General features: G+C 63.0%; 16 protein-coding genes across 24 annotated transcripts in view; 9 read left to right on the top strand and 7 right to left on the bottom strand.

The window, feature by feature from the left end:
- The window catches only part of NUDT8 (nudix hydrolase 8), a 1,683-nt gene extending 1,247 nt beyond the window's left edge, over positions 1 to 436 (top strand). Inside the window, exons 3-4 of one of the 2 annotated variants that reach the window (XM_004618565.2) lie at positions 1 to 43; positions 122 to 436. The exon at positions 1 to 43 is cut by the window's left edge and continues 35 nt beyond it. In XM_004618565.2, the coding sequence (XP_004618622.2) occupies positions 1 to 43; positions 122 to 367 (289 nt within the window). In that variant the 3' untranslated portion in view covers positions 368 to 436. The remainder of the gene's footprint in view (positions 44 to 121) is intronic. The other variant, XM_055142137.1, reaches the window with a different exon arrangement.
- A 1,091-nt stretch (positions 437 to 1,527) lies between these two features.
- On the top strand, positions 1,528 to 3,952 carry LOC129405618 (double C2-like domain-containing protein gamma). Of its 2 annotated transcripts, none has more exons than XM_055142135.1 (10): positions 1,528 to 1,840; positions 1,926 to 2,005; positions 2,084 to 2,155; positions 2,242 to 2,351; positions 2,426 to 2,558; positions 2,649 to 2,699; positions 2,985 to 3,136; positions 3,220 to 3,301; positions 3,370 to 3,466; positions 3,531 to 3,952. In XM_055142135.1, the coding sequence occupies exons 1-10, from the start codon at positions 1,627 to 1,629 to the stop codon at positions 3,659 to 3,661; spliced, it is 1,122 nt and encodes a 373-aa protein (XP_054998110.1). In that variant the 5' UTR covers positions 1,528 to 1,626; the 3' UTR covers positions 3,662 to 3,952. The 2 variants fall into 2 exon arrangements, with proteins under 2 accessions (XP_054998110.1, XP_054998109.1); XM_055142134.1 differs by having other exon boundaries at positions 2,982 to 3,136.
- A 199-nt stretch (positions 3,953 to 4,151) lies between these two features.
- Positions 4,152 to 8,681, bottom strand: NDUFV1 (NADH:ubiquinone oxidoreductase core subunit V1). The gene is made up of 10 exons (XM_004618480.2): positions 8,519 to 8,681; positions 7,736 to 7,818; positions 7,490 to 7,660; positions 6,549 to 6,732; positions 5,421 to 5,610; positions 5,091 to 5,303; positions 4,821 to 4,987; positions 4,611 to 4,692; positions 4,385 to 4,530; positions 4,152 to 4,295 (listed from the first exon to the last, which is right to left on the bottom strand). The coding sequence occupies exons 1-10, from the start codon at positions 8,588 to 8,590 to the stop codon at positions 4,215 to 4,217; spliced, it is 1,389 nt and encodes a 462-aa protein (XP_004618537.1). The 5' UTR covers positions 8,591 to 8,681; the 3' UTR covers positions 4,152 to 4,214.
- A 19,122-nt stretch (positions 8,682 to 27,803) lies between these two features.
- LOC101553725 (glutathione S-transferase P) lies at positions 27,804 to 30,315 on the bottom strand. Its single transcript, XM_004618564.2, has 7 exons — positions 30,193 to 30,315; positions 29,904 to 29,939; positions 29,507 to 29,613; positions 29,330 to 29,417; positions 29,116 to 29,219; positions 28,315 to 28,422; positions 27,804 to 28,082 (listed from the first exon to the last, which is right to left on the bottom strand). Coding segments are annotated over exons 1-7 (633 nt in total). The 5' UTR covers positions 30,194 to 30,315; the 3' UTR covers positions 27,804 to 27,893.
- A 10,426-nt stretch (positions 30,316 to 40,741) lies between these two features.
- Positions 40,742 to 42,197, bottom strand: GSTP1 (glutathione S-transferase pi 1). Its single transcript, XM_004618563.2, has 5 exons — positions 42,095 to 42,197; positions 41,926 to 42,013; positions 41,282 to 41,385; positions 41,095 to 41,202; positions 40,742 to 40,930 (listed from the first exon to the last, which is right to left on the bottom strand). Exons 1-5 carry the CDS (start codon positions 42,179 to 42,181, stop codon positions 40,742 to 40,744), a joined length of 576 nt encoding a protein of 191 aa, XP_004618620.2. The 5' UTR covers positions 42,182 to 42,197.
- Positions 42,198 to 49,536: 7,339 nt separating this feature from the next.
- CABP2 (calcium binding protein 2) lies at positions 49,537 to 55,115 on the top strand. Its single transcript, XM_055143829.1, has 7 exons — positions 49,537 to 49,596; positions 49,726 to 49,932; positions 51,179 to 51,209; positions 52,393 to 52,527; positions 53,566 to 53,675; positions 53,773 to 53,920; positions 55,003 to 55,115. The coding sequence occupies exons 1-7, from the start codon at positions 49,537 to 49,539 to the stop codon at positions 55,026 to 55,028; spliced, it is 717 nt and encodes a 238-aa protein (XP_054999804.1). The 3' UTR covers positions 55,029 to 55,115.
- A 3,989-nt stretch (positions 55,116 to 59,104) lies between these two features.
- On the top strand, positions 59,105 to 61,311 carry CDK2AP2 (cyclin dependent kinase 2 associated protein 2). The gene is made up of 4 exons (XM_004618479.2): positions 59,105 to 59,713; positions 60,026 to 60,126; positions 60,223 to 60,355; positions 60,810 to 61,311. The coding sequence occupies exons 1-4, from the start codon at positions 59,632 to 59,634 to the stop codon at positions 60,875 to 60,877; spliced, it is 384 nt and encodes a 127-aa protein (XP_004618536.1). The 5' UTR covers positions 59,105 to 59,631; the 3' UTR covers positions 60,878 to 61,311.
- Positions 61,312 to 61,839: 528 nt separating this feature from the next.
- PITPNM1 (phosphatidylinositol transfer protein membrane associated 1) lies at positions 61,840 to 73,728 on the top strand. 3 transcript variants are annotated; one of them, XM_055144020.1, is made up of 24 exons: positions 61,840 to 61,989; positions 63,146 to 63,267; positions 64,390 to 64,604; positions 64,688 to 64,809; positions 64,941 to 65,165; positions 66,584 to 66,910; positions 66,986 to 67,081; positions 67,157 to 67,264; positions 68,119 to 68,180; positions 68,257 to 68,507; positions 68,736 to 68,925; positions 69,014 to 69,121; positions 69,257 to 69,414; positions 69,482 to 69,663; positions 70,114 to 70,284; positions 70,640 to 70,801; positions 70,969 to 71,117; positions 71,208 to 71,318; positions 71,824 to 71,940; positions 72,116 to 72,264; positions 72,341 to 72,490; positions 72,581 to 72,764; positions 72,867 to 72,995; positions 73,237 to 73,728. In XM_055144020.1, the coding sequence occupies exons 2-24, from the start codon at positions 63,190 to 63,192 to the stop codon at positions 73,489 to 73,491; spliced, it is 3,699 nt and encodes a 1,232-aa protein (XP_054999995.1). In that variant the 5' UTR covers positions 61,840 to 61,989; positions 63,146 to 63,189; the 3' UTR covers positions 73,492 to 73,728. The 3 variants fall into 3 exon arrangements, with proteins under 3 accessions (XP_054999995.1, XP_054999994.1, XP_054999996.1); XM_055144019.1 differs by lacking the exon at positions 61,840 to 61,989 and adding an exon at positions 62,241 to 62,403; XM_055144021.1 differs by lacking the exon at positions 61,840 to 61,989 and adding an exon at positions 62,614 to 62,641.
- Positions 73,729 to 73,778: 50 nt separating this feature from the next.
- Positions 73,779 to 79,316, bottom strand: AIP (aryl hydrocarbon receptor interacting protein). 2 transcript variants are annotated; one of them, XM_055144038.1, is made up of 6 exons: positions 79,092 to 79,316; positions 76,060 to 76,239; positions 74,964 to 75,152; positions 74,701 to 74,877; positions 74,452 to 74,585; positions 73,779 to 74,353 (listed from the first exon to the last, which is right to left on the bottom strand). In XM_055144038.1, exons 1-6 carry the CDS (start codon positions 79,188 to 79,190, stop codon positions 73,918 to 73,920), a joined length of 1,215 nt encoding a protein of 404 aa, XP_055000013.1. In that variant the 5' UTR covers positions 79,191 to 79,316; the 3' UTR covers positions 73,779 to 73,917. The 2 variants fall into 2 exon arrangements, with proteins under 2 accessions (XP_055000013.1, XP_004618535.1); XM_004618478.2 differs by having other exon boundaries at positions 74,089 to 74,353; positions 74,444 to 74,585; positions 79,092 to 79,315.
- A 10,833-nt stretch (positions 79,317 to 90,149) lies between these two features.
- On the top strand, positions 90,150 to 94,052 carry TMEM134 (transmembrane protein 134). Of its 3 annotated transcripts, none has more exons than XM_055144039.1 (7): positions 90,150 to 90,391; positions 91,153 to 91,217; positions 91,561 to 91,650; positions 91,727 to 91,803; positions 93,077 to 93,278; positions 93,403 to 93,456; positions 93,541 to 93,966. In XM_055144039.1, exons 1-7 carry the CDS (start codon positions 90,218 to 90,220, stop codon positions 93,626 to 93,628), a joined length of 750 nt encoding a protein of 249 aa, XP_055000014.1. In that variant the 5' UTR covers positions 90,150 to 90,217; the 3' UTR covers positions 93,629 to 93,966. The 3 variants fall into 3 exon arrangements, with proteins under 3 accessions (XP_055000014.1, XP_004618532.1, XP_055000015.1); XM_004618475.2 differs by having other exon boundaries at positions 93,234 to 93,278; positions 93,541 to 93,953; XM_055144040.1 differs by having other exon boundaries at positions 90,252 to 90,391; positions 91,153 to 91,228; positions 91,737 to 91,803; positions 93,541 to 94,052.
- A 3,032-nt stretch (positions 94,053 to 97,084) lies between these two features.
- CABP4 (calcium binding protein 4) lies at positions 97,085 to 109,949 on the bottom strand. Its single transcript, XM_055144041.1, has 6 exons — positions 109,570 to 109,949; positions 100,052 to 100,082; positions 99,835 to 99,978; positions 97,963 to 98,072; positions 97,572 to 97,719; positions 97,085 to 97,293 (listed from the first exon to the last, which is right to left on the bottom strand). The coding sequence occupies exons 1-6, from the start codon at positions 109,840 to 109,842 to the stop codon at positions 97,265 to 97,267; spliced, it is 735 nt and encodes a 244-aa protein (XP_055000016.1). The 5' UTR covers positions 109,843 to 109,949; the 3' UTR covers positions 97,085 to 97,264.
- Positions 103,520 to 105,535, top strand: GPR152 (G protein-coupled receptor 152). The gene has a single exon (XM_004618560.2). The coding sequence runs from the start codon at positions 103,520 to 103,522 to the stop codon at positions 105,533 to 105,535; it is 2,016 nt and encodes a 671-aa protein (XP_004618617.2).
- On the top strand, positions 109,372 to 113,577 carry CORO1B (coronin 1B). The gene is made up of 11 exons (XM_004618474.2): positions 109,372 to 109,489; positions 110,147 to 110,349; positions 110,566 to 110,688; positions 110,954 to 111,083; positions 111,179 to 111,360; positions 111,442 to 111,561; positions 112,052 to 112,156; positions 112,241 to 112,386; positions 112,486 to 112,543; positions 112,920 to 113,156; positions 113,297 to 113,577. The coding sequence occupies exons 2-11, from the start codon at positions 110,149 to 110,151 to the stop codon at positions 113,420 to 113,422; spliced, it is 1,428 nt and encodes a 475-aa protein (XP_004618531.1). The 5' UTR covers positions 109,372 to 109,489; positions 110,147 to 110,148; the 3' UTR covers positions 113,423 to 113,577.
- Positions 113,578 to 113,659: 82 nt separating this feature from the next.
- On the top strand, positions 113,660 to 115,249 carry PTPRCAP (protein tyrosine phosphatase receptor type C associated protein). Its single transcript, XM_055144044.1, has 2 exons — positions 113,660 to 113,874; positions 114,553 to 115,249. The coding sequence occupies exons 1-2, from the start codon at positions 113,872 to 113,874 to the stop codon at positions 115,117 to 115,119; spliced, it is 570 nt and encodes a 189-aa protein (XP_055000019.1). The 5' UTR covers positions 113,660 to 113,871; the 3' UTR covers positions 115,120 to 115,249.
- A 65-nt stretch (positions 115,250 to 115,314) lies between these two features.
- On the bottom strand, positions 115,315 to 120,472 carry RPS6KB2 (ribosomal protein S6 kinase B2). 2 transcript variants are annotated; one of them, XM_004618473.3, is made up of 15 exons: positions 120,044 to 120,268; positions 119,763 to 119,803; positions 119,565 to 119,685; positions 119,146 to 119,214; positions 118,332 to 118,479; positions 117,481 to 117,538; positions 117,305 to 117,405; positions 117,117 to 117,207; positions 116,948 to 117,038; positions 116,760 to 116,867; positions 116,322 to 116,384; positions 116,143 to 116,220; positions 115,943 to 116,050; positions 115,746 to 115,858; positions 115,315 to 115,663 (listed from the first exon to the last, which is right to left on the bottom strand). In XM_004618473.3, exons 1-15 carry the CDS (start codon positions 120,119 to 120,121, stop codon positions 115,477 to 115,479), a joined length of 1,455 nt encoding a protein of 484 aa, XP_004618530.1. In that variant the 5' UTR covers positions 120,122 to 120,268; the 3' UTR covers positions 115,315 to 115,476. The 2 variants fall into 2 exon arrangements, with proteins under 2 accessions (XP_004618530.1, XP_055000004.1); XM_055144029.1 differs by lacking the exon at positions 119,763 to 119,803 and having other exon boundaries at positions 120,044 to 120,472.
- A 2,474-nt stretch (positions 120,473 to 122,946) lies between these two features.
- CARNS1 (carnosine synthase 1) lies at positions 122,947 to 129,121 on the bottom strand. Its single transcript, XM_004618471.2, has 7 exons — positions 129,092 to 129,121; positions 128,411 to 128,898; positions 128,099 to 128,273; positions 127,918 to 128,003; positions 127,383 to 127,614; positions 126,995 to 127,275; positions 122,947 to 125,426 (listed from the first exon to the last, which is right to left on the bottom strand). Exons 2-7 carry the CDS (start codon positions 128,891 to 128,893, stop codon positions 124,200 to 124,202), a joined length of 2,484 nt encoding a protein of 827 aa, XP_004618528.1. The 5' UTR covers positions 128,894 to 128,898; positions 129,092 to 129,121; the 3' UTR covers positions 122,947 to 124,199.
- Positions 129,122 to 129,331: the final 210 nt, after the last annotated feature.

The following is a 129,331-nucleotide window of genomic DNA, read 5'->3' as shown; positions in this document are numbered from 1 at the left end:
CGGGCCCCTGGACCTCCAGAGCCTCAAGCCCAACCCCGACGAGGTGAGCAGCGTAGGTGGGAGCTGGCTGTCCCCCCGGGGGGCAGCACCTGCCCACCCGCTCATGGCCGCCTGCCCCCAGGTAGACGAGGTGTTCGCGCTGCCGCTGACCCACCTGCTGCAGGCGGAGAACCAGGGCTACACCCACTTCTGCAAGGGGGGCCGCTTCAGCTACACGCTGCCCGTGTTCCTGCACGGCCCACACCGCGTCTGGGGGCTCACGGCCGTCATCACGGAGTTCACCCTGCAGCTGCTGGCCCCGGACGCCTACCGGCCGCGCCTGGCCAGCTCCCAGCAGCTCCGGGACGCAGGGCCCCGTGCGAAGTAGCTCACGCCCCAACCCCACCTGACTGATCACTCCGGGCCCGAATAAAGAGCCTGTACCCGTTTCGCGACAGTCGCATCTTCTGTGCTGTGGCTCCCTGCCCTGCCCCGGGACGTGGGGCCGACTCTGACCCTGGTTGGGGGACGCTGAGACCCAGGGGCACCCCAACTGGCATCTGAACCAGGTCCGATGGTTACTGCGCCGTGGACTTCCTGTTCCACCTCTGGGCCCTGCCCACATTGCCACAAAGTTGCTGCCACACGCACTCCGTGCCGGGTCACATCTGCACACCAGCCAAATGCGGCCCCAGCCCTCGTGAATGGGGGGGGCCTCCAGTGGTGGAGCAAGATAATTACCGTGGCACAGGTCATCCCGGAGAACAGTGGGGTTGTGCGTCAGTTATGTTGCCCAGGGTTCTCGTAGAGGGAGGGACTGGGTGTCTGACGTTGGACCTTGTGGCCTGGGAAAAGGGGCCAGCTTCAGGGGCTGGAGCGATACAGCACAGTGGGAAGGGCGTTTGCCTTGCATGCGGCCGAACCCGGTTTGATTCCCAGCATCCCATATGGTCCCCTGAGCACTGCCAGGAGTGGTTCCTGAGTTCAGAGCCTGGAGTAACCCCTGTGCATCACCGGGTGTGACCCAAAAAGCAAAAAAAAAAAAAAAAAACAAGGGGCCAGCTTCAGGCACAGCTGGACCCAGGGCTCGGGGTGTCTCTGCTGTCTGGGACTGGCCTCACTCGGTGGTGCAGGGGTGAGGGAGGGACAGCTGCCCCTCAGCGGATGTAACCCACGGGGACTCCTCTGCCCTGGCCACGCACCTTCGCCACCTGTGCCCGCGGGCTGGAATGGGGGTCAGTGATGGACACAGTCTGAGACACAAAGCAGGGGAGGCTGACGTCGGGGAGGAGGGGATTGAGGAGGAGGGATGGAGGGGGCCAGCAGGAGCTGACCAGGTCAGAGGCCGACAGGACCCCGCACACAGGGGACTGTCCTGGGCAGCCAAGGGCAGCGGGGCAGCACGCAGGGCGTCCCCCAGTCTCCCGGCCAGCAGAGGGGCCTCCGTGGCCACCGCCTCGCTCCCCCGCCCCCCCGCCCCTCCCCTCACACTCCCTCACACCCGCGTCCTCACCTGGGGGCAGGGCCACCTGCTGGCGACGAAAATAGCCGGGTGAGTGCGGGGGCGGGAGGCGCTGGCCAGCCCGGCGCAGTGTGCAGCCCGCGCGGCGCGGCCCGGACGCGCCCAGGCCGGGGGTCCGCGCGCCCATGGCGGGGTCGGGGCGGCGGAGGGTGAGCATGCAGGAGCACATGGCCATCAACGTGAGCCCGGGCCCCATCCGGCCCATCCACCTCATCTCCGCCTACTTCCCGCGCTCCTACCCCTTCGTGGGGCGCCCCCTGCACCCGGCCGCGGGGGCCCCCCGCCCCGCGTCCCTGCCGCAGCCCCTCCCGGAGCCAGACGGCGACTCGGACGACAGCAGTGAGTGGGGCAGGGGTGCGGGGGGCGGGGGGCGGGGGGCGGGTCCCGCCGGCTCCCCGGCGCGCTGAGCCGCCCCCTGCCCCAGCCGCCCTGGGCGCCCTGGAGTTCACCCTCCTGCTGGACGCCGACAACAGCGCCCTCCACTGCACGGCGCACCGGGCCAAGGTGAGGCGGGGTCTGGGCCGGGGTCCCCGCGCCGCCCGCGCCGCCCGCGCCGCGCCCCTCACGCCCCTTCCGCTCCAGGGCCTCAAGCCGCCGGCGTCGGGCTCCCTGGACACCTACGTCAAGGCTGACCTGCTCCCGGGGGCCAGCAAGGTGAGCGGCGCAGCGCCTGGGCCCCCCGCGCTGGGGGCGGGGCTGGGGGCACGCGGGGGGGCCCTGACGCCCCGCGCCGCCCCCAGGCCAGCCGGCTGCGGACGCGCACGGTGCGGGGCACGGGCAGCCCCGTCTGGGAGGAGACCCTCACCTACCACGGCTTCACGCGCCAGGACGCGGCCCGCAAGACGCTGCGGTGAGGCGGGGGCGGGGGCGGCGGGGGGCGGTGGGGTGGGTGGGGCGGCCGGGCCTGACCCGCGGGGCCCCCAGGCTGTGCGTGTGCGAGGACCCCAGGCTGCGGCGCCGGCGGGCGGCCCCCCTGGGGGAGCTGCGCGTGCCCCTGCGGAAGCTGGTCCCCAACCGTGCCCGGAGCTTCGACGTGTGCCTGGAGCAGCGCAGGCTGGTGAGGGGCGCGGAGGGGGGACTCCCCGGCGGCGGGGGTCGAGGGGGGGGGGGGACAGCCTCACGCTGAGCGGCCCCTCTGCCCTCTCAGATCAAGCGGCCCAAGAGCCTGGACACCGGCCGAGGCATGGCCCTGTATGAGGTGGGCGACACTGCCGGGCAGGCTGGGCTCAGGGGTCTCGGGCCGTGGGGACAGCTGGACGGGCGGGGTCCGTGCGGATACCAGAGGCTTGGGGGGGGGGGGGGGCACAGCTGCCCCCGCTGCCCCCTGGTGGGCCCACAGGCTGCTGCAGCTGCTGCGGCCAGGGCCCAGGCAGGGACAAGCCCTCGCCCAGCGGTGCCCCGGGCGCCCTGAGCAGTAGCCCTGGCTGTGTCCTGGCCGTGGGTCAGGAGGCCGAGGTCCGGAGCCCAGCCTGTCCCGCAGCAGGTGGACGCAGAGGCGGCCGGGGAGGAGCGTGGCCGCGTCCTGCTGTCGCTGTGCTACAGCTCCCGGCGGGGGGGCCTGCTCGTGGGGGTGCTGCGCTGCACCCACCTCGCCCCCATGGATGCCAATGGCTACTCGGACCCGTTTGTCCGGCTGTGAGTGCGATGGGGGTCGGGGGGCTGGCATCAGTGGGGGGGCCCGTCCAGGGACGCCCTCTGACCCGACTCCCTGCCCCCAGCTTCCTGCACCCGAACGTGGGGAAGAAATCCAAGTACAAGACCAGTGTCCGGAAGAAGACCCTGAACCCCGAGTTCAACGAGGTGGGTGGGGCGGGGGGCGCTGGGGGCCAGCAGCCGGGCGGGCAGGGGCCGAGACACCCCCGCCCCAGGAGTTCTTCTACGCGGGCCCCAGGGAGGAGCTGGCCCAGAAGGCGCTGCTGGTGTCCGTGTGGGACTATGACCTGGGCACGGCCGACGACTTCATTGGTGAGTGGGGACGGAGGGTGGGCAGAGGCCCCCTGGGCGCCCCTGACCCTGACTGCCCTCCCAGGTGGGGTGCAGCTGAGCGGCCAGGCCGGCGGGGAGCAGCAGTGGCACTGGCACGAGTGCCTGGGCCACAGTGACCGCCGGCTGGAGCTGTGGCACCCGCTGGACGGGGCACCCCTCCCGCTCAGCGACTAGGCCAGCCCCTCCCCCTAGCCGCCAGCACCCAGTCACCCCCGTAGCCAGCCCTGTCCCGCTCAGAACAGGCACCCAGCCCCCCACCAGGGCCCCCTGCAGCCAGCCCCCTCTGCCCCCAGAGCCCCCTGCAGCCAGCCCCTTCCTGCCCCCAGAGCCCCCTTCGGCCAGCCCCTTCCTGCCCCCAGAGCCCCCTGCGGTCAGCCCCCTCCCGCTCAGCAACAGGCACCCAGTTCCCGCGCCCAGCCCCCGAGGCTCCCTGCGTCCCCGAGCAATAAAGGCGTCCAGAGCAGAGCGCGGCGCCATCCTTGCCTTCCTTGCCCTCCGCGCGCCCACCCTTCCCTGCTGGTCCCCGATGGCCGGGGGTGCGGGGTGGTCGAGGAGCCCCACGGACCCCGGAGGGCAGGGTGCAGGGCACACGCGGGGCCGTGGCTGACGGGCGGGAAGCAAGGCCCGAGAGACGGGGGGTGTGGGCAGCAGAGAGGCACCGGGAGACAGTGGGCAGCAGCGCTTTATTCCCTGCCCTCTGGGCAGGCCAGGCCAGGCCGGCGGGGGCTCAGGACGCGGCTCGCTGCGTCTGCTGCTCGAACCGCTGCATCCGTTCCTCCAGCTCTGGGCGGAAGTGGCGGATCAAGCCCTGGGGGGGAGGGGTGTGCCGTGAAGGGGCCTGCCCGGGGCCCACCCTGCCCCTGCCTGCCTCAGTGCCCGGCCGTGGCGGTGGGGTACCTGCACGGGCCAGGCGGCCCCATCGCCCAGCGCGCAGATGGTGTGGCCCTCGATCTGCTTGCTGATCTCCCACAGGGAGTCGATCTCGGCGGGCCGCGCGTCGCCCCTCACGAAGCGGGCCATCACCTTGTTCATCCAGTCCACACCTGCAGCAGGCGCAGAGGGGCCTGAGTGTCTGGGGGGCCCCGGGAGGCGGGGTGGGGCCGGGGCCGGGCCGGGCACTCACCCTCCCGACACGGCGTGCACTGGCCGCAGCTCTCGTGCTTGTAGAACTCGATCAGGCGGGCGATGGCCTTCACGATGTCCGTCTGCGCGGCAGGGCACAGGAGAGGCGCTGCGGCCACCCGCCGGCCACCCGCGCGCGGAGACCACCTCCCGCTGGCCCCGGGGTCTTGTCCCTCCCTCCCAGGGGGCTGGTCAGGGCTGAGGGTCTCACCGAGCGGTCCATGACGATGACTGCGGCCGTGCCCAGGCCCGTCTGCGCCTGCACCAGCGAGTCGAAGTCCATCAGCACCGTCTCACACACGGACTTGGGGATCAGCGGGGTGGACGAGCCGCCGGGGATCACAGCCAGGAGATTGTCCCAGCCCCCCGTGACACCGCCTGGGGCCCCGGACAAGTCCCCAAAGGGTGGTGAGCGGGGGCCGGCTACTGCCAAGTCCCGAGACAGGACAGCGGCCGCCCGCCCGCGCCCTGCCCCGCGCACCCGCGTGCTTCTCGATGAGCTCCTTCAGGGGCACCGACATCTCCTCCTCCACCGTGCAGGGGTGGTTGACGTGGCCCGAGATGTTGAACAGCTTGGTGCCTGAGTTACGCTCCCGGCCGAAGCTGGCGAACCAGGCGCCCCCACGGCGGCAGATGGTGGGGGCCACGGACACGGTCTCCACGTTGGCCACCGTGGTGGGGCAGCCGAAGACGCCTGGAGGCCGGGGACAGAGAGGGGCGGCTGCGGGGGCCCGCGGGGTCCTGCTCCCGCGCTCCGGTCCCTCCTCTCACCCCGGGACACCCCCGGGACTGACGGAGGCGCGCAGCTCACCCACATCGGCGGGGAAGGGCGGCTTGAGGCGCGGCTTGCCCTGCTTGCCCTCGATGGACTCGATGAGCGCCGTCTCCTCCCCGCAGATGTAGGCGCCCGCCCCACGCACCACGAACACGTCGAAGTCATAGCCCGAGTCGCAGGCATTGCGGCCGATGAGGCCAGCGTCGTAGGCCTCCCGGATGGCCACCTGTGGGACGGGCAATGGGGACAACCTGGCCCTGAGCACGCGTGAGCCCGGGAAGCTGCAGGGCGCCAGGACCGAGGTCCCGTGGCACCGGGCACTGATGCTGGGGGGAGGGGCACAGCGAGTCCCCAACACCGTCCACGAGGTCACCAACCCCAGGGGTTAAATGAACTCTGGATTTTATATGATTCGGAGAGGGTGACATCTGTCAGTGCTCAGGGGCTACTCCTGGCTCTGCCCAGGAGTGACCCCTCACAATGCCTAGAGGTGCGGGGGGCGGAACCCAGGTCAGCAGAGGCTCTGGAGGACACAGAGATCGGGCCAGCCCCTGCACAGGCTGACATGAATCGTGCAGGGCCAGCGCCCAGCTGCTGTGCCACGCCTCCCACCCCAGCTGGAGACGACAGGGGCCACTCCTGGCTCTGCACTCAGGAATCACTCCTGGCGGTGTTTGGGGGACCATATGGGAAGCTGGGATCGAACCTGGGTCTGCCACATGCAATGCAAATGCTGTCCCCCTGGACTGTCGCCCCGGCCCCCCACAGGTTATATTTAAAGAGCACAGAGGCGGCCAGGGCAACACTGTCCAGCGTCTGCCTTGCCAGCTGCTCAGACCGGTCAGTCCCCGACTGTGCCCAGTCCCTCAGCACCCAGGAGCGACTCCCCTTCCCCCAGTTTTTCGGGGGCCTGGGGGCCACAGGGTCTTACTGACCCCGAGCCAAGCCCTGTAGGCCTGCACCAGCGACGCCCCCAGAGCACTGTGAGGGGGCGCTGGAGGGAAGCGTGTCTGATGCCCACCCTGAACCTCACCGCAAACATCGTGGCCTGAAGCGACCCCCTCGCCCTGATGGGGAAACCCGGGGGGGGGGGGTGTTCCCCGGAACATAAAAAGGCGCCCAGAAAGGAGGCTGGGGCCCAACCCCGCCATCCCGCCGGCCCACCTGCAGGTTTGAGGCCTCGTTGTAGAACTCCCCGCGGATGTAGATGTAGGCGGCACGGGCACCCATGGCCCGGCCCCCGACCAGGCAGCCCTCCACCAGCTTGTGGGGGTCGTGGCGCATGATCTCCCGGTCCTTGCAGGTGCCCGGCTCCCCCTCGTCTGCATTCACCACCAGGTACTTGGGCCTGCGGGGACAGCAGGGCGTCGCATGCCAGCCCCTCCCAGGGAGCCTAGAGAGTGTCCCCTGGACAGCCGGGCCCGTCCACCCAGAGCCCCGAGAGGCCGCACTTTCTGCTCTGTGCGCATGTGCTTCCCAGGGGCTCAGGCCCTGCTGCAAAGGGCACCAGAATCTTCCAGAACCTTCCAGAATCGCCAGCACATCTCCGGGCCCAAAGGAGGTCAAGCAGTCACCACAGTTTATCACTTCCTTTCTGCATGCCAGCCAAGGAGGCCCAGCTGCCCTGAAGGCGTCTCTCTACCCCCCACAGCAACGGTCTTTACAAACGTCGGCACAGCACAGGGCTGCAGGGCCGACAGGCCTGTGGGGTCGGCAGCTGAGGACCGGGGGCCGGAGCAATACTCCAGCAGGCGGGGCACTTGCCTGGCGGGGTCCCGGCAGCCCATATGGTTCCCAGAGCACTGCCAGGAGTCATTCCTGAGTGCAGAGGCAGGAGAAACCCCTGAGCAGGCGCCCCCCCCCTCCCAAAATAAAAAGATTCTGGCGACAGGAGAGAAAGCCCAGCAAGTAGGCACCGGCCTGGCACCCCATATGGCCCCCTGTACACTGCTAGGTGTGGCCAAAGCGCCCCCCAAAAAGGAAAGAACTTACCCTGCCCCTAGCCCCAGGGGAGGGCCGCCCCGTGGACGCTGCTGTTTTCTCTCTGCAGTCACGGCCACCCTCGAGCCCAAGAAACAGCCCAGACAGGCCGGGGAGCCGCGCACCTGCCGTCCGAGGGCTTGTTCATGAAGCTCCACTTGAGGCCCGTGGGGAAGCCGGCGCCGCCGCGGCCCCGCAGGCCCGACGTCTTGATCTCTCCCAGGATCCAGTCGGGTCCCTTGAGCAGGATCTCCTTGGTCTTGTACCAGTCGCCCCGACTCTGGGCCCCCTTGAGCCTGGATGGAGGCGGGACGGCAATCAGGGGGAGGCTGCACCCCGGGCGGGGCCTGGCAGCGGGGGCGCGGCGTTACCTCCACTCGTGCCGGCCGTAGAGGTTGGTGAAAATTCGGTCTTCATCCTTCAGCGAGCCAAACGAGGTTTTCTTGGGCGCTGCCTGCAGGCAGAGGCGGGCGGGACGTCAGGCCAGAGCTCCCGGCTCCGGGGGAGCTACGTCCCCGCTCTTCCTTGACGGGGCAGATGAGCTGGGGACACCGCCGGGGCTGGGCCCTACCAGCATCTCTTCCAAGCAACAGGTCACAACCCCTGTCCCAGCAGCCCCAGATCATCGTGGCCTCCCCTCTCCTTACAGACTGGGGCCAAGTGACTGATGGGCCCCCAGAGCGCCCAAGGCAGCGATGACTGAGCTCAGGTCTGTCCCCGGGCGAAGCTTCTGCTGCCCCCCGCCCCGCCCGCCCCCGCCAGGGCCCACACGTGAGCCCCGTGTGATGTCTCCCCATCTGCCCCGTGCGGCTGTTCTGCACCTACAGTCGCGGAGGGCGGTACCAAACAGCCTTGTGATGGGCAGGAGGCACCGCACCGGGGCGGGATGAAGGCCGCGGCGGGTGAAGGCACCTGAATCCCGCAGGCCGGGCGCAGGGGGGTGGACAGACCCCGGTCCAGACAAAGGGGGAGCGGCTCCCCGACTCTAAGTGCAAGGAGCGGCTGAGGAATGACACGGGGCGCGTCCCGCAGCTGTAAGAAGGGGCGACGACCCCCTGAGGGCGGCTGGGGCCGTGGCAAGGAAGGGGTCCGACAAGGCCGCTTCGGGCGGCGGGGGGCGCGGGGAGGCGGCCCCGGCCCGCGCTGGCCCTCACCGTGTCGCCGCTGAATCGCACAGTCACCCGCGCGGGGAGCGACCCGCCGAGCAGCCGCCGCGCCGCCAGCATTGCGGGAGCCGGGCCGGTCACCTCCCACTGTCACCTTCACGGCCCCGACGCGGAGAAGCCGGCGCGAGGGAGCCGCTAGGCGGCGCACCGGAAGGACGTCACGCGGCGCCCGCGCGCGCAGGCTGCCCTGCGCCAATCCCGCCCCCCGCCCGGCCCCGCCTCGAAAGGGGCGGGGCGAAGTCCCGGAAGGAGCGTTCTGCCGCGGGGGCTGCCGGGAGATGTAGTCCCGCCGGCCTCGCGCTCTCCTTTCTCCCACCGCGCGGGGGTGCTCCTCGGTCTTTCTTAGCGCGCACAGGCTGTTCGCCTCGGCACCCTTCACCCCGCACCCCAGCCATTCAAACCCCAAGTAATTAAATAACTCACGTGGCCTTCTCTTGGGTGCTGGCTTTTCCACGTGCTACTGATTCCGCATTTGTGTGCACCTGCTGTAATTCGCGTGCCTGGAGGAAGGAGCAGGAATCTGGCGCGCGTTCCCGGCTGCGCTGTGGTTCTCAGTCGCTCCAGACTGTCAGCTCGTCTGCTGCGGAGGGTTGGGGGAGCTCAGAGCTCTTCCTGGTGCTTCATCGCACCCAGGCCGCAGGTGGCCCCTGTTCCTGAGGCTCCGGGCTTCGCAGCTCTCCCAGTCCTTGTCAGTAGAGCCCGGGTGGTGTGGAGCGATAGCACAGCGGGTAGGGCATTTATTTGCCTTGCACGCGGTCGACCCGGGTTCGATTCCCAGCATTCCATGTGGTCCCCTGAGCACTGCCAGGAGTTATTCCTGAGTGCAGAGCCAGGAGTAACCCCTGAGCATCGCTGGGTGTGACCCAAGCAAGCCAAAAAAAAAAAAAAGAGAGAGAGAGAGAGAGAGAGCTCGGGTTTGGTGCCCCTGCTCAGCAGCATCCTGGCGGGGCTCCTGGCAGGCCTTGTGGGATGATGCAAGCCTGATTGATGCTTGTCCGCTTGCTTCCTTCCTCCCTCCCTCCCTTCCTCTCTCTTTCCCACACAGGACCTGGCTCTGCGTTCAGGGATCATTTCTTGCAGGCTTGGGCTTGGGGTACTATATGGGATGCCGGGGATCAACCTATCTCAGCCGCATGCAAGGCAAGTGCCCTACCTCTGGACTATCACTCTGGGCCTTCCTCCCCTCCCATTCCCCCACTTCCCCAAAGTCTGACCAAGAAACAGCTGATCCTTGCAAGGTTAGAGGGAAACGGAGTTTCTATATAGTATGTTTCAAAGGATGTGCAGTAATCACCATGGTTTGTGGTTGGTTCGTCCAGTTATCAGTCTTAACAGATCATTTAATTTCCTAAAGCTATTGCAGTCCTTTTGATCCTGCCCGCTGCCTCTGGGACCCACTGAGTTATCTGCTGCCTGGAGCATTTAATCCTAATCCACTGGACTTGGACTTGGAGCCAGGCTTGCCCCGACCACAGTGATGGTCAAAAGTTCCGAGAACCGGCCCTTCCTTGGCACTGCTGCAGGCCGGACCCGCCGGGATCTGCTCCTTCCCTCATGCAGAGCGACTTTTCATGTTGAGTTTTCTGTTTCCCCTTTTCCATCCCACTTTTTTTCTCTCTCTTTCCTATTTCTTCTCCTTTGTCCAGTTACCCGGAACCCCTGGGCTCTGAGGCCTCTTCCCTGCTGGGGCACTTAGGTGCCCTGCTGCCTGCCCTGTGTGCTGCCCGCTGGCCCCCTCTGCCCTGCTTTCCAGAAGCCTTCTCGAAGCCTCGCCGTGCCCAGTTCAGCCTTTGAGCATGAAGCCGAGCAGGGGACAGCCGACTCCAGCCCAGGCCTTCCTCCTCCGCCTCCAGCACATGTGCGCACACACACACACACACACACACACACACACACACACACAAACACACAGCCTTCCATTAGGCTCATGCCTCTGAAATTCAGGGGGGTTCTGAGGGGCAGGGGCCACAGCCTGAGGTCTCAGTGAGGGGCGGTGCCAGGCTGGCACCCAGCACACAGAGCTGGTTAGCTGTTTGGCCTGTCGGCCTGGGTCAGCTCTCCTGGGCAGAGAAAGACATTCCCCAGACACACGGATTACTCGGCTAATCTGGGGCTCAGGCCAGAGAGGGGTCCATCCTGCTGTGTCATGAAAGGAGGGGCAGAGTGGGGCCAGAGAGACGATTCTTCCCTTTATCCCTCTAACTGGGTCAAGGAAGCATTGTGCTGGGGGGAGAAGGTGGCAGGCTGGGGGTGCCACAGTGTGGGGGAGGGGAATGGGCGGGTGGGACATGGTCCCTCTTAGAGCAGCTCTGTACCACACATGTGGCCCACATCGGCTCCTCCGGAGCCTAGGAGTGATGCCAAAGGGTTAGTGAAGGCACTGGGATTTGAAGAAAAGGGGAGATGTCGCCTGTGTGTTTGCAAGAACTGGGGGGGCTGTGAGTGACCTCCATAGTGTGCAGGTTCTGGGGCCAGAAAGGTAGTACAGTGGTTAGGGTGCTTGCCTTGCATGCAGCACACCTGGCTGAATCCCCGACATCTCATATGGTGCCCTGAGCACCTCCAGGAGTGATTCTTGAGGGCAGAGCCAGGAGCAACCTGTGAGTACTGCCAGATGTGTGTGTGTGTGTGTGTGTGTGTGTGTGAGAGAGAGAGAGAGAGAGAGAGAGAGAGAGAGCAGCTGGGAGCATATTAGAGAGACCTTGATGTAACCACTTCACATTCAGGGAGCCAAATGCTGTCTGAACTGAAATTATGGACCAATCCTTAAAACTTAGAGGTGGGGGGGTGGCCGGAGCGATAGCACAGCAGGCAGGGCGTTTGCCTTGCACAAAGCCAACCTGGGTTTGATCCCCGGCATCCCATATGGTCCCCCAAGCACTGCCAGGGTAATTCCTGAGAGCAAAGCCAGGAGTAACTCCTGAGCATCACTGGATGTGACCCAAAAAGCAAAAAAAAAAGAAAAAAAACTTAGAGGTGGGGCTGGAGGGAGGGGAAAGAGATAAGACACATGCCTTGCAGGGGGCAGGTGTGATGCTGGCTTGAATGTCCAGCACCACTTATGGTCCCCTGAGCACTGCTAAGGGGCAGTCCTGAGCACAGAGCCAGAAACAGCCACTGAGTTCCTCCGGTGTGACCCAACTCCCCAAATATCAGGGGGTGGGCTGGAAAGAGACCCCATGGGCTGAAGCTTTGCGGGGTGAAGCCCCAGGTTTTATCTCTGGCCCCACATGGTCCCCCGACCACCCTGGGGAGGAGCCCCGGAACAACTAGGTGTGACTCAAAATAAATTTTTTTCTTATTGAGTCACCGTGAGATAAAGAGTTATAAAGTTGTTCACGATTGCGTTTCAGCTGTACAGTGTTCCAACACCCGTCACTGCACAGTGGGCATTTCCCACTACCACTGTCCCCAGTTTCCCTCCTGCCCGACCCCTGAAATTAAAAGAATAAGGAATCGAGGGGGTGACTCTGGATGCTACATCTGATCCCAAATTTCCGTGGCCTCCGACCATCTTCTCTTCACACTTAGAGTCTCTCTTTCTTCAGATTCTTCAAACTTTGTTTTTTCTTTTTGGGTCACACCCGGCAATGCACAGGGGTGACTCTTGGCTCTGCACTCAGGAATTACCCCTGTTACCCCTGGTGGTGCTCAGGGGACCATATGGGGTGCCGGGGATCAAACTTGGGCCGGCCACATGCAAGGCAAGGGCCCTCCCCGCTGCATACCCCAAGGCTCTGGCCCTGATTAGCTTTTCTTACCAAGTGGGAGTTAGGATGCCTCGTGCTTAGAGGCCCTCCTCCTCACGTGGAATGTGTAAATGCTGAGTCCCTCCCGAGCACAGCATCAGGAGTAGCCCCCGAGCACCAAACTGGGGGGAAAGTCACTTCCAAGACTCAACAGCTAATACTCCAGGAGCGTGGCCGCAAAAGCAGCTTCGCAACATCTCATGATATTCATAAAAAGCAAATTATCTAGCATCTGCCTGCAGCAGGCAGGCTTCAATGGGATGGGAAAATCTGAAACAATGGTGGTGGGAAGGTGTAATAATGGTGGGATTGGTGTTGAAAAGTAGAATGTAATCAATGTGAACAACCTTATGAAAATAAAATTTAAAAATTTTTTAAAAAACTAAGAAAATGGGGCTGGAGAGATAGCACAGCGGGAGGGCATTTGCCTTGCACGCAGCCGACCTGGGTTCGATTCCCAGCATCCCATATGGTCCCCTGAGCTCTACCAGGAGTAATTCCTGACTGTAGAGCCAGGAGTAACTCTTGAGCATTGCTGGGTGTGACCCCAAAAAAAAACCTGCATTGATGGGTGTGACCCCTCCAAAAAAAACCTAAGAATAAATAAAAGAGACCCAACAGCTATGTGCATTAATTTCCAACTAGTTCGTGAGTCCACTTCAGGGTCATGGTGGCCAGAGCCTGTCCCCAACAGTTCAGAAGAAAAGGGGAGCCCCAATTCTGGACATGCACATGCTTGCATACGTACACACACATGCACACACAATCACATACATTCACATGTGCACACAGATACGCACACATGCATGTAGTTGCACACATACATTAACGTATACATCCACATGCACAGGTATGCACAAAGAGATTCAATACTGATTCCGCATTCACGTATCCACACAGATATACAGTATATACGTGCAGGCACATGTGTGCACAATGCACAGGTATGTACACAGATGCATCGACATGCATTCATGAATTCACATGTACACACATGCATATACACATACAAGCACACACACATACAACATGCACAGACACACACACATACCCTACAGTTAGGACAATTCTTTTTTTTTTTTTTTGCTTTTTTGGGTCACACCCGGTGATGCACAGGGGTCACTCCTGACTCTGCACTCAGGAATTACCCCTGGCGGTGCTCAGGGGACCATATGGGATGCTGGGAATTGAACCCGGGTCGGCTGCGTGCAAGGCAAACGCCCTCCCCGCTGTGCTATCGCTCCAGCCCCCAGTTAGGACAATTCTGACATCTCACTGAGCCCAGTGGGTGTACCCCTGGGTTGTGGCAGAAATCCAGAGTCCCCAGGCAGATGGGGGAGGCCTGGCCTTTGGGGGTCCCTCAGCTTGGACTCCAGCCTCAACCCAGCCCTGCAGAACCTCCTTCTGCCCTGTCCCTCCCTGCACTGCCACCAGCCTTCATCTCCTGCCCCAGACACCCCCCACCCACCCCCAGCTTCCTCTCTTTGAGGTGATTTCCAGTTCACCCCCATTTTCCTTCTGCTTTCTGGGGGCTGGGACATCGTCATCACGACACCATCTTTGATGTCCTGTGTTTGGGAAGGATGGGCTGATTCCAGGTTCAGTGCTGTCGTCTCCAACGGGATCATGAGTTCGCCGGTTTGGGGGCCACACCTGGTGGTGCTCAGGGCTCCCTCCTGGCTCTGTGCTGGGGGGTCACGCCGGCGGTGCTGGAACAGGAGTGGGGTTGGCGCCGGGCACGCTCTGTCCGGGAATGAACGTTCTCATGCACCTGAGCTCGGGAGGCCGCTGGCTCAGCCGTGCGGGGCTCGCAGGGGCAGGGGTGCAGGCCTGGGAGGAGCTGTCCCAGGGTCAGCGCCTGTGCCCCCCCAGCCCGCCAGCACTGCAGCATCTGACGCTCAGACCCCCTCTGTCATCCCCCCTCCAGCGACCCAGCAGAGAGGACATTAGTGTCCCCCGCGGCCCTTGGCTCACCCCTGGTTCCCAGCGTCCTGCCTATAAGCCCTTTGTCCCTGCACACAAAAGCCCGACTCTTCTTTCCGCCCCACGTGGCCCTGGCGCCTGCTCGGGAGGGACAGTTGAAGGGACTCGTGGCCGCCGGAGGGACACGCAGCATGAGAGTCTGAAGGAGCCGTGGCCTCGGGGTTCTGTTTGCAGACTGACCAGGGCCTGTGTCGTAAATGGGCGCAAGGCAGAGGCTGGTGGGAACGAGCCAGGGGAGACAGGCAGGGCCGCTGCAGTGTTCCGGGCCTCCCCCCCCCCCAACCCTGGGCACCTCCCTTGCACCCATCCCAGGACAAAGGGCACCTGCGGAGATTCCTGACTCCCTGTGTCCCCTGCCCAGGTGCACGTGCCCTGCGCTCCAGCCAGCACCTCCAGTCCTGGGTGGGACGCTTCTCCTGACAGGAAGCCCCTCGCCCTGCTAACCTACTACTCCACTGCAAATTCCAACTAACTTCCAAAAAGCTGGTCACCAAACTGGGAGCCCTGACACTGAACTGTCCCTCAAAGGGGGACAGGGAGGACAGGGAGGACAGCTCAGGGATAGGAGGGTGATGCATGGCTGGCAGGGGGAGCCCCAGGGTCCAGCCCCGGCACCCCGCAGACCCTTAGCACCTCCAGGAGCAAATCCACGCACTGAGTCAGGTCTGGTAAAAAAAAAAATCAGCAAAAATGAAATAAGCACAGGGCCTGCGAGATAGTACAGGAGTAAGACGTGGCTGACTCAAGGTTAATTCCTGGCACCACACACAGTGTCCTGAGCACTGTCAGGAGCAATCCCTGAGCACAGAATCAGAAATAAGCCCTGAGCACTGCCAGGTGTGGCCTAAAAACATAAAACAAAATAAGGAAGAAGGAGGAAAAGAACAAAGAGGAGGAGGAAGAGGAAGAGGAAAAGGAGCAGAAGAGGAGGAGGAGAGAAAGAGGAGGAGAAGGAGGAAGAGGAGGAGAAGGAGGAAGAGGAGGAGGAGGAGGAAAGGAAGAAAGGAAAAAAGAGAAAAAGTACAGTGTATATACATGCGGGCCATAGAGATTGCTCAGTAGTCAGCAATGTGTGATTTGCGTGCTCCAGGACAAAGTTTGTTTTCGTTTTGTTTTGTTTTGTTTTGTTTGTTTGTTTTTGGGTCACACCTGGCGATGCACAGGGGTTACTCCTAGCTCTGCACTCAGGATTACTCCTGGCAGTGCTCAGGGGACCATATGGAATGCTGGGATTTGAACCCGGGTCAGCCACGTGCAAGGCAAACGCCCTCCCCGCTGTGCTATCACTCCAGCCCCAAGTTTTGTTTTGTTTTTCACTTTTTGGATCACACTGGCAATGCACAGGGGTTACTCCTGGCTCTGCACTCAGGAATTACTCCTGGCAGTGCTCAGGGGACCATGTGGGATGCTGGGTATTGAACCCGGGTTGGCCACGTGCAAGGCAAATGCCCTCCCCGCTGTGCTATCGCTCCAGCCCCTCCAGAACCCTGATGTTCCACCGTCCTCAGCAGCGCTAGGGTGACCCTGGTCATCTCCAAGCACCAAACTCCAGGCTTCAGTGTCTGAGCGTCTCTAACCTTCCCTTGGACTTTCCAATTCCCGGTTCCAAAGCTCCAATCTGGCCTCACCCAGGAACTTGGACGTGGATCTTGGCCTTTTCTTCTTGGGAGAGTCGACTGTGGGCTTGGCCCTAAGAGGGTCCCCTCGCTGAGCCCCCTTGGGGCCGCCCTCCAGAGAATCCACCAGCCCTAAATGTTTAGTCACAAGGTGGCGGCAGGGACCGCAGGGAGGCAGGTCGCCGGGCTGCCAGCCCGTGGGGTCTCGCAATGCCTGTCGGACCCATGGATGAAAGAGTCGCAGGTTTAGGGCCAGAAGGCGGGCCATGAGCTCAGTCCCAAGGTCCCAAAGTCAGGACCTGCTCGGGGATAAGGGTCTGCCAGGCCCGAGGCCCCAGCGTTTCCCCGTTTAGGCAGTTGGGTTGTATCCGTAACTGTGTCTGTCTGTGAAACTGTAACCGATAAAAGCTACGGCCAGAGGCCCCAGAGCCCGTGGCCCTGAGCCATGCAGACCCCAGCCCAGCGGCTTTCCTGCTTAAGAGCCAGGGCTGGGGAGACAGCCCAGCAGGCAAGAGCGCGTGCCTGCACGCTGCCAAGCCCATCCCGGCACCCCGTAGGGCCCCCTGAGCACCAGCAGGAGTGAGCCCTGGGCACAGAGCCAAGAGTCAGCACTGAGCACAGAGCCAGGAGTGAGCCCTGAGCACAGAGCCAAGAGTCAGCACTGAGCACAGAGCCAGGAGTGAGCCCTGAGCACAGAGCCAGGAGTGATCCCTGAGCACAGAGCCAGGAGTGAGCCCTGAGCACAGAGCCAGGAGTGATCCCTGAGCACAGAGCCAGGAGTGAGCCCTGAGCACAGAGCCAGGAGTGAGCCCTGAGCACAGAGCCAGGAGTCAGCCCTGAGCACAGAGCCAGGAGTCAGCCCTGAGCACCAGCAGGAGTCAGCCCTGAGTGCAGAGCCAGGAGTGAGCCCTGAGCACAAAGCCGGGAGTCAGCCCTGAGCACCGCCAGGTGTGGTGCAAACAACAGCAACAGAGTCACTTTTCATTGCCAGTTTCGGTGAGTTGAGGACAGAGTTCGGGGTCACCCCACGAGCCCCATCACCAAAGACCATGAAAGCCCCAGGGGGCTGCAGGGGATTCTGCCATGGAGAAAGTTTTCAGGCCCAAGTTCCCTCTGGAACGGGGACGTTTCCAAGACTGCTGGGGACCCGCAGAGTGTAAGTGGGGGCTGAGGGCGTGCCAGAGGGGGTGATGCTTTCTTTTAGCTTTCAGGTTTTGTTTTTTTTTGGGGGGGGTCACACCCGGCAATGCACAGGGGTTATTCCTGGCTCTGCACTCAGGAATTACTTCTGGCAGTGCTCAGGGGACCATATGGGATGCTGCCAGTCGAACCCGGGTCGGCCGCGTGCAAGGCAAATGCCCTACCCGCTGTGCTATTCGCTCCAGCCCCATCAGCTTTCAGTTTTGGTGGGGGACGCACACCTGGTGACACTCAGGACTCTGTCCTGTGGGGGCTCTGACGACCATAGGGGATGCCAGGGATTGAACCCAGGTCGGTTGCTCGCCAGGCAAATGCCCTCCCCACTATATTATTGTGTGGCCCCAAGCTTCCTCTGTCTGCCTACCTCCCCGGGCTCCTTCTTTCTTTTTCTTTTTTTTTCTTTTTGGGTCACACCTGGCGATGCTCAGGGGTCACTCCTGGCTCTGCACTCAGGAATTACTCCTGGCGGTGCTTGGGGGACCCTATGGGATGCCAGGGATCGAACCTGGGTCGGTGGCATGCAAGGCAAACGCTCTACCCACTGTACTATTGCTCCGCCCCCACCCCCTGAGTTCTTTCAGGGCATCCTGGTGTCCCATCCATGAAGAACTAATGAAGGCGCTTAGGGGGCTCCTCGGCCACCTCCCCCACCCCACCCTCAATGGCTCCCTGGGCCCCGGAGAAGTAAGAGACCCTGGGACGAGACATTTCCCCTGCACAGCCACACCTCAGACCTGCAGATACTCTCTCCTCCGTCAGGGGTCAGCAGCAGGCCCAGACCCCAGGGGCACCCACTAGCCAAGCACTCACAGGGCGGGCTGGCTTCCCTGACACAATGCAAACGTTCCCAGGCCTAGGTCCTTACCAGGGGACCGTCGCCGACCTCCTCCAAAGACCTCCAGGTCTCAATGCCCAGGTGGCAAGGTTAGGGGAGTGGACACGTGGGGGACTCTCAGCCTCCCCCATGACGTGGGAGCTGAGGGTGCCGGGAGCACTCCCTCCTCTGATCAGAATCTGAAGGGACAGGCTCATCTTTCCCATTGACGAGCACTGGCCGAGAGCGAGGACCGGGGGAGAGCATCGTTCTTCAGTGAGACCAGCGGATGGCCAGGAATGGCCAGGAAAGGGCCAGAGGGATAGGACAGCAGGGAGGGCATTTACTGTGTATGTGGCCAACCTGGGTTCAAACCCAGCATCCCAGGTGATCCCCCAAACACTGCCAGGAGTGATTCCTGAGTGCAGAGCCAGGAGTAACCCCTGAGCATCATAGAGTGTGACCCAAAAAGTGGAAAAAAGAGAAAAATGCCAGTAGATGAAATTAATAACCACTTTGGGGTTTTTTGGCCATACCTGGCTCCGCTCAGGGTTTATCCTGATTCTGAGCTCAGGGATCACTTCTGGTGGGGCTCTGGAGACCATATAGGGTGCGGGGAGCCAGGTCTGCGACGCGCAAGGTAATCATCGCTCCAGCCCCCCAGTAACTGCTGCAATTCAAAGTTTGACTTCCACCCCCCCGCCCCTCCCCCATCTGCAGCGCCAATAAGGGCTTTTCCTTATCCTGTTTCCATAAAACAGGCTGGGAGCGGAATCTGCTGGAAGGGTTGAGAAACTCGGGATTAGTCCCAGTGGGGGATGGGGATAACTTTGCCTTGGGGACAATCCCCTCTTTCTCAGCCTTGCCTCTGCTATCCTCCTGCGACTCCGGTCAGGTTAGAGAAACAGGGAATCGGTCTACGGGCTCTGTGTGTGTGTCTCTGCACACGTGTGGCTGCTTCTGTGTTTATAGTCAAGTCACCTGTGTGGCAGATTCTGAGATGTCCCCAACAGGGTAAAACCAAAAGCAAAGCCCCGAGTCTAACCAGACACACAGAGCCAGATACATTATTACTGGAGAACAAGACACTGTGGAAGTTAGCTGCTTCAAGATCGAGGGGCCCTGGGGCTGGAGCAATAGCACAGCAGGTAGGGAGTTTGCCTTGCACGTGGCCAACCTGGGTTCGATTCCCAGCATCCTATAGGGTCCCCCAAGCACTGCCAGGAGTGCAAAGCCAGGAGTAACCCCTGTGCATCGCTGGGTGTGACCCAAAAAGAAAAAAAATTGAGGGGCCAGAAAGTGCAGTGAGCAGGGTGCGTGCCTTGCACGTGGCCCAGCGGGTCGATCCCCAAGCCCCCATAGGGCCACACCAACAAGAAGTAATCCCTGAGCACAGAGCCAGGAGTCAGCCCTGAGCACCGCCAGCTGTGGCCCCAAAACAAGCCCCTCCCAGAAATGAGGTGCTTTCTTCATGGACTGTGATTTTGTTGGATAGCAATTCAGCTGGAAAGAGTCTAACTTGGGAAATAAGCCCAGAAAAGTGAAAAGTGTTGACCTCAGTTCCCTATCGGGGAAATTTAAAAAAATCAAAGAGACCTTCGTAGCCCTGGTCAGGCGGGACAGCGCTGTTTCCCCTTCTATGTGGAGTTCGGTTTTGTTCTGTCAGCGCTTATTTATTTATTTGTTTATTTATTTATTTATATTAATTTATTTTTGCTTTTTGGGTCACATCCGGTGATGCACAGGGGTCACTCCTGGCTCTGCACTCAGGAATTACTCCTGGCATTGCTCAGGGGACCATATGGGATGCTGGGAATCGAACCCGGGTCGATCTCGTGCAAGGCAAACGGCCTACCCGCTGTGCTATCAGCCCCTGGGAGCTTATTTATTGCTCGGTTGGTGTGCCCCTGTTTGAAATCTGGTTTTTGACCCAGCTGAAATCCGGCTTTGTTCCTTTTCTGGGTCACTGGGAAAATCAATTTTCCCCCCACCTAACAGCATCCTGGGCCATCCGCTAGAAGGCTGGAATAACCTTTCGCTAAGTTACGGTCCCCAAACAAGACAGAAATGATTTTCTGTAGCAGTATTGCCTGGCCTGTTCGTACTAGAACTGGAGGCAAGGTGTTCCCTGAATTGGGTCTCGAGATACCTCTGTACTCTGACAATCACAACTATTTGGTCAAAGAGTGCAGGTTCTTGAGTTGTTCATTTGGCTTTTGTTTTGGAGCCACACCCTGAGCTGCTTGGGGTTACTCCTGGCTCTGCACTCAGGGATCTGGATCAGGGTACCCTATGGGGTGCCGGGGATTGAACCAGCCCTCCCTGCTGTGCCATCACTCTGGCCCCTTAAAGAGCTGGCAAGGGGGATGCAATACCTTATACCCGGGTTTCCATGCTGTTGCCTCACTAAAACTGCTCTTGAGGGGCTGGAGTGATAACACAGAGGGTAGGGTGTTTGCCTTGCACACGGCCAACCCGGGTTCGATTCTCAGCATCTTATATGGTCCCCCGAGCACCGCCAGGAGTAATTCCTGAATTCAAAGCCAGGAGTAACCCCTGAGCATCGATGGGTGTGACCCCCCCCCCAAAAAAAAAAGAAGCTGCTAGTTGAAGGGCTGAAATGTTTTAGGAATAAAAATAAGGATCTGAGCACCAGGAAAGCAAAATACTGACGGTAAAAGAGGACATTAAAAACAGGAACACGGCAGGGCTTACTCCTGGTTCTGTGCTCAGGGATCACTCCAGCTCAGGGGACCAGCAGGATGCCTGGGGTGGAACCTGGTTCATCCCCATACATGGCAAGCACCTTAGCTGCTGTGCTGTCGCTCCAGCCCCAGAAAGATTTCACTTAAGGAGGACATTAGACTCAAACGCCAGGAAGAGCCCAGGAAACACTGGGTTGCTGTTTTTTTGTGGCTCTTCCCAAACTAGTGCATTAGATGTGATATGGTTAGGTCAGTTCAGCCTAGTTTGAGGACGGTGTGATCCTGAGAGTGGAAGGAGGGGCTACTCAGCCAGGAAGAGAAAATGGTCCTTCTCCTTGCCCTACATTTTGCTACTTTGCATCATTGTTTGAAATAATAGTTATAAACCATCAATACCACTTGGGAAAAAAAATAAAACAGTAGCACACGCTGGACCGACAATACAGCAGGGAAAACACTCGTCTTCCGCTCAGCCTACCCAGATGGTTTCCTGAGCACCGTCAGGAGTGACCTTTGGCGCAAGCCGGGACTCAGCCCTGGGCACTACCAGTGTGAACACCAACCAAAAAATAAAAGACGAAAACATTTTTTTAAATTTATATTAGTGAATCACCGTGAGGCACAGTTACAAACTCATGAACTTCCTTTCTTTTTTTTTTTTCTTTTTGGGTCACACCTGGCGATGCACAGGGGTTACTCCTGGCTCTGAACCCAGGAATTACCCCTGGCGGTGCTCAGGGGACCATATGGGATGCTGGGATTCGAACCCGGGTCGGCCTCGTACAAGGCAAACGCCCTACCAGCTGGAGTTTCGCTCCAGCCCCAAACTCATGAACTTTCATGTTTGCATTTCAGTCATACAGTGATCAGTGATCGTTTAAGACGAAAACATTTTGCGCAAAGACTTCTCTTTCAGGGTCAAATTGGTCTTTTCCTAACGGAGGAGAGGAAGAGATAAAACAGAAAGTTAGGGGGGAATAAACAAGGAAAGGAATGTGACCTTTAAACTCAACAAACTAAGAAATTTAAAACTCTGTTCCTTTTCTCCAAATTGTGTCTTCAGAGGTAAGAACTTAAAGTGTATGTAAGGCTTATGTTTGACTATCCGAGCTAGAGAGATGATAGCACAGCAGGCAGGGCGTTTGCCTTGCACGCAACCGACCCGGGTTCGATTCTTCCATCCCTCTCGGAGAGCCCGGCAAGCTACTAAGAGTGTCCCGCACGCAGGGTAGAGCCTGGCAAGCTCCCCGTGGTGTATTCGATATGCCAAATACAGTAACAAGTCTCACAATGGAGAAGTTATCGGTGCTTGCTTGAGCAAATCGAGATGAACAATGGGAGGACAGTGTGTAATCTGGGCTGCATATGTGACTGAATGTAGCAAAACTTTTAACATTTAGTTAGGCGAAAGTAATATTCTAACTTCTTTTTTTTTTTAGCTTTTTGGGTCACACCCTACGATGCTCAGGGGTTACTACTGGCTTTGCACTCAAGAATTACTCCTGGCGGTGCTCAGGGGACCATATGGGATGCTGGGAATCGAACCCGGGTCGGTCGCATGCAAGGCAAATGCCCTACCCGCTGTGCTATCTCTCCAGCCCCAATATTCTAACTTCTTTACCTTGAAACTGAACTAAATAAAGTCTCCTTAACCTTGAGTGAGCAATTTTATTTTATCCAGTGAGTGAACAATTATATTCATATAATAGGAGAGAAAGAAAGAGAGAAAGAGAGAGAGAGAAATGGAGGAAGGGAGGGAGAGAGGAAAGTCATTTTAAAATGCAAACTTCAGAGAATCTTCCTCCATGCTCACTGCGAACAGAATGCAGAAAAACAGAGGCATATGCAAACAAGCTTAATCTTATTTGCCTTCTTAAGTTCTGTATCGCTTTTGCTATCTGTGTCATTTTGGTTAAGTGGGTAAATTAAGTGTGTCATAAGAACATGTAGGGGAGGGTTTATTTGTTTTAGTTTCGGGGCCAGATCCGGAGGTGCTCGGGGCTACTCTGGGTCTGCACCGAGGAGTCGCTCCCTACTCAGAATGTCGAAGGGCCACACTTGCTCACCCTCTTTGCTTCTCTCCATCTATCACGCACATTGTTCTCACTCCCGCCTGGTTTCTGGGCCCCTCGGAGAGGATCATGAGACAGCCAACAAGTCAGTCATGAGTGCTAAAGCTTCTCAGCTTGAATTTTTTTCATCAAAACTGGTGTGGCTTAGCCAAGAGTTCAAAGTAACTCAGAATGAGCCGAACAAATGATTTGAGTTACAGGGAGGCCCCGACTGTGAAAATGACAGCCCCAAATAGATGAGCACAGCCTTCATTCCATTTTGCCAAAGATAGGGAATTCCTTGTAAACCATACACCAGTACCATACATATGGGCACAACTCACCGGTCAGGCTATTGTTGAACAGCAACATCCCCAAACTTCTCTCTCTCTCTTTCTTTTTTTTTTTTTTGCTTTTTGGGTCACACTTGGCAATGCACAGGGGTTACTCCTGGCTCTGCACTCAGGAATCACCCCTGGCGGTGCTCAGGGGACCATATGGAATGCTGGGAATTGAACCTGGGTCGTCTGCGTGCAAGGCCAATGCCCTCCCCGCTGTGCTATCACTCCAGCCCCTCAAACTTCTGTCTTAAAAAAAAAAAAACAGAAAAAGAGTGTAGGGGACCCTCTCCCTTTGGGCCCATGTCTTGTTTATTTAGTCTTTTTGGTCACACTCCACAATACTCAGGGGTTACTCCTGACTCTGCACTCAGTAATCACTCCTGGTGTTGCTTGGGGGATGATATGGGATGCCGGGGATTGAACCTGAGTCAGCTATATGCAAGGCAAGCGCCCTATCCGCTGTGCTGTCACTCCAGCCCCCTCGGTCCCCCTTGGTCCCCCTCGGTCTTTAGCCTTATGTACTGATCATTTTCTGTTTAAATTAGGCATTGGAGCTGAAGAGAGAGGGCAGTGGGCAGGGCACCTGTCTTGCCCATGGCTAACCCAGGTTTGATCCCCAGCACCCCATATGGTCCCTCAAACTCTGCCAGACACAATCCCTGAGCATCGCCAGGCGTGACTCCCCAAACGAACAAATAAGAATACGCAAGTCACTAATTTGGAGTTTGCATCTGCAGTGGGACATCGTTCTGCCCCCAGAGACTTCGAGAATGGGGCCTGGTATGGTCTGGGGAATGGAGGGGGCCAGGGGAACCGCTCCCTTGGGTGATTATATGCCCCTGTTAGGTGCCTATAGGACCCCCCTGGTTCCATCTAGAAGGGCCAAACCTTCCTACGACATGGCGTGCATCAGGAGTGACAGGTGACCGAGGCAGCTGGGGCTGTCTCCTGGGCTCTGCTTGCTTTCATGGTCTCCGCTCTGACTCGGACCCGCGCCTGGGCCACGCAGGGAACCCCAGAGCTGCAGGCTTCAACATCCTCAGGCCCATTCCCGCCCTCCAGAGTCGGGAGAGAGCGAGGGCTGAGGGGGCGCACGTAGACTGGGTTAGAGGGTTTGTAGGGGTGAGGCCAGAGGTCATCGAAGAACAGAATAACAGGGGCTCGAAGGCAAGACTTGTGCAAGAGATAAGGGTGTGCGCGGCCCGAGCTCGGGCGGACGTTCCCGTCCCTTCAGCTCCTAAATCCTTCGGCTAACAGCGCTGTCCAAACACCGGCCCGAGGTTTCGGCACGAAGGCTGGAGAGACAGTGCAGTGGGTCTGATGCTTGCCTCGCACACAGCCAACCTGGGGTTGATCCCCAGCCCCCCAGAGGGTCCCGGGACCCCAGCAGGAGTGATCCCCGAGCACAGAGTCAGGAGTCAGCTCTGAGCACGGCCGGGTGGGGCCCTCACAAACAACAACAGCGAAAGGCTCTCGCTTGCTCACCCTGGAAAACCTCATGAATGTTTCGGGTTTTTGTTTTGATGTGTTTGGGGTTCACATCTGTGGATCATGGTGCACCTTCCCGCCCCCCTTCAACTTGTTGTTTCGGGGCCACACTGGCAGAGCTTAGGAGTGACCCCTGGCTCAGTGCTTAGGGTTCACTCTCAGCAGTGTTCCAGGGACCGGGGGGTGCCAGGATGAAGTCTGGGCCCTCACAGGCAGAGCTTCTGCTCCTGCCCCGTCACCCTCCCCAGCCCTTTTACCTCTTTCTTCTCTCTCACTCTCTTTTTTTTTCCTGCTTTTTTTGGGGGTTGGTGTTACACCCAGCCATGCTCACTGATTACTTGTGGCTCTGCACTCAGGAGTTACTCCTGGTGGTACTTGGGGGACCATATGGGATGCTGGGGATTGAACCTGGGTCGGCTACATGATAAGGCAAACGCCCTCCCCACTGTGCCATCACTCTGGCCCCCTTTCTTCTCTTTCTTCCAATGCTGTTTCTTTGTTTTTTGCTGATTTTATTTTTTACATTAAAAGATTTTCCCCCTTTCTGGTGATCTTTCTTATTCTGTCTGGTTTTCTGAGGAGCCGCTCAGACTGGCCCTTGGCACCCTGCGATCAGCACCAGCATCCCCCAGAAGGGACCAGGAGCTGCCTCCCAGAGCTTGAGGTCCTGTTTGCTCCCTGCGGGGTGCGCTGGCAACGGCCACAGCTCCAGGGTGGGCGGAGATCGATAAGGCAGAGTTCTGGCCAGGAAACTGACCTCTCCTGTCAGCGGTGGGGTGAGAGGTCAGAGGTCAAATTGTTCAATCACCTGCTTCGTTTCATGGTCACCTTCGAAGCACGGTTGAGTCAGGAGGTGACAGATCAGCAGGTGGCACAGCTACGGGGGCAACATGCGCGGGCGCCAGCAGCGTCTGACCACTACCACGTGGGACACTGCCCCGTGTCACCCCTCAGGGACCGGCTGCGGCCCCACTGCACGGCGGCCGGGGAGCAAAGCCGGGCATCCTTGTCCCGTGTTCACCTCCTCCGCCCGCCTCCCGCCAACCAGAACGTTCTTCCTCATTTCACAGATGCCAGTGCAGAGTTGGCACACCCATTCTTAAAATAGCAACACAGGAGCTGGAGCGATAGCACAGTGGGTAGGGCGTTTGCCTTGCACACGACCGACCCGGGTTCGCTTCCCAGCATCCCATATGGTCCCCTGAGCACCACCAGAGGTAATTCCTTAGTGCAGAGCCAGGAGTAACCCCTGAGCCAGGTGTGACCCAAAAAGCAAAAATATATATATAAAAATAAAATAAAATAAAAATAAAAATAGCAACACAGGGGCTGAGCACAGAGTCAGGAGTAATCCCTGTGTCACCAGCTGTGTCCCCAAACCTAAAATAAACATAGAATTAAAAAAAATAGCAGTACAATGAAAAAAAAAAAACCACCCAGCATCAGGTCAGAGAACTAGCTGGGTGGACTAAGCAAGTTTTGCATGCTGGAGGCCCGGCTGCCACCCCGAACTGCACGGTCCCCAGCACCGCTGGGAGTGGCCCCTGGACACCTCTGGGCGTGGCTCCAAAATTAAAAAAAAAAAAACTTTCACAGATAGTAATGGTCACACCCTATTTTTTGGTTTTAGGCCACACCTGGTGATGCTTAGAGGTTACTCCTGGCTCTGCGCTCAGGAATTACTCCTGGCGGGACTTGGGGGACCACACGGGGTGCTGGGGATGAAGCCCCAGTTGGCTGCATGCCAGGCAAGCGCCCTTCCGGCTGTGCTACGGCTCTGGCCCGCCCCCATTTTCTCATGCACAGAACCTGCCTCGAGTGTGCAGTGACCGAACGGTGCATGCAGACAGCGCGGGGCCCGGGGAAGCTGCTCCCCGCTCCGGACCCTGGGGAGAAGCGTCGGAGGCTTGCGAAGAGGCCCAAGTATCGCTGCCACCCCCTGGTGCTAAGAAAACCCTGGTGCCCCCGTCCACACGGCCCCCAGCACGCCAGGTCTGACCCCCACGCCATGCAAACCCAAAGCCCGGTCCGGGGTGCGTCTTTCTACACCACCTACAGCGCGCGCGCGTGCGCAGGCGGGTCTCGGGCCGCGCGCACGCTCACGTGCAGTTCCCAGCCGGCTCCGGTCATCGGAACAGCCGAGCAGGATGGACATGCGCGGGCGAGAGCTGGTCTCTAACGAAACGGCTGCAGCGGGCATCTGCTGGGCAGCGGTCACTCAGCCCAGGCGCTGTCCAGTCTGGAAAGTCATCGTCGCTGGCCCCTGCTGGCACTTCCGCCTCTATCCTATCTCTGGGCTGTTTTCCCGGCCCTCCGGGGGCCCCCACAGGCACTTGCTCGGCACAGCCAGGGCCCCGGGGTCCCCAGTGGCTCCAGGCGTCAGCCCCGCCCCACCACAACTGCTCGGACACCAGGAAGGGGCCCTGAGAGGGTCTCTCCAAGGTGACGGGGCTGGCAAGACTTCCTGGCCAGGGGCCAGAGTGACCGTGCAGTGGGGAGGGTGCGCGCCTAGCACACAGCTGGCCCAGGTTCCATCCCCGACCCCCATATGGCCCCCAAGCTCTGCCAGGAGCCATCCTGGGTGCAGTCACATGTTACTCCTGAGCACCGCCGGATGTGGCCCCAAAGCACAAGATTTCCCAATGAGCCGCTGCCACATGCGAGCAGCCCTCCAGGATTCACGCCTCCTCCACGGGCCCCAGGACTCTTCCTGGGGTGCCCACTGGGGCTATGGCCAGACGCTGACAGCGGAGGCCTGTCTGCTCCTCCAGGCTGCACTCAGGGACCCTCCCGTACTCCCCCCCCCCGCCCCCGGGCTGGGGAGCCCCAACCTGCTTTGTGTTACCCCCTTAGTTCTTTGTCACACCAGCAGTGCTCAGAGGTTACTCCTGACTCTGTGCTCAGGATTTAACTCCTGGCATTGCTATGGGATGCTGGGGCTTGAACCCCAGGCTGGCCCTGTGCAAAGCGAGCGCCCTCCCCGCTGTGCCAGCTCTCCAGACCCCGAAACCTGCTTCTACCCAACGCCCCGGTTTAGCCAGGCTGAGTTGTTCTTCATCTGAAACCCGGAGGGTCGGAGACAGTGAGATCAGCCCCTCTGCCTGAGGAGCCCTGGAGGGCAGCCTGACAGCGGGAACTGACCGGGACCCGTCCCCCACCAGGGGCCGCCCTGCACCCGGGAAGGTGCCTTTTCCCTCTGCAGGTGCCTGGACCCCGGAAGCACAGACCAGGGGCGGCCCCAAGCACTGGGCTCCTGCTTTCGCGTCCCAGGGGGCTGTCCCGTCCTTCCCGCCGCCCGAGCCCAGAAACGCAACGCCCACAGCACGCTTTGTCTCAGAAAACTTTATTGGTGCACGGGAAAAGGGGGGGAGGGGCAGGCAGCCTCCCGCCCCCGCCTGGGGGGGGGGCCGAGCCCCTCACTGCTTCCCGTTGCCGTTGATGGGGAGGTTCAGGTGCTCGGGGGAGGCCAGGAAGGCCTTGAGCTTGGGCCGGGCGCTCAGGCGGTCCACGTAGGCCTTGAGCAGCGGCAGCGAGTCCAGGCAGCCGGGGGCCAGCACCTGGTGGATCAGCAGCAGGTCCAGCAGGTTGTAGTCGGCGAAGGAGATCTGTGGGGTGGGGGGCCGGAGTCAGGAGGAGGCAGCGGGCAGGGGTGCGGGGAAGGGATGGGGGGTGGGGGGCGGGGCCTCCCCAATCCGCCCGCTCTGCCGAACACGTGCTCAGGGGCCCTCAGCCACTAGGGGGCGGGGCGGGGGGAGCAGAAGCCTGTGGCAAAGGCCCCCCACCCCACCCCACCCCCGCGCCTGTGCCCCACCGACGGGGCAGCAGGGCGGCGCTCACCTGGTCGCCCACGAGGAAGGCCTGGCCACCCTGGTTCTGGGCCAGCAGCGTCTCAAACGGCTTCAGGCGCCCGGGCAGCTCCTTCACGTAGTCGGCCTTGCCGGCCTCCTGCCAAAGGGGCCGCGCTCATCTCATCCTCCCGTCCCGACCGGCGGCAGGCCCAGGCCCCGGCCTCCAGGCCCTCCGAGCCCCCCCCACCCCGGGAGGCGGCCACCCCAGGGCCTTCAGCCTCCCGCGCCCAACCCAGGAGCGAAGAAACGCAGCCCCGGGCCCCAGGCTGCTGGCCGCGCCCGGTTCAGAGTGGAAACCTTTCCCTCCTGCCACAACCCGCGCTGCAGGTGCGCCGCTCCTTGGGGGTCGTGACCCCCAATTAAGAAGCAGGGGGTGGGGGCTAGAGTGATATAGCACAGCGGGGAGGGCGTCTGCCTTGCACGCGCGGCCGAACCCGGGTTCAATTCCCAGCATCCATATGGTCCCCTGAGCACTGCCAGGGGTGATTCCTGAGTGCAGAGCCAGGAGTAACCCCTGTGCATCACCGGTATGACCCAAAAAAGCAAAAAAAAAAAAAAAAAAAGAGGCTGGGGTGCCAGAGCGATAGCACAGCGGGGAGGGCGTCTGACTTGCACACAGCCAAACCGGGTTCAATTCCCAGCATCCCATAGGGTCCCCCAAGCACCACCAGGAGGAATTCCTGAGTGCAGAAACCCCTGAGCATCGCTGGGTGTGACCCAAAATGAAAAAAAAAAAAAAGAAACTCGGAGGCAGGGGCCCCAGGAGGGCGGCCCCAGGCCGGTCACTCACGTAGTTGGTGTAGATGAGGGAGGCGTACTTGCAGCGGAGGTCCTCCACGCCGTCGTTGGCCACGTCCACCAGGGCGGCCTCACGTGCGTCCTTCCCGTAGAGCCCTGTGGGGGGGACAGGCGGCATGACTCGGGCCCACAGTCCGGCCGCAGCTGGGTGGACTCTGGGGGAGGGGCGCCCTCCACACTCCTGGGACCCCCAGCCCCCCACTCACCCAGAGAGCGGCCCAGGTGCCGCAGGATGGCGTTGGACTGGTACAGCGTCAGGTCTCCATCCTGGAACTTGGGGAGCTGCCCGTACAGCTGTGGGGGGATGGGCACAGCTGGGTGAACTTGGGGCACCGGCCCGCCTGCCCCTCCCCGCCGGGCCCCTCCCTCCTGCGCTCACTCACACACGAGGCCTTGAGTGTGCCCTGCATCCAGGTCTCCCTGGACACCACCTCCTCCTTCCAGCTCTGGCCCTGGTCAGCCAGCAGCATGCGCGTGGCCTCGCAGCGCCCTGCGCAGGGGGACAGGGCAGTGGGTGCGGGACCCGGGCTCCAGCATGCTTTGGGGCAGTGGGGGGGGGGCGGCAGGAAACTGGGTTCCAGCATGCTGAGGGCCAGTGGGGTGTGGAGCAAGCTGGGGCAGTGGGGTGCAAGGCTGGAGCGTACTGGGGGGCAGCGGGGTGCGGGACCCCTGCCTGCAGCCGCTGGGGCCGCAGGGGGGAGGCGGCTGGTTTAGGGCGCAGGGCCGCAGGGGGTGCGCGGCCGCCCCAGGCGGGTCGGGTCCCCGGGGTGCCGGGCCTACCTCGCACAGGGAAGTAGACGATGGTGTAGGGTGGCACTGCGGGACAAAGAAGCTGGTGAGTCCCCGCGCGCGCGCTCCTCCCCGCCGGGCGCGCGTGTCCCGAGCCCCGCAGCCGCGAGCGGGGTCGTGGGTCTCGCCCCCTCCCCACCCCGAGCGGGGAGACGGTGGGGTGGGACAGGGGCTCGCCGGGGCCGCAGGAGTTCGCGGTCCGGACGAGCCCCGAGTCCCGGGAGCCTCCCCCCGGGGCCCGCACCCCCCTGGTGCCCCCGAGCGCGCGGCGCGGACTCACTGGCGGCGGCGTGGACAGAGGCGCGGATGGCGGCGGCGTAGCAGAGCGCGCTGAGCGGAGCTGGGCTGCGGGCCTTTTAGGGACGGGCCCGCCCGGATGGCCCGCCCCGACCCGCCCCGGCCCGCCCCGGCCCGCCCCGGCCCGCCCGGCGTGCTGAGTCACGGCGCCCCGCGCTCCATCGCCCGACCCCTGGCCCTGCCCGCGGCGCCCTGTGCCCCTCTGGCTTACACTGCAGGCCCGGGGGTCGGGAGCACCGGGAGAGCTCCGGGAAGGCTTCCAGAAACTTCCAGAGTGCCTGGGGGCCTCCCAGCCCGGCCCTCTAACCCTGGCACAGCTTCTGCACCCAGATCTGGCGGTGGGCACGTGGCCCCATGGGCGGGGGACCCCAAAGATGCTCCGTGACCCAGACATGTGGACCCACAGAGGTGCCAGAGCTGCTGCGTGACCCCCCACCACCCCCACTGCTCCCCAGCACATGCAACCGCCCCCCCACACACACACACACACCCTCTCTGGGTTTCTGTGCCCCTGGGGCTGTGGTGACGCCTCTTGTTGTGCCACCTCTGAGTCACCTGCCACCTGACCTCTCCTGGGAGGGCACCTGTCTGCCCCTGGTGAAATGGGCATTTGGCAAAGAGCAACAGAGACCTGGGTCTCACGCAGGCCTGGACAAGGGGCTCCGGGCCAGTCTGGGTGGGCGTTTCTAAGCGCTGTGCCCGCCCGAGCCCTGGCGGGCTGGCCCGGGCCTCAGCGTGCAGGTCCTACCCTGGACCCAGTACCCCTGCGAAGGACACGTGACAGCTACGCAGGTCTCTGAAGGCCTGGGGGAGGCCTGGGCACTGGCTGAGCTGGACCCGAGCAGGTCCGCAGACCGACTCAGGGGGACGTGGTCCCCAGGGGGGCCGTGGGGACTCTGCCCCCGATGGCCCTGAGCCCAGACCTCTAGGCGATGGAGAGGCTTCCTGACAGAGCGCAGACCCGAGCTCAGCGAGAGGGGGGGTCGGGACCCTCAGAGTCCTGCACAGGGTCCTCGGGCTGCCTTCTGCTCCCCTGAGCCCCCTGCTGAAGCCCAGAGTCGAGGCTTCCCCGGGCCAGGGAGAGGCGGGCGGTGGTCTCAGGTTCCCGCTGTCCGTGTGGGCACGAAGCATCGTCTCTTCCTGCCCTTGGCCAGCGACCCCACCGGAGGGCCTTAATGAGGCTCAGGGGTCCCCCGGGGTCTGCTCCCCGCCCTTGCCAAGAGCCAGGGCTCAGGACCAGGGGGCTGGACGGGGGGTCGGCGGAGGGCACAGTGGGGAGCCGCAAGGTGGGGGCGCTCAGGGCCACCCCAGCACGCACTTGAGAGACTTCCGGGTGCTGCCGGCACCCCCTTCATCCCTGAGCGCCACTCTCGCCTGCCTTTCCTTCCAGAAGGGCTTGATGTGCCGTTTCACCCAGCTAAGAGCAGCCTGAAACGACCTTCAGAGCAACTTCAACAGTTTCCACTTATGCGCCCGGCGAGGAGATTGTCCTGCGGGGATTGGGAGATTGTCCTGTGGGAACGGGAGATTGTCCCGGTTTGGGAGATTGTGGGGCTGGGAGATTGTCCTGCGGGAGTTTGGTCCCAGGAGAGCAACCTAGAGAAAAGCGGGAAGAAAAGAAACAGTTGCGGTCTGTATCAGTCTTTTATCAGAAGCGGGATGAAACTCTCCCTTAAGTCACAACCTCTGAAGGGCGGCCCCAGTCATTCCCGCCCGGCCTGAGCCCGCTGGCTGGTGCACACACGCATGCACATACATATTCACACCACCCTCCTGCACATGTGCACACTTGTACACACAGACCCACTCGGCACACTGACCCACTTGGCACACTGACACACACATGCACACGGACACACACATGCATGCAGACACATACATGCACACAGACACACACAGATATACATGTGCACATTGACACACCCACGCACACACACATGCACACTGACACACACATGCACTTTGACACACATGCACACATATACATGTACACTGACACAACCATGCACAGAGACACACATGCACACATACACATGCACACTGACACACCTATGCACAGAGACACACATGTACACAGACATGCACACACAAGACACATACATGCACACAGACACACACATGGACACAGACATGCACACAGACACACACATGCACACAGACACATACACACACACACATCAGGTGTCGGTGTCCAGCAGCCTAAGCCCCGGCCCCACCAGCCGTCCCTCTCAACTGTGGGTAGTCTAGGGTCCGAGAACTGTTCCCCCCTAGACTACTTTCTCACTTGTCATCGGGGGGCACACCATGTGGGCCGGGGGACCACGCCCAGGCGTGTGGACCGTCCTAAGGCCAGCTCAGGTACTCACTACTGTGTCTGTCCGTCCATCTGTCCATGGCCCCTGCCAGGGCCCGGGCTGCCCCTCGGCCACAGCGTGGGGCTCCTGGAGAGACTTGACAGTGCTCGGCACGCAGGTGTACGAGGGGGCAGGCGTTAGGGGTCGGTGCATAGGGCCTCACGTTGGCTGAGGTCGGGAGTGCCCAGGCGGCCTGGAGGATGGGGAGGGGAGGGTTGAACCAGCCCTGCGTCCCGCCAGCCCCCTGCCTCCGAGAGAGCCCGGCCACCGTGTCTCAGCAGAGCCTCAGGAAGGGGCTTGCGACTGAGACTGACACTCTTGCGACTTGCCCCCAGTTTCAGAGAGGCTGCCGGCAGGGAGCTGGCACAGGGCAGAGAGGGGGATCGGGGGTCCGAGCCAGAGAGGGCAGGAAGGGCGCTTGCACGCGGCTGACCCAGCTTTGATCCCCGATACCCCACAGGGTCCCCGAGCACCGCCAGGACTGATTCCCGATCATGCTAGATGTGGCCCGAAAACTAAACCAAGAAAAGAAGAAGGAACGGGGAGGTTGAGGCCCAGACGGGCTGGTCAGCCAGCACCTTCCTGGCTGGACACAGAACAGGGCCTGGAGCCGTAGTACAGCGGGGAGGGCGCTTGCCTTGCGTGCAGCCAACCGGGGTTGGATCCCAGCATCCCATAGGGTCCCCTGAGCCTGCCAGCAGTGATTTCTGAGCCCAGAGCTAGGAGTAACCCCCGAGCATCACTGGGTGAGACAACCCCCCCCCCAAAAAAAAAAATACAGCAGGATAAAAACTACTGGAAAAGTGGAGATTTTGTCTACAGATGTGAGTTTCCTTAGGGGGGCGGTGCCAGCAGGGCCTCCAGGATGTTGATGGGGGCAAAGTGGGGACAATGCATGGGTGAGAGGAATGATTGACAGCATTGTGATCTTGGTACCTCGATTAAGTGTGGGTGGTGGGTGGGAGGTGAGGGGAGCGGGGAGGGGTGGTGGTGGGAGGGATGCTGGGACCATTGGTGGTGGAGAATGGGCACTGGTAGAGGGATGGGTACTCGATCATTGTATGACTGAATTGCAAATGCAAAAATTTGTAATTATGTAGCCGACTTGGATTTGATTCCTCCACCCCTCTCGGAGAGCCCAGCAAGCTACCGAGAGTCTCCCGCCCGCACAGCAGAGCCTGGCTAGCTACCCGTGGCATATTCGATATGCCAAAAACAGTAACAAGTCTCACATGGAGACATTACTGGTGCCCGCTCGAGCAAATTGATGAACAACAGGATGACAGTGACAGTGACAGTAACTGTACCCCACGGTGATTCACTAATAAAGTAAAATAAAATAAAAAAGTCACTGGGAGTCCCCAACAAGTCTAACAGAAAGAATCCAGTATAGAGACCCCAGGAGAGAGACCCCTCCTAGTACCCGGGGGACTTGTTTGTCTCACGGTGACTCAGCACTCAAAGGTCATTCCTGATGTTACATCCCAAAGACCAGGCTGGGCTGCAGCCTGGAATCTACAATGTCAAATCAAAGCCTGGCTAGCACCTTAGATCTGCGGGGTCAAAGATCAGCTAGGTTTCTGTGACAAAAGGTTTCTGTGACAAAACTCCAGAAGGCAGCTGGAAAAGGGGAAATATTCCAACATCTCCCCCCTTTTTGTTTAGAACAGATTTTAACCATAAAATAAAATGCTAGGCACAAAAAGTTCAATAACACTAGCAGAACACCTATTCTCTAGGACAGATACTCTTTCAGCAGGACCCATCCAAGGATGAAATCCCAATGGTTGTGTTTCTCCTCTCCTTGTCTGACAAACATATAAGCATTCACAATATTAATCATTTTGTATGGGCATAACAAGAGATGCATTAAACTTTTAGAATTGCTCTCCAGGGGTCACCTCGATCTCAGACTACAGCGCTCAGGCCAGATTAGTCTTTCCTAGCCCTAGCAGGGCCCTGTCTCGTCGTTGCTTTTGGATCATGAAATGACATCCCATGACCAAGCTCTTAACATATAGTTAAGCATTAGGCGCTTTGGCCAGGCCCATCTCGATGCCAGGGTAGCACACAACTTACCGCTTGCCCTGGGTCCTTCTTCGTCCCACGTTGGGACCCTGTCTTTTAGAGGGCTAGGAACTGAGGGCAACCAAGGCTACAGTCAAGAAAGCAGATGCCCGGGAATTAATAATATTCAAAGCCAATTAAGTCCCAATTGCAAAGGCATAATATTAAATGTCTTCCTTTGTCCATACAAAAAGACATGGCTATAAACTAAACTATTCAAAAGACAGGAAGAGAGGAGAAAGACAATATCTCACTCATACATATAAAATTATAGATTTAACTCATCAAAAATACTTTGCCATATAACTGAAAACCCAATACCAGAAGGATAGTTATTACAGGTACTATGAATTTACAAATCCATTATTCTAACTGCTCATATATATATTATACGCTAACAAATGATTCTTAACATTATTCCATAAAAATTCAGTCAAATTTTACAGCATAAGTGTTATACAAAATAAAGCATAATTCTAATCTACAGGAAATCAAAAGGGCACACAAGCTAAAACAGAAAGAGTTAAATTTCCGTTAAAATACATCAGGTTAAAAATCCAAATTAAAATGATGCAGTAAGAAAAAATCTATTGCATCCATACACTGATTATCTTTAAATTGCCATTCCAGGCTTATTTCTACTCTTTTGTCTGTATGAACATAACTTTGATGGGCGTGATCGATATACCTAAGCTCCTAGTGGCAAGGGGAGAAAGGACAAACCAAAGTCAGGCCTAACATATTTAGAGCTAGATTCCAACACTGGTGCTCCTCAGGGAAGGAACCACGTGGTGCCAGAGATTGGGGGGGAAGGGGGTGGCGAGAGGTAAAGCTCTTTGCAAACTGTGCCTCTTCCTTTTCCCCCCAAACTTAAAAGGATCGCCTGGAACCCAGAACGCTGAGGCAGGGGCCGGACAGTTAGGACACGTGTTAAAGCACTTCCTGCATGTGCCCAGCCCCCATTGTGTCCCTGTCACCGCACAGGGGCCCCTGAGCACCACCAGGAGTGACCCCTGCGCACAGAGCCGGAAGTAAGCCCTGCTGGCGTGCAGGGGCGATCGCCAGGAGTAAGTCCCTGAGCACCGCTCTGTGACCACCCCCCAAATGGACAAGCTACAGCACCCCGGCCAAGGCGTGCAGTCCGGGGGCCCAGGACCCCGCCACTCGGCTACGTTCCTTTGGCTTTGTGGGTCCGGGAGCCGCGGAGCCGGGTGGGTGAGGACTCCGGCCAGGGGGCCCTGTGTGTGCAGCCCCCGTGCCCCTGCCACCTCACGGCCCTCGAACACCCCGTGACACTCCTCCGCCCTTTCTGTCCACGGGAGGGAGGGCTGCCGTGTCCCTCCACTGCGCAGGCCCCCACCCCCGACAATCCGCCGGCCTGTTCTGAAAGGCTACAGATCACCCCAACACTGCCGGCCCCCGATTCCGCGCCTGTTCTGTGGGGGTCGCTCCTGGCAGTGGCCAGGACCAGCACTCAGTGCTGAGGGCGCTGTCAGGGCCATGAGGAGGACCCCCAGCAGGGAGGGGGCGCCCTCAGCTGCCCCGCCCCCAGGGTGCACCAAGGGGGTGACCCTCGGGAGGAAGGAGGCAGGGATGCGGGGCGGAGGGAGAACTCCTGGGGAGGGGCGGGGGGTGGGGTCTGTCCACTCCTCGTGCCCAGCAGTCCCACCTGCAGGCCCTGCGCCCCCTTCATCCAGCCCAGGGCAGGTAGCACAGCCTGAGCCCCTGTTCCCAGGGCCCCTGCCCCGCCCCGCCCCTGCTCAGCCGCAGGAACCCAGCCTGCAGCCTGGCACGAGCCCCACGGGCCTCTCAGGCCAGACCACCCGCCTCTGCAGACCCCCCAGGAATCGTCTCCTTCACCCGCGACCCCCTCAGGCCCCAGAGTCACCGCGAGCAGGAATCACTTTGAAGGACAAAGGCGGCACAGAGAGCGACAGGGTCAGCAGGGCGCATCTAGGAGCAACAGAACCCCCCTCTCTTGCGGGACCCAGGGTCACGCGCGGGGCAGGAGGCTGCCCACTTCCCTCCCCCGGGGCGGGCCGCGAGAGTGTGGGCAGCAGCGTGACTACGTGAAGCTGCCCCAGGCGGGCGGCCGGATGGTACTGGGGGCTGGGGGACAGGGCTGCGCTTTGTTTGCGGGGATCACATCTGCGCCGCGCGCCCCCTACCGCGCGAGAACGGAATTGCAAGGAGGCGGACACGTGAGAGCAGGGCCAGAGGGCGCGCAGAGGCTGGCCGGGACCCCCCTGAAAGCCCCCACCTCACCAGGAGCGATCCCTGAAGGCGGAGCCAAGAGTGAGCCCGATTGAGCCAAGCTCTGATGCTCACGTTTCACGGGCTGCTCTCCTGGCTCTGTGTGTGTGCGTGTGTGCATGCATGTGCATGTGTGTGCGTGCATGCATGTGCAGCACATGCATGTGTGCAATGTGTGCGTGTGCAACGTGTGTATGTGTGTAAGGATGTACACTCATGTGTGCGCACATGTGTGTGCGCGTGTGTGCTGGGGATGAGATCAGCCCCAGCGCCCTCTAGTGGCAGTGTCTGTGCTCTATCCCTGAGTCGCATCCCTGGGCGGATTCCCAGTTGTTCCTGAGAATACTGCACACAGGCTGTGGGGCTGGAGTAACACGGGGAGGGCGTTTACCTTCACGCGCAGCTGACCCGAGTTCAGTCCCTGGCATCCCATATACTGCCCCAAGTACAGAGCCAGGAATAACTAAGCCCTGAGTATCTCTGCCTCTCGGAGAGCCCGGCAAGCTACTGAGAGTATCCCGGCCCCAAGGAAGAGCCAGGCAAGCTCCCCGTGGCGTATTCGATATGCCAAATACAGTGACAACAGCAGGTCTCATTCCCTGGCCCTGAAAAGAGCCTCCCATCATTGGGAAAAACGAGTAAGGAGAGTGGGGCCGGAGCGATAGCACGGCGGGTAGGGCGTTTGCCTTGCACGCGGCCGACCCAGGTTCGATCCCCGGCATCCCATATGGTCCCCCAAGCACTGCCAGGAGCAATTCCTGAGTGCAAAGCCAGGAGTAACCCCTGAGCATCGCTGGGTGTGACCCAAAAAGAAAAAAAAAAAACGAGTAAGGAGAGGCTGCTAAAATCTCAGGGCTGGGACGAATGGAGACGTTACTGGTGCCCGCTCAAGTAAACCGATGAACAATGGGATGACAGTGATACAGTGAGTATCCCCAGGTGTGATGACGTACCCCCTCCATCAAATAAAGAACTATGCCACATTGGGGCTGGAGCGACAGCACAGCGGGCAGGGCGTTTGCCTTGCATGTGGCCGACCCGGGTTCGATTCCCAGCATCCCGTATGGTCCCCTGAGCACCCCCAGGGGTAATTCCTGAGTGCAGAGCCAGGAGTAACTCCTGTGCATTGCCGGGAGTGACCCAAAAAGAAAAAAAAGAAAACTTTGCCACATTGGTGGTGGAGCATTGAAATGGGACCACATGGAGGCCTAAGCTCTGCTCACAGGGCTCCTGCCTCTCTCTCTCTCTCTCTCTCTCTCTCTCTCTGCTTTTGGGCCACCCCTATGCAGTGCTCAGGACTTACTCCTGGCAGGCTCGGGGACCACATGGGGTGCCTGGGATAGAGCCTGGGTCGGCGCGTGCAAGGCAAGCCCCTACCTGCTGTTCTATGCTCCACCCATTGCTTTTTCTATTAAGTCTACTTTGATTTGTTTCTTTTTTTCTTTACTCATTTCCTCTCAAAAAACATACTAATTTTATTCATTTATTTATGTTTGGTTTGGATGCCACACCCAGGTGTTGCTCAGGGCTACTCCTGCCTCAGTGCTTGGGGGGTGGTTCCTCTCTCTCCCCTCTCTCTGCCCTTCCCCCCTCTCCCTTCCTCCCCGCCGTCCTCTCTCTTCTCCCTCTTCTCCCGGGATGAAGCCCCAAGCCGGGACCCCCCCAGGCAGTGCTGTCCCAGCCTCACGAGTCCCACATGCCTGCGCTCAGCCCAGCAATGGCCGCCCTTGGGCCCAGTAGTGCTAGGACACCCCCCTCCGCCCCCCCCCCCGCCACCAGGGGCTGGGGGTCAAAGCAGCAGCACCAGCACCAGGGACCAAACTCTGGGCCTCACACACGGGGTGCACGTCCCCGCCCTGGGTGCTGCGTCCCGGTCCTACCGCGGGATTTAGTAACTCCCCTTTCAACACAGAATCTCCCGCTGTGGCCCCCACAATCAAGGAAGTCGGGGGGCAGCAGGAATAGTTCTGGAGCTTCGGAGCCCTCCGTGCAAGCAAGACCAGGAAGCCGGTCCCGGGGCCCAGGCAGGCCCCGAGCACGCTCCCCCGGGTCCCGATGTCTGGGGCCCTGGACTCCAGCCCCAGCCCGGCCAGAGCCCAGCAAGGGCTGTGAACCCTGGCAAGTCCCCCTCAGCGGGAAGGGAGCCCCGGGGACCCCCAGCAGCAGCCCCCACGCGCAGCCCCCACACTCGGGTGGGCGAGCCCGCTGTCTGACACGTGGACCCCACAGAACCCGGACTCACCGTGCTCTGTCTGCGGGCATGCAGAGCCCACCTGGGCTGGCACTGCCACACCCACGGTCCCCAGGGCAGGAGGGGAAGGAAAGAGCCGCTGATGCCCCCAGGTCTGAGGCGGGCATTCACGAGAGGCTCGGTGGGCGGCTGGTTGCATGGGGAGCTCTTTGAGTGTTTTTTTATTTCACTTGTGGGGAAGTTGGGGGCTCTACCCCGCAGTGCTCAGGGGTCCTGGCGGTGTTTGGGAACCATGTGGTGTCATGGGTGGAACCAAGCCTGGGAGCCTGGACTGACTCGGATTCGAAAGGCAAGTGCTGCTGGAGCTTCGCCCCTGCACCCCGGGCCGGCCGGGCCCAGACGTCGAGGCGTCAGGGATCTGGGAAAGGGACACCCCAAAACAGACGCACTCTGGGCTCCTGGGACCAAGCTGGGGGAGGACGGAGGAGGTGAGTACGTCACACAGGCAGACACTGAAACAGACGCTTGCGAGCATAGAGGCAGACACACAGACACAGCACAGACGCAGGCACACATGGACAGACACACAGACACCTATGCATATACAGACACACAGATAAAGACACACACAGAGACACATGCACATATACAAGGCACACATGTACGTAGGCACATGTACACACAGATGCACACATATGGGTGCACACACACAGATGCGCGCACACACACATATATGCACACAGACACATCCATGCAGACACAAAAATGCACCCACAGGCAGCTCGGGCCCAAGTCATCACAGTCTCGTGCACCGCAAGGCCAGCCCGTCTCAACAGGAGCCCCGGGCAGCTGGCCAGCTGGGGCTGGGCCAGGGGGCAGCGTGGGGGTAGCTGATAAACCCACTGGTCATGTGCGCGCCCCAGTTGGCCGGGCTGGGGTCACACGCCTATGGTACGGGCCTGGTACAGGAAGGCGGCCAGGGGAGCCGGGTGACAGCGGGGGTCAAACACGCACTGGGCTGGGCTTTCCGGAGCCAAGAGGCGGCGGCCTTGGGCAGGGCAATTGGCCAAGCAGTGGGAAGGACTCCCCGTGGGGACGGCCACCCCAGGGACATCAAGGAGGGCTCGGTGTTAAGCGGGGTCTTCCGTGACACCTCCCGGCCAGGGCCAGCAGCAGATGCGGCCCTGGGTTTGATTCCTAGCAAAAACAGACACAGATAATCCAAGGGTCTGTCCTTCCAGCCTTACACCCTGTGACCCTCTGGACATCAGCTGATGGCCTGGGGTGTCTGTGGCCATGCGCGTCCACATCTGAGTGTGTGAGGTCACCTTAGCCCTGTGTCCGGGGGATGGAACTCCTCACTGCAGATCAACATGGTGTCCCCACCTGCTATAAGCCTGAGTGCCCTTGAGGCTGCCACCTCCTACAGGAAGTCTCCCCTGGTTGGATCCCAAAGGTTTGAAGTTGTGGTCTCTCTCCTGGGACTTGGGAACTGTGCTCTATCTCTGGGCAGGGTCATGCCCCTGATGCCAAAAGTCCAGTCTGGGGATGGGCAGCAGGGCCCTCTGTGTGCCCAGCTGGCCCCTTAGAGACCACACCACAGTCTCCCATCTAGCGTGTTTATTGGTTCCCCAGGACAGACCCTCTCGCTGGGGAGCCACAGGGGCTCAAATCTTGCGGTTTCTAAAGACGGGGCGGTTCACGTGCTCGGGGGAGGCCAGGAAGGCCTTGAGCTTGGGCCGGGCGCTCAGGCGGGCCACGTAGGCCGAGAGCAGCGGCAGCAAGTCCAGGCAGCCGGGGGCCAGGAGCTGGTGGGCCAGGAGGAAGTCCAGCAGGTTGTAGTCGGCGAAGGAGATCTGCAGGGCGGACACAGGAGGGACGTGGGCCAGGGCCGGAGAAAGGGAGGCCAGGGTGGGGCCGCAGGGCCCAGAACTCTGGGTGTAAAGAAGTGGCCGCCATGGGACTCGGTTGACCCTTCTGAGAAATGGGCCTATAGTGGGGGAAGTGGCGCAGCACTCACCTGGTCACCCACGATGAAGGCCTGGCCGCCCTGGTTCTGGGCCAGCAGCGTCTCAAACGGCTTCAGGCGCCCGGGCAGCTCCTGGACGTACTGGGCCTTGCCCTCTTCCTGCGGAGTAGATGGCTCCAGCGGGCACCGTGGTCTCTGCCCTGCCCCGCCCCCCCAGCACCGAGACGGTCCCACTCACGTAGTTGTGGTGGATGAGGTGGCTGCAGCGCTTGCGGAGGTCCTCCACGCCGTCATTCACCATGTCCACCTGAGCCGCCGTCCGCGCGTCCTTGCCATAAAGCCCTGCTCAGCCGCAGGGCCCGGCTCAGACTCTGAGCTGGTCCCGGGGTCCCCGCTGCCCCCCAGGCCACCTCCCGCAACGCCTTTGGCTGTGGCCTGTGTCACACCCCGTGTCCCCGTGTCACACACACACACGTCCTGCCTGAGTGTCCTCCACCCGGCCCCTCCCGCTGTCCACGCCAGCAGAGGGACAGGAAAAGGAAGGGGGGTCTGCAGCGGGCCACGGACCGCTCCCCCGGGTGCTGAGAAGCCGCCTGACAGCCCGTCTGCCGCCTTTCTGGGGCCCCAACACAATCCTGCCCCCCGAGAACTGGGGCGCAGGCCTGCTCTCTGCACGGACCCCCACAGGGCCAGAGTGGGGAGGGGTCAGGCCCACCTCCATGGCCTGGGGCCTTCCTGCACGCACCCGTGGGGCCCAGGGCCCGTCCAGAACTTGGAGTCTGCTGAGAGGGGCTCTGGCCTTCCTGTCCTCTGCGGACATGGGGCGGGGTGGGGGGTCCTTCAGTGACCCCAGGCCCCCGCCCTCCCCCAGCCCCCACTCACCCAGAGTGCGGCCCAGGTGCCGCAGGATGGCGTTGGACTGGTACAGCGTCAGGTCTCCGTCCTGGAACTTGGGGAGCTGCCCGTACAGCTGCGGGGGGCACAGCTGGGTGAACTTGGGGCGCCCGGCCCGCCTGCCCCCTCCCCGCAGGGCCCTCCCGTGCTCACTCACACACGAGGCCTTGAGCGGGCTCTGCATCCAGGTCTCCCTGGGCACCACCTCCTCCTTCCAGCTCTGGCCCTGGTCAGCCAGCAGCATGCGCGTGGCCTCGCAGCGCCCTGCGCAGGGGGACAGGGCAGTGGCTGCGGGACCCGGGCTCCAGCATGCCGGGTGCAGCGGGCTCAGGGAGCCCAGGTTCGCATCCCCTGGGGATGTTTGTGCATCCGCAGGCGGCAGGATGTGGGGAGCCAGCCCTGCAGCAAGCTGGGGACTGGACTGGGCTGCAGGGGCCCAGGGGACAGGCGGAGGGCACAGGGCCCAGCTTGACAGCAGGGGAAGAAGTGTCAGGGGAAGGAACAAGGGCAGGGTAGAAATCCCAGCTTTTCGTTTTGTTCTGTTTTGGGGTCGTACCCGTGAGTGCTCAGGGCTGACTCCTGGCTCTGCGCGCAGGAGTCACTGCTGGCAGTGCTCCAGAGATTATGTGGGATGCCAGGGATTGAACCCGGGGTCAGCTGTACACGAGCCAAGCACCCTCCCCGCTGCACTATCGCTTCGGCCCCAGAAATCCCAACCTTTGAGCCTTCACGGGAGAGGATGAACCATGGGGAAAGAATGGAAACCGGGACCCCGACGGCCTTGAAGAAAGGGGCAGACGCGGGGTCCCCCAGGGCAGTTGCCTTTGGACCCAAGAGGATGCAGCCCCAATGGGGCCAGAGCCATAGAACAGCGGGTAAGACACTTGCCTGCATGTTGGCGACCGGGGGTGGGTCCCCGCCACCCCATATGGTCCCCCAGCCCTGCCAGGAGTGATGCCTGAGCATGGAAAGTGGGTCAGGCCCCGCCTCTGACGCCCTCTTCCCCGCCCATCAATGAGGCCACGCCCACAAACCAGATTCCGGTCCCGCCTACAAAGAATCCCGCCCATCGCCCGGGCCCCGCCCACAAACTAAGCCCCGGTCCCGCCATCCCAGTCCCAAAGTCCACCTCCGGCCCGCGGACTAGGAGCCCGGCCCCGCCCACAAACCAGATTCCGGTCCCGCCTACAAATGATCCCACCTACCGTCCAGGCCCCGCCCATAAGTGAGGCTCCGCCCACACCCCCGCAGTCCCGGCCCCAAAGTCCGTCCTGGAATCTCAGCGCCCAGACCCCAGCCTCCCCGTCCAGGCCAGCGCGCAGAAAACTGCCTGGTGTCGGGGGTTGCACCTGGCCGTGCCCTTGGCCGTCCTGAGCGCGCGGGACCCACCTCGGACGGGGAAGTAGACGATGGTGTAAGGCGGCACTAGGAGAGACAGACAGACAGACAGGGCGATGAATGAGGACGCCCGAGCCAGGGAGCTGGGGGTCTGACGCTCCGGGTGGCCAGCCCGACCCCGCCCCCACCGGCCGACCCTACTCACTGGCTCCTGGCGAAGTGCGGGTGTCAGGAGACGCGGGAGCCCCAGGCCTTATAGTTTGGTTCGCTCCTCCCTTCACCCCGCCCCGTCCCGCCCCGGGAATGCCCGATCACCGGGTCCCGGCCACCTGTCCCCAACGCCCGGGCACTTTGGCTTTGCCGAGCGCCCCACGCCCTCCCTGGGCATCTGCCCCCCACGCCTCGCACCTTGGCTTTGCAGGAGCGCCCCGCGCCCTCCCCGGGCACCTGCCCCCCACGCGGGCGCACCTTGGCTTTGCAGGAGCGCCCCGCGCCCTCCCGCCCCCCAGCGCCGTGAGAGCGACTGCATCGCCGACCCAGTGCCCCTCCCTGATCAGCACCCCCGCAAAGGGTCAGCGACTGTGCGAAGTCCAGACACCCTCCAAGACGTGCTACTCCTGACCTTCGTTTTCTAAGGAGTCCTCTGGCAGCACGGAAAGGCTCAGTGACTTCCCCAGGCCACACAGCTAGTACACGGGACTCAAGCCCTGGGATTTCAGGGCCCCCCTTTTAACCTTCACTCTTCTACAAAGCACGCGCTTCTGCAAAACTTTTTGTGTTTAATTTTGATTTGATGGGGTCACACCTAGCGACGCTCAGAGGCTGCTCCGCTCCGAGCTCATTGTGCAGGCCAGCCCCTGGCAGAGCGCAGGGGACCATGTGGTGCTGGAGAACGAGCTTGGGTACCCAGGCACTCCCGCCCCTGGAACCATCTCCAAGCTTGGGGCGCGGCGCGCACCTTGGGCCTCGCTGGATGGTGCTCAGGCATTGTTCCTGGCTCTGCTCGAGGGCGCCGCCTGGTGGTGCTGTGGGGGAACACAAGTACCTTGCGCTGAGCCCCAATCTGTCCTGGCTGGGGGAAGCCAGCACCGTGTCCTCCAGGCCCTGTTACCCCGCGGCCCTGCCTGACACCCAGCCAGTCCCCGCGGTTGCCCCTTCCCAGGCTCTCCAGAGGCTTCCTCAGAAGCAGCAGAACGGCAGACTCCACATGGCAGGCCAGACTCCACATGGCTTGCAGCTTGGAAACTGAGGGCATAGCACACCTTGTGTTCCAGCCCCCAACACACACTCACATATACACACACACACACACACACACACACACGGAGCACGGGGCAAAGGAGTCTCACACACACACACAGAGCACGGGGGCCACGGAGTCACACACACACACACACACACACACACACACAGCATGGGGACCTAGGAACCTCTCTCTCTCTCTCTCTCTCTCTCTCTCACACACACACACACACACACGGAGCATGGGGCCAAGGAGTCTCATACACACACACATACACACACAGAGCACAGGGCCAAGGAGTCTCACACACACACACATACACGCACACACACACACAGCATGGGGGCCTAGGAGCCTCTCTCTCTCTCTCACACACACACACACACACACAGCACGGGGGCCACGGAGTCACACCCACATACACGCACACACACACATAGCACGGGGGCCTAGGAGCCTCTCTCTCTCTCTCTCTCTCTCTCTCACACACACACACACACACACACATACACACACGGAGCATGGGGCCAAGGAGTCTCATACACACACACATACACACACAGAGCACAGGGCCAAGGAGTCTCACACACACACACATACACGCACACACACACACAGCATGGGGGCCTAGGAGCCTCTCTCTCTCTCTCACACACACACACACACAGAGCACAGGGCCAAGGAGTCTCACACACACACACATACACGCACACACACACACAGCATGGGGGCCTAGGAGCCTCTCTCTCTCTCTCACACACACACACACACAGCACGGGGGCCACGGAGTCACACCCACATACACGCACACACACACATAGCACGGGGGCCTAGGAGCCTCTCTCTCTCTCTCTCTCTCTCTCTCTCTCTCTCTCTCTCTCTCTCTCTCTCTCTCTCACACACACACACACACACACACACACACAGAGCACAGGGCCACGGAGTCCACACCTGGCCCTCCCCGGCTGCCTGGCCAGGAGCGGGTTCTCAGCCCAGACTTGCACCCCGACTGTGTGCAGTGCTCGAAGGGCAGCAGGCAGAGGTTGCAGGAACCCTCCCCTCTGTCTCCAGTCGCCCCAGGGGTGCAGACCCAGCTCGGTTGCTGCCCAAAGCTCACCCAGCCGAGCCTGGAGCCTGGGCGTGGGCCCTACTGCGGCCTGTGCAGCCGTAGCTGCTCTCTGATTCTAGAGAGTTCTTGCACCCACAACATGCAAAGCAAGCCCGTGTGTTCCCCGTATGTTCCCCACTCCCCAGCGCGCCTCCCCGCACACACAGTTCTCGGCCTGAGGATCGGCCTCTTCCAGGCGTCTCTCGCCAGCAGAGCCCGGCGGCTTCTCTCGGGCAGGTCACCGGGCTCCTCCCTGAAGACGTGAGTCCCGGGTCACCCCTTATGCACCTGGGACCCGTGTGCACGTGCCTGGGGGTCACATGGGCAGTCCCACCTTGGAGCTACCTGGAAAAGTGCCCCAGTCAACATCCGTGTGCATGGGCCAGGTGTATGTGACCGACGCAGGTTCAACCCCGGGCACCCGTATGGTCCCCCAATCCCGCCAGGAGTGACCCCTGAGCACAGGGTCAGGAGCAAGCCCTGAGCACTGCTGGGTACGGTTCCCCCGTCTCTCAAATCTGGGTACTAACAGGAACTTATGTTTTCTTGTTAGTGGTTTTATTTTTTTGGGGGGGGGTTCAGGGAGAGGAGTTCGGGCAGTCGGCAGTGCTGGGGGGCTGTTCCTGGTTCTGTGCCCAGGAGTAGCCCTGACAGTGCTCGGGGACTATGTGCTGGGAGCTGAGTCTGTTCCGGCCAGTGCGAGGTAAGCGCCTGACGCCCCGTGGGTCTCTGGCCCCATGAACCTGTTGCGCAGAGACAGGAAAGGCCCCTCCCTGCGGAAAGGGCCCGGCAGACATTCCCAGGGAACCTTCCGATTCCTTCCTCTCCTCTGGTTAACCCTCAGTTAGCCCAGACCGGAGAAGGCTGCACCCACCCTCCGAGGGAAGACCCCGCAGGACTACAGGTCAGGAGAAGGCGTTTCAATCGAAACCACTCCCAGCTCGACCCACTTAGCAACAACCCTAGCAGCGAACTCTTATCTGGCTAGAAAGCCCCACGTGGGGGCAGCTTGGAAAAACCTTATAAAAGCCGCCTTGAACAAAGGGAGGGCGCACGTATGCTCCCGAGCCCATGTGGCCACGTGGCCGAGCACATGTGGCACCCGCATGTCCCCTCCTGAGACGGGCACCTTCCTGCCTGATGCTGGGGTGTGTGCCGGGCTCTCTCCGCCCGTGGAGAGGCCACGTTCTCCCTTGAGTGTGTTACTCTCCTGTTTCCCTCCCTCCACACCCTCAAAAGCCTCCAAATAGGGGCTGGAGCAACAGCACAACGGGTAGGGCGTTTGCCTTGCACGCGGCCGACCCGGGTTCAATTCCCAGCATCCCATATGGTCCCCCAGCACGGCCAGGGATAATTCCTGAGTGCAGAGCCAGGAGTAACCCCTGTGCACTGTTGGGTGTGACCCAAAAAGAAAAAAAAAAAAAAAAAAAAGAAGAATCCGGTCACCCTGGGTCAGGCCCAGGACTGACTTTCATCTCCTGCAAAGAGCAAATCCTCGACCCAACCTCAGTCTTCGGCTCCCCGAGAAATTGGGTGGCGGGGATCAACTCCCATGCCGGGGAGACCAAGTGGGTGTCAAGTGTGGCCTGATGGCCCCCTGGTGGGGCTGGCGGGGGGGGTGGTGGTGGCTCACTGCCGCTCTTACCAGTCTTAGCCTTCCCGGCTGGGTCTTGCCAGGGTGGCGGAGGCGGATCGGAGAAAGGGACCGTCTCTCTCCTCCCGCCTCACCTGAGCCACCGCGGGGCCCACCCGCATCAGACTGAAGCCAGGCCCCCTGCTGCAGTCCCCCAAGTGCTGTGTCGCACAGGACTCGCCCCCGCAGCCCGCCACATGGAGGCTGTGACGTCACGGAGGTGAGGTGGCGCGGCACTGTCCCTGCACTGGCGCTGGCAGGGCCGAGTAGCTGGCACGCGAGGGAGCGGGGGGCGCTCGCCCCAGAGAGGGGACGGGGACAGCCGGAGACGGAGCCCTGTCTTTGCTCACACGGGCGGGCTCTGCGCCCTCGAGATAAGACGGTCGGGAGGGCGGGACGGCGCCATGGGCGGGCTCGGGCTCTGCACCAGGAGGCTGGGTGCGGCCTGCTCCGGTGCCCCCACCCTGGCACTGCCAGCCCTGCCGCAGCACAGAGCTGGGCGCACTTGGAGCACTGCCAGAGGACTCCAAGGCAAGATGCTAATGGGCGCTTTCCGTGAGGACGTCAGCAGGGACCCAGCCAGCCCCCCGCCCACCCAGCCACCCAGCCACCCACCTAGCCCCTGCCCACCCAGCCACCCAGCCACCCAGCCACCCACCTAGCCCCCTGCCCACCCAGCCACCCAGCCACCCACCTAGCCCCCTGCCCACCCAGCCACCCAGCCCCCACCCAGTCAGCCACCCAGCCACCCACCTAGCCCCCACCCACCCAGCCACCCACCTAGCCCCCACCCACCCAGCCACCCACCTAGCCCCTGCCCACCCAGCCACCCAGCCACCCCCACCCACCCCCCTCCAGCCTCTCGCTGGCACCCAGGGCCTGGTCCTCCTCCCCCATCAGATACCCACTGACCATCTCTCCCCCGACCCTCCAGCCCCCATCTGCCCCGCCGACACTCCCCGCGCCCATGGCCATCGTCTTCCTGGCACTCCTACGCCCGCCCCCATCAGCACCCACCGTCCCGCCCACCACGGCGGGGAGGGCCCCGGAGGCTGCTGAGAGCCTCTCCCTCCGCCAACTCCCTTGCCGACTCCTTCCGTCTTTCCTTCCCTCCCTTTCTTTTTTTTTTCTTGTAGGGGCACACTCACCAGTGCTCAGGGGTTACTCCTAGCTGTGTGCTCAGGGATCATACCTTGCAGTGCTCAGGAAGCATAGGGGATGCTGGGGATGGAACCCAGGTCAGCGTGCGCAAGGCAAGTGCTCTACACACTGTGTTCGCTGTGGTCCCGTCTCCGTTTTTTCCCTCCCTCTCTCTCTCCCTCCCTCCTTCCCTTCCTTTCCTTCCTTCCTTCCTTCCTTCCTTCCTTCCTTCCTTCCTTCCTTCCTTCCTTCCTTCCTTCCTTCCTCCTTTCCTTCCTTCCATCCTCCCTTCCAACTTCCGGTCTGTCCCTTCCTTTCTTCCTTCCGTCCTTCCATCCCTTCCTTCCCTTCCCCTCCCCTTCCCTCCTTCTTCTTTCTTGCAGCATGGGGCACACCCAGCCTTGCTCAGGACTACTCTGACTTGGTGCTCCCCATGGTGCCCAGGTGAACCCAGGCCCTCCACACACACGCTGCCCACTGGGCCACAGCCCCATCTCCCCTCCGACGTTCTCTCTACGCCTCCCCTGCAGGGTTTCTCCTGGGGCCTCCACCCAACACGCCTGTGGATTCCAGCCCCAACACTCAGTCCATGACTTGTCCCTGCCAGGGACCCCAGTGCTCACCCTGGGCCAGGCACAGGTTCAACCTTGCTGGGCAATGGCTGGAATGCTGCCTCCTCCAGGAAGTCCTCCTGGTGCTGCCTGGTCCATCCCCCAGTCACTGGGGTCACTTCTGGCCGGGACTCTCGGCAGAGGGGCTGCCCTGTGGCCCTCCAGCTGGCCCAGGCCGGTCCCAGCCAGTTTCCAGCGTTTGCAGGAGGAATCCAGGAGCGGCCCCACGGGCCCCGAGGCTCGTGTGTCAGGCGGGGGCCTCCAAGTGGGGTCTGATTGCCCTGGACAGAGCCTGCGGGTGGGGGGACGGGGGCAGGTGAATAAATCATGAGCGGCTGGAGCAGGGCCGGGCGGCCGGCTGGCCTCATTCCGGGGGTGCAGAGCACGCTGGGAGGTGAGTGGCCCTGGGCCCGGCCGTCCGCTGGCCCTGAGACCCGGTGTGGGGGCAGCGCAGAGCTGGGGGGGATCAAACTCTCCGAAGCTGGGAGGGCGGCTGGGGGGAGGAGGGGCAGGACAGGAGGAGCCGATGGACGGGGGCAGCCACCGCGAGAAGGAGGGTCGGGCGGCACGGCTGGACAGGTGTGGGGTCAGAGGGCAGAGCCCTGGGGCAGAGAGGGGCTGGGCACACCTAGAGGGGGAGGTGATGGGGCCAGGCCTGGAACTGGGGTGGGGTCTTTCCCGGCCGGCCGACTCGCCCACAAACCCCCTCCCTCAGGAAGCAGAGGGCCAGGCACTGGTGTGGGGCCCTTTGCCACCGCGGGCGGCCAGCCTGGACTCCATGGCCCTCCCCCCGGGCCCTGCGGAGGGCACCCCGGCCGCGGGCACCCCAGGGCCCAGCCACGGCCCCGCCGCCAGCCCGGCCGCCACGAGGCGCGCCCGACTGCGAGCACTGGAGGCCGAGGTCCAGGCGGCCTACGGGCAGGTAAGGGGGGCGCGGGGGGGGGAGCCCCTGCTCGGAGCCAGGAGGGCACCCCGGTATGGATGGGGCAGGCTCAGTGGGGGTCCTCCCGCCTGCCCTCTGAGCCCCCCCCCCCGGGGCCTGCAGCCCCCGCACACGGCAGGGGTGCCAAGGCAGGGGGCAGGCCATGCAGAGAGCAGGGCCCCGGCACGGACGGGGGGCCCAGGGCTGGGCGGGCGGGAAAGCTCCCTGGATTGGGGTGCCGGGCTGCGGGCCGGGCAGCCGCCCTCACTGCAGAGATGCTTGGAGACCACCCGGATTAGGACCCGCCCCGTGCTCCCCACACACCCCGGGGCTCCCTCCAGCACGGCCGCTGCAGCAGGGGCTGAGGGAGGGGCCGCCTTGGCGACCCCCTCCCCGACTCCAGGCCTGCAGGATCAGAGCCCGGGGCAGTGGAGGGGGTAAAACAGATGGAGAGGGGGTCTGCGTGCCCAGGAAGCCCCCAGACTCGGCCCACCTCAGGCTCGGCGCTCACCGGCACAGCCCACCCCCCGCCCCCCGCTCGTCCTGCCCTGCCGCAGCCCCCACCCACCCCAGACTCAGAGCCTGCAGCCAGGGGTCCCCGGGCCCCCAGCCCCCACTTACTGAGCGGCCTTAGCCGAGTCCTGGGCCGTCCCGGGTGATTTGCCCTCTGAACTGTGAGGGGATGACGGACCCCCAGATGTGCCCCTTCCCACGGGGTTCCCGAGACACCAAGGGGGTGGAGGGAGGGGTGAGGCCCAGCCCAGAAGCCACTGCGCCCCTTCACGTCCAGCTCTGCTGCAGGACTGCGGGAGACAGCCTGGGCCCCCCACGGAGACACCCCCCGACACAACCCTAGCCCCACCCCCGGGACCTGGGGGGTCCGGCCAGGCATGAGGGGCTGTCTGGCTTGGGGGCACCCGCCTGCATCTTTCTCTGGCCGAGCGTCGTGGTCAACGTCTGCTGGCGCCCAGATGGGGACAGCCACGGGAAGGGGGGGCACGGGGAAGCAGGCGCAGAGGGACCCCAGAGACAGACTGACAGGGGCGCAAGGCCACGCTGAACCCCCCACCCCAGACCCCCGTCCGCCTGAGGCTCTGCCCAGCCACACCCCTTAGGACCGGGGAAGGGGTGGAGCCGGGACAAGCCCCGCCCACAGGCCGGAACACGGGGTGTGGGGGTTGGGGGGAGCTGAGAGGGGTGCACTGCCTGGGTGGTCCAGAACCCCTCATCTCTCTGCGCCCCTCAGGACCGGGAGCTGCGCCCAGAGGAGATTGAAGGTAAATGGTGTGAGACCGAGTTTGAGATTTCTAGACGTGGACATAGATGTCATGGGGTGGACATAGGACGGGCACAGGCAGGCACAGGCAGGCAAGCAGCAGGCCTGGGGCGGGCATGGGGCATGCGCGGAGGACACGGGGTGGGTAGAGCATAGCCTCAGAGTGGGCACGGGGCAGGCTCAGGGTGGGCACGGGGCAGCCTCAGGGTGGGCACAGGGCGGGTGCTTCCTCGCCAGGAGGAAGCGGAAGCAAGGAGACAGCAGGGGCTGGACGACCACCCGCAGGGGGGCCGGGAAGCTTGATCTGGAACGTGACCGGCCCCAGTTCCTTCCCAGCATCCCCCACGGTCCCTCAAGCACCCCCAGGAATGTTCCCTGGGTGTGACCCAAAACTCCAAACACAGAAATACCCATCAGGGAGGTGGTGAGGGGTTGGCACCCGCCCCGCTGCCAGGCCCCCACCCCAGGGCCGGGCTCACGGCCCCTCCCATGCCTCCTCTCAGCCAGCGCTTCCTGGGTGCTGCCCAGGGCCCCGCAGGTGACCAGCAGGCACGGCCGTGCCAAGCCGGCAGGCCCCTGAGTCAGACACAAGCTCAATGTGGACAGGGCGGGCCAGGGGCAAGCTGAGAGGGAAACTTTTCCTTTATTTGGGTTGTGGTTTGGGGGCCACACCCAGCGTTCCTCAGGGGTTACTGCTGGCTCTGCACTCAGAAATTACTCCTGACAGTGCTCGGAGCAGCAGTCGGGGTGCGGGGGATCGAACCCAGGTTGGCGGCATGCAAGGCAAGCACTCTCCCTGCTGCAGAATCGCTCGGGCCTTCGGGGCAACATTCCTAGGTGGAACCAAGTGGGAAGGACAGGACGTGTGCCAGAACAGGACTCCCAGGGGGCAGGGGACTCTCCTTCCAGGGCTCGTGTCTGCAAGACTGCTGACTTACTGGGCTTCCTGCCTTTCTGCCTCCCTCTCTCTCCCTCTCTCCCTCCCTCTCTCCCTCTTCTTGACCCATGGCTCTTCTGTAATTGCTAGAAGAATGCATTAAGGAAAGGGCATGTGCAAAGGTCCTGTGGCAGCCAAGAGAGAAGGGTGTTTAGAAGGGGCTGATGGACCAAGAGAAAGGAGAGCTGGTTCATTTTGGGGTTTGGAGGCCTTGGGGGAAAAGGATGGCTCCCACTCTGCCTGGCAGAGCTGCAGACGGCCTTCCAGGAGTTTGACCGAGACCAGGACGGCTACATCGGCTACCAGGAGCTGGGCGCCTGCATGCGGACGCTGGGCTACATGCCCACCGAGATGGAGCTCATCGAGATTTCCCAGCAAATCAGTACGTCACGGCCCTCCCCGTCCACACACCGCGTCCCTGGAGGCCAGGGCCAGGCCTGGGTGCAGGGCTGGGCCCTGGTCCTTCTCCAGACCAGCTGTGTCTCCAGAGAACCTCGCCCTCCCGAATGAGGGGGGCAGGGCAAGGACCGTCCCCCGCCTGGTCACCCCCAGCTGAGAGAACACAGGTGGGAGGGAGAGCGCCAGGGTTAAGCACAGGCCCACCAGGCTGGAATCCTGGACACCACATAGGGTCTCCCGCCAGGGGTCGCTCCTGAGCACAGAGCCAGAAACAGACCCTCGGCACCGCTGGGTACGGCCCCCCCCCCCACCAGACACTGATGGGGAAACTGTCAATGAAAGGGAAGTTCTCACAGTCAGCTCCCTGGGGCTCACGGATCCGGGAAAACTGGAAAAATGAGGGGATGCCTCGGGAAGGTTTGAAAAAATTATTTTTAAGGATTGAAGAGTCCAGGGGATAAGGTGTCTGGCTTGACACGGCTTTTTTTTTTTTTAATTTTATTGAATCACCGTGAGATAGTTACAAGCTTTCATGTTTGGGTTACAATCTCACAATGATCAAACACCCATCCCTCCACCAGTGCACATTCCCCACCACCAGTATCGAACATGGCCTTTCAATCCCAGCACTGCACTGAGTGCCCTGATTACCGCCAGGAGTCAGCTCTGAGCACTGAGCTGGGAGTAAGCCCTGAGCACTGAACTGGGAGTCAGTCCTGAACACAGAGCTTGCAGTTGGCCCTGAGCGTGGAGCCAGGAGTCAGCCTGAGCACAGAGCCGGGAGTCAGCCCTGAGCACTGAGCTGGGAGTCCACCCTGAGCATCGCTGGGGTTGGCTGCCATCCTTCTGGGCCAAGTCGGTGCCTGTCTGAGAGGGTGATGCCCACAACACACGCCCGTCCGCTCTGTGGTTCCCAGAGGGACAGTCCCTGGGGGGGGAGAAGTGGCGGCAGAAGAGAGGACGGACAGCAGCAGGGGTGGGGCGGGGAGGGTGCTGAGGTCTCGCGTGGGTGTGGCCCCAGGTGGCGGCAAGGTGGACTTTGAAGACTTCGTGGAGCTGATGGGCCCCAAGCTGCTGGCTGAGACGGCCGACATGATCGGGGTCCGAGAACTGCGCGACGCCTTCCGGGAGGTGCCGGCACTGGGGGAGGGGGCGGGCCAGGGGCGGGGCGGGGGGCATGGGGCGGGGGGCGGGGGGCATGTCCCACTAGCGCCCAACGTCACCGCAGTTCGACACCAACGGGGACGGCCGCATCAGCTTCGGGGAGCTGCGCGTGGCCCTCAAGGGCCTCCTGGGGGAGCGGCTGAGCCAGCGGGAGGCGGACGAGATTCTCCAGGACATGGACCTCAACGGCGACGGCCTGGTGGACTTCGAAGGTACTGGCTCCGCCCCGGGGCACCAAGCCCAACCCCTCTTCCCCCCCCCACCCCCCCCCCCCGTGTGGCTCAGAGCTCGGATTCCGGGGTACCAGGGACCCAGGCAGGCACGTGCTCGGCCCTGCCGGTGTGTCTCTGGGGGACGCTGCCCCTTGGTGCTGGAGGCCCCGGGCTTCACCGGTTCTCGGCTACTGGGACTCGGCCAGGCAGGCGCCAGCCAGGCCGGCGGCCTAAGCCGGGACTCCCTCTGCGCCCCCCAGGCTCCCCCTCGCCGCCAGGGGTGCTCAGGAGAGAATGAGATTGCCCGCAGGGGCAGGAAAAGAAGGTTGGTGGGGGGCTGGAGCGATAGCACAGCGGGTAGGGCGTTTGCCTTGCACGCGGCCAACCCAGGTTCAATTCCCAGCATCCCATATGGTCCCCTGAGCACCGCCAGGGGTGATTCCTGAGTGCATGAGCCAGAAGTGCCCCCTGTGCATTGCCGGGTGTGACCCAAAAAGCAAAAAAAAAAAAAAAATGAAGGTTGGTGGCCAGGAAAGCCAGAGGAAGTGGGTGGGGCTTGAGACGGCCCCCCTGACCCACTGTGCTGCCTCTTTGCCGAGGGGGTCTGGGCCCAGGAAATTCAAATTCCACAGCAACAGCCCCGAACTTCTTCCTGAGCTTCCTTGTGGCCCAAGCAAAGAGGGAAAGCAAGGCTTGAGGCCTGGGCTCCCTCCCCCACCCCCCACCCTCCACATCAGACAGCCCCTCCGGGGCCAGAGACGCAGCTCACTGGCCGGGCGTTTGCCTTGCACGCGGCCGACCCGGGTTCGATCCCCGGCACCCCACATGGTCCCCCGAGCAGCGCCAGGAGTGATTCCTGAGTGCAGAGCCAGGAGTGACCCCTGTGCATCGCCGGGTGGGACCCCAAACCCCAAAAATCACAGGCACCCTCCTTCCCCCCCTCCCTCTTCCTGGCCCTGACAGACCGGGGTGTCCTTTCGGGCCCTGACCGCTGTCCCCGCCCGTCCCCCTGGAGGTCGGGGCTCGGCCTCGCCCTGGAGGGACTCGGAGAGCAGACGGCAACCCTGGCTTTGTCTCGGCAGAGTTCGTGCGAATGATGTCTCGCTAGGCTGACGCCGAAGCAGGGCGCCGCATTCCTGGGGAGCCCGGCCGCCGGAAGTTTCTAGATGCCATCTGCCATCGCCTTGTCTGGGCCCCCCCTTCTCCCAGCCCCACCTAACCCCCACCCCCTCCTCCATCCCCCTGCCCCCCTGCTCTGTTTCTCGGATAATAAAGTGCCCTTAGGTCAGGAGATGGCTTCACCTCTCTGACGCCCACCCTGCACCCCCAGAAAGGAAGGCCCCCAACATCAGCCACCGTGTTGGGAGATGGCCCTGGTGCCTCTCTGGGACCCCGCACTGAGCCTCCGTCCTGGGAACCAGTCACATCTCCGCTCCTTCCATTGGCCCGAGGGACCGGAGCATAGAACCTTCTAGAAAGAACCCGGAAACGGCTGAGAGGAGCACAGCTGTCAGTGACAGGCTCCGACTGTCCCAAACATATAGGGGTCACCTTTGTGCTCCCCGTGGGCGGTCTCTGCTCTGAGCCCCCCTTTCCACGATCCCCAAGGCACCATTTCAATGCCAGCTTCCTGGGGTGCCCACGTGCCAGCCCCCCAGCCCGGGCTCGCAGCTGCAGGGAGGCTGGACATCGCGAGGGCCTCACGGTCCCCCTGTCCCTCAGCCTGTGGCAGGCTGCTAGGATTCTCTTCCTGAAACGCCGCCTCTCCGGGCTGGAGGGAGTGTGGCAGGAAGGTGTTTGTCCGCATGCAGCCAACCGGGGTCTTTTTTTTTTTTTTTAATTTTTATTATATCACCATGTGGAAAGATACACAGCTTTCAGGTTTATGTCTCAGTTATACCATATTCAAACACCATCCCTTCACCAGTGCCCATATTCCACCACCAGAATCCCCAGTATACCCCCCGCCCCCCACCCCCCACTGTATAACTGATGAATTTCACTTCATTTTCTCTTTACCTTGATTATGTTCCATACTGCAAAACAAAACTCACTATTGTTGGCCAACCGGGGGCTTGTCCGCAGCACCCCAGAAGGTCCCCTGCGCCCTGCCGGGAGTGCTCCCTGAGCACTGCTGAGTGTGGCCCAAGGCACCCCTGCAGCAAGTCAGTGGGTGTGCTGCGGGTGGCTTGGCAAGGGGGGTCGTGAGGGCGGGAGCCTGGCCTGGTCAGGACTGGCAGAGCCGGCCACGAGCCCCGACTCGGCACGACCATCACGTCCCCAGAGCCTGTGTGCGAGCAGTCGTCAGGCCACGCCGAGGTCCACTTGCCGTGGGAGAGCGTCAGAGCAGACTGCACACGCCGCCTGTCCCACGCAGAGAAGAGCCGGAGGAGGCCAAAGGGCCCGGCGAGATTGTCTTCACGGCATGAAGCGTACTTAGACGCGGGGTCGGGGTCGGGGGGAAGCAGCATTCGAGAGAGTTCGAGGGCTTTTCCAGGCACAATGAGCAGGAGATGAGCGAAGCCGTGTCCAAGGGAGGCCGGAAGAACAGCGCCAAACGGCTTCCGGGAGGAGCTGTTCTATAATTCTCCTAAATATTGCTTTCCTGGAGTTTTTCATAGACAGAAGTTAATCTGGGGGGCAGGAGTCATAGGAGGTCCAGTTCTGATCCCCGGCATCCCATAAGGCCCCCGGAGCACCACCAGGAGTGATTTCTGAGCTCAGAGCCAGGAGTAACCCCAGAGCATGGCCAGGTGTGGCCCTAACATAACAAAACAAACAAAAAAGTTAATCTGGGCGTTATCAGAGGAAAGTCTTGTACTTTTTTGTTTGTTTGTTTTGGGGAAGCAGGGGGATGGCACACAAGCTGTGCTCAGGGTTTACTTCTGGCTCTGAACTCAGAAATTATTCCTGGCCGGGATCATATGGGGTATACTGGGGATCGAACCCGGGTCTGCCGCGTGCAAGGCAAATGCCCGATATGCTGTACCACCTCCGACTGTCTTGCACTACTGAGTCTCACCACCCCATAGATCCTCAGGTAGCTGATTTACTGAGGGGTCCGCCCTTCTCTGCGTGCTTCCTTAATTGCTACCTTGAGGTGGTGCCTCGTTTCCCTTCTCCAAGGAGCACAGGATTTGCATGTCAAAGGGATGTTGTCCTAATACCTACGGGCTACTTCAGAGTTAGGGAATCTCTTTTCTTTGAGGGGGGCGGCACTCCCAGCGATGCTCAGGGGTTACGCCTGGCTCTGCACTCAGGACTTATTTCTGACGGAGTTCTGGGGATCATACACGATGCCAGGGATCAGACTCGGGTCAGTCACGTGCAAGGCCAAGGCATACTACACAGCCCCTATCACATTTTATGCCTTTCTTATCACATTTTAACGTGGGTGTGGACTGTCCACATGATATTACTGATAATGTGGACCTTGACCACCTGACCGCCTGCAGGTTTCTGCCAGGTTTCCATGCTACCCAGTGGGTTTCTCCTCTACTGCTCTACTCTGTCGCGGCAGAGCCTGGCAAGCTCCCGGTGGCGTATTCGCTATGCCAAAAACAGTAACAAGTCTCACAATGGAGACGTTACAGGTGCCCGCTCGAGCAAATCGATGAGCAATGGGATGACAGTGACAGTGACAGTGCTCTACTCTGGAAGTCGTCCTGCACAGTGTAAGGGATGGGGGATCACGATCCACGCAGGAAGGCAGTAGAGCAACATGAATCACTTTGGATTCTTCCCTAGACATCCTTCTCCCCTCCCCTATGTTCGTGTAGGTTCTTAGTGTGGGCTCAGAGGGGTGGAGGGATGGCAAAGCTCGGCGTGTGAGGGGTCTGGACATGAAAGGCTTTGAGGCGCTGGTGGTGTGGGGCAGGGAAGAGGAGCGTGAATTTGTAACCAGAACAACACTATGAGGTCATGATTTTTTTTTTCTTTTTGGGTCACACTCAGCGATGCTCAGGGGTTACTCCTGGCTCATGCACTCAGGAATCACTCCTGGCGGTGTCGGGGGACCATATGAGATGCTGAGAATTGAACTCGGGTCGGCCGAGTGCAAGGCAAAAGCCCTACTCGCTGTGCTATTGCTTCAGCTCCCCTAGGTCGTGATTCTTATTCCCCATTTTACATCTGGGAATTCTCTTGCCCTCACACCTGGCTGTCTTCCCCGGGGCCTCCTCAAAAGGGATGGGCTCCAGCTTCTCTCCCCACCCGGAGCAGAGCTCCTGGCGGCCGAAGACCCCATGCTCAAGGCCCCTCTCCACACGTTCAGAAGAGCCTCACGCATGAAGGAACCGGCAGAGGAATCCAGGTGTGTGGTACCCGGGACTGGGCCTCCTTCGCCCAGATTTCCCATCTCCCAGTAGCTAGGCGGTCACACCCAGGGACTGCACACACACACACACACACACACACACACACCGCCGCCCCCCCCCCCCCCCCCCCGCCATGTAATCCTGTCAACGGCCAGCATCCAGAGACTTAAAAGCCAGCTCCCGGAAGCCTACTTCCGATATCTTATAGCCTACTTCTCCCTCTGGGAGAACGTGGCAAACTACTGGGAGTTTTCTGCCCACATGAGAGAGCCTGGCAAGGTCCCCATGGTGTATTAATATGCCAAGACCAGTAACAAGCTGGGTCTCATTTCCCTGACCCTGAAAGAGCCTCCAGTACGGCATTGTTGGAAGGACGAGCAGAGAGAGGCTTCTAAAATCTCAGAGCTGGACGAATGGAGATGTTACTGAGACCGCTGGAGAAATTCGACGATCAACGGGATGATGATGATGATGACATCTGGGGAAACTGAGGCACGCAAAGGCGAGCAACGTGCACCTGGGGAAACCGCTGGCGGGGAAGGCGTCTGTGATTCAAAGCACCCTTCCAAGCCCGGCCCGGGACACGGATCCAGGGACAGCGCTTAGCCGAGGTTCGCTCTCCTACGGACCGTCTACGGGGGCCACCGGCGCGGGGCCTGGGGCCGGGCAGGACGAAGGGTCCTTGAAGTCACCCTCGGACCTCACCCCAGCCTAGACCCCCAGCCAATTCCAAGGGGCTGGCTCGGCGGCGGCGTCGTTGAGGGACCGGTTGCCATAGGGACAAAGGCCGGCTGGCGCGAGGCGCATGCGTGCAGCGGGGCCCGGGGCGGCACGGTGACAGGTGACGTCAAAGCGCACGGGGTGGGGCGCGGGGCTCGGAACGTCAAAGCGCTGCGTCCTCCGGCGCCCGGAGCTGCGGGCGGGCGCGCTGGGCAGTGCGGACCGAGACCCCGGGGGCGGCACGCAGCGCCGCGAGGGGACGGCACGCGCGGAAGCCTCCCGCGCACGCACCGCCGCGGCCCGCGGTCCCCCGCCTGCCGGGCCCCGGGACTCATCGCCGGGCGAGCGCGCCGGCCCGGGCCGCGAACTCGCCAATTGTGGAGGGCGTCGGCCCGCGCCCAATCGGGAACAGACAGGTGCGAGGTCCGGAAGGCGGCGGCCAATCAGCGGCGGTTGCGACCTGTGGGGGCAGGCCTCGGCCAATGAGGACGCGCGAGTGACATCTAGGCCCACCAATCGGGAGTAAGGAAGCCTTCCTGGCCGCCCGCCCTTCCGGCCCGAGCTCTATTTACCAGGGGCGTGCAACCCGCTTGCCAATCAGATCGCGGCTGAGCGGCCAGGCAGCCAACCCCGGAGGAGCGGCCGGCCGGCGTCCGCCGCACCCAGGAGTTGGGGATGTCCTACAAACCCATCGCCCCCGCCCCCAGCAGCACCCCCGGCTCCAGCACCCCGGGGCCCGGGACCCCGGTCCCTACAGGTGAGGCCCCCCCTGCATGCCTGCTTGCCTGCCCGGGCGGTCGAGGTGTGCAAGAGACGACGGCCTGACTTTTGCAGCCGGGGGCCTGCCGCCTGCCCTCGCCCGGCCTCAGTTTGCCGGCCCGGGAGTGGGCGTGGCCACGCCGGGGCCGGTGGGTGGAGCGCGGGGGAGGGGTTTGTCCCTGAAGTTGAGCGGCGGGGCTGGAAGCATCCTGCGGGAGGGACCCGAGCGTGTCCGATCCGGTCGCCGGTTCGGAGCGCCGGCCGCCGGCGTCCCTGCCCCGCGCTGACCTCTGCCTCGCGCCTGTTGCAGCCGGAAGCGTCCCCTCGCCGTCGGGCTCGGTGCCGGGAGCCGCGGCCCCTTTCAGGCCCCTGTTTAACGACTTTGGGCCGCCCTCCATGGGTTACGTGCAGGTGAGTTGGGGTCCAAGCCTTGCTTCTGGGGGGCACCCCTGACCCGCGCCCACCCCCACCCCGGGGGCCTGCGTTCACTGCCTGGTCTCTTGACAGGCCATGAAGCCACCGGGCGCCCAGGGCTCCCAGAGCACCTACACGGACCTGCTCTCCGTCATAGAGGAGATGGGCAAAGAGATCCGGCCCACCTACGCCGGCAGCAAGAGCGCCATGGAGCGCCTGAAGAGAGGTGAGTGGCCAGCCTAGCACCGCACCGGCCTTCGCTGGGGGACCAAGGACATCTGGAGGCCACGGGAGCCATGGGCGCTGGCCAGTGTCTCTCCCTGGAGAGGTGCTGAGCGAGCTCAAGGCGAGGCCAGTGGGTCAGGCCTTTGCCTTGCCCGCTGGTGACCCGGGTTTGATCCCTGGCATCCTTTACGGTCCCCTGAGCCCTGCCAGGCGTGATCCCTGAGTGCAGAGCCAGGAGTCAGCCCAGAGCATCACCGGGTGTGGCCCAAAAACTGAAAAGAGGGAACGTGGTGCATCTCCAGACGGCGCCTTGGGGCACCCTCTCAGCCCAGCCCCATGCTGGACTTGACTTCTGATGGGTGGGAACAGGGGTGGGGAGGGCGGGGGAGGGGCCGGACTGTGAGGTCCCGGGGACCTGAGTGTCACACCCGTTCTCCCACTCTGCCCCACCCCAGGCATCATCCATGCCCGGGCCCTAGTCAGAGAGTGCCTGGCCGAGACAGAGCGGAACGCCCGCACGTAACCCGCCGGGACCTGCCCGCGCAGCTGCCGCCACCGCCGCCGTCCGGACGTCTCCCGGCCACCGCAGGGCATCTGCTTCTCCCTGGCCTTCACCCAGCCTGGGCCTCCCGACCTGTGTCCGGCGGTGGGTGCCCTCCAGGACCCGGGGAGCAGTGCTGCACAGGGCCCCCCGCCCCGGTTAGCTGCCCGGTCGTTATGCGTCCGCCGTCCCCACCCCCAGACCTCGGACAGTGGTGGAGGCGGTGGATCTGACACTCGCTCCTGGCTCTGACCCCACCACTGGTCCTGCCCCTAACCCCCCCAGCCCCCACCCAGCCGGCCCTGCCACCACCTCCCTGCCTTGTCTCCTGGGCCACCGTCACTCTTTTCTCAGTGTGTCTTTTGCTAAATATGCCCTTTTTTCTATAAATAAAGGATAATTTGGAGTTGTGCTCAGCTGTGAAGTCTTTCTGAGTCTGGTCCTTGGTGTTGATAACCCTGTTGTGTGAAGCAGGAGGAAAGGAGCAAAGAGGAGACCCAGAAGTGAGGGTGTTGCTGTGTGCCCGGGCGGGGGGGTTCCCTCGGGGCCACCTTGTGCAGGGGAGAGCCCTGGGGGGCCTGGAGCGCTGCCCTCAGCCGCTGGTGCCACCAGGGGGCAGCACTGGGCACCAACTGCCTCCCATCTGGAGGGCACTGCCCCAGCGGCCGGCGCTTCCTCCGGCTGGGTGCTAATGCCCCACAAGGTGCCAGTGCGGGTCCGTCCCTCCCCACCCTTGCTTTAGTGCCTGCCACCCTGAGCTCTAAACCATTACCCGAGCCCTGGCTACGCCCCAGGCCTGACCGCTGGGGGGGCGGCCGGGAGCCGGGCTGCACGTGGCCGGCAGCCCGCGAGCCCGGCTCCCCTCCACCTTCCCGGGCCTGAGCCGCCTGGGCGTGGCCCCTCCAGCCCAGCCCTCTGGAGCGCAGCCTTTGCCCAGGGTCCGCGGGTGGCTTGCACCGGAAGGTATAGGTGGGGAAGTGCGGGGAGCCTCATGTCCGACTGCCCGAGAAAGCCGGGCGTCCGCCGGCCCGCGCCCGGGCGTGCTGCTGAATGACCCCAGCGGACGCCGCTGGGACCCCAACCCGTCAGCAGAGGCAAGTGAGACCCGCTGCACCCTCTCGCCGGGCTCCGGGCCTTCCAGAGGCCGGCGGTGGGCGGGTGGGACCCTCCAGCGCGCAGCGGGGCTCCGGGCCCGGGCGCGGGGGGAAACGGGGAGCGCGGCCCCGGGGAGGCGGCGGGCGGGGCGCGGGACCCCGCGGGCCGGGGAGGGCGGCCGGGCCCAGGAAGGGGGCGGGGCGGGCCGGTGACGCGGCGGCCGCGGGGGACGGGCCGTAGGGGCGCCGGCGGCGGGCCGGGAGCGAGGTCGGGGCCATGGGCCGGCGCTGCGCCTGCGGAGGGGCCGGCCAGCGCGGGGAGCCGCGGCCGGGGCTGGGGGCGCTCCGGGCTCCGTCCCGAGGCCCAGCCGCGCCCGCCCGCGCCGGGTGAGGGGCGCCCGCCCGAGCCCCGAGGTGAGCGGGCACCGGGGCGCGGGGCGCGGGGGACGTGCGGCCGGGGGGCGCGCAGCCGGCTCGCGGGCGCGGGGAGCGGGCGCGGGGAGAGGTGCGGGCCGCGGGGCCGGGGCGCAGGTGGGCGGAGCGGGGCGCCCGGGCGGGGGCTCGGCCCGGGAAGCGGGGGGCGGAGGACGGGGAGGCTGCGGATCCCGGGGGGCGGTCCAGGAAGGATGCCGGGGCCCGGGCGGCCGGCCAGGTCAGCGAGGCAGGTCTGGGGAAGCAGCGTGATCTGGTCCCGGAAGGTCGCGTGGGGTGCGGGGAGCGCCGCGGCTGCTGAGCAGGGGCGCGCCGGCTTCTGCACGGGAGACCCCCACCACCCGGGAGCCCGGCTCGAAGTGGACATCGGGGGTCCCCCCCCTACAACTCGGGGAGCGGGGTGCCGGGGGCGGGCCCGGGACCGAGCCGGGCTGGAGGGGCCGGGGGGGGGGCTCGCGGGCGCCGGGGGCCGCGGCCGCGGGGGGCTCGGGCCGGCCGCGGCGGGGAGCGGCCGCCCGGGGGGCCCGCGTCAGCGCGCGGTTGCCTTGGCGACGGCGGGCGGGGGCTCGCGGAAAGGAGGTCAGCGCTGGGCCCCGCGGCGCTGGGCCGGCCCGCGTCTCCCGCCGGCGCCCGGGGCTGCGGCCGCCCGAGCCCCCCGGTGGGCGCGCAGGGCTCGGGCCGCGCGCCGCCGCCCCGCACTGAGGCCGCGCCCGCCCTGCGCCAGGCCGAGGAGCCGAGGCCGCGCGGCGGCCCCCGAGCGCCCCCAGGATGCTCATCAAGGAGTACCACATCCTGCTGCCCATGAGTCTGGACGAGTACCAGGTGGCCCAGCTCTACATGATCCAGGTGAGCGCCTCCATCCCTCCCGGGGCTGGGCTAACGGCAGCAGCCGCAGGCCGCACCCCGGCCGGCGCCAGGCCCATCCCCACCCCCCCACCCCCAGCACTGCCCCGCTCCGGGGCTCCGGCTCCCAGGACCAGGTCCCCCTACTTCGGGGGCCTTGTGTCTCCCGCCCCCCCCCCCCCCGTCCCTCCCTTGCCCGGCCCCTCCTGCGCGCTCAGCCCTGCTGATCTCTAATCCTCTTTAGAATCTGACCCACCCCAGCGTGGGGAAGGGTTCTGCCTCCCAGGAAGCCGGGCAAAGACATAGACACAGCGGCCAGTTCCCAAACTGTGTCCGATAGGGGCCCCCGGAGCGGAGGACAGGAAGGCAGACAGGGGCTGGGGCGAGGGGGCCCCCCGGGAGGTGTCCCCCGGGAGAGGATGGATCACGGAGCCCCCGGCTCAGCATGAGAAGGATTTGAGATTAGCCAGCCACTCGGAAGGAGGTCGCAGACTGGTCATGGGGCCTCAGCGAAGGAGGGGTCCGGGGGCAGGCCCTCCGGGGGGGCCGGGGGATAGGACAGCGGGGAGGGCGTTTGCCCTGCATGCGGTTGACCCAGGTTCCATCCCTGGCATCCCATATGGTCTCCTGAGCACCGCCAGGAGTAACTCCAGAGTGCAGAGCCAGGAGTAACCCCTGAGCACTGCTGGGTGTGGCCCCAAAATAAAAACAACAGAGGCAGGTGGCCCAGAGGTGGGGTCCAGGCCCACCCACGCTGGCTTTCTTGCCCCAGACACAGCCCCCAGGCCCCCATTCACCTGAGAAGTAACCTGGGCTTCTCCTGGGTCCCTCCACGTCCGTCTCTAGATCCTTCGCATCCAGCCCCACCCCCCATCCTGTGTGCTCTACTTTCCTGCTCTCCGTGAGAACAGACATCCCTGGGGACCCCCCAGGACTCCCCCTAATAGCGCCTGCCACAGCCCAGACTCACCTTCCTGCCGACAGCCCAGTGCCGGGCTCTGGGTGGTGACAGGGAGGCCGGGCCCTGACTTGGGGGGTCCGGGGGCCAGTTTCGGGGCGTTGCAGAGGCCAGGCTGAGGGTCCCCGAAGCCGAGGGGCTCACCCTGCTCACCCCTGGGGCTGCAGAAGAAGAGCCGGGAGGAGTCGAGCGGCGAGGGCAGCGGCGTGGAGATCCTGGCCAACCGGCCCTACACGGACGGGCCCGGGGGCAGCGGGCAGTACACGCACAAGGTCTACCACGTGGGCTCCCACATCCCAGGCTGGTTCCGGGCGCTGCTGCCCAAGGCGGCCCTGCAGGTGGAGGAGGAATCCTGGAACGCCTACCCCTACACCCGGACCCGGTGAGCGGGCAGGGGCGGGGCGCCCTCCGGGGTGGGGGCGGGGGCCGTGCCCAGCCCTGACCCGTGCCCCGCCCCCTCCCCAGGTATACGTGCCCCTTCGTGGAGAAATTCTCCATTGAAATCGAGACCTACTACCTGCCAGACGGGGGGCAGCAGCCCAACGTCTTCAACCTGAGCGGGGCTGAGAGGAGGCAGCGGATCCTGGGTGAGGCTCGGAGCCCCCCCACCACACCCCCCACCACACCCCCCACCACACCCCTCCTGGCCTGGCTTTCCCCATCCCCTGGGGGACCCAGCCGGGCGGGGTGTGGCTCAGTGCTGTCCAACCCCCCGCAGACACCATTGACATCGTGCGCGATGCCGTGGCCCCTGGCGAGTACAAGGCGGAAGAGGACCCGAGGCTGTACCGCTCGGTCAAGACGGGCAGGGGGCCGCTGGCGGACGACTGGGCGCGCACCGCGGCCCAGACGGGGCCCCTCATGTGCGCCTACAAGCTGTGCAAGGTGGAGTTCCGCTACTGGGGCATGCAGGCCAAGATTGAGCAGTTCATCCACGACGTCGGTGAGCACCTACCCGCACCCGCTGCAGGCGCCCTGCCCGCCCGCAGCCGCCGCGCCAAGCCCCGAGGCGAGCGCTAGGCGGCCGGAGGCTGGCCACGCACTCAGGACCCCGCCGGCCACCCATCAACGGAGCCAAGAGTCTCCTTCGGAGGGGTGCTCCCGGGGGACCCCCACAGTTGTGGTGCCACAGAGTGCAGGCTCTGATATAACTTTTTCTTTCTTTCTTTTTTTTTTTTATTGCTTTTTGGGTCACACCCAGCGATGCTCAGGGGTTATTCCTGCCGGTGCTCCGGGACCCTATGGGATGCCGGGGATTGAACTCGGGTCGGCCGCATGCAAGGCAAACGCCCTCCCCGCTGTGCTATCGCCCCGGCCCCTGATGTAATTTTCTTGGGGTGGCCTCTACCCCTCTGTCCATCTGTCATCAGGGACTCTAGACCGTTAGCCCCGCCCCACTCCCCAGGATGGGAAGTTGAGGGCCCCCTGCAGACAGAAGGGTCACTTCTGGGTGAGGACACTGGGGCTCCCCTCTGCCTCGCCGTGGCAGCCCAGCGGTCCCGTCTCTACTGAGCAGGTGGTGCCCAGAGCATGAGCCCCTGTGGACGGAGTGATGGCCGCGGGCCAGATTCGGTCTTGGCTTTGGTTTTGATTTGGACCCTACCTGGCATTAGTACTGCCACGCTTTGGGCTGAGCCATCACCCCGCTGATGCTCAGGGACCCCGGGGTGCCGGGGCAGGGCCCACGCTCCAGCCCGTAGCTCCCTCTGGCCCCGCTTTTTAAACAAGATTCCTCCTCACACCCCCACGGCCCTCCAGGTGGGCACTGTTGTGATCCTCGCGTGCAGACGGGAAAGTGAGCTTAGAGAATAAAGAGGCTCCTGCCTTACATCTGGAAAATTACCAAAAAAGCACAAATAAGCGAAGGAAAACCGCCCCCGTACAACCACCACGGAGAGAGATTTCCTCCCCGCGGCCCGGGCTCATTAGCGTTCAGCCGCCGCCGCCTTCCTTCCCAGCTCCCTCCCGGCGTTCCTAACTTTCTTCCTCTGCTTAAGAGGAAAATATCCCAGAATGGGTATCATCTTTCACTAGGACCTTCGTTAAGTGCCAGCACTTCCATTAACTATTAACACCTTCATTAACCACCAACAATTTCATTAACTGTTCGCGCCTTAATTGTTAAGCGCCCCAGAGGAGGAGCCGGCAGGAGGTCCGCGGGGAGGAACCAGTGCCACAGCAGTGTGGTGGGGTCCGTGCCTGGTGTGGGGGGGTGCGCCTGGGGGAGGGTGGGCAGGAAGACACTCAGCCTGCCCGGCTCTGGCTCTCTGGGTGGGTGCTGGCCCCGGGGGGCCGGGCTGGGGGGCTGCAGCGCTGAGGACCGAGAGGGGGACGTGACCCTGAGGCCCCGGCCCCCGGCAGGTCTGCGGCGGGTGATGCTGCGGGCGCACCGCCAGGCCTGGTGCTGGCAGGACGAATGGACAGAACTGAGCATGGCCGACATCCGGGCCCTGGAGGAGGAGACCGCCCGCATGCTGGCCCAGCGCATGGCCAAGTGCACCACGAGCGGTGAGAGCCCCGAGGCCGAGCCCCCCGGGAAGCCGAGCGCCGAGCCCCGGGCGGGGACCAGCCGCGCCAGCACCCCCGACGGGCCCGAAGCCCCCCGCGGCCCCGACGCCTCCCCCGACGCCAGCTTCGGCAAACAGTGGTCCTCCTCGTCCCGGTCCTCCTACTCGTCCCAGCATGGAGGTGAGCGGGGGCCCAGGGCGGGGGGCCGGGGCGCACGGCCGGGCGGCGCAGGCTGAGCCCCCGCTGGGCCCTCAGGTGGCGTGTCCCCCCAGAGCCTGTCCGAGTGGCGCATGCAGAACATCGCCCGCGACTCCGAGAACAGCTCCGAGGAGGAGTTCTTCGATGCCCACGGTGAGTGCCGCTGTCCGGGCCCGGGCGGGGGTCTCGGCGGCTGGTCCCCACGCTGACACCGCCCTGTCCCTGTAGAAGGGTTCTCGGACAGCGACGAGGTCTTCCCCAAGGAGATGACCAAGTGGAACTCCAACGATTTCATCGATGCCTTTGCCTCCCCCATCGAGGCCGAGGGGGCCCCAGGTAACGGTCACCCCCCCCTTAGGCTGCCTCCATCTGCACCGCCCCCCACCCGTCCACGGGCTTGGGGAGTAACTTAGTCATGACCTCAATGGGGTCGTGAGAGACACGTCTCCCCAGAGGGGGGCTCACTCGGGACGCAGAGGGGCGGGAGCCGGGCAGGAGCCGAGGCACTGGCCTTGCGAGCGGCTGTTTCTGGCCAACTTGGTTTGATCCTTGACATCGCATATGACACCCAGACTACAGAGCCAGGAACAGACCCTGAGCACCCCCAGATGGGGCCCCAAACCTCCCTTCCCCACAAAATATAGGATGGATTGGAGCCAGAGGGATAGGTCCGAGGCAAAGCACACGTTTCGCATGCAGGGGCCCTGGGCTGCAGCCTCAGTGCCACACGGGCCACCAGAACCAAGCAAGGAGCAGCCTTAAGCACCCAAAACAGACAAAAAGACACGATGATGTGGGGGGGGGAGGGCATCATGGTCCCGACAAGCTCAGTGGGGGTCTTCACTGGGGCCTGGGAGGGGCGGTCAGGGTGGGTTTGGAGGATGGCCTGGGGGAGTCATGGCAGACCGGGTCCTGGTGGGCGGGGGAGCTGAGTTAGGGGCACTGACCCATTTCCCTATGCTCGTGTGTCCTGCCGGACGGGGCAGGGTGGGGGGAACCTGCCGGGCTGGCCGGCCTGTGGGAGGGGAATCCGCCCGCTGCGGCCTGGCGCCAGCAAGGCCCAGCCAAGACTCTGGAGATCTGGGCGAGATGATGGGGCAGGAAGCTGCTCAGGCAGGCGTTGGTTGGAAGGGTCGGGCGAGGGGCTCCCCAGGACCCCCCAGCCTCCTCCCGGCTCTCCTGTCCCACAGAGCCCGGAGCTGAGGTCACCAAGGACATCAGGGACGGGACCCGAGTGCCCAGGGACTCGGAGGTGAGAGGGGCCCCCTGCCCGTGTCGGGGTTCTGCCTGCCTGTGGCCGGGCCCCTCTCACACACGCCCCCCCGCAGGGCCCGGATGGAGCCAGCGAGCTGGGGGCCGAGGCGTGCGCCGTCCACGCCCTCTTTCTCATCCTGCACAGCGGCAACATCCTGGACCCGGGCCCCGCCGACGCCTCCTCCAAGCAGGCGGACGTGCAGACTCTGCGCCTGGCCTTCGAGGCCGTCACCCGCATCCACTTCCCCGAGGCCCTGGGCCACGTGGCCCTGCGCCTGGTGCCCTGCCCGCCCATCTGCGCCGCTGCCTATGCCCTCGTGTCCAAGTACTGCTGGGGCAGGGGGAGCAGGAGCCCCCGGGGCCAGGGAGGCCTGGGGCGGGGGTGGGAGAGGTCAGGGGTCTCCGGCACAGTCGTGGGCACGGATGCCGCCCGCCCCAGAGGCCTGCGGTGCTCGTGTACACGTGCACAGGCCCAGGGGTGATGGCAGAGGATGGGGAGGCACGGGGGGCCTGGGGGGCCTCTCCACCCCACCGGCCACCCCCTCTCTTGCAGCCTGAGCCCCTACAGCCACGACGGCGACAGCCTGGCCCGCTCCCAGGACCACATTCCCCTGGCCGCCCTGCCACTGCTGGCCACGTCCTCCTCCCGCTACCAGGGGGCCGTGGCCACCGTCATCGCCCGCACCAACCAGGCCTACGCCGCCTTCCTGCGCTCGGCAGAGGGTGCCGGCTTCTGCGGGCAGGTCGGGGGCTTGGGGGGGGGCCCCCCCGCCGCCCGCCCCCCCCTCCCCCAGAGGCAGCCCCTCCTGATGGCACTGCCCTCTGGCCCAGGTGGTGCTGATTGGGGACGGCGTTGGTGGCATCCTGGGCTTCGATGCGCTCTGCCACAGTGCCGGCACGGGCACGGGCAGCCGGGGCAGCAGCCGCCGGGGCAGCATGGTCAGTGCGGCCGTCGCACGGCCCCCTGCCTTCTCCCGCTTCCTGCCCCACCCCCACGCCTGGCCCTCCGCTTCCAAATAAGTCGCCATCCCTCATCCCTACCCTGAGGATCCTTCTCTGCCCGGTTCCTTTTAGAACAACGAGCTGCTTTCGCCCGAGGTTGGCCCCGTGCGTGACCCGCTGGCAGAGGGCATGGACGGGCTGGGCCGGGCCAGCCCGGAACCCTCAAGTCTGCCCCCCCAGCGGCCCCCCAGCGACGTGGCCGGTCCCGAGGCGGAAGGCGCCCAGAACAGGTGTGACTCCTAGCCCAGGGCCGGGGCCAGGGTGGGGGTCCCTACTGAGCCCCTGTCCTCCCCACAGCCTGCAGGCAGCACCCTCGGGCAGCTCCTCGGGGGAGCCGCGGCGGGCCAGCACCTCGGAGGCTGCCGATGGCCCGGCCAGCGCCACGCGCCTCGACTTCAAGGTCTCCGGCTTCTTCCTCTTCGGCTCCCCGCTGGGCCTGGTGCTGGCACTGCGCAAGACAGTCATGCCCGCCTTGGAGGGTGAGCGCGGGGCCTGGGCTGATGCGGGCGCCCCCGGCATTCCTCCCCGCCCCCCCCCCACACACAGCGCCATGTAGGGGCCTGGCACGGGGCCCAGAAAGAAGGGACTTGCCGAGGCCAAGTCCCCAAAGGGCCCAGGAGGAAGCCAGGGCCCGCGAGAGGGAACGAGAAATGCTCCTTCCCCCAGCTCTGAGCCACAGCAGCAAGAAGGCTCTGTCGTCCCCCTCCCCCTTTAAAATCCTCGCGGGGGCCGCTCCCGGTGGTGCCGGGGAGCATAGGTGTGTGGAGTGGAACCCTGTAACCTGCTCTCAGGGGCCGCTTCCTGGCCGCCTCACCCCTTAGCCCATGGCTCTCGCTTGGAGCAGTCGGGGGCGCTGGCTCGGGCCCCAGAGCAGGAGAGGGTGCTGTTTACACTGACACCCCCCTCCCCCACCGTCTCCTGGGGACCAGTGGCCCAGATGCGACCGGCCTGTGAGCAGATCTACAATCTCTTCCATGCGGCTGACCCCTGCGCCTCCCGCCTCGAGCCCCTGCTGGCCCCCAAGTTCCAGGCCATTGCCCCCCTGGCTGTGCCTCGATACCAGAAGTTCCCCCTGGGAGACGGCGCGTCCCTGCTGCTGGGTATGACCCCCCATGGCCCCCCACCAGGACAAACGGGGGAGGATGGTGTGAAGTAGCTGCTGCCTTGTGGCCCCTCACCTCTCCTTGGGCCCGGAGCCCTTCCTGGCCACGTGTGTGTTGGGGTGGGGGTGTCTGGGTCCCCAGGCTCCTCTGATGTTCTCTGTCCAGGTGTGAGGGGCAGTGAGGGGGCATCCATGTGCCAGTGGCTGAGCAGATGCCAGTTTTGGGGTGCGGGTGCCACTATCCAGAATCCTGTGTTGGCGTGGGCAGACACGTGGACACCTGCCTGACCCATGTGTTGGGGGGGGACTGAGCCCTGCCTCAGCCCTGCCACTGAGGCCATGCCCTCCTGCAGCCGACGCTCTGCAGACCCACTCCAGCCTCTTTCTGGAGGAGCTGGAGCTGGTGCCCTCCACGCCCACCTCTGCCAGCGGCACCTTCTGGAAGGGCAGTGAGTTGGGCGCCGAGGCAGCCCCGCCGCCAGCTGCCCCCAGCACCACCGGCGAGGTGGTGAAGAGTAAGTCGGGGTCCTCCTGGCTCGCGGGGTGGGAACGGCGGGGTCACCTCGGAGGCCCAGCATTTCCCACCCCTCACCTCAGCACCCAGCCCGGGCTCTTGGCGGAAAGGAGGGCGGGGGCCGGGGGGAGAGGCCCCCGCTGACCCGCTGCCCGCGCGGCCGTGCAGTCCTGGAGCGCTGGTGGGGGACCAAGCGGATCGACTACTCGCTGTACTGCCCCGAGGCCCTGACCGCCTTCCCCACCGTCACGCTGCCCCACCTCTTCCACGCCAGCTACTGGGAGTCGGCCGACGTGGTGGCCTTCATCCTGCGGCAGGTGGGCCCGGGAACACAGCAGGGGGTGGGGCAGGGCCGCCCAGGGTGGGGGCACCCTTCCTAGGGTCTAATCTGCCCCGCCCCTGTGCAGGTGATCGAGAAGGAGCGGCCACAGCTGACCGAGTGCGAGGAGCCGTCCATCTACAGCCCAGCCTTCCCCCGGGAGAAGTGGCAGCGCAAGCGCACGCAAGTCAAGATCCGGGTGCGGACCTCCTGCAAGCCTGTCCCTATTGCCCACCCAGCCCTCTGGACCACGCCCTGTAGGCTACTTCCACCTGTGTCCCTGGCCCCGCCCCACAGGCCACACCCATTCCCCAGGTCCCCTCACTTTAGCCCCGCCCCTCTAGGCCACACCCAGCAGAGTCCCCGCCCCTCTAGGCCACACCCAGTTTAGAGTCCCGCCCATTCCAGCCCCGCCTCTCTGGGCCACACCCAGCACAGAGCCCCGCCCCTACAGGCCACACCCAGTTTGGAGTCCCTGCCCACCCGGCCCCGCCCCTGTTGTAGCTCCTCCTCTTGCCCAGGCCCCACCCCTACCCTGAGCCTGGCTGTGGCTTCGCCCTGCCTCCTTACCTCTGCCCCCACCCATCCCAACTCATGCGCCCCCCAGTTTCATCGTCCACATCCCAGACCTGCCCCCTAGGACAGACCCAGACAACACGGTCACCTGGCTTTCCTCCCACGCTCACGCCTTCTCCTTTCACCAGAACGTCACATCCAACCACCGGGCGAGCGACACGGTGGTGTGCGAGGGCCGCCCCCAGGTGCTGAATGGACGCTTCATGTACGGGCCCCTGGACGTGGTCACACTCACTGGAGAGAAGGTGAGACCCAGAGCCTGGCCCCGTCACCGCTGCACCCATGGGCCGGCGCTCTGCTCTTGGTTCCCGGGGGCCTCTGGCCTGATGGGTTTAGCACCCCCTGAGACCCCCCACGCCGGGCTGTCCAGGGCCCCAGTCCCTGTGGGGACGCTGCTCTGACCCCAGCTTCCCTGCCCAGGTGGATGTGTACATCATGACGCAGCCACTGTCGGGCAAGTGGATCCACTTTGGCACGGAGGTCACCAGCAGCTCGGGCCGCCTCACCTTCCCGGTGCCCCCCGACCGAGCCCTGGGCATCGGCGTCTACCCGGTGCGCATGGTGGTCAGGTGAGCGCGCCCCACGAGGCCTCTGCACCGGGTGGGGGCTGGCGGCCTGGCGCGCGCTTACCCCCGCCCCTCGCAGGGGCGACCACACGTACGCTGAGTGCTGTCTGACGGTGGTGGCACGGGGCACCGAGGCCGTGGTGTTCAGCATCGACGGCTCCTTCACCGCCAGCGTCTCCATCATGGGCAGCGACCCCAAGGTGCGCGCCGGCGCCGTGGACGTGGTCAGGTAGGCGTGGCCGGGGCCTGGTGGGAGCCACGACACCCCTGCCCTGCGGCGCCGCGCTGACCGCCGCCCCCCTCGCGCGCACCCCCGCAGGCACTGGCAGGACTCGGGCTACCTGATCGTGTACGTCACGGGCAGACCTGATATGCAGAAGCACCGCGTCGTGGCCTGGCTGTCGCAGCACAACTTCCCCCACGGCGTGGTTTCCTTCTGCGACGGCCTCACGCACGACCCGCTGCGCCAGAAGGCCATGTTTCTGCAGAGCCTGGTGCAGGAGGTGCGGCCGGGAGGGTGGTGGCGGAGGCCCTGGTGGTCGTGAGGACCCCCCAGCATGCCCTGCCCTGCCCCCAGGTGGCTGACTGCCCCGCCCCCCCTGCAGGTGGAACTGAATATCGTGGCCGGCTACGGCTCCCCCAAAGACGTGGCCGTGTACGCGGCGCTGGGCCTGCCAGCCAGTCAGACCTACATCGTGGGCCGCGCCGTGCGGAAGCTACAGGCTCAGTGCCAGGTGCGGGCTGGGAGGGCAGGGCTGAGCACCCCAAGGTGGGCCTCCTCGGACAGGGGTCTCTGCGGGTCCTGGAGGTCCACTCTGCCTCCTTCTGTGGGACCAACCCAGGCAACCACAGCAACGGCACTTCCTGCCCAGCAGCTCCCCCACCCCCACCCCAGGTCCCCGGGAGGGGCGGAGCCGGGAGCTAGGCAGGGTCAGGCGTGTGGCGCTGCCCTTCAGCCCTGCCCTCTGTCCGCAGTTCCTGTCCGATGGCTACGTGGCCCACCTGGGCCAGCTGGAGGGCGGCTCCCACCCTCACACCTCGGCGGGACCCTCCAGGGCCAAGAGCAGCTACGGGGCAGCGGGCCCCGCGGACTTCCTCCGCAAACAGAGCCAGCTGCTTCGCTCCAGGGGCCCCAGCCAGGCTGACCGCGAGGGCCCGGGGACGCCCCCCACCACGCTGGCACGGGGCAAGGCCCGCAGCATCAGTCTCAAGCTGGACATGGAAGAGTGAGGCCAGGCTCCCCTGCGCCCGGGTTATTTATTCACACGCTACCTGCGGGCCACGTGGAGGCCACGTGGAGCTGGGCCGGGCAGCCCCCCGCCCGCCTCGGCCCCCAGCCCCACACCCTGCACCTGCCCTGCCCCTCAGGGTCACTTCCCTTTCATGTGGGGGACACAGCCAGCCCCGGGAAAGGGAGGGGGCTCTCCATGCCTGTACGCCCACAGAATAAACACCAACTGCTCCCTGCCTGGTGGCTCATGCTGTGCTCGGGACCCCCGTTTCCTGGCCGATATGGACCCTGCAGGGCAGTGAGGGGCCGGGCTAGAACCTGGGCCTCCGGCTCTCAGGGCAGGGTCTGCACAGCCCCCCGCATCGGGGTCCCAGCAAGGCTTCCCACGGGAACCTCTGGCCTTGACGCCGACGGACACCTGGGGTTCAGGGGCAGGGCGCTGTGTGGGAGACCCCTCGAGCACGTGCCTGGCTGGTGGCTCTGGGCACCCCGGCTCTTTCCACAGTGCTCTCCTCATTCCTATGAGGGCCCCGAGCCTGGGCCTCCGCAAGCACCCACATACCCCAGCTCACCGCAGGAGTCAGCCGGGCAGTCCGTGAGAGAACAAGGTGTTTATGTACAGAGAAGCCATAAGGGGGGCCCGCGGGGTGGCCACTCAGTGGGAGAAGATGCCCCGGAAGCGGGCCTTGTCCTCCTGGTCCTTCTGCCGGATCCGGGTGTCCAGGGCGCGCAGCTCCCGGCTCACCACGGCCGCCAGGGTGGGGTCCAGCTGAAGCACCTTGGCGAAGTCGGCCTGGGCCTCCTGCGCGTTCCACACGGCCGCGTGGGCCTTGCCCCGCTTGAAGTAGGCCTTCACGTTGTCTGCGGGGACAGCCAGGGGCGCGCGTGACGCGGGGCCCGGCCAGCCAGCCGGCCGGCCGGGGCCCTCCCGCGGGGCGGCGCCGTGCTCACCGTCATACTTGTTGAGGATGGAGGAGCAGTGGTCCAGGACCTCGTAGTACTCCTGCGCCACCAGCTTGCACTGGCAGTAGTTGAGCAGCAGGGGCGTGATCTGCTGGTCCAGCTGGATCCAGTCGGGGGAGCCGGGCTGCTCCTGGAGCGCGGGCGGGGGCCGCTGAGCTCTCCTCCCTCCCTCCCTGCCTCCCGCCCGCCCGCCCTCCCCAGATGCCCACCTGGGCCGGGGACCCCACCCCCGCGCCCCGCGCCACCTTCATCTGCAGGTTCTTGAGGCAGGCGATGGCGTCGTAGTACTTGGCGGCTGCCTCCTGCACCTGGCCCTGGCGGTACAGCCGGTTCCCCTCCTGGTGGATGAGCGGCACCGCCTTCACCTTCTCCTCGTCCGTCATGGCCCAGGGGTCCTGCTGGTACGTGCCGGGGCTCTCCACCTGCAGGGACACGGGCCAGTCGGACGCTGGCACGCCCCCAGGAGGGCCGGCTGAGCTCAGCGCTGAGGCCGGGGGTGGCCCCTCACCTTCAGCATCTCGATGTCGAAGACCAGAGGCTGGGGGTTCTGCTGCAGGGCGTCCAGGTCGGCGTGGCCCAGCGACGTGTGCTCGTGCATCTGGGCCACGCCACAGCAGTGCCGCTGGCCCTCCATCGGGTCCTTGCCCGCCGCGATGTTGCGGAGACTCTTGGCCACCAGCGGGTACAGGACCACGTGCTGCGGGAAGGCGCGGGACGCCAGGCGCGTGGTCAGCATAGTCAGGCAGAGGGACACGGGCCAGAGAGGGACGGCAACGGGGGCGGGGGAGGCCCTGTGCTGCTGAGAGCTGTGTGGGGACCCCCGGGGCTTCTGGCTCTGCCCACACTCTGGCCACCCCAGCAGAATGTCCCCCAGAACGCTCCAGGTCAGGGGAATGAACCCCCCGCCTCCCCTCCCGGGACCCAGGTCCCCCATGCCCTGCTGTGTCTGCCTGGCAGCAGGGACCCTGGCTTGTCACCTTTCATCAAAATAGTGGAGTGAGGGGCCCAGAATGCCCCACAAAAGTCTAACTGGCTCGTCCCGCTACGTGTGGCGGTGAAGGGGCTGCCATACCCACTGGACTCTGGGTTCGACACTTTAGAACGAGAGGTAAACAGTGAGGAGAGGTTCTAGCCAGGAGGGGCAACCAAAGAGGGCTTCCTGGGGGTGGTGACTCAGGAATCTGCTTTGAAGTTTCAGGGAGAATCTGGGCCAAGAAAGAGTTGGGTGGCGGGGTGATAGCTCGATAGGAATAGAGCACTTTCAGGGGCCCCTTGCTTGGTCCCCCTACACTGCACAGTCCCCTGCAGCTGGGTGTGCTCCTGGTGGCCCTCTGCATCACATCACCAGCCCCTAGGCGGACAGGCCCACTGGCCACGGCTTGGGAGATGCCCCAGAAGGGGGCAGGGCTGTGTCCCCAGGGGCTGAGGCCCCAGCCTGAGAGAAGCAAGGGCTGGAGTCTCTCTGCTTCCTCCCTCTCAGGGGCTGTCCCCAGCCCAGTGCTTGGGGTCCCCCAGTTCCGGGGGTGGGGGGCCAGGGCGCCTCCCATGTGCACGGCCTGCACCGCCCTCCCTGAGGTGCCCCGGCGCGGCGGGGGCGGGGTCACCTTGACGTCGCAGTGGAAGCTGGCGATCTCGCCCTCCCGCATGCTGGACACGATGGTCTCCCACACAGGCAGCTTGAACTTCTTGCCGATGATGAGCTCCATGGGCTTGCCGCGCGCCCGGCTGTCGTCCAGCACGGCGGCGTCCTTGTCACTGTGCAGAGTCCGGTAGTGGAACGTGGCCTGCGGGCCACACGCAAGATGGGACAAGCGCACAAGCTTCCCCCCGGCCCGGCCCGGCCCCCACCCGCGAAGGCCACCGGGACAGGAGGGGCAGGGCGGGCCCCAGAGCCCTCCAGCCCGACCAAGACCCCCCTCCCTGGGTCTGGGGGCCGCCCACCCAGCAGTCGGGGCCACCACTGCCTTAGCAAATTTCGGAGGGGGGGGGACGTCACACCGCGCGGTGCTCAGGGGTTACTCCTGGTGAGCTGGAGGGACCAGAGGCGGTGCCAGGGGGCGAACCCAGCTCTGCCATGTGCCAGGCAAACGTCCCGCCCTCTGTACGATCCCTCTGGCCCTGCCCTTAGCAAATCTTTACCGAGAATCTTCCGTGCGTCTGCACTCTGGGCCTGACCCCAGGACACAGCCCCCCTACCCCAGACCTCAAGAAGGTGGGGGTCTCAGACAGGTCACACGCAGCGGGGGGCGGGGGCAGGAAATCATCTTAGCAGCAGGAGAGCTGAGATCTGAGCAAGACAGCAGCCACCCTCAGGGGGTCAACATGTGGGCGGGACTAACAGTCTTGCAGCAGGGGACATGCAGGGCACAGCTGTCCACTGCTGAAGGGCCCCAGGGAGGCACCCGGGGCCTGCGGGATGGATCCCAGCGCCCGGAGCACTTGATCTGGGACAGGGACGGGGGTGGGGGGGTGGGGGGGGTGGGGGGGGTGGCTCAGGGGAACGTGATGTGACACGGTCTGGAGGTGGCTGGGCTGGGAGCGGGTAGTGAGTGAAGACACAACAGGAAAGTGACTTAGGAAGTGGCTGCAATCACCCGGGGCGGGGTGGGGGGTGGGGTGGGGTGCGGCCGAGCCCGGAGCCCTCAGGCCCGGGCTGTGTGAGGGTGTTTTCTCAGAGCAGCCGAGGGCCACTGAGGCTAAGGGTGCTAGCACTGGCACAGAGACGTCCTGGGCATGCCTCGGTAGGGCTGAGCTGCCAAGTCCAGGCCATGGGGATGGGGAGCTGGAGGTCGTTTGTTTTGGGGGGAGCAGGGGGGAGCCCCACACCCAGGGATGCTCAGGGGTTACTCCTGGCTCTGCACTCAGCGATCACTCCTGGCTGTGCTCGGGGGGACCGTATGTGGTGCTGGGAATTGAACCCAGGTCAGCCGCCTGCAAGGCAAACGCCCTCCCCGCTGTGCTATCGCTCCAGCCTGTGGGGGTCACGTTTAGGGAGAGGTTTAGACAGACAGGAAGACTCGGGCCTACAGCATTCTTTCACAGAGACGGAACAGGATCGGACCACTGGGGTGAGTGCAGAGAGAAGCCATCAGGAGGGCTGGAGGGGCCTGTGCTCTGCACCCCCATGCCACTCTGTTCCCCGGAACTCAGCTTCCACTTCCACACAGTGAAGCAGAATCAACAGCAGCCTGAGGCCACGGGATAAAGGAAACACACTGAGCCCTCAGCCCGCCGACGGGCCATTCCACACGGCCTGGCCTGTGTGTCGGGCACCACTGCATCCACACTTGAACTTTTGTGTTTTTTTGGGTTCTGGGGGGGAGTCACACCCAGAGGTACTCAGGACTACCCCTTGTACTCTGCCCAGGCCCTGACACTATGACACTAGGGCGAGCAGGCAGGGCACAGGCCTGGGTTTGATCTCTGGCACCCCATAAGGTTCCCCAAGGAGCCCACCAGGACTGATTTCCTGCACAGAACCAGGATACCAGGAGTAAGACCCTGAGCATGACTGGGCGAGACCCCCAAAGTCAAAATAAGTGAGTTCTCTCTTCCTGTCAGCTCATCCAGGGGCCCCTTTGTCCGGCCAGTCCTCAAGGTCACTCACCCCAGTGCCTGGGCCCCCTGCTCCCCTCCCTAGGACCCGTCTGAGGTTTATTTATTTATTTATTGGCCACACCTGGCAATGCTCAAGGATCACTCCTGGCTCTGCACTCAGGAATCACTCCTGGCGGGCACGGGGGACCATATGAAGCGGTGGGGACCGAACCCAGGTCCGCCACGTGCAAGGCAAATGCCCTCGCCCCTGTGCTATCGCTCCGGCTCCCCCTGAGATCTTTGGAAGAGATCTCTACGCTGCTCCCCGTGCTCTCAGATGATCCACGCGGGCCCAGCCGGGATCCGAGCTGCCCAGTCTTGGTCCCAGGCTGGCCAGGGAGCTGCTGCCTGCCCGGGCAACACTGACGAGGGTGACCAGGAGCAGCCTGCATTCATTCATTCATTCACTTCACAGGCCTGGTCCATGGGCCTCTGCAGGGCCAGGGGCTGCGCACACAGGCGCTGGGAAGGGGAAAGCCTGGCGAGAACCCAGGCTGCCGGGGCGGGGACAGACAGGCTACTGATGCGCAAAGCAGGAGGCCGGGCATTCTTTACTCCCAGCCCTGATCCCATCTCCTGAGGCCATCAGAAAGCCGCCAGAGTATCCGCCTGGCACACCTGACCACTGGGCTCATTCCCAGGGGCCCGTTCTCTGCGTTTGTGGGCTCAGGGCGAGAGTAAGTGTTTTCAGAAGTCCTTCCATCTGCAAAATGGCTCAACCCTTGCAACTGTCACAAGTCCCTGGTCCCTCCCAGGTCTTCCCTCCATCAAGTCCTGAGGTCAAAACCCAGCAACCTGCCACAGCAATGACTGACAGCCTCCCAGCCAATGCGGTCACACGGTCAAGCCGAGGGGCGTGGCCCACGGCCGCATTCAGACCCTACCTGACCGCAAACCAATCAGCGTCGAGCTCTGCATGTGAGCCACAGGGTCACCGGCGCTGCCCTGGGCATGCGCAGCCTCTCGCCTAAGGCCTCCTCCCGCCTTGCATGCGCGCCGCCGCCGCCCGGAGTCTGGGGGGAGGTGGGAGGACACGAACCTTGGTTCCATCCCGATAGTCGGGGAGCTCGCCATGGCCCTCCTGTATCACACGCTTCTGGATCCCGTCCTCCCGGAGTCTTGCGATGATATCCGCCATCCTCCTTCCCCGCTGCTCTCTTTCGGCAACTTCCGGACTCGCTCGGCAACTTCCGGACCTGCTTCGGCAACATCTAGCGCTTCGGCAACTTCCGAGCGGGCGCCATGTTGGCTGAGGGCAGACGCCCTAAAGGGGACAAAACATGGAGTCGGGTGGTGATTGGTCCTCTGCGCGGCGAAAAGCGAGCGGATTGGGCAGGGGGCGGGACCGGGGCGGGACCGAGGTGAGTGGGCGAGGCCGGGCGGAGTCAAGGGTCGATCAGGGCTGCTGGTGTCCTGGAAGTAGCCAGTCCGCCCGTGGCTGGCCCTGGAGGCTGGGGCCACCCCTTAGAACGGTCGAGCTAATAGGACGCATTACACAGCTGGGAGAACGGCGTCGGGAGGAGGGAAGTCCTAAAGCGACTGTTTGATTTCCGTACCCTGCAGCTACACTATTGATGCCCTGTGTGTAATTATCTTGGGAATAGTTATTTTTGCATCGTTGATTATTCTGAAAACAACAATGGAAGAGGGAAAGAAGGAAAGGTTTCTTATGGGCGTGGGAGCCATAAGCGCTCCCCCCACCCCCACATAGAGCCTCCTTGTTCTTGGGGGGGGGGTCTTTATTCTTGATTCCCCACAAATTAGGTGTCCAGTAAATATGGGAGAATACATGAAGGAGGGAAACACTCGGGGGACTAAGACAACCTTTCTGCCTCTGGAGACAGGAGAGCTGTTAAAAATAGCTATGAGCTACTTGGGCTTCCATTCCCGTGGTTCAGAGATCCAAGGAAAGGGCGTGTCTCAGGACCTTTGCACCTTCTTTCCATCTCTGTAACTGAAGGATTACTGTCTCCTGCCCCCGTCCCCTGTGACCTAGGTGCTAAGGCTAGTGACGCTGCTTCGTTTCCTCCTACAGTCCCCTGAGGAGGCAGAACCTCTGTGGCAAACAGAACACCATGCTTTTTTTCTCTCTCTCTTTTTTTTTTTTATCAACACAGGAAGTTTTTTTTTCAACACAGGAAGTTTTACAGGCAAGTTCTGCCAAATTTAGAAGCAACAAGTAGGCTGTATCTCATAGTTGTGTTCCAGAAAATGGAAAAAGAGGAAAAGCTCAAGCTCGTCACCCGTATTTCAGGAGGTTAGTTTAACCTTGAGTCCTGAACCAGACAAGTAGGCCACAGGGCGAGAAAAGTACATGCTCATTTTACTGTGAGACATGTGAAAGCCCTCAGTCGGGGCTGGAGAGAAAGTGCAGCAGGGAGGGCGCTTGTCCTGCACCCAGCGGACGGGGGTTCAGGACCCAGCACCCAAGCAGTGATCCCAGAGCACAGGGGCGCTGGCAAGGAGGAAGACTTGAGCTCTGCCTGCTGCTGTCCAAAAAACACACAAAAAAGAAATTATTCACAAAGTAGCGTATGATTCCACCTCCATGTGTCTACCTGAATGTGGAGTTGCCGGGAGACGTGGAAACACAAACTGTTGTTCAGTGACTATAGAATTAATTGCAGTTTTATCGTCTAACTTGTGAACTTCACACTGATTACGGACAGAGTGATAGTAAGCGCACAGGGCGCTTGCCTTGCACACAGCCGACCCGGGTTCAATCTCTGGCACCTCATATGGTCCCAAGTCCTGCCAAGAGTGATCCCTGAGCACAAAGCCAGGAGTAACCCCTGAGCACCACGGGTGTAGACTCCTCCCCCCCCAAAAAAAATGAAGAACTCACTACCGAACAACTAAAAATGGGTAAGATGTATGTGAAACCAAAAACCTGTAGTTTGCTGTAAAACTACATAAATTCTATGTATTTATTGCAATTAAATAAATACAAATTGCTTTCAAAAGAAAGTTGCACCCAGATCAAGGGTGGGAAGATTTTGGCAAGACTTACTATAAGAGTGACAACATCGGGCTGGAGCGATAGCACAGTGGGTAGGGCGTTTGCCTTGCATGCGGCCAACCCGGATTCGGTTCCCAGCATCCCATATGGTCCCCTGAGCACCACCAAGAGTAATTCCTGAGTGCAGAGCCAGGAATAACCCCTGTGCATCGCTGGGTGTGACCCAAAAAGGAAGAAAAAAAGAAGAGTGACTTAACAGGAGCCAGAGAGAGAGTAAGAGAGAGAGAGATACAGCGGGAAGGTTGTGAACATGGCTGACCCGGTTTGATCCCCAGAACCCCATATGATCCTGTAAGCCCCTACAGGAGTGATCCCTAAGCACTGTTGGGTGTCACCCCCGGGCCCTCAAAAAAGGGATAAATATAACTGATAAGTTTCCAGTTGGTTCTGTAGCTAACAGACCTGTTGGTGGCTCTTTTCTGGTTCCTGGGGTCCAAGCGACCGTTTCTTTAGGGTTTGCAGTATGGTTTAATATCACAGGTCAAGTCCTATTTTGTTCACACTTGCGTCTCCTGGATCTTTATTCTATCGAAAACCACAAAAATATTACAAAGTTCTGTACATTGAATTTCTAGATTTCCAGAGATGTCACAGCTTTTATGTCTTTTGGGGGGTGTTGAGGGACATATTTGGGCCACAACTCATGACGCTCTGGTGATACTCCAGGCTCTGTGCTCAGGAATCACTCCTGGTGGTGCTTGGGGGGACCACATGGGATGCCAGGAATCAAACCCGGATCGGCTGCGTCCGAGACTAACGCCCTCCCCTCTGTACCAGCTCTCCCAATGGTTCAGTCCTAACATCCAGCTCCCAAAATCTCTTTCTTTTTTTTTTTTTTTTTTTTGCTTTTTGGGTCACACCTGGCGATGCACAGGGGTTACTCCTGACTCTGCACTCAGGAATCACTCCTGGCGGTGCTCAGGGGACATGCTGTGGCTCAGTGGTAGAGCACTGGCCTTGCATTCATGAGGCCCTAGGTTTGATCCCAGCACCCCACACCCACCTCCCGTCCCCCCCCAACACACACACACACACACACAGAGTGGGATTAGGTGTGATGGAATAAGAATTCACATTTCCTCCGAGATCAGAGAGAAAAAAATAAGCCCTGCTTCATTTTATTTATTTATTTTTGCCACAACTGATGGTGTTCAGGGGTCATGCCTGGCAGTGCCTGGGACTCCGTATGGGATGCCCAGGACCTGGTCAAAGCCGGTTGGCCAAGTGTGAGGCAGACACTCCCAGCTGCACTGTCGCTCTGGCCCCAAGGCTTGCTTTTTATCAATGATTCTCTTTAGCGTAGTATTAGAAGTTCTAGCTAAAGCCCCAGAAACTCAAATAAGAGTTATTACACCTACACAATAAATCCTCAGAATCTACAAACAAATTAACAGATTAAATCCACCAGTTATCAAAATTCTGGAGTGTTACAGGGATAGAAAATAAGCTAAGAGAAATTAGCCACGCCACACTCTCGAGAGCTCAAACACGGAACATGAGCTGGTATATATGATGGCAATAAAACTCACCAGGTTTTTAGGAAGTAAGAACACAGCCCAGGACGTCTGGGAGATTATTAAGGCCATAAAGATGTAAAGAGATTTGGGGAGGGGCTGGAGCAATAGCACAGCGGGTAGGGCCTTTGCCTTGCACATGGCCGACCCGGGTTTGATTCCCAGCATCCCATATGGTCCCCTGAGCACCGCCAGGAGTAATTCCTGAGTGCAGAGTCAGGAGTAACCCCCGTGCATCGCCAGGTGTGACCCAAAAAGCAAAAAAAAAAAAAAAAAAGAGAGATTTTGGGAGCTGGATGTTAGGACTGAACCATTGGGACATTGGGAGAGCTGGTACAGAGGGGAGGGCGTTAGTCTCGGACACAGCCGATCCAGGTTTGATTCCTGACATCCCATGTGGTCCCCCCGAGCACCACCAGGAGTGATTCCTGAGCACAGAGCCTGGAGTATCACCAGAGCGTCATGAGCTGTGGCCCAAATATGTCCCCCAAAACCCTCCAAAAGACATAAAAGCTGTGACATCTCTGGAAATCTAGAAATTCAATGTACAGAACTTTGTAATATTTTTGTGATTTTCGATAGAATAAAGATCCAGGAGACACAAGTGTGAACAAAATAGGACTTGACCTGTGATATTAAACCATACTGCAAACCCTAAAGAAACGGTCGCTTGGACCCCAGGAACCAGAAAAGAGCCACCAACAGGTCTGTTAGCTACAGAACTAACTGGAAACCACTTAGCCACTGGAAACGTGGCAGAAACGCTGGGGGAGGAAGCAGCATGGATTTCTGGGGTGTCTGTATGGGTGGTGCTGGGTTTGGAGGGAGGAAGCATTGTTAGCGTGGTGGGTGGTGCTGGGAGAACTGAGTCCCTCACCCCCCCACCTCCCGCTGTGTTGAAATCAATCTGAATCTGGGCTAGAGCTATAGTACAGCGGGTAGGGTGTTTGCCTTGCACGAGACCGACCCAGGTTCGATTCCCAGCATCCCATATGGTCCACCGAGCACTGCCAGGAGTAATTCCTGAGTGCAGAGCCAGGAGTAAACCCTGTGCATTGCCGGGTGTGACCCAAAAAAGAAAAAAAAAAAGAAATCAATCAATCTGAATCTTTTTTTTTTTCTTTTTGGGTCACACCCAGCGATGCACAGGGGTCATTCCTGGCTCTGCACTCAGGAATTACCCCTGGCGGTGCTCAGGGGACCATATGGGATGTTGGGGATCCAACCCAGGTCTGCCGCATGCAAGGCAAATGCCCTACCTGCTATGCTATCGCTCCAGCTCCATCAATCTGAATCTTTCCTTGCAAAGATGCGTCCCTAAGATTAAGGGTCTTTGGGGCCTTAGCAGGGCCACCCTGCCGGTTCTGGTTCTCAGGGCTTACTCTGCACTCAGGGATCACTCCTGGCAGGGTTTTAGGGACCCAGGTCATGTCCGTACGAGAGAAGCGCCCGACCTGCTATACTCTCCCAGGATAAGGATCTTATCCTTGTTCATGAGAAACGAACTAGTCCCTGACATTCCATTTGCTCTCACCGGAACGAACATCTCCGAATGCAGCAGCTATGTGTACCTGGATCGAGAACTCAACATGAGGAATGACTTGGCGCCAGAACTGCACAGGAGGAAGAGAGCAGTGTGGAATGCCTTCAAGAGTGTCGAAGAGGGCCGGAGCGATAGCACAGCGGATAGGGCGTTTGCCTTGCACGCGGCCGACCTGGGTTCGATCCCTGGCATCCCATATGGTCCCCCAAGCACCGCCAGGAGTAATTCCTGAGTGCAAAGCCAGGAGTAACCCCTGAGCATCGCTGGGTGTGACCCAAAAAGCAAAAAAAAAAAAAAAAAAAAAAGAGTGTCGAAGAAGTGGTGAAGAGGACGAAGAACCTCCGGCTCCGGGCACATCTTTTTGACTCCACCGTTCTTCCTGCACTAACATACACCTCAGAGTCCTGGGCCCTATGCAAACAGGATGAGAATGCTATTCGGGTATCCCAAAGAGGAATCGAAAGAGCTATGCTTGGAGTATCACGTCTCACTCAAGTGAGAGAAGGAATCCGGAGTTCCGACCTCCGTTGACGGTCAAGAATCAGGGACGCTGTCTCATTTGCCAAGGCGTCAAAAATCAGATGGGCCGGACACGTAATGCGACTCAGAGACAACCACTGGACTAGAGCTGTTACCGAATGGATTCCACAAGACAACAAAAGACCACGTGGCCACCCACCAATGAGATGGTCAGACCTCTTCATCAAATCCCTGAATGAACGGTTTGAGGCTCTTGTTCCTGGAGCGAGCAGGTATCATTGGGCTACACTAGCACACGACAGGGGATGAATGGAGACATTACTGGCGCCCACTCGAGTAAATAGAAGATCAAGGGGATGACAAGCGACAAGTGACAAGGATCTTAATTGATCAGTTCACAGACCTGCCACAATGGCAGCCACATACTGTGTGGCTCCCGGCCCACACTCTAGAACTCACTCAACCCCAGATGGGGCAGTGGAAATAGCACAGTGGGGACAGAGGCCTGAGACCCTGCTCTGTTTGCTGGCATCACAGGCTCCCTGGGCACCACCACCCAGACAGTGCCCAGCTGGGGTCCTGGCGGTCCCTCAGCCCTGCCGAGTTACCCTGCTGGTCCCCAGCACCGTATACTTGAACCTGGGATTGAATTGGCCAGTGTAATTGGCTTAAAGAAAGAAAAATATATGGGGGCTGGAGCAATAATACAGCAGGTAGGGCGTTTGCCTTGCACGCGGCCAACCTGGGTTCGATTCCCAGCATCCCATATGGTCCCCTGAGCACCGTCAGGGGTAATTCCTGAGTGCAGAGTCAGGAGAAACTCCTGTGCATCGCCGGGTGTGACCCAAAAAAGCAAAAAAAAAAAAAAAAAAAAAAGAAAGAAATAGACAAATAAAGCCAGACTGAGTGCCAAAAGTCCCTGAGCCCCATTCTGGGAGTGACACCCCCAAAGAGAGCTGGCAGGAGTCCCAAGTATGACAGGGTGTAGCCCCCAAAACAAAAATAAGTTAAGTATGATTCTGGGTTTTTGCCTTTTTACTATTGAAATTATTATGTATCCATCTTGGGTCAAGCTGTGGTCCAGTGATAAAGCACGGGCCTCGTGAGGGGTCCTGGGCTCCATACTGGGGCCTCATGCCCCTACCCCACACAGCCCCAAGGGGTGAGGACCCCACAGCTGAAACAACGGGTTCACCATCTTGCTTCCTGATTTTTCCTCTCTATGTCTCCTAAGTGAGACTTACTTATGATGGGTCTCATTCCCCTGACCCTGAAAGAGCCTCCAATGCGGCACCATTGGGAAGGACGAGTAGAGAGGCTGCTAAAATCCCAGGGCTAGGACAAATGGAGACATTACTGAGACCGCTCGAGAAATTCAACAATCAACGGGATGATGATGATGATGATGATGATGATGATGATGATGATGATGATGATGATGATCTCTCCTAAGTTTCTGTGCCCCAGGGGGGAGCCTCTTGGCCTAGTCTGACCTCAAGGATTCCAAAGCTAATGGGAGAAGTTGCTGAATTTCAGTGTGGACAGTGTGATTGTAACTCTAGTTTTGTCTACACAATAAAACTACCAGCCAGTACAAGAGGGTGTTGAATAAATCTTTTCTTTTGTTTTTGTTCTTCACGGTAAGAATTAAACTCAGGACTGCCAGCATTCCAGGGAGGTGTTTACTGCTGGCTCTGGGGCCTAGAGTAAATCCTTGTAACCTTGATCTTCTCACAAACCCCAAAGGACACAAAAACCCAACGGATTTGCCTTTGTCAAAATGTGTGCTGAGGGGCCGGAGTGATAGTGCAGCGGGTAGGGCGTTTGCCTTGCACATAGCCAACTGGCGTTCGATCCCTGGCATCCCCTAAGATCCCCCAAACTCCCCAGGAATAATTCCTGAGCACAGAGCCAGGAGTAACCCCTGCGCATTGCCAGGTGTGACCCCCAGATCAAAAACAACAAGAACATAAAGGACCCAGAGGAATCAACTGGGGGCTCAGAGGACCTGCTTTGCAAGTGTATGGTCACAAGTTCACATCCCCAGCGTCCCACATGTGTTGAGTGCAACACTGGCCGTTCTTGTGTTTAGTCGGAGGGTTCCGCTGCCTGTGGCCCCTATGTGACGAGCAGGAATTCCCCCCGTTTGCACCACAGTCAGATCTGCATGAGCGCTACAGAAAGGACCGTGACCCGTGACGGACACCCCAACTGAAGCAGGAAAAGATGGCTGTGTGCACAGTCCTGAAATGTGGTTCCCCGTGGGACCATGTGGGAGCCCCGAAACAAAGCCTGGGCGAGCACCCCCACCCTAATACGGGGCTTCAGCTCAGAGCGTGGGCCCCCAGGAGCCCGTGCGCGGACGCGGCCACCACAGGTGAGCACAGCCCAGTGAGCATCACCGCCACGCAGGCGCCCGTCAGCTCCACGGCATCTAGGGCAACGAAGGAGAGTGAATGGGAATCGATCAAAACCAACGATGAACATCGCAGGTCCGAGAAGACGGGGCCCGGGCGCTGGCTGTGCACGGCAGCCACGCCCAGGCTGACTTCAAGCACCACCAGGAGTGATCCCTGAGCTCAGAGACTTAGGAGGAGCCCCTGAGAGCTGCTGTGACACCCCAAACCCGACACACACACCCCAGTATTGGTGGGATGAGCACATACGATGGGAGTCTCGGCAGGAAAGAGGAAGAGGGAAGGAAATGAATCTGCCCAAGCCGAGAGGCTTGTTGCTACGGAGAGGTGAGGCGGGCTCGCTCTCTGCACAATTACACTGTCTTTTTTGTTTTGTTTTGTTTTAGTTCTTTGCTTTTTGGGTCACACCCGGCGATGCACAGGGGTTACTCCTGGCTCTGCACTCAGGAATTACTCCTCGCAGTGCTCAGGGGACCATATGGGATGCTGGGGATTGAACCCGGGTCGGCCTCGTGCAAGGCAAACGCCCTCCCCGCTGTGCTATCACTCCAGCCCCACAATTATGTTGTGGGAGGAAGTGGGCACAGGCAGTGGGAGGAGGGTGGGCACCCAGGAGCTGAGCACTTGGGATTTGGGCAAAGCATTCATTCGTCTCTTCCCAAATCTTTTCTTTTCTTTTTTTTTTTTTCTTTATGGGTCACACCGGGCGGTGTACAGGGGTTAACTCCTGGCTCTGGGGGACCTTATGGGATGCTGGAAATCGAACCCGGGTTGATCGGATGCAAGGCAAACGCCCTCCCGGTGTGCTATCACCCCTCTTCCCAAATCTTCGACATCTACTTTGTGCAAAAATACTGCCGTGAGCGCCGTAGACAAGGTGCGGGCTAAGACCGTCAGGGTAGGGCGAGGTCAGGCGGGCGCTGGGCTACTCACAGGTCCTCCCAGACTCAGAGGCGCTCCTCCGAGAAGTGACATTTGAGCAGGGCCTGGGTGAGGAGAGGAGGCAGTGGGAAAAGGGTTAAGTGGTTTCCAAACTGCAAAGGCAACACATGAAAAGACTGAGTGCGGATCACATGCTGGGGGGAAAGGCAGCTCAGATAGAGAAGGGAACAACAAGTGAGGTGTGGCGGGAGGGCCAGCTCGGGATGGGAGATGTGAGCTGAAAGCAGACGGTAGACTGAACACCATGGCCACTCAATACCCCTATTGCAAACCACAACACTCAAGAGGAGAGAGAGAACAAAAGGGAATGCCCTGGGGCTGGAGTGATAGCACAGAGGGTAGAGCGTTTGCCTTGCACTCAGCTGACCCAGGTTCAAATCCCAGCATCCCATATGGTCCCCTGAGCACCGGCAGGGGTGATTCCTGAGTGCATGAGCCAGAGTGACCCCTGTGCATTGCTAGGTGTGACCCAAAAAGCAAAAAAAAAACAAACAAAAAACAAACAAACAAAAGGGAATGCCCTGCCACAGAGGCAGAGTGGGGTCAGGGGAGATGGGATTGGGGGGGTGGGAGGGATACTGGGGTCACTGGTGGTGGAGAATGGGCACTGGTGAAGGGATGGGTTCTCAAGCATTGTATGACCGAAACACAAGCACGAAAATATGTAAATCTGTAACTGTACCCTCACGGTGATTCACTAATGAAAAAAATTAAAAAAAAAAAAAAGAAAGAAAAGACTGAGTGCAGAAAGGGCTTGGCCCACTAACTGCTGGGCTGCAGAGGGCAGAGAGTGGGCAGGGCCCAGGCCAGAGGGACCTTCCAGCACTTCAGCCCAGGGCTGAGCTTTCTCGGTGACCACAACAGAAACCAAGATGCAGTGCATTTAAGCAGAGCTCTTGAGCTGCATGCTTTAAAAGTTGCATACTGGAAGAGAACGAGAAGAAAGATTCAGCTATGCTTTGCCTCAGGGCTACGTACCAGGGGCTGAACCCGGGGGTCCTGAATGCAAAGCATGTGCTGTATCTCTCAGGCTGCGCTGGAGGTTTTCTAAGGTCACACTTGGGGCCATAGTACAGGAAGTAGGGTGCTTGCCTTGCACACAACCGACCTGGGTTCAATCCCCGGCATCCCAGATGGTCCCCCAAGCACCCAGGAGTAATCTCTGAGCACAGAACCAGGAGTAAGCCCTGAGCACCGCCAAGTGTTACCTCCACTGGCCCCCCAAAAATCACGATAGGGCCACAGGGATAGTTCAAAGGGTTAAGTGGGAGCATTACATGCTGGAGACCCACATTCCTTACCCTGAACCACGTTCCTGACTTCTTCTTTTTTTTTTTTTCTTTTCTGGGTCACACCTGGCAATGCACAGGGTCCACTCCTGGCTCTGCACTCAGGAATTACCCCGGCGGTGCTCAGGGGACCATATGGGATGCTGGGAATCGAACCCAGGTCGGCCGCGTGCAAGGCAAACGCCCTACCCGCTGTGCTATTGCTCCAGCCCCACGGTCCTGACTTCTTACCCGTCCCTTCTCCCAAGCACCCAGGCGAGTGATCACCAGCACCCAGCAGGGCGTAACCCCACCCCACCCCGGCACCAGCACGGGGCTCGCACAAAAAAAATAATTAAAAAGAAAAAAGATCACTCTAGAAGTGTGGGATGAGACCCAGTGGGCGAGCGCCTGCCTTGCCAGTTGTGAGAACCCGGTTCCATCCCGCACCCTGGCGCCCCACCCCGTGAACGATCCCTTTGGCTGCGGGGTGGGAGGAACTGGGGAGGGGTGGAAGCCACACAAACGCTCCGGACCGCATCCCGCACAGCAGCACAGCGGCGAGAGCACCCTCCCGCGCGAGGTCACGGCGGGGAACAGCTCGCGGAGGACCTCAGCCTCTCCTGCAGAGCTGGGGGCGCGCAGGAGCCCCTCCAGGGGTCTGGGACCTCAGGGCGGCCCCCGAACGCACCACTTGCTGTCGGTCCTCGATGCGGCCGCTGCGCGGCGCCCGAGACCTAACGCCGTCAGAACCCGGATACCGCGCCATTATCCAGCTCCGTGTCCCGCAGCCCGGGCCGGACAGGAGAGGGGCGGGGCCCGCGCGGGGCGGGACCGGATCTCGGGGGCGGGGCCTGAGCGGGGCGGGACCGGATCTCAGGGGCGGGGCCAGATGGGGGCGGGACCGGATCTCGGGGGCGGGGCCTGCGCGGGGCGGGGCCGGCGGCGCGGATGGCGGCGGCGCTAGGCGCCTGAGCGGGCCATGAGCTCCGCCCGGCCCCAGTTCAGCATCGATGACGCCTTCGACCTGTCCCTGGAGGATGCGGGTCCTGGGCCCGAGTCCAGCGGGGTCGCCCGCTTCGGGCCGCTGCACTTCGACCGCCGGGCCCGGTTCGAAGTGACGGACGAGGAAAAGCAGTCCGGACTGCGGTACCAGGTGAACGGCCCGGCCCACCTCGCCCCTGCCCGCGACCTGGCAGGGCTCCAGGCCGGACCTGAGAATCCAGCCGAACGAGGAACCCCCTTCCACTCTGGACGTGGCCCCCGACCCCGCGTCTTTCCCACACCCCGATTTCAGCCCCCAGCTGCCACTGAGAGCCACCACTGAGAGTCCAGAGGCCTGGCACGGAGCTCGCCCCCCACCCCCGCCCTCCCCCAGCTTGCCCTCACCCCCGAGCTGGGTCGCTGTAGCGAGCCAGACTCTCCCGTGCTTAGGAGCACCCCCACCCGAGCCTCAGGCCGGGGAGAATCTACTAGAACATGCACTTCTCTGAAACCCCCACCTCCCTTGAATCTAGCCCCAGAACCGCTCCGGAACCCTTGCCCACGCTTGGCTCCAAGAAGTTCCCCCAATGTAGGATCCTTTTCTTGGAGCCCTGGACTGGATTCCTGGAAATCCCCAATCCAGAACCTCCTTACCGCGCCCCAACACGGCTCGTTCCCACACTTGGTTATAGCTCCTGGGCCCGGGACAGCCCCCCTCCCGACAGACTCCGTGATCCTCACCCTGGCCCCCCAAAGCCCCCAGCACCCACCTCCTACCTGGGTTTCGGTTTCTGTGATTCATCAAACCTGTTCTGCAGGGAGGGCGGGTGGAGACGCAGCCTGCAGCTGTGTGGCCCCACTTTCCTCTCTGGAGAGGGGTGCGGGGCCGGGCCGAGCCCGATTAACCCCTCTGAGCCCTGTGTTCTGGATTAGAACCTGGAGAACGATGAAGATGGCGCCCAGGCCTCTCCAGAGCCGGATGCGGGAGCCAGTACCAGGTCAGGGCCAGGTGGGGACCCAGCCCGCCACTCACCCTGCCCCTGCCCCGTCTCCCCGCCCTGCCCTGTCCTGTCTGTCTGGACCCAGCACCTGACCCCCTCTCCCCTTCTCCAGGCTCACCCCCCTTTATTGCACATCGCCCCCCCCGACCCCCCCACCTGGTCTGACCTCACTGTTCTGCGCTTCCAGCCCCAAATCCTTCCCCCCCGCCCCTCTTGGGGTCTCCCATCCTGCCGGGACCCCCCAGACCGAGGCCCTGCTCCGCCCCCACCTGCTGCACCTCTGTCCCACGCACCCCCTCTCCTGGCCCCCTGGCCACTTCACGGGGCTCCTGTCCTGCAGGGACTCCGACCCCGCCTCCGTGCGCGGCTCCCAGTGGTCCTTCAGCACACTCAGCACCAGCACCCAGCGCTCCTACAGGGCCTGCTGCAGGTGAGCCCCCCCGCGCCCAGCCCGGCCGCGCCCCGCCCCCACGCCCCTCACAGCCCTGCTTCTCTCTGCCAATCAGCTGGGTGCAGCACCCCCTGGTCCAGAAGAACCACCGCGTCGTGCTGGCCTCCTTCCTGCTGCTACTGCTCGGCCTGGGTGAGTCTGCGGGCACCACCCCGGGGGACCCTCCCTGCGGGCTCTGTCACCCCCGCCCCCCACCCTCCAGGTGAGCAGCCCCAGAGAGGGCAGGCTCAGGGCTCCGCTATTTTCCCGTTTTCCGTTCCCTTTGTTAAAACTTAGCCTTAGAAAAAAAAAAAAAAAACAGGGGGGCTGGAGCAATAGCACAGTGGGTAGGGTGTTTGCCTTGCACGCAGCCGACCTGGGTTCGATTCCCAGCATCCCATCCCATATGGTCCCCTGAGCACGGCCAGGGGTAATTCCTGAGTGCAGAGCCAGGAGTGACCCCTGTGCATCGTTGGGTGTGACCCAAAAAGCCAAAAAAAAAAAATCAGGGACACAAGTAGCAGTCACCATTTATTCTTTCTTCTTTGCTTTTTTGTTTGAATTTGGGGGAGTTTTTGGGTTTTTTTGGAGGGCCACACGCAGCAGTGCTGAACACTTCCGGTAGTGTCCAGGGAACCATATGGTGCTGGGGACAGAACCTGGGGCTTCTGCATGTGATGCGGATTCTCCAGCCTGTGGGCCGGCCCGGGTCAGCTGTCACAGCGCAGGTAAAGCCAAGCCCCGGATCCCGTGTCTAACAGGTGCTTGGGAATAGGCCCATCTCAGTGGCCCGTAAGCCTGCCAAGCTGACCCACCGAGTGGTCACCAGGCACTGGTTGCCATCTCCTGTGCAGTGTGAGCTTTCAGGAACCTCTCTCCCACCCCCATTGCTCAGACAGGACAGCTGAGGCCCAGAGCAGGAAGTGCTCAAGGCTGATGCTTCAGATTCTCAGGCTCCTCATTCTAAGTTCTCTGGCAGGAGAAATAGCTCAACCCCCGAGCACAGAACACGAGTAGCCCCCAGCACCATGGGGGTGGGGGGTGGCCCAAAAGAGCAGAAAAGATCCAGGGTTGGGTTCAAGGGGCCTCTGGATAGAGGCTGTGCCCAGCCTGCTCTTCTCGGGGAGGCCGGTCCTCCACCAGCCCACAGGTGGCGCTGGGGCTCCCACTGCAGCCCCAGCATGCAGCCAGCTGTCCCTGACTTCTGTCATTTGGCCTCGCAGGCAGCTGTTGGCACCACCCCTGGGATAATACCATGGGGAAAGTGGCCTTGAACACAGCCGGCCCAGGTTCCATCCGTGGCATCCCAGGTTTGATGCTTGATGGATCCCCAAATCCCCAAGCCCTGCCAGGATTGATGCTCTGGTGTAGCCCAAATCCCCCCTCGCCCCCCACCAAGAAAAAAGCAATGACATGGCCTCGGCAGGGGTGTTCGCGCAGGCCACAGCGGGGAGGCAGCTGAGCTGGGCTTCCGAGGGAGGTGTCTGGCCCGGGCAGCTTCTGCTCAGCGGGCGGGAACCATCAGGCCTAACGGGAGCTGGACTGGTGCCCAGCCCTGCCCTCACCCTCGCCACTCCACGCAGTGTTGATCCTGATCGGCGTGGGACTGGAGGTGGCCCCCAACCCAGGTGAGCCTCCCCAGGTCCAGAGGAGGTGCTTACCCGCCCCTTGACCCCCCCTCATCCCTGGAGCTGTCCCCTCCCGGCAGGACCCCACCCGGCCGGCGGCGGTGACCCTCTCCCCCTCCCGCAGGTGTCTCCAGTGCCATATTCTTCGTGCCTGGCTTCCTGCTGCTGGTCCCTGGAGGTGCGCTGGGGGCGTGGCCTGGCGGGCGTGGGCGTGGTCTGGAGTGTGGGCGTGGTCATGGTACTGACAGACCCCGCCCCACAGTCTACCACGTGATCTTCATCTACTGCGGTGTCCGGGGTCATCGGGGCTTCCAGTTCTTCTACCTGCCCTACTTCGAGAAGTGAGCTGAGCCGTCGGAAGTGAGCCCCGCCCCCAACCCCCGCTCGTGTCCCCTCATCTTCAGGGAAATACTCCCAAGACCCCGCAGTCCCCTCGGGACTTTACTCAGGAAGTTCGGGGGTGCAGACCCCCACCCCAACGGCTCAGCCTTGGAGCCAGGGAAAAGCGCCTCGTGCCTGCTCTGTGCCTTAACGTATTCCCACTTGGGGGCTGCGGATTGGTGTCTTTCATGTTAATAAAGGGGTCGTTATTTCCAGAAGAGATGGTTGCAGTTTCCTTCCTGTGGGCTACAAACTCTCCCGCAGGAACTGGAAGTCACCCCAGGACCACTTACCCGCCCCCCACCGTTCACCGGACCGGTGGCCCTGGCTGAGGGCACCCAGAGATGGCAAAGGTCTGGCACCGGGAGGCTGGTGTCCTGGTTCCAGCCTGGCCCTGGCGTTTGGGGCGGCGCAGCCAGCCCTGACCATGGTTGAGACAAGGGCTGGTGAGGCGCAGAACTAGCGAGGAGTTGGTGCTCAGAGTCTGGGGACGCGGGGCCAGGGTGACAGAGCCACGGTGAGCAAAGCCACAGAACCCTAGAAACAAACACGTTGTCTCAGAATTAATCGGAGTCTCACAGCCTCGGGGAGCAGGAAATGATGTCAGAGAGGCTGAAATCAGGCCCTCACCAGACAGCGGGTCCTGGGCTCATTGCTCACTTGCTGGGAACATGGGGGTGGGGGTGCCCATCTCTCCCCGTGGCTGAGAGGATGGGCACCTCTGCCCACTGTCATTCAAGGTGCCACCATGAGTGGACGTGGCCTTAGCCCTCTGTGTAAATGTTTGAGGTCCTTCAAACCCTCGCATGCCATTTGACCTCTGACCACTGCCAGGAATGATTCCTGGGCATAGAGGCGGGGGTCAGCCCTGAGCACAGCTGGTGTGGCCCGCAAACAAGCCAGGTGAAGGCTGGGGAGACGGCTCCGTGGGCAGGACACTAGCTCTGCTCTCGGCAGATCCCGGCTTGATCCTTGGCACCACCAGGAGTGAACCCTGAGCGCGAAGCTAGAAGTAACCCTGAAGTACAACCAGGTCCTACCCCAACACCCAAAACACACACAGCCAGCGTGGTAGAGGGCAGGGTCTTTGCCTTGCACATGGCCTGTCTGTGTTCAATCCCTGGCACCCCGAGCCCCGTCAGGAGTGGTCACAGAGCCAGGAGTAAGCCCTGGCACTGCTGGGTGTGCCGCTCCCCGAAAAACAAACCAACACGCACAGCAGATTCAGAACCTGCCGTGTCCTTCCTGACTCCGTTTCCCCTCGCCCTTTCTTTCTCAGCTGTGCCTGCAGCTCACACATCCAGTTGGATCTTTAGTTAACCTTGTCGCCCAGCCCCCAAGTAAAGATGATTTCTTTTTAAAAAAAAAATTATTTATTTTTAAGATAATTTAATTGAGGGGCTGGAGCGATAGCACAACGGGGAGGGCGTTTGCCTTGCACGCGGCCGACCCAGGGTCGACTCCCAGCATCCCATATGGTCCCCTGAGCACCGCCAGGGGTAATTCCTGAGTGCAGAGCCAGGAGTGACCCCCTGTGCATCGCCAGGTGTGACCCAAAAAAGCAAAAAAAAAAAAAGGTAATTGAATCACCGTGAGATGGACAGTCACAAAGTTGTTCGTGATTGGGGTCGGTCCTACAGTGCTCCAGCACCCACCCCTTCTCCAGTGCATGTTTCCCGCCACCGATGTCCCCAGCTTCCCTCCCCCACCAGCCTGCCTCTGTGGTGGACACTTTTCTCTCTCTTTTATTTTCCTTTATCCTCCGCAGTCAGGTGAGGGGGGAAAGCTCTGCTTAATGGGCCGTAAGTGCTTTGGGCTCCTTGTCCCCTTTCCTGTTCCTGTCTCCAGCCTGCCACTTGGAATGCAGAGTCCAGTGCTCACACACCCCGGCCCATCCCTGGCACCGGGGAGTGGAACTAGACGCCCCCACCCCAGCACTCATCCTTGGGGAGACAAATTTCTGTGTTCAGGCCTTCTCGAACGCTGAGCCTCTCTCTCACAGGAAACCCACTCAGATACTTGGGGTGAGCGGTCTGGGCCACACCTGGCTGTGTGGGCTTCCTCCTGGCTCTGACCCTGGGTCACTCTTGGCGGGGCTCGAGGGACCACAAGGGGCAGTGGGGATTGGACCCAGGTTGGCCTTGTGTGCGGCGAATGCCCTCTCTGCTGTACTATCTCCCCGGCCCCTGTTTATTTTTCTTTCAGTTTTTATTTATTTTGGGGAGCATAGTTGGCGCAGAGCCGGACATTAGAGCTGGTGTTGGCCATATGTGAGACAAGTGCCTTACCTCCTGGGCTGTCTTTCTGAGCCCCCCACTTCGTGTGTGTGTGTGTGTGTGTGTGTGTGTGTGTGTGTGTGTGAGCATTTTGTTTCTTGGGCTACACCCAGCAGTACTCATGGCTTACTCCTAGCTGTGTGCTCAGGAGTCACTCATTCCTAGAAGGCTCAGGGGACCGTATGGGATACTAGGGATTAAACCCAGGTCGGCTGTGGGCAAGGCAGATACCCTACCCACTGTACTAGCTCTTCAATCCCTTTTAAAAGCTGTTTGATAATGAAAATATTGGGGTCAAAACCAAAAATGGTGTTTGCAGTTATTACTTTCTTTTTCAGTTTATTTTCTCGAAATAGGGCTCACGTGGGTGATGCTTGGGTGCCCCAGAGCCTCACCTGTCCAAAAACAAAAAAGAAATCCTCCTGTTCTCTGTACATACTATCGTGTGACTGCAGTCTGTTTTCTCTCTGCAGCTTTTTTTTTTTTTTTTCTTTTTGGGTCACACCCAGCAATGCTCAGGGGTTACTCCTGGCTTTGCACTCAGGAATTACTCCTGGCAGTGCTTGGGGGACCATATGGGATGCCGGGGATCGAACCCGGGTCGGCCGCATGCAAGGCAAACGCCCTACCCGCTGTGCTATCGCTCCGGCCCCCTGCAGCTTTTTGTTTGAGTTGATTTGGGGTCCTTGGGACTATTCCAGAATGACTCTCTGAGGCCGGTTCTGCCTGCAGCCTCGAGGACTCTCACAGGCTGAAGTGTTTCCTGTGTGACTGGAAACTGTCATAAATGATCTTCTGAAGTGGCAGGTCTGAGTGGAAAACGCGCCCCTTCTTAGCCCGTCTCTTCAGCATTTCACACCGTGGAGAGTGACTGGGTGACCGTGGTCCTGACTTTTGGGGATCCGGGGGTGGCCTTCTTGCCCTCCAGGCCCTGAACAGTTGGAGCCTGGACCCTTGCTCAGTTTGGCCAGTGGACGTTCCTATTTGGGTCCCCCCCACCCCCCACCCTGCTCCTCAGCCTCTGTGGTCGCTGGAAGGGCCTGGGCCCCCCACCTCTAATCTCCCGGACTGCAGCTCCCAGTTCCCTCCCCACCAGCCCGTTATGATTGCCCTGCTTGGTGCCTGGGACCCCCCTCCGCCTTTCCCTAACCCCTGCTATTCTCTGGGGGGGGCGGGGCGCTGAGGCTGGACCAGGGCAGACTATGACCCGCAGAGAGCGCCGGTGCTTCCCCTCGGGTCCTCCTGGAGAGGAGGCTCAGCCGGAACCCCCGCTGGAGAAGTTCGGGCTCCCAGGTCAGAAACAGGGTCCCCGCCAGAAGTGTTGGGGACTCAGGGGCTGAAAAGCATCATCACAAACTCTGTGGGAGAGACGGGTGGGCGGGGCAGTGAGGGGGCGGGGCCCGAGTCAGTGGCGGGGCGGGCGGGGCCTGATCGTCTGTGGGCGGAGCTTCGTGGGGGCGGGGCCTGGCGAGACTGTGGGCGGTCAAGGAATGGCGGGGGCGGAGCTTCAGTGCGCGTAGGGGAGGGACTGGGCAAAAGCGCCTGTGGGCGGGGCGGGGCGGGGTCTGGGCAGGGCCTTTGGGCTCAGCCTGGGAGCTGTGGGTGTAAGAGGCGAGGAGCACAACAGGCGACTCACCGTCGAAGTCCACCGTGCCATCCCCGTTGAGGTCCACCTCCTGCAGCATCTCATCCAGCTCAGGGCCTGCCAATGGCTCTCCCAGCAGAGCGGGCACAGCTTGCCGCAGCTCAGCCACGGTGATGAGTCCATCTCTGTCCCTGTCAAACTAGGAGGCCACCCAGAGCTGCACGGGCCTCCTCCCACCCCACTTTCCGCAGGTCCGCTCCAGCTGCCCCCACCTGCACTTCCCCGATCACTTTGCTCCCCGCTAACAGGGAGTCTCCCCCTCCTCACTCCTCCCCTAGGACCCCCGCTGCACCAGGGGCCTGCGGTGCTGGGCCTCCAGAGGCTGAGGTGGGAAACCAGGACACTACCCACACCCTCTGCACCCCCAGACTGGCCCCCAAACCTCTCGGAAGGCGCTCCGCAGCTCCCGCACCCCCAACATATGTGCTGTCTCCTCCCTCAGCTTCGGGCTCATCAGCTCCACGAACTCCTCCAGGTCCACACGGCCCCCCACTGCAGACACAGGCAGCATCACATGGAGGGCTGGGACCCCAAGAGGGGTATTAGAGGCCAGCCCCTCCCTGGCTTTCCATTCAGGCTGGACCCCCCTTCTCCATGTCCAGCAGGAAGCACAGAGAGAAGCCCTTCTCTGATGGGGTGGGGGTCCTCCAGGGTAGCACCCAAAACTGGAGCAGAGACCAGGTTCCAACCCAGCTCTGCCACCTGGGTGCAAGGTCTGGGGTGCCCTGCAAGTCCTTCCTCTTCCTAGGATGGGGAGCAGGGGCCTCTTGGGGGGCTCCTGGGGCTGGAGATCATGGCCTTCAAGTGCTGGAGTGAGGGATGCAGCTGTGACTCAAAGGGAGAACATATGCCTAGCACGTAGGAGGCCCCAGGCTTGATCCCCGGCATCTGCTGGTTGAGACCCCATCCCCCAATAGTTGGCACTGAAGACCCCAGGAGTAGCCTTCTGGTGTGGTCCCTCAGTTCTAAGGGGTGAGCACTTACAAAAACTACCATGGTCAGGTAACGGATTTGGGGCAAAGAAAGCAGAATTCAAAATGTCAAAATGGGGGCTGGAGCAATAGCACAGCGGATAGGGCGTTTGCCTTGCACGCAGCCGACCCAGGTTCGATTCCCAGCATCCCATATGGTCCCCTGAGCACTGCCAGGAGTAATTCCTGAGTGCAGAGCCAGGAGCAACACCTCTGCATCGCCGGGTGTGACCCAAAAAAAAAAAAAAAAGTCAAAATGTGTCCTGGAACATAGCACAGCGGGTAAAGCACTTGCCATCCACGCGGCCAACCTGGGATTTGATCCCCAACATCCTATATGGTCCCCCAAGCACTCAGGAGTAATCCCTGACAAAACGACATAACCCAGGATCTGTGGGAACCTTAAAGAGGCAGCAGACACGGGGACCGGGGAGGGAAAAGGGGCAGGGCTGGGGACCCATTAGCTTCTCGTCAGCACCAGGTGGCCAGGCGCCCAGACCAGCTGCCACCAGCTCACCAGCATCAGCGGTGCTTGGTCAGGTTGCTGGGAAGGGTGAAGGGCAGACGTGTCTCAGCCTGGGCACACACGCACCAGGACAGGTCCCCTGTCCGGAGTTCCAGGTCCCCCCCCCTTCCCCTGCAGCTGCTCTCAAATAGTGCTCAGGAGCCTGGAGCCACTTCTGGCTATTCTCAACCCACAAGGCCGGCAGATGAATGCAAGGGCCTGTGGCAATGGGGTCACTCGGGCCCTACAGTGCTGGACATTGCCCAGGCCACCCCCATGGTGTCCGGAGCATGCCCTGTGGGACTAAGGAACAAACTGGGGCTGCCTGAGTGAAAGACAAGAGTCTTCTTTTTCTTCCTTTTTGGGTCACACCCGGCGATGCACAGGGGTTACTCCTGGCTCTGCACTCAGGACTGACTCCTGGCAGTGCTCCGGGGACCATATGAGATGCTGCAGATCAAACCCGGGTCGGCCACGTGCAAGGCAAACACCCTACTCGCTGTGCTATTGCTCCAGCCCCTGGACTGTTCTGTTTTTGCTTTAGTTTGGGGAACACTCAGCAGTGCTCGGGGCTTACGCCTGACTCTATGCTCAGGGATCCCTCCCGGCAGTGCTCGGGGGGACCCTGTGAGGTGCTGGGGGTGGAACCCAGGTCAGCCATGTGCAAGGCAATCGCTCTGCACCTCGTACTCCCTGGCCCCTGTCCCAGACCTTGAGGCTGCCCCCCACCGCTCCCCAGGGCCCCGCCCACTCTCCCACCCTCTGGGCGGGCACTGACTGCGCATCTTGACGTGCTGGGAGACCTCCAGCAGCTCCATCTCGGTGGGCATGTAGCCCAGCGTCCGCATGCAGGCGCCCAGCTCCCGGTAGCCGATGTAGCCGTCCCGGTCAGTGTCAAACTCCTCGAAGGCCGCCTGCAACTCTGCGGGACGGAGTGAGCCCCGGGGCCCCGCGCCGGGACACCCCCACCCGCCGCCACTGCTGCTGCCACTCACCGGCCAGCTCCTGGGGGCCCAGCTCTCGGTCCTGCAGGGACAGAGGCCAGCGTGACCCCGGGGCCTGCCAGGACCCGGCCATTCCTCCTGACACAGCCCCTGGGTGTGGGCAGACCCAAACCCCTGCCTCAGGAGCAGGGAGCGGGGGTTTGAATCCCGTCTCGGCCCAGTTCCTGCTCCCCAAGCCACAGCAGCCCTGCCCGGCCGCCCAGAGGCGCCCCCAGCCCTGTGCCCCCCGCTGACCTTCCCGAAGAGGCGGTGGAGCAGGGGCCCGTAGGCCTTCTGGGCAGAGTCCTGCTGGAGGCCGGGCTGGTGGCGGTGGGGGCGCCGAGGCACCACCCCCTGCCCCTCTGTCCCCAGGGGCTTCTTGCTGGCCCCGGAGGCCTCCACCTGCCGACCGGGCGTCTGCACCCCAGGGCCGTCCGCGCCCAGCCCGGCCCCCTCCTGCAGCCCCTTCACCCTCTGGCTTCTCTTCCGGGTCCCGAGCGGCTCCTCGGCACCACTCTGGGGAGCCACCCCCCCTGCGGGAGACTTCTGGGGGGAGGGGGCTGAGCCCTGGGGCCCCCCGGCCTGCTGGGTGGCCATGGGAAGAGAGGAGCAGCGCGCGGCCCCCCAGCCCTCGGGACCCACAAAGAGGCTTAGACGTCCCCGTCCTGACGCTGGGGCCCGGCAGAGGATTAGGGTCCCCGAGGCAGGCGGCCCTGCCCCTAATCCAGCCCCAGGTGAGCGGGCCCAGCGTCACCCCTTCCTGGGTGCAGCCGCCCTGAGTCGGCTCCGGCTCGGCTGTGAGCCCCCCGCCCTCCGGCCGCAGCGGCTGCCGCGCCAAACGTGGGTGTTGATTTTTGCTTCAAGTTTTGTCTTGTTTTGCCTTTTGGGTCACACTGGTGACGCTCAGGGGTTCCTCAGGAATCACTCCTGGCAGTGTCCAGGGGGCCCTAAGGGATAGCCCTAAAGGAACAGAACCAGGGTGGGCCGTGTGAAGGCAAATGCCTTCTGGACTCTGGTTCTGGCCCAGACACGGGTGTTGAGGTTCAGCCCAGCTAAAGCCAGGAGGCGGCTGGGCAGGAGAAGGCCGGGGTTGGTGGGGTGGGGGGGAGAGGGCAGGGCTCAGCTGAGGAAGGGAGGCTGGTGCCAGGGGTTCCAAATGCCAAGTGAGGGGGCAATGCCAGAGAAGGGAGACCCCAGACCCGCCCTGAGCAAGAGGCTTCCAGGGGGGAGAGGATTTGGTCGTCCAGCCCTGCGGGGGTCAGTGAAGGTTCGGGCTGGTCACTTGGCCGCGCCGGGCCGGGTTAGGGTTTCCCAGCGAGCCGCCCATGAATGATAGATGGCCTGCAGCTCGGGTTTCGAGCGGCCGCCTCTGCGCTGCTGGACCGTCGGACAGGCAGACCGGATATGGGCCTCGCGGCCGCTGCGTGACCACCAGGCCTCAGGCCCTCTCCTGAGCCTCCCAGGTAAGACCGGCCTCTGCCGTGGGGCCAGGAGCCCCGGGACCTCCAACACAGGGGCGGGAGGTACAGAGGTGGGCGGAGCCTGGCGTGGGCGGCCACTGGCCAAGGGCCGCTGCAGGACCAGCCTTGCCCGGGCATCTGGTCGAGCCCCCAAGTGCCAAGTTCCGAGGGGCACCCCCGTCCACTCAGGGTACAGGTGGGGGCAGGGGCCTCCCAGCTGGCCACTCCCATCTCGGAGGCGGGTGGAGCCTTTTATCTGTTTAGTGGCTTCAGGGGACAAGAGGGCCAAGTCAGGGGGTGGGGGCAGGTGGCCCGGCGGCTGCAGGGTGAACCCCTCGCTCTGGCCAGCCGGGTTCCTGAGCGTCCTGGTGGCCCCCGGGACCCTGCAGCTCTCCCCTGTTTGACATCAGTGACGTGAGGAGAACTGACCATGTGGCTTGTGGCTGGGACCCTGGGACCTCGCGGTGCTTCACCTGCTTTAGTCCAGGACCCCTTTGCACTTCAGAGGCAAAAGTTTTGGTTTTTTTGAAGGGAAAAAAGTTTTTTTGTTTGTGTTGAGGCCAGGGATGCTCGGGGCTCACTCCTGGCGGTGCTCAGGCGATCATAGGGGATGCCGGCCACAGAACCCGGTTGGACATATGCAAGGCAAATGCCCTACCTGCTGGACTATCGCTCTGGCCCCCTAAAGGAGAAAAAAAAATTTAAAACTATTTTTTTGGGGGGAGGGCTTTATTTTTGGGTCACACCCAACGATGCTCAGGGCTTACTCCCCGCAGTACTGGGGACCATATGGGATGCCAGCGATTGAATTTAGGTCGGCTGTGTGTGAGGCAAACGCCCTGTCCTATCTCTCCAGCCCTTAAAAAACATTTTAAGGTTTTTTGTTTGTTTGTTTCTTTTTGGGTCACACCCGGCGATGCACAGGGGTTTCTTCCTGGCTCTGCACTCAGGAATCACCCCTGGCGGTGCTCGGGGGACCATATGAGATGCTGGGAATGGAACCCGGGTCGGCCGCATGCAAGGCAAACGCCCTACCCGCTGTGCTATTGCTCCAGCCCCCATTTTAAGGTTTATTTGTTTGTTTGTTTTGGTTTTTGAGGGTCACGCTTGGCCCTTAGGGCTGACTCCAGACAGTATTCAAGGCACCGTATACAGCTCTGGGGACTGAACTGGGCTCGGCTATGGACAAGGCAAGTATTTCACCCCTGGACTATTTCTAGTCCATAAATTTTGAGGGGCGGGGAAGATATATTGTATGCGGGATTGAACCCAGGGGCCTCATACATGAAATTATAATCTTGGAGGTTTGGGGCCACACCTGCTGGTGCTCAGGGCATATTTTTGGCTCTGTCTGTACACAGGGATTATTCCTGGTGGGGCTCAGGGGACGAGGCGGTTCAAGTGTCCCACCTGCTAGACCATCTCTCCAGCCCTGAGGGTTCAGTTTTTAAAAATTGGTCTTGGGGCCAGAGTAATCATACAGTGGGTAAGGCATTTGCCTTGCACACAGCCAACCCAGGTTTGATCCCCGGCACCCCATATGGTCCCCAAAGTCCACGAGGAGTGATACCTGAGCACAGAGCCAGGAGTAAGCCCTGAGCACTGCCGGGTGTTGCACCCCACAAAAAAATCTGTCAGGGGGTCAGAGAGATAGTTGAGGGGTTAATGTGTTGACTGCATGCTGCTCCTCCCGGCTCCCGTTCAGTCCCTCACTGCAGGGTCCCCTGAGCACCCCAAAGGTGGTTTCACCCCCTAACCCCCCAAAAATGTGTATTTGAAAGCCCCTGGACGCCCCGAGATTCCACATGGCAGAGGCTTTGGAATTAGCTTCATCTACCCCTCACCTGTAAGCGGACTTGGAGAGGCGACTGTCAAGGTCCCTACGGAGGCTGAGTAGCGGCCAAAATGATGCCGACCGCTCGGGGTCACGGTGACAAACCCGGCGCCCGTCCCCTATTCCGTCACTCACGCCCTCACTGACTCACAGGTACCCACCCGGGGCCCCCCAAGGAGCTCGGCCATGGAAGCCAGCCTGGGCGTCCCTGGCCACGGGCCCCGCATGGAGCTGGATGACGAGGACTACTATCCCCAGGGCAGCTGGGACACCGTCTTCCTGGTGGCCTTGCTGCTCCTGGGGCTGCCGGCCAATGGGCTGATGGCGTGGCTGGCGGGCTCGCAGGCGCGGCAGGGCGCGGGCACACGGCTGGCGCTCCTCATGCTCAGCCTGGCCCTCTCCGACTTCCTGTTCCTGGCGGCGGCCGCCTTCCAGATCCTGGAGATCCAGCACGGGGGCCACTGGCCGCTGGGCACGGCCGCCTGTCGCTTCTACTACTTCCTGTGGGGCGTGTCCTACTCCTCGGGCCTCTTCCTGCTGGCGGCCCTCAGCCTGGACCGCTGCCTGCTGGCGCTGTGCCCGCGCTGGTACCCAGAGCGCCGCCCGGCCCGCCTGCCGCTCTGGGTCTGCTCCGGCGTTTGGGTGCTGGCCACCCTCTTCAGCGTGCCCTGGCTGGTGTTCCCCGAGGCCGCCGTCTGGTGGTACGACCTGGTCATCTGCCTGGACTTCTGGGACAGCGAGGAGCTGCCGCTGCGGGCCTTTGAGGTCCTGGGGGGCTTCCTGCCCTTCCTCCTGCTGCTCGGCAGCCACGTGCTCACACAGGCCGCCGCCTGCCGGCCCCGCTGCTGCGGCCGCCGCCCGCCCCCGCCGCCCGCCCGCCGCGGCTTCGCGCGCGTGGCCAAGACCGTGCTGTCGGCCTACGTGCTGCTGCGGCTGCCCTACCAGCTGGCCCAGCTGCTCTACCTGGCCTTCCTGTGCGACCTGTACCCCGGCTACCTGCTGTGGGAGGCGCTGGTCTACTCCGACTACCTGGTCCTGCTCAGCAGCTGCCTCAGCCCCTTCCTCTGCCTCCTGGCCAGCGCCGACCTGCGCGCCCTGCTCCACGCCCTGCTGGCCTCCTTCGCCGCCGCGCTCTGCGAGGAGCAGCCGGGCAGCGTCCTGCCCGCCGAGCCCCAGAACGGGGCGCACGCCAGCCAGACTCCCCCGGAGGCCCGGCCACACAGGAACCCCCCGGCCCAGCCACCGGTGAATCCCCCTGCCCAGACACCGGCGAGCCCCACGACCCAGGCACAGGCGAACCCCACGACCCAGGCACAGGTGACCCGCACGACCCAGGCACAGGTGACCCCCATGACCCAGGCACAGGTGACCCCCATGACCCAGGCACAGGTGACCCCAATGACCCAGGCACAGGTGACCCAAATGACCCAGGAACAGGTGACCCCACTGACCCAGGCACAGGTGACCCCACTGACCCAGGCACAGGTGACCCGCACGACCCAGGCACAGGTGACCCCCATGACCCAGGCACAGGTGACCCCCATGACCCAGGCACAGGTGACCCCAATGACCCAGGCACAGGTGACCCAAATGACCCAGGAACAGGTGACCCCACTGACCCAGGCACAGGTGACCCCACTGACCCAGGCACAGGTGACCCCACTGACCCAGGAACAGGTGACCCCAATGACCCAGGCACAGATGACCCCAATGACCCAGGAACAGGTGACCCCAATGATCCAGGCACAGGTGATTCCCATGACCCAGGCACAGGTGACCCCACTGACCCAGGCACAGGTGACCCCAGTGACCCAGGCACAGGTGACCCCAATGACCCAGGAACAGGTGACCCCCACAACCCAGGCACAGCCAGATCCTGCAGGTCAGCCCTCACTGAGCCTTATCACGCAGCCACAGCTTAACCCCCAGCCCGAGGAGAGTCCCGAGCCCCCAGGGACCCTCCCGACCCAGCCAGAGTCAGACCCCGCGGTCCAGCCCCCACCGAGCCCTGTGGCCCAGCCCAAGGTGAAATGTGAGGTCCAGGGCCCAGATCCCACAGGGCAGCCACAGGCCAGCCCAGCCCCCAGCCCCTGTGAGGAAACAGCCCTCGCCCCCGCCCCAGAAGCAACGCCTGCTGCGTCTGAGGGCCAAGGCCTGGGCAGGGGACCCCCAGAGGCGGCCCCAGGCGCTGGGCCCACGTGAGGTGCGGAGAGGCCAGAGCGGCGGGCAGAGCATAAGCAAGTGGAAACAGGAACTGTCCAGCAGAGAGGGGGCACAGCAAGTCCCCAGGAACGCAGGATGTGGGGGTGGAGGCGGAGCCGCCCTAATGCCAAGCTATGGGTGATGCCTATGGGTCCCACCCTGCTCCCCGACAGACCCCAGGCCTCCCACAGACCCACGGACAGCGACCCCTTAGCCTCGGTCATGCAGGAGGAGGAGGGGAGGGGGCTTGAAGGGCCCCCACGTTTGTCCACACCTTCTCCAGCCCATCCCCTCTCCTGGGGGTGCAGAGGCTGAGGGGGGACTCCTCAGCCCAGCTTCCCCTCCCCGCTTTCAGTTCCTCACCCCCAACAGGGCAGGAAGTCCCCGAGCAAGGCGACGGGGCAAGGGTGAGAGTGGCCAAGCCCGGACTCGGGCCCAGATCTGGAGACTGTGCAGAATTGGGGTGACCCTCTGCCAGGGTAAGGGCTGGAGTGGAGGGGGTGGAGCGCCAGCAACAGCCTGGCACCCATAACGCTCCCTCCTGGGCAAGCGAGGTGGGGCACAGATGGGCAGCAACCAGCTGCACCCCGGAATGGATTTTGGGGGGCTCCAGGTCACTTCAAGGTCAGCACCACTTAAGGTCTCAGCGTCCCCGGCTCCCCGTGCACCTTGCGGGGGCTGCAGCTTCCGTGCCCCCTGTCTGCCCGCCAGCATCCAGGCCAAGGGCAGAAACAGCTTGGGGGAGCAGGGGCCCCGGGAAGGGCCTTCTGGAGGTCACCACATCTAGGGACAGCAGCAGCCTGTCGCCCCCAATCTGCCTCTGCAGAAAAAACAAGGAAGTGCTAAAGGTGGCCCCAGCTCCCCTCCTCACGCCCTTCCCCGACCATCACGGATGACGAAGTTCCCACCAGCCTGCACTCTCCCCTCCGCCCTGGGAAGCCACTGGGTGGTCCCCGTTCATGCAGCCCCAAGAGCCGAATCCCCACGAAGGGGGCCTGGATCCCTGCCTGGCACTCGGTGCTCACTGATTCTTAGCAAGTCATTTGATCCAGTCAGCAGGCACCCCGGGGAGCCCCCACCCTGCGTCTCATCCCCAAAGAGGCCTTCACGCCCCCTGCCCCAGGCAGGGGCTCACTGATGTCCCATTCGGGCATACTTCTCCCAAACAGGATTCCCAAAGCCTCCTCATCAGGGAGAGCAGACCCGGAGTCCAGCCTCAGAGCCAGCCACCCGCCTTGAGGTCTGGGGCAGATCCTGCCTCAGTATCTGCTCTGAGATCCCCTCTAATAGACCACTGCTGTCCAGGAAGGGGAGTCAGGCCACGAAGGGTTTTGTGGGATAAAGAGGAGTTCGGGTGCCCTTTCTGTGGGAGGAAGCATGTGAACCAAGGTCAAAGGGCAGGAAGGGATGACCCCCCACCCCGACATCCCTCCCCTGCACCCCTTCCCCAGGTGAGAGGCAGCCCTCGACTCCGCTCACAGGCGCCTGACTCTGAGAGTTGTGAACATGAACATTTCCCACCTGGATTCAGGGCTGCGGCTCGTTCATTGTCCACACAAGTCGCTTGACTCTGGGCTGCTCAGGGCAAGTTCTCGGTGCCGGCCGTACCAGGGGAAGCCCAGCTGGCAAAGACCGTGGTGGGGGCAGACAGCCAGGAAGCCCATGAGCCACACTCGCACCACGCGCATCAAGCCGTGCCCAAGCACGGCGGGGCTGGGGCGGGGCACTTGCCATGTGTGTGTGAGGCCCTGGCTTTGATCCCTGACGCTGGAAAAGATGAAGAGGAAATGGTGCAAATGTGTCCACAGGAGGGCCGCCAGGGAGGGCTCCCGGGGGCCGGGGGCCGGGGGTCCTCTGGGGCAGGCAGAGGGAGTATATTCAGGGGCATCCGCGTAGGGAGGCTGACGGGTGAGCAGGGACCAGCAGCACCCCTGCCAGCGCGGCCGTGGGACAAGGGGAGGCCCCGGCAGGGGACCCGGTTTGGGCTTTGCGTGTCGAGCCCCTCCTTGCCCTGGAGAACAGCAGGGAGGGAGGTTTTGTTTTATTTATTTATTTATTTATTTATTTTTGGTTTTTGGGTCACACCTGGCGATGCACAGGGGTTACTCCTGGCTCTGCACTCAGGAATTACTCCTGGCGATGCTCAGGGGACCATATGGGATGCTGGGATTTGAACCCGGGTCGGCCGCGTGCAAGGCAAACGCCCTACCCGCTATGCTATCACTCCAGCCCCGGGAGGGAGGTTTTGAGGTGCATTTTCTCTTCCCCATCCCCACCACATCTGCCCCCCTGTTTAAGGGACTCTGAGCCCAGCTGGTGGAAATTAGATTCTGTGGGGTGGCCCTGGGCAGCACCTCCCCACATGTGTCCTCAGCCACATGGGGGTACCCGCCACCAGGCTACTCTGCCAGCTATTTTTGTTTGTTTGGGGGCCACACCCAGCGGTGCTCAGGGCTTACTCCTCGCTCTGCACTCAGGAACCACTCCTGGCAGTCGGGACTGTAGGGGGTCAAACCTGGGTGGGCCGTGTGCAAGGCAAGAGCCCGACCCGCTGTATTACGGCCTCTCCTCTGCTCTTTCTAGGAGGCGGCCCTGCCCCGCACCCCATGGTCACCCAGGGCCACAGATGCTCCTGGAGGGACCGAGGACGACACCCCCCACTGTGTGTGACCCTCCAGGCAGGAGTGGCCCAGGGGTGTCAGTCTGGGCTCCCGAGGGAGTGGTCAGGCACTCTGGGGGAAGAGATGGAAATAAAAGAACTTTTCTGGGCGTGTCCCCATTTCCATATTTGGGGAACTCCCAGCAGAATCCGAGCTTGAGGGCGTCCAGTTTCAGTGGTATTTGGCAAACAGGACCTGACCTGATTTTTTTTTCCTTTTTTGGGAGGCGGGGGTCACACCTGGTGATGCACAGGGGTTACTCCTGGCTCTGCACTCAGGAATTACTCCTGGCGGTGCTCGGGGGACCCTATGGGATGATGGGGATTGAACCCGGGTCGGCCACGTGCAAGGCAAACACCCTCCCCGCTGTGCTATCTCTCCAGCCCCATGATCTGATGTTTTGATCCACTGTTCAGGCCGCAAAGGTGTACTGCTTTGAGGGGTGCTGGGGGCTACCACAGTAACACCAGGACAACTCCCACGGCCACCCCCAATGCCTGGGTTTGAACTCGGTCTGGCATCCGCCCCTGATGCTGAGTTATCTCCCTGCCCCAACCCCCTCCACTTCCCCATTTCTATTTTTAATGAGAGGTCAGCAGCCAGGGGCCATGCGTCTGGGAGAGGAGGGTGTGGAGTACCTCCGCAGATCCCCACATCCCGCTGCTTTAGTTGCAAGAGAACGGAGATCTCGCACCTTTGTAACTTCCGAAGAGTTCGTGGTAGCAAATCGACGCTGTAGTCTGCAGTGGGAGGTGGGCTACGGGACCTTGGAATGCGCATTGGGCGCACGGACTGGAAGGGCAGGGAGTGCCAGACTCCCGGCTCCTGGCACCTCCTGGGCTCGCCGCGATGGCAGGCAGGATGCAGAAAGGGCGCGGGTCTGCGGCCGCCTGAGGCCCCTGGGCCGCAGCCCACGCGTGCATCAGTCCCTGTGCTGGGGATGGGTGTGGATGTCCCGGGCGCTCCGCCTCGCGCCTCGCTCCAGGCGCTGCTTGAGGATTCGCCCCGCCCCTCGAGGCCCCGCCCCCGTCCCCGCCCCGGGCGGCCACGCCCCTTCCCCGCCCCCTCGCGCGGCCAAGCTCGACCTCGCCCCGCTCTTCTCGCCCACGCCCCACCCCTCGAGCCCACGCCACGCCCCCTCGCGCGTGACCTCGCCCCGCCCCCGCGGGCCCCCGCCCCGCCCCCCCGCTCGGCTCCTCTGTCACTTCCTGATTCTCGCTTCCTGCTTCCCAGAGGCCGGATCCGGAGCCGCCAGAGGCTGGTGCCGCAGCCCCCGGCGCCCCCCGCACCCCCGGTGAGCGCGGCGGGACCGGGGCGGGGGCGGGGCGGGGCCTAAGGGGGCTGGGGGCTGGCCGCAGGGCCCGGAGCCCTTACCTTCCCGGGCGTCGCATCATTCCGTGGCCACCCAGCCTCGCCCCTCTTGGGCCGAGGTCTCTGGACATTGAGCTCTCGACCTTGCCAGGCCGCGCCGGGGTTCTCTGCAGGCTCCGATGGGCGCTCCGGCCCGTGCCCAGCCCTGCCAGCCCCACGGCCGGGCCTGGGACCCCGTGCAGCTCCCTGCGTGCCTGCACCGCAGAGCTGGGGCCTAGCCGCTGCCGCAGAGGCTGTCCCCGGCTTCTCCGTGTCCTCCCCATCACCGGCCTCCATGCTCAGTGCGGGAAGGAGCCTGCTGGGAGCTGCCCCAGATCTCACTGAGGGGTCAGCTTGCTCTGGCCGCGGCGCCCCAGAACATCACCACCCCCAACACAAACACACACACACATCCTTGGGACAAGGGGGTGGGGCTCCTGCAAAGCCCCTGGACTCCACAGTCCCTGTGGGGGTCCATGCACGGCTCCCTTAAGTTCCTTAGCTCAGAAAGGGCTGTGTTGTGACCCCGTAACTGGGGGAAATGGGGCCAGGTGGACCAAACACTGGCCCCCAAGGCTGACCTCACCCCTGCACCCCACAGACATGTCCTTCCGCAAAGTGGTCCGACAGAGCAAATTTCGGCACGTGTTCGGGCAGCCGGTGAAGAATGACCAGTGCTATGAGGACATCCGAGTGTCTCGTGTCACCTGGGACAGCACCTTCTGTGCCGTCAACCCCAAGTTCCTGGCTGTGATCGTGGAGGCCAGTGGCGGGGGCGCCTTCCTGGTGCTCCCCTTGAGTAAGGTGGGGCACGGCCGGCCACACCTGAGTGTGTACTTTGTATTCTTTAGTCACACAGCCACCCCTGCTTGTAGGCAGCAACTGCCCAGATCCACGTTCTAACCCACGTTTATGGCCGGAAGTGCTGGCCCAGGCTGGTCCCTGGGAGGCCGGAGAGGAGGTGGCCAGCGGGTGAGATCGGGACCTTGGTCCTCTCTGACCCCCCGCCCCTCCCCACAGACGGGCCGCATTGACAAGGCCTACCCGACCGTGTGTGGCCACAGGGGACCCGTCCTGGACATCGACTGGTGCCCCCATAATGACGAAGTCATCGCTAGCGGCTCCGAGGACTGCACCGTCATGGTGAGGCGGGAGGTCACCAGGGCGGTGGGCAGTGGGCCACAGCGGGCATCAGGCTCGCCACTATCAAGGCCCCACCTGGGGACCAGGCCAGTAATCCGGTGGGGAGGGCGAGACACACAGCAGACCTGAGTTCAATCCCTGGCACCCCAGAGGGTCCCCCGAGCCCTAGTGGGAGTAACCCCTGAGCATTGCTGTGTGTGGCCCCAAAGCCAAAAAGGACGACGGCCCAGCCTGGCCTCAGGGGGCAACTCGGCCTCCCCCGCAGGTATGGCAGATCCCCGAGAACGGGCTGGTGTCCCCGCTCACGGAGCCCGTGGTGGTGCTGGAGGGCCACACCAAGCGAGTGGGCATCATCACCTGGCACCCGACCGCCCACAACGTCCTGCTCAGCGCAGGTGTGCAGGGCCCTGCCCCGCCCAGCGGGTGGTCCCCGGGCCGCGGCCACCCGGGCTGCGGGGCCTGAGCGGGTACGCCTCCCCCCACCCCCCAGGCTGTGACAACATGGTGCTCATCTGGAACGTGGGCACGGCGGAGGAGCTGTACCGCCTGGACAGCCTGCACCCCGACCTCATCTACAATGTCAGCTGGAACCGCAACGGCAGCCTCTTCTGCACGGCCTGCAGGGACAGGAGCGTCCGAATCATCGACCCCCGCCGCGGCACGGTGGTGACGGTGTGTGGCCTGGCGCTGGCACTGCCGGGCGGCGGGAGGGGACTGCTGTGTGACTGGCTCTGACCTCTCTGTCCCCCCCAGGAGCTGGAGAATGCTCACGAGGGCTCCCGGCCCATGCGGGCCATCTTCCTGGCCGACGGCAAAGTGTTCACCACCGGCTTCAGCCGCATGAGCGAGCGGCAGCTGGCGCTGTGGGACCCGGTGAGGATGGGTGTGTCCCCCTCAGCCCTGCGCCTGCCCCCCTCCTGCTCACTGCCCAGACTCCCTCCGGCCACCTCCCCCGGCTGAAGGAGCCGTGGCCCACTCGGTGTTTGGTTGCTGATGAACGCAGGCCTTGCCCAGGTCGGACATGTGCTGTACGGCTGTGTCCGCCCATCTCTGCCCACACGGTGCCAGTGGAGAGGCTCTGCCTTCATTTGTCTGTCCCCACGTGGCTGCCCTTTAAGGCCTCCTCTTCCAAGGAGCCTGCCAGGCCTTCCCTTGAAGTGCTCCATCGCCCTGCTCCTTGCGTCTATATGGACTTCTGAGACTCAGTGGCCTGGAAATAGGAGTTTGGAATAGGCTGGGAAGGGAGGCCCCTGGAGGGCTGAGGGCGGCCAGGAGGAGCCGTGGGCAGAGGAAGGCCTCAGTGTGGGAGAAAGCCCATGGGCAGGTGGGGGGGCGGGGCCTGACCGCCACCCTTCGTGTCCAGCGAAACCCAGGGGAGCCCATGGCGCTGCAGGAGCTGGACTCGAGCAACGGGGCCCTGCTGCCCTTCTACGACCCCGACACCAACGTGGTCTACGTCTGTGGCAAGGTGGGCTAGGTGGGCTCGGGCCGGCTGGGCGGGTGGGCGTGGGCGCAGGGCCGCGGGCTGACCCCTGCCCCCGCCCGCCCGCAGGGCGACTCCAGCATCCGCTACTTCGAGATCACCGAGGAGCCCCCCTACATCCACTTCCTGAACACGTTCACCAGCAGGGAGCCGCAGCGGGGCATGGGCAGCATGCCCAAGCGCGGCCTGGAGGTCAGCAAGTGCGAGATCGCCCGGTAAGGGGGTCCCAGGGCGGGGCCGGGCGGGCGGGTGTGGGGTCCCTGCCAGCCCGGCCCCGCCAGCAGCCGTGCCCGCCCTCCCTCTCTGCCTGCCAGGTTCTACAAGCTGCATGAGCGCAAGTGCGAGCCCATTGTCATGACCGTGCCCAGGAAGGTGAGGGCCCTGCCAGGCGGCGGGCAGCGGGGGGGGGGGGGGGGAAGCGCCTCTGGGCGCCCCGCGGTCTTCTGGGAGGGCGCCGGGAGGGTGGCTGTTGTGGGCTCGTGGGGGGCCTGGGCCCTGCAGCTGTGCCCGCCAGTGGCTGCCGTGTGCCAGGCACGGCCCGGGGAGCCAAGCCACAAATGAGGTGCCACCTGCCTTCCCTGGGCGCCCAGCCCATGGCCACAGACGGGGTTCCAGGCTGTCCCCGGGGGGTGGGGTTACTGGCAGTCCCCCAGGAAGTGAGAGGCCAGGCTTGACCTTTCAGGAGGCCAGGCTTGCAGAGGGGGCTCCCCAGGGCCCCCTCGCCCCCACTGATCCCCCCGCCCCCCAGTCCGACCTCTTCCAGGACGACCTGTACCCAGACACGGCGGGGCCCGAGGCGGCCCTGGAGGCGGACGAGTGGGTGAGCGGGCAGGACGCGGACCCCGTCCTCATCTCCCTGCGGGGGGCCTACGTGCCCAGCAAGCAGCGGGACCTGAAGGTCAGCCGGCGCAACGTGCTGTCGGACAGCCGGCCCGCGGGGACGCCCGGCGCGGCCCAGGCCGCCAGCAGCCTCTCTGGAGCCGGGGTAGGTGGCCCAGAGGGTGGGCGGGGGGGGTGGGTGGAGAGCCTCCCTGGACCCCACCACCCGGGAGGGGAGGGCGGGGCGGGCGGTGGTCCCCCATGCAGCCCCCCATCCAGCAGCCCCCACGGTGGGTGCCCCCGCAGGAGGCCGGGAAGCTGGAGGAGGTGCTGCGGGAGCTGCGGGCGCTGCGGGTCCTGGTCAAGGAGCAGGACGAGCGCATCGGCCGCCTGGAGGAGCAGCTGGGCCGCCTGGAGAACGGGGACGCCTAGGGGGGCGCGGGGGGCGCCAGGGCTTGGCCCCCGTCATCCTGGGCTCCTCCGGGTCCCGTGAGCCGGGGCGGGGTGGGGGGGCTCTGCACCAGGGCCGCGCGGGGCAGCGGGGTCGCGCACTCTATTTTCATCCCGAATAAAGTTCTCTTTCTAGACCCGCGCCCTCCTCTGCAGCTCGCCCACACGCCCCCTGAGGCACGACCCCGGGGCGGGGCGCCTGGAGCTTGGGGGGCCACACCCAGCCGCACCTGCAGGCCTGTGCCCCGCCCCCGGGGCTCGGCCCCTCCCCCTGGAGGCCGGCTCGGGTCTGTGCGGCTCCCACCAGGGTCCCCGGCGGGGGGCGGGGTGGGGTGAGGGGCAGGAAACGGAAGCTGTGGGCCGCGCGAGTGCAGTCTTCACTCGGCGCGGCTGGAGGCGGTGGTGGGTACCCCGCGCGGCGACAGCTGACGATGGTGAGCCTGGAAGGCCCCTGGGCCCGGCGGTACGCGGGTGCGGGAGGTCGGGGCCGGGCCGCCTGCGCCCCCAGAGCTCTGGGCGGCCTCCCCGGGAGGGCCCTGGGCAGAGGCCGAGTGGCAGAGCGGGCCAGGCTGGGTGCAGAGGCCTCCCTCCCGCGCGGACCCCAGGGCTGCGCCTCGCGCCGTGGCTGCGGGCAGATGCAGCCCCTCCTGCACCCCCAGAGCCTCTCCTAGCCACCCCCCGGGGCTGGGACCCCTCGCAGGCCCTGGGGGGGCCCTGGGCCCGGGCAGGCGCCAGAGCGCGCGGGGGCGGGGAAGGCTCCGCGGGTTCCAACCGCAGCATCTTCCGGCAGCACCCCCAGCCCTGCGCCCTGCGCCCCCGCGGGCCCCTGGGGACGGCAGCTGAGTGGAAACTGCAGCTGGGCCGGTCCCATGGTGGGGAGGAAGTGGGGCCCCCCGAGATCCCCACGCTGGGGTCTGGCCAGCAGGTGGGCGGGGCCAGCTCGCCAGAGCACCCACCGTGGGGGCTGCTGGATGCGGGGCGGCAGGGGGGAGCAGGCCTGAGCCCCCCGCGCCCGGGACCAGCTCCACAGCACGGGGGGGTGCCGGCACCCTCCGGCTCCCCGTCCCCACCGTGCCCCCGCCCCCGTGACAGCCCACCTGTCTTCCCCACAGGGCCCGGCCGTCGGGGGGCTCGGGCTGCTGCTGGCGCTGCCGGGAGCCCTGGGCTCGGACTCCAGTGCTCAGGAGAGGGCGGACCAGGCGCCCGTGATCGCGGTGCTGCTGGTGCTGCTGCTGCTGCTGCTGGCGGGGCTGGCGCTGGCCTGGCGCCGCCTCAGCCGGGACTCGGGCGGCTACTACCACCCGGCCCGCCTGGGCGCCGCGCTCTGGGGCCGCGCCTGCCGCCTGCTCCAGGCCAGCCCCCCGGGCCGCTGGCTGCAGGCGCGGCTGGACCCCGAGCGCCAGGAGGAGGAGCCGGCGGGGGGCGAGTGCGGCTGGGAGCCCGCGGCCGACCTGGAGGAGCAGCGGGACGCGGAGGAACCCAGCCCGCAGCGGGTCCTGATGCCGGCCGAGGACAGCGACCAGGAGCACGACGCGGACGCGGACATGCAGGGGCCGGCGGGCGCGGGGGGCAGCTCGGAGGCCCTGCTGAGCGGCCTGCAGGCCTTCGCCGGCAGCGCGGCCTGGGACGACGGCGCGGGCGCGGCGGGCGCCCAGGGCCTGCACGTCACCGCGCTGTAGGGGCGGCCCCTGCCCGCCCTCCGGCCGTGCGCCCCCCCAGAGCCCCCACCCCATCTTCAAGCGTGTGCCCCGCCCCTCCCGCGCAGACCCCCGCAGCCGTACACAGCCCCCGAAATAAAAGCCGCCAGCCTTGCCGTGCCGAGGGCCTGAGGCTCCCTCCGTCGGGCGCCCCAGAAGTCAGAGGAGGAGCGGGGGCGCCGTGATCGAGTCCTTTAATCCCACGGGCCACAGCTCGGGGGGCGACCCCCGCGGCTGCCCTCACACGTGATTCAGGGCACCGCCCCGCCCCCCACGAGACACTCCCACACACCTCTGCACCCCGCACCGTCCCTGGGCCAGAGCCACTGCCCGCCCCTCCTAGCGCCCAGGGCGCCCGCGGCCCTTCTTGGACCTCTTGACCCCCGAGGGGGGCCGGATGGGGAGGGGGGGCGTCCTGGCGGGCGGCGGTGAAGGCGGCGGCAGCAGTGGAGGCGGGGGGGTCTCCATGGGCTCCTGGGGGCCAGGGCTGGGCCGGAACCCCTCGAAGGGTGAGAACTTCAGGGGGCTGTGGGGGAAATGAGTGGGTGGGCGCCGGTGCAGGGGACCCCTGGCCAGAGGGGGGGAGGGAGGTGGGGGGGCTGCAGTACCTGATGGGGGTCCGGGGGCTGCTGTTGAGGCGGCGGGGGGAGCGCAGCTTGGGCTGGAAGGAGAAGCCCTCCTTGATGCTGTCCAGCACGGACGGGGCCACGTAGGTGAAGCCCTGGGGACAGGGGGGTGTGACCGGGCGTCCCCGCCCCTTGCCCCAGCGCCCCCCCCCTACGCCCCCGCAGGCCCGGCCCCTCACCAGGAAGGCCTGGTCAGCGCTCTCGCTGAGGGCCGAGTCGTCGGGGCTGTCCACGGGTGTCTGGCGGGTGAACCGCACGTCAAACTGGCTCACGTCCTCCTCGGATTGCTGCGGGCAGAGCCGAGGGGACGGTTCGGGGGGCGCCGGGACCGGGGGAGGGAGCTGCCCACCTGCCACCCGGCGCCGGGAGCGCCACTGACCAGAGAGGGCCTGAACGGAGGGTCCACGTGGCGGGCCAGGAGGTCATCCCAGTTGATGTGCCGGAAGAAGGGGTGCCTCTGCGGGCGAGGGCGCAGGCATGCAGACCGGCCCCCGCCCCCCCCGCCCCCGCCACGCACCCTCAGGCCCCGCCCCGCCAGGGGGGTTGCTCCGGACCCACCTGCACGTCGGCAGCGTCCCCGGGGCCGCCCCCCATCCGCTGCGCAGGATTCCGCTTCAGAAACTGTGGACAAGGGCAGCGTGAGGGCTGCGGGCCGCCAGGGAGCGGCCAGGCGGGGACGTGGGCGCCACCTACTGGCCCTCGAGGGACCTTCGGGTCTGGCCCTGCACCCTCCTTCCCCATGGGCCTTTGCAAAGGCGCCAGGTCCCTGCATGTACCCCCCAGTTTCGGCTCCAAATGTGGGGGGCACGGCCGCCTTGAGTGGGGCAGAGTAGCTGGTTCATCCCAACCCAGACTCAGCCTGGTACGGGCTGTGGGGCTACGTACAGCTCAAGCTCAGTGGCCTGGACCCCCAAGCCAGCGTCCAGCCCAAAGACACCCCCCAGCCCAGACGGGAAGCGGGTGGGGCCCGGGGAGGGGGCAGAGGCACCGGCCCACCTTCTTGATGAGGTCCCGGGCGTCGGCGGTGAGGTACGGGGGCAGCACCAGCTTCCCTTTGACGATCTTGTCCATGGTCTTCTTCCGGTTCTCAGCAGTGAAGGGGGGCTGGAGGAGGCGGGGCGTGAGAGGGGCCTGGGGGGCTCCGCGGGGGCCCGCCCGCCCTCCACCCAGGGGGCGCGACTTGCCGAGCCGGTGAGCATGTCGTGCATCAGGGCCCCCAGGCTCCACCAGTCCACCGCTCGGTTGTGGCCGCTACGCACCAGAATCTCGGGGGCCCTGGGGGTCCAGGGGAGGGGAAGCCCGGGTCAGGCCAGGCCGCGGTGGGGGGTCCTCCCGCCCCTGGTCACAGCTCACATGTACTCGATGGTGCCACAGAAGGTGTGGGTGACGGCGCCATCGTGGATGGATTCTTTGCAGAGCCCGAAGTCGGTGAGTTTGATGTGTCCTGGGGAGAGGCGGGCGGGCGGGGGCGCTCAGGACCCCGAGGCCCCGCCGGCCCGCAGCCTGCACCCCCGTGCCCACCGCCCGCCACCCCCACGCACCCTGGCTGTTGAGCATGATGTTCTCGGGCTTGAGGTCCCGGTAGATGATGCCCTGGGCGTGGAGGTGGCCCAGGGCCAGTGTGATCTCTCCCAGGTAGAAGCTGCGGCAACAGGACCGGGTGAGGCGGGAGGGGGTCCCCGAGCCCGGGGAAGGGGGGGCGTGGGGGGGCACTCACCAGGCCGTGTCCTCCAGGAAGATGCCCTCCCGCTCCAGGTGCGTGAAGAGCTCGCCGCCTGCGGGACAAAGGCGCCGGCGTGGGGCGGGGGGCGCGCGCCCGAGCTCCCGAATCTCGGCCTCCCGGGGAGGGGGGGCTCATCCTTCCCGCCCTACCTGCCTCACAGAGCAGCCGTGGGGGCTCGATTCAATTCAGCAAACATCTACCGACGCCTACTCGTGCCCGGCCCCGTGCGGGGTGACGCTGGGGCCAGCCACGAGGGGCCCTGGCCACCGCCCTCAGGAAGCTCAGTCTGACAGGGAGACAGACAGGCACACGCGGCTCGTGGGTGACAGCCTGTGGCGGCAGCCCCGACACGAGGAGACCGGGGGGCTCGGGAGGGAGGCTGAGATGGATCGCGCATGGCCGGAGGGGGAAGCAGGGTGGGGAGCAGGCCCCGGGTCGGGCTGTGCGGGGGGGCCGGAGGGGCACCAAGGGGGGCCACAGGCTCTGCACAGAGAACGGGCTCCAGTCCCAGAACTGGGGGTCCCTGGAGCATCGCCAGGAGTGTGCCCCGACACCCGAAAAAGGAGAGACGATGAGCAGGGGACGAGAAGACGGGCGTGGCTGAACAGACGGGTGACACGAGGACAGAAGGCGCTGCCGAGACGGGCAGCCGGCGGGAAGGGCCTGACACCCCGGCCTTCCACACGCCGCTCTGCCACCATTCCCGCCCCCCCGACACAGGCGAGGGACACAAAAGGCGCCGGACAGACGTTTGCTGAATGAATGGAAGGATGGATGGACGGACGGACAGATGGGTGTGAGGCCCCCTAAACCCCCCACTCCGCTGCCTGGGCCCGGGCGCCTACCACTGAGACACTCAAGGATGAGGTAGAGTTTGCCCCCGGTCTGGAAGGCGTAGGCCAGCTCCACGATGAAGGGGTGTCTCACCGACTCCAGAATGTTCCGCTCGGCGCGCGTGTGCGCCGTGTCCTTGGCGTTGCGCACGATTTTGGCCTGGAGAGGCGGGAGCTGCTGAGAAGGGGACCCGCAGCCCCCGTCCCTCCAGCATTGTCCCCTCTGCCCTCAGCAGCACCCTCAGAGGCTCTGGCCCGGCACCCGGAGCTCCCAGGCTGGTGACTGACACTTAGGAGCCAGCCCAGGCTGGGGACACGGGTGTGAGGGGCACTCCTGGCCTCCCCCGCCCTCCGGAGTCCTGATTCCACATGGGGGGGCTGCACGCTATCTCAGGAAGATCAAACACCTCTTCCGAGGGGCCGGAGTGATAGCACAGTGGGGAGGGTGTTTGCCTTGCACGCAGCCGACGACCCCGGTTCGATCCCCGGCATCCCATATGGTCCCCCGAGCACCACCAGGAGTAATTCCTGAGTGCAGAGCCAGGAGTGACCCCTGACTGAGCATCACCGGGTGCGACCCAAAATGTAAACCAAAACAAAACAAAACAAAACACTTCTTCTGAGCACTACCAACAGATACTGGAGGGCGGCAGAGAGGGATGTTGTGGGGGGTGGGGTTTCTGCCGCTGTCCCCAAACGCCCCAGAAGACACAGGGTGGGGGTGGGGGAGGCATGTGGGCTCCGTGTGCGGGTGGGGTCCCTGTGGGCTGTGTAGGGGCGGGGTGCCTGTGGGTGCAGTCGGGCCCTGCCCCCCCTCCTGACTCACCTTCCTCAGCACCTTCATGGCGTATATTTTGCCCGAGTTGGCACCCTGCACCTTGCGAACCTGGAATACCTACAGGGCAGGGAGACAAGGTGGGCACCCCTCTCCACAGCTCCCCGAAAACCCTGCCCGCAGCACTTCCCAGCAGAAGGGGGGGAAGGTGGTGGAGCCGGGCGCTCGCCTGGCCAAGGGTGGGGTAGCAAGAGTCTGATCTGATGCTGGGACCTGCTGATTCAGAGCCTAATTTGTTTGTTTGCCCGGTTTGGGGGCCACACCCTGTCACCCTGCGGTGCCACAGGGACGGAATCCGGGCCTCCTGCAGACCAAGCACCAGCTCAGCACTTGCGGCCACCCCACCCCGGCCCCGGCCTCTGCGGCAGGGCCCAGCCCGATGGAGGAGGCGCAGGCGGGGAGCGGGGTACCTTGCCGTAGCCGCCTTTGCCCAGCACCCGCAGGAGTTCAAAGCAGTGCGGGCCGATGCGCTCGGGGCCCGGGTTCACACTGTCCTCCGTCAGCTCCACCTCCTCGTACCTGCCCCCGGCCCTGGGGACACAGAGCTGGTGACAACCAGGCTGCAGCCCGCCCCCGGCCCCCGCCGGCCGCCCCCGCCGCACACTCACTCCGGGCCGGCTGCCCGCGGCTCCACGAGGGGACACGCCTCCTGTGTGTGACAGAGGGGGAGAGCGTAAGGGCCGGGGACCTGCCGGGACAACCAAGCTCAAGCACCTCGCCAGGAAAGGAGGGGACTAGGGGTGGGGGATGACGAGGAGGGGCGCCGGCAGGGGAAGGCACGGGCCGCGGGGCCGAGCGGGGCAGTGAACGGGGAGTCCGAGGAGGCGCTGCAGGGTCTGGGGGCGCGGGCGGGGACAGGTGGGCGCGGGGCTGGGCACGGCGGACTCACCGCGGGGCTGGAATCGGCCTCGGCCTCGGCCTCGCTGCCCTCCTCCGTCTCCAGGTCCAGGTCAAACACAGCTGCCATGGCCTCGCCGGCCCCGCGGGCCCCTGGGTCCGTCCGCCGCGCGGCTCCGACTGACAGTCCGGACCGGGCTCTGGCGTCATCGCCCCGCGACTGCCGCCCGCCGATGACGCAACGCCGGGGGGCGGGGAGGAGCGCGAACGGCCGCCGCGTGGCCTTCTGGGAGTTGTAGTTCCCGCGGGTCGCGGGGCCGAAGCCGAGCCCGCCGTGGGACTCTCCGTCTTCCTAGCGCCGCAGTCCCTCGCAGCAGCCGACGGCGACGGCTTGGCACGCGCCCCTCTTGGCTCTGCGAGGGGCGTGAGTGTGGGGGAGGCAGAATCGGGACTGCATGTGGGTGTGCTGTTAATGCAGTTCCCGTCCTGCTGCGCCCATCTGCCAGGCTGGCGGAGAGGCGAGAGGCAGTTGGTGTCGCTATCGCTCCCCGAAAGGGAGGTGGTTGCATAAGGCTCCCCCCAGTTGTGCTCCCAGATTGAGCATTCTGGAGGTCATCCACAGCTCCTTCTCCATCTCGCTGCCCGGGTTTGTTCGTACAACTCCCTTAGGGGGCTGGAGGCACAGCAGGGAGGGTGCTCGCCTTGCCCAGCTGACCCGGGTACGATCCCCGACTTCCCGTTGGGTTGCCCCAACACAGCCAAAAGTAGTTCCTGAATGCAGAGCCAGGGTTAACTCCTGAGCATCTCCGGGTGTGGCCCCAAAACTAAAAAAACTAAAACGTCCTTTTAAAAAAGAATGGACTGGGGCTGGAGTGATAGCACAGCGGGTAGGGCGCTTGCCTTGCACGCGGCCGACCCGGGTTCGATTCCCAGCATCCCATATGGTCCCCTGAGCACCGCCAGGGGTAATTCCTGAGTGCAGAGCCAGGAGTGACCCCTGTGCATCGCCGCGTGTGACCCAAAACGCAAAAAAAAAAAAAAAAAGAATGGACTGGAGCGATAGCACAGCGGGTAGGGTGTTTGCCTTGCACGCAGCTGACCTGAGTTCAATTCCTCCATCCCTCTCGGAGAGCCCAGCAAGTTACCGAGAGTATCCCGCCCTCACGGCAGAGCCTGGCAAGCTACCCGTGGTGTATTCGATATGCCAAAAACAGTAAAGTCTCACAATGGAGACATTACTGGTGCCCACTCGAGCAAATCGATGAACAATGGGACGACAGTGCTATAAAATGAATGAGGAGTGGGAGTAAAGTAGGTAGGGCATTTACCTTGCAGCAGCCCACCAAGTTTGGTTCCCTACATACCACATGGTCCCCCAGGCCCTGCCAGGAGTGAACCCTGAGCACCTCTGGGGTGTGGACACACACACACACACACACACACACACACACACATGCACACAGGCTGGAGTAATAGTACAGCAGGTAGAGCGTTTGCATTGCACATGGCTGAACTGGGTTAAATCTCCAGCATCCCATATGGTGCCCCCAGCACTGCCAGGAGTAACCCCTGAGCATCGCCTGGGTGTGATCCAAAAAAGACAAAAACGAAAAAATCAACCAAACAGAGATTAAGTCACTTGCCTTGCATGCGGCTGTGGCCCTAGTACCGCACTGCATATGGTCTCCCAGTGCCATCTGGCTCCTGACCAGGGAGCTGGGAGTAGCCCCTGAGCACCACGGGGTGAGGCCAGAAAATAAAAAGTGAATGAATGAAGGAGAGCGGCCAGAGCTGCTACAGTAGGGAGGGCTCTCGCCCCGCTGCGGCCAAGCCCCGCCTCCAGCCACAGCACTCCCAGGGGTGAGCCGTGAGTGCGAAGCCAGAGTTGTTGGGAGAAAAGGCCCCTTTTGGTCTGCGTTGAAGTGCCACAAGCCTGTTGCAATGCATACTTATTGGGGGCCAACGCCACCAGGACACAGGGCATATTTGGCAGATGTGCAACGACAGTTGAACATTGTAATTGCATAGGAGAGGTGTAACCCCATCCATAGAAAACTCATTTGTCCTGACCACCGTGAGTACGTGACTGCCCCATTTCTCCCCTGTATGCCCAGCCTATAAGTTATGCTGATTGCCTAATAAAATTGGGACTGCTTGACAGGACCCCCGCCGTGCCCGTGTGGTCATTTCTCGGTTCTGGAGGCAGCATAGGGATATGCTCTTTTCCCTGGACCCCTCTCTTTAAAGAGGGGTAGCTTGGCTTGGCCCTCAGGCATCTGTGCGACAGCCCTTTGCAGGTCAAGGGGGTCTGCTCGAGAGAGGGCTGGGGAGAGACCCCAACACAGAGTATCCCCTGAGCAGTGCTGGGCGTGGCTCCGGAGCCCACAAACAGGGAATAGTGCCCCAGCACTGCAGGGGGTGGCCCCAAGCCAGGAGGTGCCTGGCTGCTTCTGCCTGGTGCGCCCTTCCGACGGCTGGACTCCTGCTGGGCGGGGCTGCTCGGGTGACTCGGGATTCCACTGTGTCCCGGGTCCGGTTCTGGTAGTTGGAGGCTGTCCAGACAGAGGCACCAAGAGCTCAGCACATGTGGGCAGAATTCAGTGGTCTCTCCACTGGCGGAGGAGGCGTCTCTGGCTGTGAACCATCCCAAGAGGTCAACAACCCAGAGGCAGCTTCTCCTCGGCCCCCTCCCCCTCCTCTCTTGCTCCTCCTGACCCCGTGCTGGCTAACCTGAGAGGGCTGGGCCAGGTTGCAAGACCCTCTCCCGTGGGCTGCATGCAAGTATACAGCATGTAGGGTGTTTGCCTTGCACACGGCCAGATTCGATCCCCAGCACCCCATATGGTCCTCTGAGCCTGCCAGGAGTGATCCCTCGATGCAGAGCCAGCAGTCAGCCCTGAGCACTGCCTCGACACTGGATAGCGTCCACCAGCCTTTATTGGGGGAAGGGGGGCACTGAAAGCAGCTGCCCGGAGTGAGGGGGTATAGACACTGTCCCTGACCAAAGGGGTGTGGTGTACCAGAAGTCAAACTCTGAAGCTGGGCGGGGAAGGGGCAGGTCACGGAGGGGCTCCCAGGGCTCGGGGCCACCTATGCATGGAGGCAGGGAGGTGCGGGTGCTTAGGACTGGAACCAGGACCGGCCGCCGGCCGCCAGCACGACACGGTTCCTGCTTCCTCTGGGCAGCGGCCATTCTTCCCCTCTCGGTCTGTCAGCCCTTTCGCGTTTTCTGCAACCTGTTTAATTCCACGTCCATCCATCCGTTTGTGATTCGGGTGAAAGTCCGATGGTATCAAACCGAGAAGGCATAACCGTGTTCGGATTTAATGTTCCCGGCACAGTGGGTTCATGTGGGCACACAGATCTGCTACGGGAACTTCGCCAGCCTGCAGAGACTTCTGCCCATCTGTGCCAGCCGTGCCATGTCTCCCGGTCCAGGAAGGGAAAGCCCCGGGGCGGTGGCCTTCCGGGCGCCCGGCAGGGTGGCAGGGAGCAGTGGACGTGTTACTGGTGCACACACACACTGGCGGGGCACGGCCACGCGTCTCCAGGGCACAGAAGAGCGGGTGCTTGGCCCACTCATGGGGACGGTGGGGGGCAACAGAGCGCCGGGGGGCATTCCCTGGCGGTTCCAGCTCACCTGCTTCCTCTCTGCTCAGCTACAGGGAGCAGCTGGACTGGTGCCTGCAGAGTCAGAACGATCCTGGGTTTTGTTCAAGGGGCGGGTCAAGATACAGGCTCGGGGCGGGGGGGCCGGTCAGAGCGATAGTACAGCGGGTAGGGCGTTTGCCTTGTATGTGGCCGATCTAGATTCGATTCCCAGCATCCCATATGGTACCCGGAGCACCGCTAGGAGTAATTCCTGAATGCGGAGCCAGGAGTCACCCCTGAGCATCGCCGGGTGTGACCCAAAAAGCAAAAAAAAAAAAAAAAAAAGTAAAAGATACAGGTTCTGGGGTTCCTGCCTCCTGAGAAGGGAAGGGGGAGTAGGCTTGGGGGCTGCGGGATGCCCAGGGTGGGGGGCTAAGGCCACTTTTGTCTGACTCGAGTCCTTGGGCAGCTGTGGGCTGGACCGGAGCCTTTGGGAAGGCACAAGGCCCAGCGGCCTCTGCTGTGGCCCTCAAGTCCAGGTGCCTGATGCTGCGGGCTGGGGGGCCAGGTCCCCCGCATCCACTGCAGCCCACTGCCTGCCTCCCACCCCCTACCCACTACTGGAAGTGGGACAGGAAGTGGGCCACGGGGTAGTGGGGCCCGTCGATGCCCAGGCCCTGGCAGAGTCCCAGCAGGCGGAGCCGCGCCTCTGCCGGGCTGGGCCCCGCGCAGGCCACGCTGCAGTAGGGCTCCTCGTACTGGCCGGGCACCAGCGCCTCCTCCAGCAGGTTGAGACGCAGCAGGCCCCGGTCGTGCAGCGCCTGCAGGCTCTCCCGGCTGGCGCTGGACCGCAGGGCCTGCAGGTGCTGCGACACCACACACATGACGCCCACCAGGTGGCCGCGGGCGCGCGGGCGCGTGGGCACGGCGGGCCGCAGGCCGCAGGCCACCATGGCAGCGGCCAGCAGCAGGTCCACGCCGTAGAGCTCCAGGATCCAGTCGCGCAGGTAGAAGCCGCCCATGCGGGGGTTGATCTCGATGAGCCGCGGGCCGGCGCCCGTCAGCTTGAGCTCCACGTTGAAGACCCCGTCCAGCAGCCCGCAGCCCAGGCAGCAGCGGAAGGCCGCCTGCACCAGCTGCGCCTCCTGCTCGCGGGCCAGCCCGGTGGGCATGCGGGCCGCCGTCTCCGTGAAGCCCGGCAGCCGCGTGGGACCGTTGTCCGACACGAAGGCGGCCAGCAGCCGCCCGCCGAACACCACCAGGTCCACGTCATGCTCGGTGCCCTCGACAAACTCCATCAGCAGCATGGCGTTGCCCCAGCCCAGCCCGATGCCGGGGTGGTCCTCCTCCCCCCGCAGGTCCCGGGCGATCCGGGAGAAGTGCTCGTGGCACTGGGACGCGTCCTCCACCAGCCGCACGCCCACGGCGCCTGCGCCGAACTCCAGCTTCATGACGCCCGGCAGGGGGACCTGGCAAACAGCCCTGTCCACGTCCGCCTCGCTCTCCAGTGGGCAGCAGGGCACTGCGTGGAGGGAGGGCGCTGGCCAGGGCGGGCCGCGGCGGCGCAGCAGATGCAGCTGGGTGCGACTCTTCTGTTTGGCCAGGCACATGGCTGCCGGGGGGCTGCCGGGCAGACCCAGCTCCTGGCAGAGCAAGGCCGTGAGCACCAGACAGTCATCCCAGTAGGAGAAGCACCCGTCGAGCTGCAGGCCGCGTGCCCGCACCTGCTCCGCCAGCAGCCGGGCATTCTCCTCGTCCTTCCGGTGCTCTGTCACATCAAAGTGAATGAAGGTCTGTACCAGCCCAGATGCAAAGTGGTTGGGGTTGGACTCCACCAGATGCAGCTGCAGAGAGCACAGGGTGGCAGCACCCCAGATCAGCCCCCGGGGGTGGGGGAGATTGCAGGGAGCTTAGCACACTACCTGGGCCTGGGGGGCCTCTCAGGCTCTCTCTCTCTCTCTCTCACACACACACACACACACACGTACAGGCACACATCAGGTGCTCAGACATTATTGATGACTGAGGGGTAAGGGGGGCGGGGGTGGGGAGCCCCTGACCTAGCTCGGAGGGGAGAATGCACTTTCTAGAGAAGGTAAGGCTCGGGCTGGGCATTGAGTAAGGGTCATCCAGAGGGGAGCTTGCTGAGGAAGAGGCTGGAGTGTGGGGTGAAGGGGACGGAGCTGGTGGGTTCATCCCCACAGGCAGCCACAACTCTAGCAGGGACTCGTTTGTCTGTTGCTTGTTTGGGGGGTGCTGGAAATCACAGACACCTGGATTGTTGGGCCCAGAGAGCTGAGCTGTCAGGATCATATATGGGACCCCAGAGGTTTGAACTCATGACCACAAGCTTGGGAGGCACTGTGAGCCCTATGGCTTGCCGGGAAACCCTCAGGGTTGGGACTCAGGACGGGTGATCTGTTATCTTTGGACTTTGAGTTCTGCTGTCATTCAAATGACATGCTCTGGCACAGAAATGCCTGCTGTGGAATCCCAGGGCCCTGCACCCCGGAGCTCACTGCCACTAGTAGTAGGACAGAGGCAGTTTCTGAAGAGGGGGTGGATGGAGCAGACGCTCTGTCGCCCTTGGCAGTGTGAGTAGGGAGAGACATTCTGGTGCACAGCACAGTGTGTGAGCAGAGAGAAGAGTCTTAGGAATGATGGGGGGTCCTCGGGGACACTGCAAGGGAGAGTGGGAGGCACTGTGTAGACTGGAGTCAAGAAACCTACTGGCCTCTTGTTCACTCTTTGATTTTAGGGCCACACCTGATGGGGCACAGGGGCTACACGTGGCTGGGTGCTTGGAGGTCACTCCTGGTGGTTCCCGGAGACTGGGATACTGAGGACGGAATCCATCACAAAAGCGAACTCGGGCCTTCTGAGCTCTCGTCCCACCCTGCCTCTGTTCCTATCTGTCGCTCAGACCATAGGCTCCAGGCTCTGTACTGGAGACATTGCAGTGAACTCGGTCCAGCTCAGCACCCTTGTGCTGCGATATCCCCACCCCGAACTCCAGATCCACCACTCACAACCTGTCTGACCGGCTCAGCCTCACACTACCTCCCAACCCAGCACAATTTCTTCTAAACCCAGCACTACCCTTTGCCCGTGGCACCCGCCCCCAGAACCAGTTCACCACTCAGGCTGAAATTCCAGGCTCGGCCCCGCCCCCTCAGTCCCGGCCCCACCCTTGGCCCCTCCCACAGAACCATTCCACCACTCAGACTGGGAGTTCGGGCTTGGCCCCTCCCCTCACCGAGCCCAGCACCACCCTTTCACCCATGGGACCCGCCCCCAGAGCCAGTCCGCCACTCAGGCTGGGGTTTCGGAATTGGCCCCGCCCCGCCCCGCCCCGCCCCGGAACCACCCCTGGCCCCGCCCCCGGCTGGTCCCCGCTGGGCTAGGGCTTCACCTTGAGCCCGTAGTCCCGCGCCGCCTCCCACACGAACTTCTTGCTGAAGCCTCCCGCGCCGACCACCAGCAGCTGCTTCCCTTCCATGAGGCAGCGCGCCGAGCGCCGCAGCATGGTCTCCACGAGCGGCGCGGCCACGGCCTCGTCGGCCGCCGACCCCGGCCGCGGCGCCGCCCACAGCCCCTCGAGCGCGCCGCACGCCTCCAGGCACAGGCCTCGGTTCAGCTCCAGGGCCACGGGCGTCAGCGAGCGGCCGGCCACGGTCAGCGCGAAGTCCACGCCTGGGGCCCGGGAGAGGCGGGGCGGGGGATGCGGGCTCAGCGCGGGCCGCCTGGACCTCGCTGCCCAGCCGGGCACCCACCCCCTCCCCCACCCCCGCCGCACTCACCGAGAAGGTCGGTGTGGACCCTGCGCCCGCCGCGCTGCTCAGCGCTCAGGCCGGCCTCCAGGGCCAGCACAGCGGCCAGCGCCGCCTCGGCCGCCGCCTTGACGCGCTGCCGCAGGACCGCCACCTGTGCCGCCTCGCCCAGGCTACACTGCACCAGGGCCACCTCCAGCGTCCGCGGCAAGGAGTTATGGTGTCGTAGAGGTTGATCCTTGCGGCCCACGCTGCACACCACCTGGGCAGGGCGCAGCTCAGACCCCAGGAGCGGCCTCCTCCCGTCTGCCCAGTGCATGCATGCCCGGCCGGGCCCAGCCCCTCACTGGACACTCAAGAAGCTGCCCCTCCGAGGTGACTCACTGCCACACCTCCCTCCCTGCCTCCGTGCACGCAGGGCCAGGGCCAGGAAGAGATGGAGGGGAGGCAAGTCCCCACAGAGGCAGCCAAGAGCTCCGACCCCCACTCCAAATACTGTGTCCCCTACAAATACCGAGTCCTCTCGGCGACAAGGTCACGACCTGCAGCCTGAGCCCCACCTCACCTTGCTCAGCAGGGGCTTGTCACCCTGGGTCCGGCACACGACAGCACAGATGCGCACAGCCAGTTCGGGGCCGGGTGGGGGACTGCCTGGGGCAGGCGGTGAGCCCTGAGTCCAGCGCCAGCAGGTAGGAGGAAGTTCCTGGTGCCCCCTTCCCCCTGGGGCCAGCGCAGGTGACCCTCACCTGGGCAGGGCAGGCGGGCAGGTGGGCAGAATGCCTCCACCATTACACTCTCCTCCTCCTCCAGCTTCTCTAGCAAGGCCAGCACGGTGTCCACTATTGTGCCCGGCTCTGCCCGGGAGTACAGATGGAGGGGTTGCCGCCCATGCCAGCGCCAGCCACTGAGCTTCACGGCCACCTGCAGGTGGGAAGGGATGGGGACCTTCTCACCACCCTGCCAAACTGCAGAGTGGGGTCCCTGCAGCCTCGGCCCCTGCGAGTGAGCTGGGCAGGCGGGGGTGGCAGCTGGGGGCAGTCAGGGCAGTGGTCGGTTACCTGCAGGGCGTCCCCCAGGGCCTCAGAGCGCAGGAAGGCACCCACTTCCTCCTGGACCCGTGTCTCCTGGCCCTCTCTGCCGCCCAGTGTCACCAGCCGGAGCCTGGGGCTGGCGGTGCCTCCCGACAGCAGGGCGGGTGGCGTGTAGGTGAAAGCCAGGGTCGCTGGCACCGCCACACCGTCCTGTTGGGCCAGCAACCACCTCGCCAGCAGCCGGTCATCCAGCAGCCGGGCCAGCTCGGCCGAGGCGCCCGTGGGGCAGCTCAGGCCCCGGGCCAGCTCGGCGGCCTCCTGAGCCCAGCCGGACCCCGGCGCCAGGCCCGCCAGGAAGTATGTGGCGCGGCGCGGGGGGACAAAGTCATCCAGGAATGTCAGCCCCCCCGGGTGGAAGCTCACGGCCTTGGAGACCTGCAGCGCCGCCTCGCCAGGCCGTCCGGGAGCTGGCACCTTGCTCAGCCAGGCCGGGGACAGGCAGAGGAGCATGTTTCCTGCGGGCGGGAGGGGGCGGGGCGTGTGGCTGGCCCGAAGCCCCTGGGCTCCCCCAGCTGCCCAGGGCCCGCCCCCAGGGCACGGCAGCTGGTCAGGTGGAAGGAGGCTGCTGCCAGGGCCAGCGGGTATTTTGGGATGTGGGCTGGGCGGGCTGCCCTGCGGAGGGGGTGGGGCACTGGGGCGGGCACTCACCAGGGCTCTGGACGCCCCCCTCCAGCAGGACAGGCAGAAAGGTGCTGGGGGACCCCAGAATGCACAAGGTCACCTCTGCCCCAGGGCGGCCTAGGGAACAGGATAAGGCCCAGCTCACCCGGCGCTCTCCTGCTCTGTCCTGCCCCCTTCCCCACCCACCCCGAACCCTGCCTCCTCCTGGGGGCCCCCCTTCCTGTTTCCCAGTACGGAGTGACAGGGACTGGGAGAGAAAGCTGGGGT

The sequence above is a fragment of the Sorex araneus genome, chromosome 6 (assembly GCF_027595985.1).
Source record: "Sorex araneus isolate mSorAra2 chromosome 6, mSorAra2.pri, whole genome shotgun sequence".
Lineage (NCBI taxonomy): Eukaryota > Metazoa > Chordata > Mammalia > Eulipotyphla > Soricidae > Sorex > Sorex araneus.
The sequence above is the reverse complement of the archived record's forward strand: the minus strand, read 5'-3'. Positions and strand labels throughout refer to the sequence as shown.

Bases quoted from the DNA above. Each gene is read 5' to 3' on its own strand.
- LOC129405618 (XM_055142134.1), top strand. From the start codon at position 1,627: ATGGCGGGGTCGGGGCGGCGGAGGGTGAGCATGCAGGAGCACATGGCC. The intron at 1,841-1,925 runs GTGAGTGGGGCA...CCCCTGCCCCAG, and splicing joins CGGCGACTCGGACGACAGCA to CCGCCCTGGGCGCCCTGGAG. The intron at 2,559-2,648 runs GTGAGGGGCGCG...CTGCCCTCTCAG, and splicing joins GCCTGGAGCAGCGCAGGCTG to ATCAAGCGGCCCAAGAGCCT.
- NDUFV1 (XM_004618480.2), bottom strand. From the start codon at position 8,590: ATGCTGGCGGCGCGGCGGCTGCTCGGCGGGTCGCTCCCCGCGCGGGTG. The intron at 4,988-5,090 runs GTGCGCGGGGCA...CCGGGGCCCCAG, and splicing joins GCTCATCGAGAAGCACGCGG to GCGGTGTCACGGGGGGCTGG. The intron at 4,296-4,384 runs GTACCCCACCGC...CCTCCCCCCCAG, and splicing joins GGGCCGCCTGGCCCGTGCAG to GGCTTGATCCGCCACTTCCG.
- LOC101553725 (XM_004618564.2), bottom strand. The intron at 29,614-29,903 runs GTAGGCCCGGCA...CCCCCTGCGCAG, and splicing joins CGTCTACTTCCCTGTGCGAG to GGCGCTGCGAGGCCACGCGC. The intron at 28,423-29,115 runs GTGAGTGACCGG...CCCCTTTGGCAG, and splicing joins CCCTCATCTACACCAACTAC to GAGGCCGGCAAGGCCGACTA.
- GSTP1 (XM_004618563.2), bottom strand. From the start codon at position 42,181: ATGCTGCTGGCTGACCAGGGCCAGAGCTGGAAGGAGGAGGTGGTGCCC. The intron at 42,014-42,094 runs GTGAGTGAGCAC...TGCCCCCCGCAG, and splicing joins GCCCGCTCAAGGCCTCGTGT to CTGTACGGGCAGCTCCCCAA. The intron at 41,203-41,281 runs GTGAGTGGGACC...TCTACTCCGCAG, and splicing joins ACCTCATCCACCACAACTAC to GAAGAGGGCAAGGCCCAGTA.
- CABP2 (XM_055143829.1), top strand. From the start codon at position 49,537: ATGGACGGGGGCAGCCACCGCGAGAAGGAGGGTCGGGCGGCACGGCTG. The intron at 49,933-51,178 runs GTAAGGGGGGCG...TGCGCCCCTCAG, and splicing joins TCCAGGCGGCCTACGGGCAG to GACCGGGAGCTGCGCCCAGA. The intron at 52,528-53,565 runs GTACGTCACGGC...GTGTGGCCCCAG, and splicing joins CGAGATTTCCCAGCAAATCA to GTGGCGGCAAGGTGGACTTT.
- CDK2AP2 (XM_004618479.2), top strand. From the start codon at position 59,632: ATGTCCTACAAACCCATCGCCCCCGCCCCCAGCAGCACCCCCGGCTCC. The intron at 60,127-60,222 runs GTGAGTTGGGGT...GTCTCTTGACAG, and splicing joins CCTCCATGGGTTACGTGCAG to GCCATGAAGCCACCGGGCGC. The intron at 60,356-60,809 runs GTGAGTGGCCAG...GCCCCACCCCAG, and splicing joins CATGGAGCGCCTGAAGAGAG to GCATCATCCATGCCCGGGCC.
- PITPNM1 (XM_055144020.1), top strand. From the start codon at position 63,190: ATGCTCATCAAGGAGTACCACATCCTGCTGCCCATGAGTCTGGACGAG. The intron at 64,810-64,940 runs GTGAGGCTCGGA...AACCCCCCGCAG, and splicing joins GAGGAGGCAGCGGATCCTGG to ACACCATTGACATCGTGCGC. The intron at 72,996-73,236 runs GTGCGGGCTGGG...CTCTGTCCGCAG, and splicing joins AGCTACAGGCTCAGTGCCAG to TTCCTGTCCGATGGCTACGT.
- AIP (XM_055144038.1), bottom strand. From the start codon at position 79,190: ATGGCGGATATCATCGCAAGACTCCGGGAGGACGGGATCCAGAAGCGT. The intron at 75,153-76,059 runs GTGACCCCGCCC...GCCTTCCCGCAG, and splicing joins GCTTCCACTGCGACGTCAAG to CACGTGGTCCTGTACCCGCT. The intron at 74,354-74,451 runs GTATGACGGTGA...CTGTCCCCGCAG, and splicing joins TGCTCCTCCATCCTCAACAA to ACAACGTGAAGGCCTACTTC.
- TMEM134 (XM_055144039.1), top strand. From the start codon at position 90,218: ATGAGCTCCGCCCGGCCCCAGTTCAGCATCGATGACGCCTTCGACCTG. The intron at 90,392-91,152 runs GTGAACGGCCCG...GTTCTGGATTAG, and splicing joins AGTCCGGACTGCGGTACCAG to AACCTGGAGAACGATGAAGA. The intron at 91,218-91,560 runs GTCAGGGCCAGG...CCTGTCCTGCAG, and splicing joins GATGCGGGAGCCAGTACCAG to GGACTCCGACCCCGCCTCCG.
- GPR152 (XM_004618560.2), top strand. From the start codon at position 103,520: ATGGAAGCCAGCCTGGGCGTCCCTGGCCACGGGCCCCGCATGGAGCTG.
- CABP4 (XM_055144041.1), bottom strand. From the start codon at position 109,842: ATGGAGGCCGGTGATGGGGAGGACACGGAGAAGCCGGGGACAGCCTCT. The intron at 100,083-109,569 runs GTAAGGGCTCCG...CTGTCCCTGCAG, and splicing joins ATGATGCGACGCCCGGGAAG to GACCGAGAGCTGGGCCCCCA. The intron at 98,073-99,834 runs GTCAGTGCCCGC...CTGTGTCTGCAG, and splicing joins CCAGCACGTCAAGATGCGCA to TGGGGGGCCGTGTGGACCTG.
- CORO1B (XM_004618474.2), top strand. From the start codon at position 110,149: ATGTCCTTCCGCAAAGTGGTCCGACAGAGCAAATTTCGGCACGTGTTC. The intron at 111,361-111,441 runs GTGTGTGGCCTG...TGTCCCCCCCAG, and splicing joins GCCGCGGCACGGTGGTGACG to GAGCTGGAGAATGCTCACGA. The intron at 113,157-113,296 runs GTAGGTGGCCCA...GTGCCCCCGCAG, and splicing joins GCAGCCTCTCTGGAGCCGGG to GAGGCCGGGAAGCTGGAGGA.
- RPS6KB2 (XM_055144029.1), bottom strand. From the start codon at position 120,201: ATGACGCCAGAGCCCGGTCCGGACTGTCAGTCGGAGCCGCGCGGCGGA. The intron at 117,539-118,331 runs GTAGGCGCCCGG...TTTGTCCCGCAG, and splicing joins CATCCTTGAGTGTCTCAGTG to GCGGCGAGCTCTTCACGCAC. The intron at 115,664-115,745 runs GTACTGCAGCCC...TTTCCCCCACAG, and splicing joins AGCCCCCGGACCCCCATCAG to CCCCCTGAAGTTCTCACCCT.
- CARNS1 (XM_004618471.2), bottom strand. From the start codon at position 128,893: ATGCTCCTCTGCCTGTCCCCGGCCTGGCTGAGCAAGGTGCCAGCTCCC. The intron at 127,615-127,917 runs GTGAGGTGGGGC...CGCCCTGCCCAG, and splicing joins ACAAGCCCCTGCTGAGCAAG to GTGGTGTGCAGCGTGGGCCG. The intron at 125,427-126,994 runs GTGAAGCCCTAG...TGCTCTCTGCAG, and splicing joins CGCGGGACTACGGGCTCAAG to CTGCATCTGGTGGAGTCCAA.